This window comes from Somniosus microcephalus, chromosome 10 (genome assembly GCF_052327205.1).
Source record: "Somniosus microcephalus isolate GS21.2 chromosome 10, FLI_Smic_1.0, whole genome shotgun sequence".
Classification (NCBI taxonomy): Eukaryota; Metazoa; Chordata; class Chondrichthyes; order Squaliformes; family Somniosidae; genus Somniosus; species Somniosus microcephalus.
This window is the reverse complement of record NC_140996.1, coordinates 130,262,793-130,392,058: the sequence shown is the minus strand read 5'-3', so window position 1 is coordinate 130,392,058 and position 129,266 is coordinate 130,262,793. Positions and strand designations below refer to the sequence as shown.

General features: G+C 46.9%; 1 protein-coding gene across 1 annotated transcript; it reads right to left on the bottom strand.

Moving 5' to 3' along the window:
• Positions 1-7,904: 7,904 nt before the first annotated feature.
• On the bottom strand, positions 7,905-114,775 carry rab38a (RAB38a, member RAS oncogene family). Its single transcript, XM_085998805.1, has 3 exons — positions 114,346-114,775; positions 38,238-38,518; positions 7,905-10,104 (listed from the first exon to the last, which is right to left on the bottom strand). Exons 1-3 carry the CDS (start codon positions 114,545-114,547, stop codon positions 9,949-9,951), a joined length of 639 nt encoding a protein of 212 aa, XP_085854931.1. The 5' UTR covers positions 114,548-114,775; the 3' UTR covers positions 7,905-9,948.
• Between the last annotated feature and the right edge of the window lie 14,491 nt (positions 114,776-129,266).

Genomic DNA, 129,266 nt, shown 5'->3' with positions numbered 1-129,266 from the left:
AGCTTACGCTTCCAAGACGGTTTTTAAGCGTATTTACGTTTCGGCCGGGCTAAAATCGCGCCTGCGGTATCCCAAAAACCTTAACATTCCGCTCATTAGCATCTCATTATCCGCTCATTAGCATTGATATCCACTCATTAGCATTGATTGACTGACGTCAAGGTCCACTAATCCTGTGCCGTCATGATTGACCAATCCTACAGTTCAGTCACCTGATGGTTGACCAATCGGTGTGTGTGTGGGCGGGGACTAATCGTTTTCATCTCAGGGATCTGGCAGCCATTGCCTCAACTACTTCCAGCTCAAAATCTGCTATTCCAGCTTCGAAAAAGTTAGTATCTCTTTTAAAAATAACATAAGATTTACCAAAAAATGTTTTATAAGTACTTTCACTTTCATCTTTGAAGGTATTAAAAGGTAGAAATGCTGCCCGGCAGCAGATTCACAGAGGGACAGAGACAGGGCCGAAAGCCTGGACTCGATTTAAACCCGCCCGGCCCAAAACAGCCCTGGTAACGCCAGGCTCCCCAGCTAGTATATAATAAAAGGATCCGTCCATCTGTATGTCTGTCTGTATGTCTGTCTGTCCGCTATACACTCAAAAGTTATAGAGTGTACCTACAAATATGTTATATCAAAAGAAAGGTTATTGATTAGGGGAGTGTCATAGGCATATTTACTTTTTGGTCAGACATAAATTGTTCGGACAGTATACAAAAACATTCAACAATCCACTCATTAGCGGTTGACCAATCCTATCGCTCATTAGCGTTGAGTTACATGATGGTTGACCAATCCTACAGTTCAGTGACCTGATGGTTGACCAATCGGTGCATCACGGGCGGGACGTAATCCTGCAGCCTCCCGAAACGTTGCCGCCATTTTTCCCCCTGCTTTTACCAGCTGCGGCGGCCCGCCGGAGCGGGAGGTGAGTTGGGGTCACTCGGGCCCATGGGGTCACTCGGGCCGGGCCTGACAACCACTCGGCCCGAGACACAGAACGGGGGAGCGGCAGCAGCCGGCCGTCAACCGCGCGGTCCGAGACACAGAGCGGGGGAGCGGCAGCGGCTGGCCGTCAACCGTGTCGCCCTCTAAACTGCCCTGGCAACGCCGGGCCCCCCCAGCTAGTTATATATAAAAGTCTTGTGTCCAACATGCGCTCCAGATGTCATTGTTACAAAATGATCTTCAGGAAGAAAAGAGATTGACACGGAGTCTGAGATTTACATCGCCTGTGATTAACAGTTTACAAGCAGCTACAATTACTTAGATTCACCTGTTTAGATCACTTTTCCACAGAGAATACTTGACGAGTGACCTTAAAAGGACAGGCCAGGTTAGTTACTGAACATTACTGTGCTTCAGGCCCAGACTACTCATTTGTGTATTTAACTAACAGAATGGTTTCAACAATTCAGGATTGAAATAGTAGAAATAATTCCTGATCCAGATTCTGGGCGAAAGGGACACGCGAGCCTTGAATCAAATCCTAAACTCTTGAGGATTGAGACTCAATTTTCATGTGGAACTTTATCTCTCCATTGTAATCTCTGGTTAAAATAATGCAGGTTTTGAATTGTTCCAGTACAGGCATCCATTTTCATGCCATAACCTTTTCTCTCCTCCACCTCAGGGAAACAAAGCCAAAAGAAATTCATGTTCAAAGTGGGCATAGTTTCAGGATAAGGGGACGGCCATTTAAGACTGAGATGAAGAGGAATTTCTTCACTCAGAGGGTTGTGAATCTTTGGAATTCTCTGCCCCAAAGGGCTGTGGATGCTGAACCGTTGATTATATTTAAGGCTGAGATCGATAGGTTTTTGGACTCCAGGAGAATCAAGGGATATGGGGATCAGGTGTGAAAGTGGAGTTGAGGTCGAAGATCAGCCATGATCTTATTGAATTGTAGACCAAGCTCGAGAGGCCGTATGGCCTACTCCTGCTCCTAATTCTTATGTTCTTATGTTCTATAAGTATAAAAATGTAAGTAGTGCACTTTGGTAAGCAGTATTTCGGTGTCACAGTACAAACAGCACTGAGGTGGAACAGCACTTTTTAACCAAGACTCACATCTGAAGATGCTAAGTCTCTTTCCCTAATTTTAACTAACAGTTAAATTTTCAGGAAGGCTTTTGACAAAGTCCCACTGGTCAAGAAGGTAAGAGCCCATGGGACCCAGGGCAATTTAGCACATTGGATCCAAAATTGGCTTAGTGGCAGATGGTCGAAGGTTGTTTTTGTGACTGGAAGCCTGTGTCCAGTGGTGTACCACAGGGATCGGTGCTGGGTCCTTTGCTGTTTGTAGTGTACATTAATGATTTAGATATGAATGTTGGAGGTATGATCAGTAAGTTCGCAGATGACACGAAAATTGGTGGAGTGGTAAATAGTGAGGAGGGAAGCCTTAGGCTACAGGATGATATAGACGGGATGGTTAGATGGGCAGAACAGTGGCAAATGGAATTTAACCCTGAAACGTGTGAGGTGATGCATTTTGGGAGGACAAACAAGGCAAGTGAATACACAATGAATGGTAGGATCCTAGGAAGGACAGAGGATCAGAGGGACCTTGGTGTGCATGTACATAGACCCCTGAAGGCAGCAGGACAGGTAGATAAGGTGTTTAAAAAGGCATATGGGATACTTACCTTCATTAGCTGAGGCATAGAATATAAGAGCAGGGAGGTTATGATGGAGTTGTACAAAACATTAGTTAGGCCACAGCTGGAATACTGTGTGCAGTTCTGGTCACCACACTATAGGAGGGATGTGATTGCATTGGAGAGGGTGCAGAGGAGATTCACCAGGATGTTACCTGGGCTGCAGCGCTTCAGCTATGAAGAGAGACTGGACAGGCTGGGGTTGTTTTCCTTAGAGCAGAGAAGGCTGAGGGGGGACCTGACTGAGGTGTACAAAATTATGAGGGGCATAGATAGGGTAGATAGAAAGGAACTTTCCCCCCTAGTAGAGGGGTTAATAAACAGGGGGCATAGTTTCAAGGTAAGGGCCAGCAGGTTTAGAGGGGATTTGTGGAAAAACTTTTTCACCCAGAGGGTGGTTGGAATCTGGAACTCATGGCCTGAAAGGGTGGTAGAGGCCGGAACCCTCACAACATTCAAGAAGCATTTAGATGAGCACTTGAAATGCCATAGCATACAAGGCTATGGACCAAGTGCTGGAAAATGGGATTAGAATAGACTGGGCTTGATGGTTGGCGTGGACACGATGGGCCGAAGGGCCTCTTTCTGCACTGTATAACTCTATGGGGGAGGAATTCGGTTGATAGCGCCACCGATTAATGCCTAAAGAGGCTGAGAAGTGGGGCGCTAGCCAATCTCCGGGCGGGCGCAAGGCGCCTCGCCCCATATTGAGCATGCATTTAGCGCCAGCGCTAAACCTTAGCGCCCGCTCATGGGCGCAGGCTGATTATGACGTCATTTGAGTGTGCAACGCCTTTTGGGTGCCCCGGACCAGAAATTCAGTGGCGCCCCCCTCCGTAGCACCTGCCGCTAATAGTGACAGTTTACCTGGGCCTTACCAAGTCGCTCTCGGGCTGGATGAGCGTTATTTAAAGGGGACTGGTGTGGTTTAAAAGCGGCAGCCATTTTTGGATCACAACTTCCTCGAGAGCTACAAAGAGTTGCTGAGCTGCACACTGAGAGCCATTTGACCACTGAGCCAGCGCAGGCAAACGACCTTCAGCCTTCTGACCATCACCTTGCTGTTGGTGAGCCTTGACAACGGGGAACCTTCCTGTGGGCACTTATTATGGGGGCTGCATTGGAGGAGAACGTCCTGCTGCTGAATCATCTGGAAAGGGCACTGAGACGCAGGGAGAGGGGGGCGGGCATGGCCAGACGGAGGAGGGCCAACAGACGTCGCCACAGCAGACCTTACACTGGCAGGGTTATCCGACAGCAGTTTTCCTACATGAACATGCCGGAGGAGCAGTATGTCAGAAGGCTGCGATTTAGAAAGGAGGTGGTGACTGAGCTGTGCCAGCTGCTTCAGCCAGATCTGCAGCCTCAGATAAGGTGCAGGACATCTCTGTCGGCGGCTGAGAAGATAGCTGCTGGCCTGAACTTCTACGCGAGCGGCTCTTCTCAGGCTGCGTGTCAGAGGCTGATCAGAAGTAGCTTCTAGGCCCCTCTCATGGAATGCTTGCTGCCATTCCAAGAACAGGAATGGAACCGGTCTGATACCCCCAAGCCTGTGAAGGGCAAGATGCATGTAAATAGCAGGCATGGCCATTGTAAATGAAGAAAGTGTTTCATTACACAAAATGTGGTTCCTTCAAACATGAAAAAGCTATGGCAACAGAAAGCAAAACTAATACACTGACACATAACTGCCTCTCACACCTGGGAGACTGTCCAAAGCATAAATCACATTCTGACCATCTTCCTTGGCCTTGATTCCACTGCGCCAACCAAAGCATCCAATGCCCCATCAGTGAGGCGTTCCGCCCTCTGCCTCACCCTTTCCATGTCTTGCTAGGCTGGTGCGCCACAGGTAGGCTCCCACCGCTTTGAAGGCCTACAAGGCAGTGAGCGTGTCTGGTGATGCCAATTGACCTGCCCCTTTAAGAGCTGGCCGGCGCCACTGTGTCTCAGGGAAAGTGATTATTGACAGCACCCTCACTGTGCCCCGCTGCCGTGAAATTGGGTTGCGCCGCCGGGTTAGCGCCTTCAGAGTAGCGTGCAGCGCCTGATTTAGTGCTGCAATCACCTTTAGGGGTGCTGCAACCCAATATCGCGCTAGGTGGCGCTAAATTGCACCTGGCACTAAACTTTGCGCCTCGCCAGGACTAGCGCCCCAAACGCGGCTATACCGAATTTCTAGGCCTATGATTCTATGACTATGACTATTAACAAAAACGTTTATGTTTGCAATTTTTGCATTTTTCTGTAACAAAATTTCCTATTTCAAATTGCCATTCAAAAAAGCAGCAGGCTTTCCTCTATCTAAATCGTTATGTCACACTAGAGGGAGGATATGACTCAAATACTAGAGTCAGGCATTTCCACCTTCTTCTCAAAGAAATGAATCACACCAATCATTAGTATCACAAGGTAACATAGATACTAACACTTCTCTCTGCTAGCCATCCCCTCTGTTTCACAGGAACCCCAGTTCCCCAGGGTTAGAATGGAATCGGGCGAGAAAGTGGATTTGATGTCGAAGATCAGCCTTGATCTTATTGAATGGCGAAGCAGGCTCAAGGGGCCGTATGGCCTACTCCTGCTCCTAATTCTTATGTTCTTATTAGCCTCACTCGTATACTGATAACATTTCACACAAGACAGTGGGGGGTGAATCTCTTCGGAGCTTCTCTTACACTGCCTGTTATTTCATCGGGAGAGCAGCAGAAATGCCATTTGCGCTTGTAAACAGAGTTTCTGTCGCACATCCGCCGAAGTTACGGTGAAGAAGCTGCGAAGCTCCAAGGAAACTCACCCCCAATGAATAATAGTGATCTTTACACTGGTGTACACCATCGCTGAAAGATAACTAACATCAGTTTCTCCCATGTGTGTGTGTGTGTGTGTTTAGTCAAAATTCTCTGTTCATTATTTTGACAAATGGTTTAAAATTGATCATTGTGGTGCCCGAGAGGCTACAAACAGAAATACAGGCCTTGATCTACCGCTTGGCTGTAACATTAGTGGAAGTGTAGCAGGGTGGGACTTCTGCCCACCCCATGTGAGTGACCTTGATTGATTTTCCAGGTTCAAGATCATTTGATTCATTTTGGTGGGCTCTCTGGCTTTCTTTGGGGAGCCTAATTGGGGACGTGTGGAGACTGGCTATTGCAGGCCACAGAAACCTGCTTTAGTGTAATGGTGGCTTCTATGCTGCCTATAAAAGTTTTTTTTTAATACAATGATTAGCTGTTGATCAATTGCTTGGGACTTTTGGCCTTTTAAAATGTGAATACCACCTTCTGCTGCACATAGCAATGGTGGATGCCAGGGATGAACTGGTGTCCCTTACGCCCAGTATTACCTTCACACAAAAGACAGGAAATACGTTAGATGATGTATTTCCATTAGTTGCATACGATTACAATACATTTGTCCATATATGGGCAGATGTAGAGTCACCCATCACTGCTAATGGGAAATTAGAAAACCAAAAAAATGAGCAGAGACCAGGCGGAACAGATCCCCAAGTCATATCCTGCCCAGTTTCACTGGAAAAACAAACTGGCGGAGGAAGGACAGAAAATCCAGGGTAAAATGTTTTGTCACTTAGCATTAGCTGAGTCCACTTAAATAATGAGTAGTGTTGGGGGAAATGATGGGGGAGTTTCTGGGAGCCAAGGTTAAGCCATGAGACATAGCTCAGTGCTTGGCCTCAGATAAATACCTGAGATAGCAGCCCCAAGAGAGAAACTAATTGCCACACGGTGACCTGATTTTTTCCCTCCAATTTCCCATCTATTTTTCTCCCATTTCCGCCTCCTCTTTCGGAGATGGTGGCTCATGCCGGGGCAGGGCTGCAGACACTGTCAATTCTCTTACAGCTTGTCCAGGTGGCACTTCTTCATGTGTAATCCTGCACAAGAATATTAGCAGGTTATTTGACCATGGACAAGCATTACAGCCCAGCCCCATCTGTACTCAACTGAATTGCTCACTGTGTAGGAGTCAGTGAATAGTGATGAGGAGTGAGAACTATGGCTGATTTTTCTAGCCCAGGAGTGTGAGGGCTAATAATAGTGCCCATAATAGTGCCCACTGCTGCCTGGCCGCGATCAGCTAACTCAGCACAGGGGCTCAGGCTTTTCTGCTCAATATGATTCAATAACATACTGTGTAGTGCATTTACTACGTGGTGACCTTTCAAATATATTAATAAATCTAAGATTTTTTTTTAAGATTAGGTACCTAGGGGGAAAAATGTGGTTGCTTTGCGCCTCTCGTTAGAAGAGGGCACTAATGGGGCGCAAAGCAACTAGCGCCCGGACGCGGCAATGATTGCGCCGCTCGCGAAATTGACCAGACATTTTGCGGCGGCGCTAAACACTACCGCCACGATCTCCTGCGCCCGCAGATCGTGAAGCGTGCAACGCCCCAGTAGCACCCTGGACCGGATATTGAGTGGCGCCCCCTGCCTTACCTCCTGCCGCCAACAACGACAGGTTAAGGGGAACGTTTTGCAGTCGGGAAGGGATTGGGGGAGTGCTATTTAAAGGCAGCAGCTTCCTGACTTTTTTTGTTGGTGACATTTTTGCACCAAGCATTCTGAGAGAGAGAGCGAGAGATAGACTTCTGGAGAGATTCAATGCTGTGTGAAGGAGTTTTGGGTACAGAGCTGCACTTTGCAGGTTCATTTTGATTTGTCCTTCCTTGCATCGATTTAGAAGAGACTATGGGGGCTGCACTCTGAGCTTTTTCCCTGGGTCTCTCCATTGTCCTTTCCAGCAGAATTGATGTACAGGTCTCTCCAGGCCGAGATTCAAGGCTGCAATGATCAGGGTGTGGACGGAGAGCAAGATCGACCCTCCCCTTTAAGAACTGGCCGGCGCCAGTGTGTCTGTGTTCCATTGCTGACTGACATCACCTGCGCTGCGCCCGCGCTCTGAGGTAGCGCCTCGCTCCTCGGCATTAGCGCCTTAAGACAGGTGTGTAGCGCCTGGTTTAGCGCTCCAATCACCTCCAGGGGCGATAGAAGCCAAGTTTGCAGTCGGAGGCGATAATTAGTGCCAGGCACTAAACTTTGCGCCCAGCCGATAATTGTGCCCCAAACAGGGTGATACCAAATTTCTCCCCCCTAGGGTATTCTTTTTACAGATATTCCAGGGTAAAGGTCCAAGTACAGCATTATCCTGGTGCATTCCTATATTGGAGAAAGTAAAGTATATCTCTATAAATTTAACAATGAAGAGAGTCACGATCAGGTTTTCTTTTAGAGGCAAAGAAGTTTCCTGTTTATTTTTGAATGTATTTAACAACAACAATGTGCATTTACATTGGGCCTTTAATGTAGAAAAGCCGAGCCAAAGAAGGAGATATTTACGAAGGGTGATCAAAAACCTTGTTAAAGTGGTGGCTTTTAAGGAGGGTATTAAATGAGAGGGAGGTGGAGCGATGCAGGGGTTTAGGAAAGAAAGAGTGTGGGGCCTCGGCTGCCAATGATGGAATGAAAGGAGAGGAATGCACATAAGGCTGGAGTCAGAGGACTAGATGGTTTATGGAGGGTCGTAGCATTGGAGAAGGTTACAGAGATAGGGAGGGGTGAGGGCATGGAGAGATTAGAATTTTAAATTTGAGATGCTGGGGACTGACTGGGAGTCAATGTACGTCAGTGAGGGATGATGGGTGAATTAAGCAGAGTGCAACAGGCTTCCTCATTTGGCTCAGCAAGAAAGAAAGAAACAAAGAGTTTGCTCTTATGTATTGCCTTTCACATCTTCAGGAAGTCCCATAGTGCTTCACAGTCAATGGATTACTTTTGAAGTGTACTCATCTTATGTAGACAAATGTGGCAGCAAATGTAAATACAGCAAGGTCTCACAACAACAACAACGGGGAATGATCAGTTACCTTTTTATTGGTGGTGTTAGTTAAGGGATAAATGTTGGCCAGGATAGATCCTCTGCTCTGCTTCAAATAATGTCATGGGATCTTTTATATCCATCTCAAAAGGAAGGTGGGCTTCAGTTTAACATCTCATCCAAAAGATGGTACCTGTGACAATATAGTACCCCTTTGAACTGTCAGCTACATTAGATGCTCCGAGGTGAGAATATTACAACTGAGCCAAGCTGATACTAAGCAGCCATATAATGCAGGAAGTCCCAGGTTTGATCCCTGGTCTGTGCTGAATGAACTAATCTCAGTCAGGAAGGTGGTAAACGTGTGACAATTGACCTCAATGCTGCTGAGTTAAAGGCAAGGAAAAATCACTCAAGATTACGACTCCCAATTACAAATAATCCCCGTGATGGAAACTGACTTCTGGGAACATTGGCTGGAGACAGGATTGGGTTTATCTGATATCATGCCTCCACCCCCAACCTTGCCAAAGCTCACACATAGCTAATTGCCACTTAGGAGAGATATATTGAGGGTGATTGGGGCCTGTGGAGTTAACACTTTCAGGAGAGGAGAAAGGGGGGTGGGGTGGGGGTAAACAAACTGGCAATGATATCAGTAGTGGGAATCAGCTTGAATGAGTTAATGAATCAGAGAGCATGAAGGAGCTAAATTAGCATATAGTTATTAACCCAGAGAGTTTTAGCAACTATTTCAACCATGCACACAGTTCATTGCACCTCCCTCAAAGCATCATGCTCAATATCACCTTCCAGTCCTTCCCCCAGAGATGGCATCAGTGTTCATGGTTTAAATGAAAGTGTTTTTAAAAAACAGAATGACAAAAAGGGCAGAGTTATCAAAAATAGTTTGGCAAACACTGAAGAATCATGAAGTGCTGTCAGAACATATGACTGTATTGTGAAAAGGTGACTGCCTTACTACTGCTGACAGATGAAAATGACACCTGAAGGGTGAAATTCAGCTTTAGCGGGGGCACAAAATGGGCAGTGGCAGGTCGGCTGATGGTACACACCCTGCCTGATTTTCCTTTCCATTGAAACAGCCAATCTGCTAGCGTCCATTTTGCACCCCTGTCAGTTGAATTTTACTCCCTTGTTTTTTTTGTTTCCCAAACATAAAGACGGTGTCTTCATTAAAGTTAGTCGTTACTGTGACACTTGTCTTTTCATGTCAGAAACCTTCCTTTTGTTTCTTACTGCTGTGAAGCACCTTGGGATGTTTTTCTATGTTGAACACGCTACATAAATGCAAGTTGTTGTTATTGAAATGGAAATTTTATTCACATTTCTTCAGATTCCAGTTAACAACATTCCTGCTGTAAATGCCAATATTGCAACTTAGTATGGAAGTTGTAACAGGACTGTAGTTACAGCAAGATTCCGACCTAGGACTTAAAACAAGATGAGCAGCTGCCGTTGCTTCTGAAGGAATTGAGTGTAGGGGTGACAATATCAGACTCAACAGCCTGTGCAAGATCATTCTCACTAGCGATGATGTGTTTCACCAAACATCGAGCTGCTTCATCAATGTTGACATTTTCCTGCGGAAGAAAAAAAAAGTTAAACATCCATCTGTTCACATAAGAAAAATATATACAAGTACACGTGACTGGACTGTGAAATAAATGGCATCATTGCACTTGTGCAGTGGATCATATCCATGAAATAATTTTAAAAGTTTATAATATTACAGCTAGGATTAATTTCACCAACCCATCCCATAGGAATGTATCTGCCTTTTTAACCCCACCTGTAATGCTGAGTTATCTCAGCAGGCATCATCTTGTTGCTCAGGCTGCTGATAACAGGTCTCATTTTCCTTTGCTTAAATGCCCTGTATATGTTAGTTTGGCGGGTATTGGGAGAAGGAAAAGGGACAGAGGAACCAAGATGTGTGCAAAACTGGTGGTGGGATTTAACTAGTGAGAATGGCACAGAAGTGATGCCACAATACCCTCTGGGTCATTTTGCTCCATTTATGCTGAGCGCTGGAAAGCCCGTATAAACTGGCTGGTAGAAATTCCTCTTCGGTGGCAGCGCAAAACGGGTGATATTGCGTCGGCCGCATGTTATACGCACCGCCCAATATTCAATTCCACTGACTTCAAAGAGCAGCAGATGTAATATCATTCATTTAGCCTTTTGTGTTTAAAGGGGCAACCAGCAACTATCAGTTTTGCTGTACTTATCTCTGTATCTGTTAAATAGCTTGATACGCTTATCAATTATTCCATAAAAGGCGATGAATTAGGATAGTAATGAAAAGGTTTTTATTAACTAAAGAACAGAGCATGCCTCTCGTGGGCGACTGGTCCCAAGAAGGAAGTGGGCTGCCGAGCATCCACCTTTATACCAGGTCACGTAGGCGGAGCCAGCTGAGGCATGCATTGGTACACAGTGAGTAGCAAGAGGTAACAATGTGCCAATAACGATAACAGTAGTGAACCACAGTGAACAACAATGAAAACAATAACAGTGGTTTACCACATTCACCCCTTGTTTAAAATTGAGTGCAGCGGGGTGAAGTGTGCTAAAAGTTCGTGTAGGTAAGTCTATCAGGAGGCCTTGTATGCCGTCCTGATCGTCGTAGCAGCGGCAGCGGTGCTGCAGTATCCAACGTCGAATCTGGTGTCTGAGTGGTCAACGAAGTGTCCTGGGGCTCCGGCATGCCGTCTACAGGGGTTGGGTTGGGAGAAGTGGTGGGGAATAACGGTGGTGATTCAGGGGCGCCCGAGGGTGCGAGGTCTCGTATGGAGACCGTGTCCTCCCGCCCGTCTGGGTATGCCACATAGGCATACTGGGGGTTGGCGTGTAGGAGGTTCACCCTCTCGACCAGGGGGTCCATTTTATGGGTCCTCACATGCCTCCGCAGTAGGACGGGCCCAGGAGAAGTCAGCCATGTCGGTAGCGAGGTTCCCGATGTGGACTTCCTGGGGAAAACGAACATTTGCTCATGAGGGGTGGCATTAGTGGCAGTACAAAGCAGTGACCGGATGGAGTGGAGCGCCGCAGGGAGGACCTCCTGCCAGCGAGAGGTCGGAAGGCCCTTAGATTTTAAGGCTAAGAGGACGGCCTTCCAAACCGTCGCGTTCTCTCTTTCCACCTGGCCGTTCCCCTGGGGGTTGTAGCTGGTGGTCCTGCTCGTAGCAATACCTCTCGCGAGCAGGTACTGCCGAAGTTCGTCGCTCATGAAAGAGGAGCCCCGGTTGCTATGTATATAGCTAGGGAACCCGAACAAGGCGAAGAGGTCATTCAGGCATTTGATGACCGTGGTACTGGTCATGTCTGGGCAAGGGATGGCAAAGGGAAAACGGGAGTACTCATCAACTATGTTGAGGAAGTACACGTTGCAGTCAGAGGAAGGGAGAGGCCCCTTAAAGTCGATGCTCAAGCGCTCGAAGGGGCGGGTAGCCTTGATCAGGCGTGCTCTGTCTGGCCTATAAAAATGCGGTTTGCATTCGGCACAGGTTTGGCAGTTCCTGGTCATAATCCTGACCTCCTCGATGGAGTAGGGCAGGTTGCGGGCCTTAATGAAGTGGCAGAATCTGGTGACCCTGGGGTGGCAGAGGTCATTGTGGAGGGTCCGCAGTCTATCAACCTGCGCGTTGGCGCATGTACCTCGTGATAGAGCATCTGGGGGCTCATTGAGTTTCCCGGGCCGGTACAAGATATCGTAATTGTAGGTGGAGAGTTCAATTCTCCACCTCAAGATCTTGTCGTTCTTGATTTTGCCCCTCTGCTTATTATTGAACATAAAAGCAACAGAACGCTGGTCAGTGAGAAGGGTAAATCGTTTTCCGGCCAGGTAATGCCTCCAGTGCCGCACCGCTTCCACAATAGCCTGGGCCTCCTTTTCGACAGAGGAGTGTCGAATCTCGGGGCCCTGGAGGGTCCTTGAGAAAAAGGCCACGGGTCTCCCCGCCTGGTTAAGGGTTGCAGCTAGGGCGAAGTCGGATGCATCGCTCTCCACTTGGAAAGGGATGGACTCATCCACTGCATGCATTGTGGCCTTCGCAATATCACTCTTGATAAGAGTGAAGGCTGCACCCGCCTCTGATGTCAGGGGGAAGGAGATGGACTTGATGAGGGGTCTGGCTTTGTCTGCATAGTTGGGCACCCACTGAGCGTAGTAAGAGAAAAGCTCCAGGCATCTCTTCAGTGCTTTTTGGCAGTGGGGGAGGGGGAGCTCCATAAGGGGGCGCATTCTGTCGGGGTCGGGCCCAATGACTCCATTCTCCACTACGCAGCCGAGGATGGCAAGGCGCTTGGTGCGAAACATACATTTCTCCTTATTGTATGTTAGATTCAGCCGCTGGGCCGTACGGAGGAATTTCGCTAGATTAACGTCATGGTCCTGCTGGTCGTGGCCGCAGATGGTGACGTTATCCAGATAGGGAAAGGTGGCCTGCAGCGCGTTCTGGTCGACCATCCGGTCCATCTCCCTTTGGAAGACCGAAACCCCGTTGGTGACGCCGAAAGGAACCCTAAGGAAGTGGTAGAGGCGGCCGTTTGCCTCGAAGGCAGCATACTGGCAGTCCTCATGGCGGATAGGGAGTTGGTGGTATGCTGACTTAAGGTCAATGGTGGAGAATACCCTGTATTGCGCAATCTGATTGACCATATCAGATATGTGGGGAAGGGGGTATGCGTCCAGCTGGGTGTACCGGTTTATGGTTTGGCTGTAGTCAATGACCAGGCGGCGTTTATTGGCGGTTTTAACGACTACAACCTGGGCTCGCCAGGGGCTGGTGCTCCCTTCGATAATGCCCTCCTTCAGGAGCCGCTCCACCTCAGCGCTAATAAAAGCTCTGTCCCCGGCGCTGTACCGCCTGCCCTTGGTAGCGATGGGTTTACAGTCGCGGGTGAGGTTAGCGAACAGGGGAGGGGGGGGGACTTTGAGTGTGGAAAGACTGCAAGTGGTGCGCGGCGGGTGATTTAAAAACTGTTGGTTGCAGACTGTGAGTGGGGGGAGGGGTCCACCGTATGCCAATGTGACACTTTTGAGGTGGCACTGAAAATCCAACCCTAGCAGAACGGCAGCGCAAAGACGGGGCAGGACAAGAAGTTTAACATTTTTATATTCGGTGCCCCTAACCGAAAGGGTCACCACGCAGTAGCCGCCGACGTCCGTTGAATGGGACTTGGACGCCATAGAAATCCGATGGCGCGTTGGCAGGACCGTGAGGGAGTGGCTATGCACCGTGTCGGGGTGAATAAAACTCTCCGTGCTCCCGCTGTCAAACAGGCAAGTAGTGGCGCGGCCGTTTACCGTAATGTCCATCATGGACCTGGACAGATGATGAGGGAGAGCTTGATCAAGCGTAACGGAGGCCAGTGTATGGCTGAGTGAGCCGATATGGTTGTCAGACGAGATGGTGGTCGAGTCCGGAGACAAAATGGATCTTGAGTGCGGCGGGCAAAATGGCGGCGGCCATGATTCTGATCCCCACGCGGCCGGAGGTGCACAAAATGGCGGAGAAGATGGCTGCCCCCACGGTTCACACGCGGCGCTGCTGGCGTTCGCGGGTTTCCCTCTGCAGGCGTTGGCGTAATGGCCTTTCTTCCTGCAGCCAGAGCAGGTAGCGGTCTTCGCCGGGCAGCGCGCTCTAGGGTGTTTTAACTGGCCACAGAAGTAGCATTTTTGGGCCTGGTTACGGGACATCGTTGCAGTAGTTGGTACCGGGGGCGGCGGTCCCAGTTGATTTCGGGACATTGCTGCAGTAGTTGGTACCGGGGGCGGCGGTCCCATGTCCCAAGGTCGCGATGGCCATGGCGCGGCACCGTTACGTGAGTATGCTTCGAGGTTTCGGTGGGCCGCATCTAGTGAGAGCGCGAGGGCTACGGCCGTCTTCAGGTCGAGCTCCTTGCTTTCGAGCAGTCTCTGCCGGGAGTAGTCAGACTGGAGGCACTTAACGAAGGCATCACAGATAAGTCCCTCCGCGTGCGCCGCAGCCGTTACCGCCTTACAGTCGCAGTCCCTGCAGAGTGTCTGTAACGCCCGTAAAAATGTCTCTACCGATTCCCCCGGTTGCTGCCTGCGGGATCCCAGGAGGTGTCTGGCGTAAATCGTATTCACTGGGCGCTTGTATTGCCCTTTTAGCAGGTCGAGAGCCGCCGTGTACGTAGTAGCGTCCCGGATGAGTGTATATACTTGAGGGCTCACCTGGGCGGTCAGAACTTTTAATTTGTTCTCCTCCGATGTCACGGCGGAGGCTTCTAAGAAGGATTCAAAGCAGCTCAGCCAGTGTTCGAAATTGGTAGCTGAACCCGCCGCTTGAGGGTCGAGGTCCAGGCATGCTGGTCTGAGGGCTCGCAACAACGCCTGCTGTTGTTGCTGTTGTTGCTGCTCAGGTCCCGACATTTTAATTTTAGTTAATAAAATTGATACACTTATCAATTATTCCATAAAAGGCGATGAATTAGGATAGTAATGAAAAGGTTTTTATTAACTAAAGAACAGAGCATGCCTCTCGTGGGCGACTGGTCCCAAGAAGGAAGTGGGCTGCCGAGCAGCCACCTTTATACCAGGTCATGTAGGCGGAGCCAGCTGAGGCATGCGTTGGTACACAGTGAGTAGCAAGAGGTAACAATGTGCCAATAACGATAACAGTAGTGAACCACAGTGAACAACAGTGAAAACAATAACAGTGGTTTACCACATAGCTGAAAAAATGTCCTAGTGCAAGTTGGGCTGTACTATTTAGGACAAGAAGATTTTGAGGCCTGCTCTGGGAAGCCTCTGTCCAAGAAAACACCTTTCCCAAACTACAATTGGTGTCACCTTTCATACTCCCACTGTACTGTGGAGCTTGGGGGAAGAGGATGATAATGAAGAAGAACTGTTGGATTCCAGGGACATGAGGCAAAATCACAAGAGGGAAGCAGCTATCTGCTGTTACTGAATAGGCTTGCACCACAAATATCTGGATCTTACAGAGGCTTAGAAGGCTCCGATTCACCAGGGAGACAGTGACAGGGTTGTGTGATGCTGCAGGAGGTGGTCCAACTGTACTCCAGAGCACACACGGTGCTGTCAGTTACAGTGAAGATGACAACAACAACATGCATTTATATTGTGCTGTTACTGTAGAAAAACATCGCAAGGCGCTGCATGGAAGTTTAATCAAAGAATGATGGACACTGAGCCAAAGAAGGAGGGGTGACTAAAATCTTGGTCAAAGATTCTAAAGAGAGGAGAGAAGAGGGAGGCGGAGGGGGAGAGAGATAGAGAGGAAATTCCAGATTATAGGGTCTAGATGGCTGAAGGCATGGCTGGCGATGGTGGGGCGAGGGGAATGAGTCATGCACAAGAGGCCAGGGTCAGAGGAACGCAGAGTTCTTGAAGGGTTGTAGGTCTGGAGAAGGTTACAGAGTTAGGGAAGGTGGAGATTATAAAGGGATTTAAGTACGAGGATGAGAATTTAAAATTTGAGGCGTTCAGGGACCGGGAGCCTGTGTCGGTCAGTTCGCATAGCGGTGATGGACGAGTGGAACTTGGCGCAGCTTATGGAGACAGGAGCATGGGAGGTTGGCCAGGAGAGCATTGTAATACTCAAGCCTGGAGGTGAAAATGGCATGGAAATGGATTTTAGCAACAAGCAGGCTGAGGCAGGGACAAAGACGGACGATGTTATGGAGGTGGAATTATGTGGTCTTTGTGATGGGGAGGGTATGGGTTGTAAGCTCAGCTCAGAATCAAATAGGAAGCTGAGGTTGTGAACAGTCTCCTTCAGCTTGAGACAGTGACTGAGTTGGGGGATGGCAAGAGTGGCCAGGGTAGAGAGTTTGTGGTGGGGGCTGAAGACAATGGCTTCTGTCTTCCCAACCTTCAACTGTAGGAAACTCTGGCTCATCCAGGACTCAATGTCAGAAAAGCAGCTGACAACACAGAGGTGGCGTAGAAGTAGAGTTGGGTGCATGTGCATGTGAAACCTAACCCCATATCTTCAGATGTTGCCGCTAAAGGACAGCATGTAGATGTGGAACAAGACGGGGGGTGAGGATCGATCTTTAGGCTGTCTGTAACTTTTTTGCCTCCGGCTCTTTCCGAAGGGCCGGGGAACATCAGTAACATCAGTCAGTCTGCAGTTCATTGCTGCATAAACCAGTTGACTAATTCACTGTTTGACAGTGAAAGCAATTACACACTTTCCCCATGGTGGCAGGAAATCCAGGTGGCATTGATGGAGGAGTCTGGGACATTGGCTGAAAGGTATAATTCTGTGAGTATGACTATGTCCTGTCCCACCAACAAGACAGACCCACCGGGGTGGCGGCACGGGGTATACAGTCAGGAAGGAGTGGCCCTGGGAGTCCACAACATTGACTCAGGACCCCGTGAAGTTTCAAGGCGTCAGGTCAAAATTGGGCAAGGAAACCTCCTGCTCATTACCACTTACCACACTCCCTCAGCTGTACTCCATGTTGAACACCACTTGGAAGGTGCACTGAGTTTAGCAAGGGCACAGAATGTACTCTGGGTGGGGAACTTCAATGTCCATCACCAAGAGTGGCTCAGTAGCACCACTACTGACCGAGCTGGCTGAGTTCTGAAGGACGTAGCTGCCAGTCTGGGCCTGCGACAGGTGGTGAGAGAACCAACATGAGGGAAAAGCCCACTTGACCTCGTCCTCACCAATCTACCTGTCACAGATGCATCTGTGCATGACCATATTGGCAGCAGTGACCACTGCACAGTCATTGTGGAGCCGAAGTCCCCTCTTTACACTGAAGACACCTTCCACACCGTGCTAAATGGGATTGATTCAGAACAGATCCAGCAGCTCAAAACTGGGCATCCATGAGGTGCTGTGGGCCATCAGCAGCAGCAGAATTGTATTCCACCACAATCGGTAACCGCATGGCCCAGCATATCCCTCACTCTACCATTACCATCAAGCCAGGGGACCAAGACTGGTTCAATAAGGAGTGTAGAAGAGCATGCCAGGAGCAGCACCAGCTGTACCTAAAAATGAGGTGCCAACCTGGTGAAGCTGCAACACAGGCCTACATGCATGCTAAACAATGAAAGCAGCATACTATAAACATGGCTAAGTGATCCCACAACCAACGGATCAGATCAAAGCTCTGCAGTCCTGCAACATCCAGTCGTGAATGGTGGTGGACAATTAAACAACTAATGGAAGGAGGAGGCTCCGTGAACATCCCCATCCTCAATGATGGCAGAGCCCAGCACGTGAGTGCAAAAGACAAGGCTTTAGTGTTTGCAACCATTTTCAGCCAGAAGTACCGAGTGGATGATCCATCTCAGCCTCCTCCTGAGGCCTCCACCATTACAGAAGCCAGTCTTCAGCCAATTCGATTAATTCCACGTGATATCAAGAAAAGCTATGGTCCCTGACAACATCCCGGCTGTAGTGCTGATGACTTGTGCTCCAGAACAAGCTGCGCCTCTAGCCAAGCTGTTCCAGTACAGCTACAACACTGGCATCCACCCGACAAAGTGGAAAATTGCCCAGGTATGCCCTGTCCACAAAAGCAGGACAAATCCAATCCAGCCAATTACCGCCCCATAAGTCTACTCTTACTTAAAGTGATAGAAGGTGTCGTCGACAGTGCTATCAAGCGACACTCACTCACCAATAACCTGCACACCGATGCTCAATTTGGGTTCCGCCAAGACCACTCGGCTCCTGACCTCATTACAGCCTTGGTCCAAATATGGACAAAGGAGCTGAATTCCAGAGGTGAGGTGAGAGTGAGTGCCCTTGACATCAAGACAGCATTTGACCGAGTGTGGCATCAAGGAGCCCTAGTATGTGAATGAAAAGTGAATATTTTGCAGCATTAAACCCAGGTCCTCTGCATAGTACTGCTGCAATTCACAGAATCTGTCACCTCCTGCAAGCTCTCTGCCCCAGCATTTTGCTGGCCCAGAAATCATCTTGTGGGAATACCACATCCCTCCTGGAAAGTACTTGCTGCAGCAAAATTTCTATAGACTTGTCTTCAAATCAGGGTGCCCTGCTGCTAGCTGGCTTACTGCCTGCCACAGTCTTCAGCCGTTCTGCCTGTTTATACAGCCTCCATTAAAAAAATAACATTCTCATTTTAAGCTGCTGCAGGCAGTGAAGGGATCCCTGGCCCACACTGGGTGAGTGCCAAATCTAAAGTGATAATCCTGCACGACCCTTGCCCATGTCACTTAAATAAGATGGAATGGGAAATACAGTTGAGTTCAATGCTGCTGAAATTGTGTTCCTGTGAAAAGCAGACCGTCTGACTTACGCTAGAGCAAATGGGGGTGGGGGTGGGGGTTGGGGGGAGGGGCGGGGAAACTGGGGCCAACTTGTCAAGCAGTAGACCTTCTATATTTGATGATAAATAATGGACAATGGGACCCAGAGGAAAATAGTCAGTAAAATATTTAAAACTTACTTTTGAAATAAAAAGTGATGTAGAACAGAATAGGTTAAATTGGAAAGAAATTACTGTAAAAGGTAAATGCAAATGAAAGTAATAAAATCGGTGAGAAAGAGGGATGGGGGAATGTATGTCAAGAGAAGCAGGACTGCAATGTTTAAAATTATAAATTATATTTAAAATAATGTTTTAACTGATTATTTTTGTTGTATTTGGTTAATATTACAGTTATAATGTAACAGGCAAGTAGCTTGCCAATGTTCACACCTGATGAATGGCTGCAGGTGCCGTGGAATTGTACCCAGCAAGAGTCAACATCTTCAGGATAGGAGGGGGAGAAATGGAAGAAAAACTGGCAAAAAAACCCAAGTTGTTTATGTGGTTTAATAATACACAAGACCCCCCTGCACGATACAGTCTCTTTCAACCACACAGATGGAGCGGTATAAGGAGGGCATAGGCCTAATTTTTCTACTAATGACGATGATAAAGCTCTTCCAGCAGTAAATTAAACCAACATCAAAGTATACTTTTATATCACTGACCTGACATAAGGAATCACTGACACCAGCCACTAAATACTGTACAATCAGGACTAGATCAAAGTAACTGCCTCCCATCTGCTTATTTCCATTTTCAAGATATTTTAGCTACTGCTCCAAAAAGGAGAAAAGTATTTTAAAATAAAGTTTTAGCTTGTTTAAGGCTTGCTTGTCATACTGGGTGAAGTTCTCAAATGATCTGCATGGGAGATGGCATTGCTCCGTTGACGATTGAGGATGCCATCCTTGGATACAGAACATAGCCTTTATGTCATTTTCTTGTGTGTAATATTGTAGAATTGTAATATGTACTTTAAAAAAATTTGTTTATGGGATCTGGGCATCGCTGGCAAGGCCAGCATTTATTGCCCATCCCTAGTTGCCCTTGAGAAGGTGGTGGTGAGCCGCCTTCTTGAACCACTGCAGTCCGTGTGGTGAAGGTACTCCCACAGTGCTGTTAGGGAGGGAGTTCCAGGATTTTGAACCAGCAACGATGAAGATCGGCGATATACTTCTAAGTCAGGATGGTGTGTGACTTGGAGGGGAACTTGGAGGTGGTGGTGTTCCCATAGGCCTGCTGCCCTTGTCCTTCTAGGTGGAAGAGGTCACGGGTTTGGGAGGTGCTGCTGAAGAAGCATTGGCGAGTTGCTGCAGTGTATCTTGTAGATGTTACACACTGCAGCCACAGTACGCCGGTGGTGCAGGGAGTGAATGTTTAAGGTGGTGGATGGGGTGCCAATCAATTGGGCTGCTTTGTCCTGGATGGTGTTGAGCTTCTTGAGTGTTGTTACAGCTGCACTCATCCAGGCAAGTGGAGAGTATTCCATCACACTCCTTACTTGTGCCTTGTAGATGGTGGAAAGGCTTTGGGGAATCAGAAGGTGAGACACTCGCCACAGAATACCTAGCCTCTGACCTGCTCTTGCTGCCACAGTATTTATGTGGCTGGTCCAGTTAAGTTTCTGGCTAATGGTGAGGCCCAGGATGTTGATAGTGGGGCATTCGGCAATGGTAGTGCCATTGAATGTCAAGGGGAGCTGATTAGACTCTCGCTTGTTGGAGATAGTCATTGTCTGGCACTTCTGTGGCACGAATGTTACCTGCCACTTATCAGCCCAAGCCTGAACGTCGTCCAGGTCTTGTTGCATGAGGGCATGGACTGCTTCATTATCTGAGGAGTTGTGAATGGCGCTGAACACTGTGCAGTCATCAGCGAACATCCCCATTTCTGACCTTATGTTGGAGGGAAGGTCATTGATGAAGCAGCTGAAGATGTTTGGGCCTAAGTCACTCGCCTGAGGAACTCCTGCAGCGATGTCCTGGGGCTGTGATGATTGAACTTCAACCACCACAACCATCTTCCTTTGTGCTAGGTATGACACCAGCCAGTGGAGTGTTTTCCCCCTGATTCCCATTGACTTCAGTTTTACTAGGGCTCCTTGATGCTAGACTCGGTCAAATGCTGCCTTGATGTCAAGGGCAGTCACTCTCACCTCACCTCTGGAATTAAGCTCCTTTGTCCATGTTTGGACCAAGGCTGTAATGAGGTCGGGAGCTGAGTGGTCTTGGCGGAACCCAAATTGGGCATCAGTGAACAGGTTATTGGTGAATGCCGTTTGATAGCACTGTCGCTGACACCTTCCATCACTTTGTTCATGATTGAGAGTAGACTGATGGGGCGGTAATTGGCCGGGTTGGATTTGTCCTGCTTTTTGTGGACAGGACATACCTGGGCAGTTTTCCACATTGTCGGATAGATGCCAGTGTTGTAGTTGTACTGGAATAGCTTGGCTAGAGGCGCGGCTAGTTCTGGAGCACAAGTCTTCAGTACGACAGCTGGGATGTTGTCGGGGCCCATAGCCTTTGCTATATGCAGTGCGCTCAGCCGTTTCTTGATATCACGTGGAGTGAATTGAATTGGCTGAAGACTGGCTTCTGTGATGGTGGGGACCTCGGGAATAGGCCGATATGTATCATCCACTCGGCACTTCTGGCTGAAGTTGGTTGCAAACGCTACAGCCTTGTCTTTTGCACTCACATGCTGGGCTCCACCATCATTGAGGATGGGGATATTCATGGAGCCTCCTCCTCCCGTTAGTTGTTTAATGGTCTACCACCATTCACGGCTGGATGTGATTTCAGTCAATGTGTTTGAGCAAACTCCGCTCTGTTGCTCGAGATGGAGTAGAGTCACAGTATTGTGTCTGACCTTTTATTTTGCTTTCTAAACTCCTTTTCTCTCATAAAAAACTTGTATATTAGCATTGTGCCAAAATGCACCTTACATCTCCCCGATGTGTCTCCAAGTAACAGAAGCCATCACTGCAATGCCCAATTCAATCTGAGCCTATGGGATTAGACTTCAAACTGTCAAAAACCTGCTGCAATCTAAGTACAGCACATCGTCTCGCCGTCCGGCAGGAATCCTGTGGACTAAATGGCACTAGCATTCTTTGCTAAAGCTATAGGATAAATGATGTGCTATTGCTTCTGGTATACCTGAATCCACAGAGCAGCATTGTGGGTTTTGTATTGCTGGCCTCTGTGAGGCTTCTCGATATCGGGTAAAATTTGTGACCAGAAAATTACATTTTTAACAACTATGTTGTGCCTGTACTGTTGTTTCTCCCACTCCCACTAGTGCCCTGAAATCCACCAGTTCTCTACAATGTCCATCCCGCAATACAAATGGGATGGATGCCAAAGCAGTGGCAGCATCAGAATATTGTAGAACTGTCAGAGGTAGAAGAGGCTCTAATATAACCAGAGTATTAAAGCGGATATAGCAAAGATGACCATACATCCCTGAAATTGTGGAGTACATGAGATATGCAAGATGCACTGCCTCAACCTATTTACAAGAGATCAAAAGATCACTGCCATCTTAACGAAGACAGCATGGGCACCCAACAGCAAATACATACAGATTCACAGTGTGCATTTCCTAGACTGAAGAAAGCGAGCAGAGTAGAACCATTCATCAGTGTAAAGTTTCCATCTCACATGATAATTTTTTCACGTTACTGACAAATTCTGCATGCACTTGGGATGTCATTTTAAAGTAACTTTAAAATGTAATTAAAATAGCAGCAGAAGCAGGGAGGCATTGGAATGCTGCATTTACATTACAGCACCAGTACTGGCAGCAGCCCTGACTTTGGACACTTGTTAGTGCCCCTGCAGACGTGGGGTACAGTTTCTCCCTGTGCACCCAGAGGTACATCACTGCCAACAGCAACTGTAAACTGTATCATCGCTAATACTGGATATCAACAGGTTCGATCCATGGGCAGAAAATAAGGCACAGTTGTTCTTGTGTTGCTACTAGTGCTTGCAGTTAGCTCTACAATGGAAAAGTACAAGATCACTAGCAGCTAAGACAAACAGTACATCTTTTACAGTCTCAGTTAATAACACCTTGCCTCTGAGTCAGAAGCTTGTGGGTTCAAGTCCCACTTGAGCAGAAAAATCTAGGCGGATACTCCAGTGCAGCCCTGAAGGAGGGTTGCACTGTCAGAGGTACCGTCTTTTGGATGAGATGTTAAACCAAGACCCCGTCTGCTCTCTCAGATGGGCGTAAAAGATCCCATGGCACTAATTTGAAGAAGAGCAGGGGGAGTTATCCCTGGTGTTCTGGCCAATATTTATCTCTCAATCAGTATCACTAAAACAGATTATCTGGGCATTATCACATTGCTGTTTGTGGGATCTTGCTGTGTGCAAATTGGCTGCTGTGTTTCCTACATTACAACAGTGACTATACTTCAAAAAGTACTTCATTGCCTGTAAAGCATTTTGGGCTGTCCGGTGGTCGTGAAGGTGCTATATAAATGCAAGTTTTTCTTTCTTTGACTTGAACCAATGGTGTATGATCTAAATCGGCTAAAATAGCTCATCCTCAAGTTGTGTTAGATACCCTATTAAAAGATTACAAGACACTATAACAGTTTTACAGGTGTTTGAAATAAACCTACTGGGATCCACCAGGACAAACACTTGTCTGCTAGATCTCATAAGACCCTTTATACTGTAAATGACAGATGAAGAATAAAGGGCTAATTTAATTATATTTTGCATAATATTCATCTCTTCTGGAACTGATGACAGCACCTGTAATGAAATGTCGATACTCAATACTAATGATACCATCAGAATTCCACACACCTTCACTGCAGTGGCTCTGGAATCAAAGTCACCTTGAGAATTGTGCTGAAGCATTTGATTGCAAAATATGAATTATTATTTATAATTTACTGAAGAAAAAAGCTACTGATGAATTTGAAAGGCAAATGGCATCATTTAGTGCTACAATCATTTCCAAAGTTTTGCTCTTTTTATGAAAAAGTTAAAATAAATCAGTCACATCTGAAGAATGAAGGAATGCAAATTTGGATTTTTCGCATTATTTTCCTTATTCCCATTCACAAAATTCTACTGGTGTGACACCAGGGTAGTGGCAATACCAGCGCAATGTTACAAACGCAAACACCAACAAACTTTCAATCCCACTTTCCAATCACCTTCATAAACACATCAAACTTTGTCAAATGACAGTATTAAAGTATTCAAAAATTAATACAAGAATCTCATCTAATCCTCTATTAATTTTCCATTGTGAAACAGCTGCCCTGTGTATCCTGACTGTAGGGCTTACCCCATTTTCACACTCATTTTTTGAATGTAATATTTAGCACTTCTATCTATAGCACTGAAGATACAATAGAGAAAAAATTAGTTTCACACAAAATGGGCAGAGCGCTGGCTCCATGCGCCTGGTCGCGTGGGCGAGAGGCACAAGCCATATTGGTATTCATGCCTCATTTGATTAAAAATGGTGGCCAGCTCACCTAATGGGGTGGAGCAGGAAATTGGGCTTCCGTGAACCTGGAAATCTCCCTCTTCCCGTTGACTGCATGGTCTAGAATTTTCTCGAAATGAGTTACACCACTGTTTCCCCTTGCCTGGAAAGATAGTTACATGTAGATTTCCTGGGTCTGCTCATTTGCATTAACATTGATGCAGTCATTGGTGTAAAACCTGTGCAAAACAGAATTAACTACCTGGAAACGTCTGTGCAGCCTTTAAGAAGACAGTTGGTCGTGCACTCTTCACCAGCTGGCAGGTATGAGGAACAGTCCCTGGCTCTTTCACTTCACTCTCTAATAACTTCACTGCACGTCTTAGCAATACTTTTATTACACGTGTACAGAATTCTGACTACACAGACACCATCTGGACTCAGAGGGCATCAGGACATGGCACCAAGCCAAAGAAGAGCACAAAACTTTGTTGATTCAAATCTCCAAGGCCTTCTCGCGGAAACTGAAGGCAGGAGGCACAGACTCTTGGATGTGGGTATCACCAAGCCACCCAGAAATGAAGCTCATGCTGCCTGGAGGGTGGTGGTACTGGCACTGAGTGCCAACTGCTTCACCTCCAGGATGGCAGAAGAGTGCATCAGAAAGTTGAACAACCTCATTAGGGCTGCCAAGCTAACACACTGGACACTCTCTCCTATTCTTCCTTGACCACCCTGGGCACTCGCACAGTCTTCACCCTCTTAAAGCAACACTTTCACACCAACCCTTTACACTGCTCTCTGGTTAAAGGCGGCTCTAACTCAGCATCTTGCACTCTGGATATCCAGCTCCCCTCACAGCAATTACATACATGCACAACACTAAAAACCATTCTTCCACTTTAACAGCCTCCTTCCCAACATTTCTTACCTCACCTCTCCCATGCCACTTGGCAATCACTCACCAACTGGCAGCCCTACCTTCAGTCACTCTACCTTCTTTCAGGAAAACCTGGCACACAATGCTTTGCAAAGGCACCACCCGACCTTTAAAACACTCATCCCCTTCAGGGACGAGGTCATGCAGCTTGTAGGAACCCACTCGGCTCTTGCCACGAGAGCAGTGGCATCTTGCCAGCGCCAGGTTAGTAACTGAGCACCTACACTGTCGGCCAGTCATCCCTGTGGAGCATCACACAGACATGAGCTTCCGCCCCCTGCTCTGTCCCTTTAATCCCAAAGGGGTGATGCTCATCCATTCTATCCTCCTATCCTGCATATCAACCAAAGGAATATAGAAACATAGAAGATACGAGCAGGAGTAGGCCATTCGGCCCCTCGAGCCTGCTCTGCCATTCAATGAGATCATGGCTGATCATCCAAATTCAGTACCCTGTTCCTCCCTTCTCTCCATATCCCTTGATCCCTTTAGCCTTAAGAAATATATCCAACTCCTTCTTGAATATATTTAATGAATTGGCCTCTACTGCCTTCTCTGACAGAGAATTCCACAGGTTCACCACTCTCTGGGTGAAGAAATTCCTCCTCATCTCTGTCCTAAATGGCTTACCCCTTATCCTTAGACTGTGACCCCTGGTTCTGGACTCCCCGACCATCGGGAACATCCTTCCAGCATCTAGTCTGTCTAGTCCTGTTAGAATTTTATAAATTTCGAAGAGATCCCCTCTCATTCTTCTAAACTCCAGCGAGTACAAGCCCAAACGACCCAATCTCTCCTCATACGTCATTCCTGCCATCCCAGGTATCAGCCTGGTGAATCTTCGCTGCACTCCTTCCATGGCAAGAACATCCTTCCTCAGATAAGGGGACCAAAACTGCACACAATACTCAAGATGTGGCCTCACCAAGGCCCTGTACAACTGCAGCAAGACATCCTTGTTCTTGTACTCAAACCCTCTCGCTACGAAGGCCAACAAACCATTTGCCTTCTTAACCGCCTGCTGCACCAGCATGCTTACTTTCAGCGACTGCTGCACAAGGACACCCAGGTCTCGTTGCACTTCCCCTTCTCCCAATCTATTGCCATTTAGATAATAATCTGCCTTCCTGTTTTTGACACCAAAGTGGATAACCTCGCATTTATCCACGTTATATTGCATCTGCCATGCTTCTGCCCAATCACCCAACCTGTCCAAATCATACTGGAGTTTCTCGGCATCCTCCTCACAGCACACACGCCCACCCAGCTTTGTGTCGTCTGCAAACTTGGAGATATTACATTTAGTTCCCTCGTCCAGATCATTAATATATATTGTGAATAGCTGGGGTCCAAGGACCGATCCCTGCGGTACAACACTAGTCACTGCCTGCCACTCGGAAAAAGAGGCATTTATTCCAACTCTTTGCTTTCTGTCTGCCAACCAGTTCTCTATCCAAGTCAATAACTTGCCCCAATCCCATGTGCCTGAATTTTACACGCTAATTTCTTATGCGGGACCTTATCGAAAGCCTTTTGAAAATCCAAATACACCACATCCACTGGTTCTCCCTTATCTATTTTACCAGTTACATCCTCAAAAAATTCCAGTAGATTAGTCAAGCACGATTTACCTTTAGTAAAGCCATGTTGACTTTTTCCGATCCGGTCACTTTTTTCCAAGTGCTCTGCTATTACATCCTTTATAATGGACTCTAGCATTTTCCCCACTACCGATGTCAGGCTTACCGGTCTGTAATTCCCCGTTTTCTCTCTATCACCCTTTTTGAACAGTGGGGTAACATTAGCTACCCGCCAATCCATGAGTACTGTTCCAGAGTCTGTCGAATTTTGGAGGATGACCAGCAATGCATCTACTATTTCTAGGGCCACTTCCTTAAGTACCCTAGGATGTAGATTATCAGGCCCTGGGGATTTATCGGCCCTCAATCCCATCAATTTCCCTAACACCATTTCCCTACAAATACTGATTTCTATCAGTTCCTCCCTTTCATTAGACCCTATGTTCCCAGACATCTTTGGGAGGTTATTTGTGTCCTCCTTTGTGAAGACAGAACCAAAGTATGTATTTAATTGGTCTGCCATTTCTTTGTTCCCCATTATAAATTCCCCTGATTCTGACTGCAAGGGACCTACGCTTGACTTCACCAATCTTTTTCTTTTCACATATCTATAAAAGCTTTTACAGTCAGTTTTTATGTTCCCTGCAAGCTTACTCTCATACTCTATTTTCCCCCTCTTAATTAATCCCTTTATCCTCCTTTGTTGGATCCTAAACTGCTCCCAATCCTCAGGTTTGCTGCTTTTTCTGGCCAATTTATATGTCCTCTCCTTGGATCTTATGCTATCCCTAATTTCCCTTGTTAGCCATGGTTGAGTCACCTTTTTTGTTTTATTTTTATGCCAAACTGGGATGAACAAATTCTGTAGTTCATCCATGCGATCTTTGAATGTTTGCCATTGCCCATCCACTGTCAACCCTTTGAGTGACATTCCCCAATCAATCCTACCCAACTCGCACCTCATACCATCGTAGTCTCCTTTATTTAAATTCAGGGCCCTAGTCTCTGAGTCAACTATTTCACTCTCCATCTTAATGAAGAATTCTATCATATTATGATCGCTCGGACCCAAGGGGCCTCGCACAACAAGATTGGGGGTGGGGGGGGGAAGGGGTACAGGGGAAGGAAGATGGTTATGATGAGAAGCAGCAGTAGAAGTAAAAGCTGGGTACATTTATTTCTACCTCATCACATATAGCGATTATAATGAGGAAGAGGAGACGAGGTCCAGCCCACTCACCAATTGCAGCTGCTTCATCCTGCCCTCTCTTCGTCTGTGCATCTCCCTCTAACTTACCACCTGTGGCACTTCCTTCTTCTCTCTTCAACACCAGCTCAGAGACTTTCATCCGGGTGATCGGCTAATGTTAGTGATAATCTGGCACCAGATGATTCATGGAGCATGAGGGACACGGAGAAGTGGGGAGTCTGTGAGGAAGTGCCACCCTCCCAGTGGAGGGCGAGGAGAAGGCTGCCTTTGGAGTCAATAGCCAGAATGAGCGGGCACTCGCATTCGCCACTCTGGCTGACTTCCCACAGGTACAGGGTGCAATCAATTGCACACACGTGGCAATGTGAGCACCACCACAGCAACCAGGAGTTTTTAATCAACCGCAAGGGATTTTATTCCATCAATGCACATCTGGTGGGCAACCACAAGAAGGTGGTCATGCAGGTGTGCGCCAGATTCCCTGGGAGCCACTATGATGCTTTCATACTGTGGCAGTTCAACATTCCAGACCTTTACATTGCAGGAAGCAGATTAAGGGCTGGCTCGTAGGAGACAAGGGATACCCCTTTAAATTTGGCTTATGATACCTGTGAGGAACTCCAACAATGAGGAGCAGGAGCACTACAACAAGAGCTACATGATCACCAGGTGTGTCATAGTGCAAGCCATCAGAATGTTGAAAATGCACTTCAGGTGCCTGGATAGGTTTGGAAGCACGCTTCAGTACTCACCAGCCAGGATATCCAGAATGACAGTGATGTGCTGTGTCCTGCACAACATTGCACAGAAGAGAAGATTGCATGTGGAGGAGGATGAAGGCACTCATCAGGCATCTTCGGATGAGGAGAACATTGAGGAGGAGGATGACTATGAAGATGGGGCACCTATTGCCAGACCAGCCATGTACATTATTGCTCAGGTTGCCTGGGATGCCCTAATAGCTCAAATGTTCAGTTAGTGGTGACTCACAGGAAAACATCACAAATGAATTCCAGCCCGCTCCCACCACCAGCACCAACCCTCATGCCCCCTCCCTTTGCAATAAACTGTCTTTCAACCAGACATCCACCCAATGGGCCCCGTCAAAACATTTTGTCAAACACCCATGTGCATACCCTTGGTGAATTACAATAGCTTTCTCGTATGCTTCCTACCACTTCTACGTGGTGCATCCTGTGTAGCTTGATTGCTGAGATGCTTTTAGCCTATGCCCTCTGGGTTTCAGAGCCCCTGAGGGCCTCGCTAAAGACTGCTCCACTTGCACCTGTGCAGGTACAGACTCGGCCATTGGGAGACGAGGCAGCATGTCGGGTACTGGCTGGGGAGGGGGGCAATGGGTGAGAAGTGGAAGTGCTTTGAATGACGTTCCCACTTCCATGTCCCCTTTCGCCATCATCTCTCTTCTGTGACAGCGCCACATCACTCCTACCACTCTGCTGCAGACCAGCTTGGTGAAGATCAGTGACATGTTGTAAGGTCACGGTTAAAGTATCGGTCAACCTATTTAAGGTGGCAGGCATGTTGGCATCCAAAGTCTGCATGGCCGTGGTCATAGTCTGCATTGACTTCTTCAAGAGCCGTGCTTGAAGGTCCACGTAGGCGGCCACTCTCTCCAGGGCAGACATTCCCGCAATTACCTGGGCCACCAGTCCACTAGTGATCATGTTGGACTCCTCCATCCTTTCCGTTATTGTGGAGAGTGTGCATGGCACATCTGTCAGTACCTGGCTAAGTTGATGATGCATCTCTAGCATTCTCCTTCGCAATGATATCCCCCGGGATTCAGCATCTATGTCTAGCTAAGCATAGAGCTTGGAGAGGATTCCGTGCCACACAACCCACCCCGCCACCCCGCCGCCCCCCCCCCCCCCACCCCCGGCGTGGACTCTCCTCAGCTGTCCCTGCCACCAGTGTCTGCTCATATTCACTTGTGAATTGTGAATCACCAGGTGAAAACCCAACTAACTGTCTAACTAGTCCCACCGACGTGCGAGTATTTGCGCTGGTGCTTGGCTGTATGCCCTGTGACAGTGCAACCTCAGATGGAATTAGATCCTTTGAGGAATCGTCCTCCTGCATGTCAAGCAGCACTTGCTGTATGCGTGAAGGTCCTGGAAGACAAAAGAAAGGGATATGAATCAGTCGTGACAAAGTAACAATCTTGACATACTCAGTCTTCTCATAGTTCAATCATTGATGAAATAAAGTTAGCATGTGTGTCAGAGATATTTGTAATTCTGTCACCAGTCAGCTGCAAGTTCCCAGTCTCTCCATCTCTGATTGAGAGGGACGCAGATGTGCCACTTATCTCCAAGGGCATCCTTCTCTGCAACTGTGATCTGGACTATTTGTGGTGGGCCACCTCCAGTCCTCTCCCTCTCCCTTGCGTTCTGCGCTCTCTCCTCCTACAAGGGGTGAAAAAATAGACCTGTGAATGAACGAAGGTCACAAATTCACCCGATGGATGCAGTGTATTCGGTGAGGGTGACTATGAGACAGATGCATCACATTGCATGAGTGCAATGGTGGATGGATAAATGGGGAAATTAAGTGCATGGAAAGTAAGGCTGGGTGCTGCTGAAGGTTGAGTGGGTGTGAGGAGTGATGTGATGAAGTTGGCAAGACAGAGTGAAAGTGGGACGGCCTTAAACTACCGGTTGTTGGTGAATCAGCAAATGTATTCACTTTCCCTGACCTGGTTAGGTCATTAAATCATTTCCTGGACTACATCTAAGACCAGGGCACAATGCTCCTGCTGCTCAACTCCTCCGCCAGCACCAACCACGCCTTCTTGGTGAGAGCAGCAGGTTTCTACCTTCCATTGATAGAGAATATGTCCCTCCTGCTCCTGACTGCACCCAACAGGGATGCCCCATTAGGTCTGGGTTCTGCTCTTGCTTTCTGTGCATCCATCCTAAACACCTCCTGACTCCTCCAAGTTTCATTTCTACATTGTCTCTTTAAATAGAGTTTAGATCATGTCATGCAGGTGCGCATCATACCTGTTAAATCCGTGAATCTTGATGTATGCTGTCCTTCAAGAAATAGACAGAGACTGCAGAGGAACAATCAACAGGTGTTTACTGGATGAGGGTTACTCTAAAACTAACAGTACAGATCCCTACTCAGGATTTACATACAGGTGTGGTCACTGCCGGTACTACAGTATACAGGAACTGTAAAAAGTAGTTCTCCCCTTAAAGGTACATACACTACAATTCCTCCCCTTTTAGATTAACAGCACCATAACATTCATTTAACAATTAACACTTTTAACATGCAACATTAACTGAAAATAGTCCATTTATAAATTCAGTCTTTGGGGCGGCTTCCTGATCCTTTCTGGATAGCACCTTTCCTGAGTGTCTTGCTCTTGGTGCGGAGGCGATTCTGGCCCCCTGTCGTCGGTTGGTTCATCAGCTTCCGATGCTACTGTTTCTGGGGTAGATGCTACCTGTATATCGGGTTCATCACCGGGTACGCGAGACATGGGGTGGACTCGTTCCTGTGACTCTAGGATCTGGTCGACATGGCATCTCACAATGTTCTCCCCAACATCCACTGTATACATTAGTGGCCCCTGCCGTGTGCATATCGTTCCTGGTTGCCATTTCTCTGTTCGGTAGTCGCGGGCCAAGACTGGTTGCCCTACATTGAAGCTCCTTGTCGGCTTCTCATTGATGTGCTGGAATTGTTTATTCTCAACATCTCTTCGCACATTTGGTCTGAGCAAATCCAGACGAGATCTCAACCTTCGGTTAAAGAACATCATGGCCGGGGTCTGGTTGGTGACTGTATGTGTCGCATTTCTGTAGGCTAACAGGAAATTGTCCACCTTATGCTGCAGTGGAATGTCGTCATCGCACATGGCCCTTACGGCCTTTTTAAAGGTTTGTACGAACCTCTCAGCCAATCCATTTGTGGCTGGATGATACGGGGCAGATGTGTAATGCCTTACCCCATTCCTTTTCATAAATTTCCGAAACTCTTCAGACACAAACTGTGGTCTGTTATCAGAGCAAATCTGCTCTGGCAAGCCGTTCCTGGCAAATATGGTCCGTAGGACTGCAATCGTTTTCTCCGTGGTGGTGGAGGACATTTTGATCACCTCAGGCCATTTCGAGTGCGCATCCACGGCTATTAAAAACATTGAGTCCATAAATGGACCAGCAAAATCAATATGCACCCGTTGCCATGGAGAGGAGGGCCACTCCCGTGGGTGTAGAGGGGCATGTGGTGGTGCATTTTGGACCTTCTGGCATCCTGAGCAGCTCTTTGTCAGGCCCTCGATTTGTTGATCGATCCCCGGCCACCACACATAAGCCCTAGCAAGGCTTTTCATTTTCACCCCTCCCAGATGGCCTTCGTGAAGCTCATTTAACTTGGGTGGAATTACCACTCGGGATCCACACATCAAGGTCCCCTGGCATACTGACAGCTGTTCTCTTCTGGATGAGAATGCTGGCAACAGTGAGTCGCCATGTGTTGGCCATCCCTTCACCGTCAAGTCATATACCCGAGACAGTGTCGGGTCATTTCGGGTCTCCTCTATATCCGCGTTAGTTACTGGCAAGCGTTCAATTATAGTCGAATAAAATATTTCGACAGGGTCCACTGCTGGTGCTTCCTCCGCCGTAGGCAGTGGCAGGCGTGATAGCCCATCAGCGTTTCCATGCTGTTTCGTGCCCTTATACTTTATTTCATATTGGTTCGCCCCTAGAAAAAGGGACCATCTTTGTAGCCGTTGTGCAGTCATCACCGGAACGCCCTTCTTTGGATTAAAGATGGAGACAAGTGGTTGGTGCTCAGTCAGCAAGGTGAACTTCTGCCCGTGCAGATAGTGGTTGAACTTTTTCACTCCCCACACTAGGCTGAGGGCCTCCCTGTCAATCTGGGCGTAGTTACGCTCGGCTGAGGTTAGTGACCGAGACGCAAAGGCTACTGGCCTCTCCGAGCCGTCCGGGAATTTGTGCGACAGCACCGCTCCAATACCATAGGGTGATGCATCACACGCCAACCGAATTGGTAGTGCTGGGTTGAAATGAGCCAACACCTCTTTTGATGTGATCAATTCTTTGCACTTCTGGAAAGCTCGTTTACATTCGTCATTCCACTTCCATGGTACCCCCGTTTGCAGTAGGGTGTCCAGTGGGTGTAGTACTGTAGACAAATTCAGCAAGAACTTATGGTAGTAGTTCACTAGCCCGAGGAACGACCTCAGTAGTGAAACATTTTCCGGTGCTGGAGCCTTGACTACTGCCTCAATCTTTTCAGGGGACTTATGTAACCCCTCTTCATCAATAACGTGGCCACAATACGAGATCTGCTTCTGGAAAAACTCGCATTTGTGGCGATTAGCTCGGAGCCCATATTCCTTCAATCTAGTGAGCACCTGCTCCAGGTTGGCGAGGTGATCACTGTCATTTTCGCCCGTGACCAGGATGTCGTCCAAATAACACTGGGTCCCTGGAATCCCTTGCAGGACTTGATCCATTGCCCTTTGCCAAATAGCCGGAGCTGATGCTACCCCGAACACCAGCCGATTATATTGGTAGAGACCTTTATGAGTGTTGATCGTGAGGTACTGTTTTGAGGCTTCTTCTACCTCCATTTGCAGGTATGCCTGGGCCGGATCAATCTTAGTGAAGCGTTTTCCTCCAGATAGCGAGGCGAAAATATCTTCAATCCGCGGAAGCGGATATTGTACCGTGTGAAGGACTGGGTTCACTGTCACCTTAAAGGCCCCACAGATGCGAACCTTCTTTGGTTCCCCAGGCGTATTACTCAACGACCTCTTCATTACAGGAACGATGGGTGTAGCCCACTCGCTCCAGTCCACGTTGGACAGTACTCCAGAACGTTCCAAACCTTCCAGCTCTGCTTCGACAGCTGGGCGAATCGCATAAGGCACCGGTCTGGCCTTAAAAAACTTTGGGCTTGCATTTTCCTCTATTTTGATCGTCGCTGTTATGCCTTTTAGTGTTCCGAGTCCCTCCTGGAACACTTCTTGTGCGTCAGTTAGCATTTTTGACAGTCGTCCAGGTGTGACGTCGTCATCCTTTTTGGCATCTACAGTCAGTGCTTGTATGGAATGCCAATCTAGCTGTATCTTCCGGATCCATTCACGTCCTAGTAGTGGTGGTCCTCCATCTGGCAATGCATATAGGTCCATTTTTGGTGTTTCCTTGCCGTTATATATAACGTTCACCCTTATTTTTCCTTTGGGGTAGACTTTTTGCCCCATGTACGTCTTCAAGACAATCTCTGTATCTTTCAAGGGTATATGTGAGAATAGCCGCTTGTAGTCCATTCGGTTTATGACTGCTGGGCTGACCCTGTGTCCAATTCCATTTTCACTTGGACTCCGTCTATCTTGAGCGTGACCCAGATAGTTTGGTGATCCTCCATTTTGATTACATTATGTAGTTTCAGACAACCCAGCTCCTTGCTTCCAGAGTCTGTATCAATTTTCTGTTCGTTTGAACTACTCTCCGTCACCTTATGTACCTTTTTGTACTTCTCCTGTGGAGATTTCTTGCTGCTGGTTTCCTTTCCCGACCTGCAGACTCTTGCTATGTGTCCTACTTTTCCACACTGTCTGCACACTTGGTCCTTCAACCAACAATCCTTATGGTCGTGTGTTGTTCTGCCGCAGCGATAACACTTCACTGCTCCATATGACATTTCATTTGTGCCATATTCTTGCGGTCTCCGTTGTATTTCTGCAGTGCCCCGTGCGGCTGCTTCGTCTGATACTGCCATGCTGAAAGTCTTGTCCAGCGTAAGATCCTTTTCTGATAGAAGCCGTTTCTGTGTTCCTTCACTTTGAAGCCCACACACAAACTTGTCCCTTAAAGTATCTGCTAGTCCCGTTCCAAACTGGCAGTGTTTTGATAGCTTGCGCAGTTCCGTTAAATACTCAGCATTACTTTCGTCTTTATGCTGGTTCCTTTTGTGAAACTTAAATCTTTCTGCTATCAGCAGCGGTGTGGGGTTTAAGTGGTCCTGTAGGATTGCCACTATGCTTTCAAAATCCTTTTCCACTGGCTTCTCTGGGGTTACTAGGTTTCGCAGTAAGCCATACATTTTTGCACCCATGGAATTCAACAATACCAGTGCTTTCCTGGCATCTGGCACTTAATTCGCCTTGCAGTACACTTCTATGCATTCTACATATGTCGCCCAATCTTCAACTTCATTGTCGAACGCTGTGACACTGCCACTCTTCGGCATCCCTGGGTGTGGTTAGACTGGCTAAAAATGGCGTCTCCCGCGCTCTCCCTTCTTCTCCGCTGCGGCACAAAAATGGCGTCTCCCGCGCGCTCCCTTCTTCTCCGCTGCGGCTCAAATGGCATCTCCCGCGCTTTCCTTCTTCTCCGCTGCGGCACAAAAATGGCGTCTCCCACGCGCTCCCTTCTTCTCCGCTGCGGCTCAAATGGCATCTCCCGCGCTTTCCTTTCTTCCCCCATGGACGCTGCTCAACCCTTGAACACCGGCCACGCTCTGCGCGTTTTCCTGCGCGCCTCTCTCGTTGACGCCACTCGGTCCTGAACCACGGCTGCGCCCTATGTGCTTTACCCTCTCTCTCTGCTCCCGTCAACGCTGCTCGGCCTTTTCCTGTGCCGTCGGTCGGCTCTAGCCGCCGCTGTGCGGGAAGGTCTGCGCCGTACCTGTTGCCAGCCCGCCTCGCTGGAGTCTCCGCCGGATGGTCGACGCCCGTGCCTCTGGAATCGGCCTTCCTCTGCAGAGTTGCAGGTAGGTTCGAATCGCCTCGTCGCCAATGTTAAATTCGTGAATCTTGATGTATGGTGTCCTTCAAGAAATAGACAGAGACTGCAGAGGAACAATCAACAGGTGTTTACTGGATGAGGGTTACTCTAAAACTAACAGTACAGATCCCTACTCAGGGTTTATATACAGGTGTGGTCACTGCCGGTACTACAGTATACAGGAGCTGTAAAAAGTAGTTCTCCCCTTAAAGGTACATACACTACAATACCCGCTGCACAGCTGCAAAACCCGGAAGTCAAAATTTATTGCCTCAATCAAGCTGAATTCACCGCCACCCCCCACCAACCCCCCCGAGGACTAACGTTAAATTCTTCTGAACAGTTGCAACCCAGTTCCCAAAGGTGAAATATACACAAAACAAGAGTATTCACAACTTGGCTCAAATTGTATTCTTATTCTGAAAGTCTAGAAAGCTGGCTGGTGTTGGAAATGGAAGACTTCACACTGGTACAGCAGGGATATTCTTCTGATGTTAGTTATGGCATAAGCACATTTTTCATCCTTTCCTTTGTATCTGATCTGTGTTATACCTGACCAGAGTGTGCTTAATGGTGACGCTCGTATCTGAACCAAAAAGTATTCCGTTTCCCAAAAAACGGCTGAAAATAAGATGCATACATCAATTAATTCCACTGACCTATCATTGATTGTTCTATTCCATCCATTGAAATAATCATTACCCATTCTGCTGCCCAAAACCTTTCCTGCACCAAGTCCTGCTCACCCATCACCCCTGTGCTTGCTGACTGACATTGGCTCCAGGTCCCCTAACGCTTCCAATTAAAATTTCTCATCCTCGTGTTCAAGTCCCTCCATAGCTTTGCCTCTTCCTATCTCTGTAACTTCCTGCAGGTCTATAAACCTCTAAGAAATCTGCACTCCTCCAACTCTGACCTCTTGTGCATCTCTCCCTCCCTTTGCCCCACCGTTGGCAGCCGTGCCTTCAGCTGTCTAAGCCCCACGCTCTGGAATTCCCTTCCTATGCCTATCCACCTCTCTACCTATCCTCTCCTTTAAGACCCTCCTTAAAACTTATCTCTTTATCCAATCTTTTGGCCAGCCCTCCTAACATCTTCTTTGGCTCAATTTCTGTCTGATTGTGTTCCTGTGAAGTGTCTTGGGACATTTTCCTACATTAAAAGGAACTATATAAATACAAGTTGTTGCTGCCATTGTTGCTGCTGAATTATAAAAACAACCAACTAGTGTATTCCCATTATTTCCAGTTTTATTGGAGATTTCTAGCATTTGCAGTTTTTCCTTTTTGTTTTACAGGAATCGGACAACCTTGCAAGAAGCAACAGCTGAAATACAAATCCTGCACACATAATACCCATACCTATTGGTGAAATTCAACCCTCTAACTTTATGTTGGCATAAAAAGACGCTTAAAAATAATCCTATACATCAGGAAGTATGCAGGGATTCATCAGGCTCCATATCCATGATTGGGAATGAACTTTACACCACAGTGTGCGCACGCAAACCTGCGAATGTGACCTACAGCCTGATGCATCTGCTTACCAACCACTGTTGTTTGGTTTTGACCCTCTTTGCCATTATTAGTTCACCAAACAGTACAGTGGCATCATTACTGTGGAATCTCACACAATGGTTACAACCAGGATGCAGAGCTGCTATTAGTTTAAATATAGCATTTTACTTTCTTAAATATAAAAGTTGTCCTCAATTTTTAGCTCAACCATTTGTGACTCTGCCTTGCTCTTTCTTGCATTTTACAATTGTTTACTAATCATTTCTGGACTGCTAAATGTAGATTTAAATGGGAACCACTCGGCTGAATTGTCATATAATGTGACATGAATAGAACATTCTGCACATTTATCGGTACTTCTTGGTTGTCCCTTGTCACTGTGTTTATGCTTCCCACTATGGGTGAGAAACAACCTGGATCAGATATCTTGTAACATGATGAGGCTCTGCTCCAGTGGTATCATAAATGGAGAGTATTTACCAGAGCCCACCATTCCCATTGTTGTTATCACATCAGTCAATTCGTCTATGGTCTGTCAACAGAATCAGATTGGCTCTAGATGCTATCTTAATATTGTGCCCTCTTCTCTGCCATATCTGTCTCTCCATGGTTACTCCTTCAGTCTAGTCTTCGCCTATCCAGTCCCACCATTCAGCTCTGGTCTTCCATGAGGTCTCTTCCCAACATCATGGGGAGTCAATGTCTGTTTCCAGAGCCCTTCTTTCACCATTGATATCATTCAGAATTATGAAGTAATTTGGGTAAATACAATTCTCCTTTTAAGCACTGTTAATTTTAATGCATAATAAAGTTTCTGGGCTGATTGCTGCTTTGCATTTCTGTGTAATTTGTTATAATTACCATTTTCTTGATTTGTTGCAATTACCACCTGGCAAGCTAATAATTAATTTTACCTTTGCTGAAGTTTCAAAGCAGCTGACAAATCCGTGATCCTTGCAGAACTGTTCAATTTTTCCAGGATTGGCAGCTAAGGGCTCGCTCCCTTGGTCACATTTGTTTGCCAGTAGGACAACAGAGACCGGTTTGCCATTAGGGAGAGTCAATTTTGAGTCCAGATCATCCTTCCATTTGGACACTGCTTCAAATGTTGTGGTTCGTGTAACATCGAAGACAATAAATGCTCCAATAGCCTCTCTGTAATACACTCTGGTCATGTTCCCAAATCGTTCTTGACCTAGAGAAATAAGGGGCACAAGGTTTTTATCTGAAATGTTTTGCCACTCGACATTCTTACACAGTCCAGAACAGATTATAGGTGTCAGCCGTGACTCAATGGTAGCACTCTCGCCTCTGAGCCAGAAGGTGGTGGGTTCAAGTCCCACTTCAAACAACAACAACTTGCATTTACATATGCACCTTTAATGTAGTAAAATATCCCAAGGCTCCTCACAGGCACCTGAAGACACGGCCACCAATGGTGGAGCAATTAAAATCGGGGATGCACAAGAGACCAGAATTGGAAGAGCGCAGATATCTCGGAGGGTTGTAGGGCTGGAGGACGTTACAGAGATAGGGAGGGGTGAGGCCATGGAGGGATTTGAAAACAAGGATGAGAATTTTAAAATCGAGGTGTTGCTCAACCAGGAGCCAATGTAGGTCAGCGAGCACAGGGGTGATGGGTGAACGGGACCTAGTGTGAGCTAAGATATGGAAGCTCATCTCGGGGTCAAATACGACAGGGTTCAGCCTCAGACAGTTGCCAGAGAGGGATGGACTTGGTGGCTAGGGAACGAAGTTTGTGGCGGGGACCGAAGACAATGGGCAGGATTTTCAATGGGCCGTGGAGGTGGGATTGGAGGTGCGTGGGGGGTTAAAATCCCGAAATTGGGGGGCACGAACCCATCCCGCACCCAACCCGCCTCCATGCCAGTTTCAAAGGAGGCGGGTACCCGACCCGCACTGGGACCCGCCTCCCCGAGGTGGGAAGGGGATTAGTGCAAATTAACTGCCTGTTAACAGGTAGTTAACAGGCAGTTTTTAGCCTAATCGCTATTTTTAATGTTGAAGTGTGGTATTCCCGACAGCTTCAAACCATGCCAAGTTAGAGGAGGCAGACCGTCGGGATGAAGGGCTTAGAGGGGTCGAGATGTCCGGTGTTCAGGTGAGTGATGGGTGCATGAGTGCAAAGGTAAGTGTGTTTGGTGTGTGTAAAGTGTTTAAAGAAGTTTTACATACCTTTACTTACCTTTACAGCCTTCCTTCCTTCCTTCAGGTCTCGGGAGTCCCTCATCTCACCGGCACAGAAAGCAGAATGGCTGCGAGCTGTCAAAAATTGCAGCATTCAGCTTTCTGTTCTGGGGAGATCTCTAAATCATCCTGAGAGGAAGGAATTAACCTGATTGTCAGTGTTTGACAGCTTCAAACAGCTGTGAAACGCTGATATTTCATCTGTCAAAAGGTCTTGACAGATGAAATATAAATCTGTGATGTCACCTGTTGCCGGGTGGCCCTTAATTGGTCTGCTGAGCCTGCTGGGGGGGGCTCAACAAGGTCAATCAAGTCAAAATCGCGTGGATTGGCCACAACTCGATGGAGGCGGGACTACAACCCCGAAAGTTGTAGTCCCGCCTCCTACCCGACACCTCAATGAAAATCCAGCCCATGATCTTTGGTCTTCCCAATATTTAGTTGGAGGAAATTTCTGCTCATCCAGTACTGGATGTCGGACAAGCAGTCTGACATTTAGAGACAGTAGAGGGGTCGAGAGAGGTGGTGGTGAGGTACAGCTGGTTGTTTTCAGCATATATGTGGAACCTGATGTTGTGTTATAGGATAATGTCACCGAGGGGAAGTATGCAGATGAGAAATATAAGGGGGCCAAGGATAGATCCTTGGGGGACACCAGAGGTAATGATATGGGAGCAGGTAGAGTAGCCATTGCAGGTGATTGTCTGGCTATGACTGGATAGATAAGAATAGAATGAAACAAGTGCAGGCCAACCAAGTGGAAGCTGGGGAAAATCTAGGCTGACACTTCGAAGTGCCGTCTTTTGAATGAGACATTAAATTGCGTCTGCCCTCTGTGGATGTAAAAGATCCCATGGCACTCTTTTGAAGAAGAGTAGGGAAGTACTTCACGGTGTCCTGGCCAATATTTATCCTTCAACCAACATCAATAAAACAAATTATCTGGTAATTATCACATTGCTGTTTGTGGGACCTTGCTGTGCGAAAATTAGCTGCACCATTTCCTACAGTGACTACACTTCAAAAGTACCTCAGTGGCTGCAAAGCACTTTGGGACGTCCTGAGGTCATAAAAGGTGCTGTAAATGCAAGTTCTTTCTTTAGATTTATATGTCATATCATGAGTTTTATTACAAACTTCTTATATGTCCTTTTTTCACACCTTTTACAGGATGCTGCCTCACATGTGACAATTTTAAAGTGACAGTCTCAGACAAACTCAGACAAACCAGCGTCGGCGGGAAACTCGAGTGGCAGAGCGGGGCTATAAAAGTCCCCAGAGGCCAGGTAAGGCCTCACTGCGTCGGCGGGAATCTCGAGCGGCAGAGCGGGGCTAATAAAGTCCCCAGAGACCAGGTAAGGCCTCACAGCGTCGGCGGGAAACTCGAGCGGCAGAGCAGGGCTATAAAAGGCCCCAGAGACCAGGTAAGGCCTCACAGCGTCGGCGGGAAACTCGAGCGGCAGAGTGGGGCTATAAAAGGCCCCAGAGACCAGGTAAGGCCGACCAGTCTCCAATCTGGGAACTCGGAGGGAAGGAGAGAGGTAAAAATTAATCCAAGTGTGACGTCACCAGAAAGTGGGTAAGTGATTGGTTGGTGAGTATTTCTCCCTTTTGAAGCTTAAATCTCTTTGGTTTATAGTTTCTAAGGTGTGATATTCACCATCTAGAATCGGGGCAGAGGGTATTTAAGAATAATATTAATAAATTTAATTAATTACATAGAATGGGAGATCAGGTGATGTGTTGCTGCTGCAATATGTGGGAGCTGGTGGACACCATTGATGCTCACGGTGATCACATTTGCAGTAAGTGTTGGCTGCTCGAGGAATTCCGGCTCCGTGTTGAAGAGCTGGAGTCCGAGCTTCAAACACTGAGACACATCAGGGAGGGGGAGAGTTACCTGGACTCTGTGTATCACGAGGTATTCACACCAAATAGATTAATTAATTCAGATGTAGTCCGTGGCCAGGGTCAGGGTGGTGTGACTAGAAGTGAGGCAGGTACGGGGATCCAGGAGGTAGTGTTGGAGGAGCCGCAGCCCTTGCACTTGTCCAACAGGTTCGAGGCTCTTACTCCCTGTGGGGTTGGGAACAGGGACTGCGGGGAGGATGAGCAACCTGGCCACAGCACCGTGGAGCAGGGGGCCATTCAAGTGGGGGGAGTTAAAAGAAATGTTGTAGTGGTAGGGGATAGTATCGTTGTATGGTAGGGGATAGTATCGTTAGGGGGATAGATAGAGTTCTTTGCAGCCGAGAGCGAGAGTCCCGAAGGCTGTGTTGCCTGCCCGGTGCCAGGGTTAAGGACATCTTCTCTGGACTGGAGAGAAACTTGGAGTGGGAGGGGGAGGATCCAGTTGTCGTGGTCCATGTTGGTACCAACGACATAGATAGGACAAGGAAGGAGGTTCTGCTGAGGGAGTTTGAGCAGCTAGGGGCCAAATTAAAAAGCAGAACCACAAGGGTAATAATCTCTGGATTATTACCTGAGCCACGAGCGAATTTGGCGAGGACAAATAAAATTAGAGAGTTAAATGCGTGGCTCAAAGACTGGTGTGGGAGAAATGGGTTTTGCTTCCTGGGACACTGGCACCAGTACTGGGGCAGGAGGGAGCTGTCCCGTTGGGATGGGCTTCACTTGGCCAGTGCTGGGACTAGAGTCCTGGCGGATCATATAACTAGGGCTGTAGAGAGGGCTTTAAACTAACTAGTTGGGGGGAGGTTCCTAGAGAGCAAATAATAAAAATGACAACAGAGAAGGTCATAGACTTAGGTAGCAGTGAGGAAATTGAAAACCAGAGCGTGTCAGGAAGGGGCAGAAGGTATGGAGTAAAAGGTAAAGTAATAAAAAGGGCAAAAGCAGGAACTAAGTGTCACAAAACATCTTTGAAAGTTCTCTATCTGAATGCACGTAGCATTCGTAACAAAATAGATGAGTTAATGGCACAAATTATTACATATGGGTATGATCTTGTGGCCATTACAGAAACATGGCTGCAGGGTGACAATGCCTGGGAATTAAACATACCAGGTTGTTTAACGATCAGGAAGGACAGGCAGGAAGGAAGGGGAGGTGGGGTAGCTATGTTAATAAAGGAAGGAATCACTGTAATACAGAGAAATGATATTGGGTCAAAAGATCAGGATAATGAAACAGTTTGGGTGGAGGTAAGGAATAATAAGGGGAAAAAAACATTAGTGGGCGTAGTCTATAGGCCTCTGAACAGTGGCAACTCTGTTGGACGGAGCATCAATCAGGAAATAGTTGAGGCTTGTAATAAGGGAACATCTATAATTATGGGGGATTTTAACTATCATATTAATTGGACAAATCAAATTGGGCAGGGCTGCCTTGAGGATGAGTTCATTGAGTGTATTATCACAGGAATCACAGGAATCACAGGAACCCCACAGTGCAGATAGAGGCCATTTCGGCCCATCGAGCCTGCACCGACACATATCCCACCCTATCCCCGTAACCCCACGTATTTAATCCCCCTAACACTAAGGGTCAATTTATCATAGCCAATCAACCTAACCCGCACATCTTTGGACTGTGGGAGGAAACCGGAGCACCCGGAGGAAACCCACGCAAACACGGGGAGAATGTGCAAACTCCACACAGACAGTCACCCGAGGCCGGATTCGAACCCGGGTCCCTGGCGCTGTGAGGCAACAGTGCTAACCACTATGCCACCGTGCTTAGGGATGGGTTTCTTGAGCAGTATGTAACTGAACCGACCAGGGGGCAAGCAACCTTAGATCTGGTCCTGTGTAACGAGACAGGATTAATTAAAAATGTCCCAGTAAAGGATCCCCTTGGAATGAGTGACCATAACATGGTTGAATTCCATATTCAATTAGAGGGTGAGAAGGTTGGATCTGAAACAAGCGTGCTAAGCTTGAATAAAGGAGACTATGAAGGTATGAGAGCGGAATTGAGTCGAGTGGATTGGGAAAATAGATTAAAGGGTAAGACGATACATGATCAGTGGTGTACATTTAAGGAGTTATTTTACAACTTCCAAAAAAAATATATTCCACTGAGAAAAAAAGGGTGTAAAAGAAAAGACAGCCATCCGTGGCTAAGTAAAGAAATTAAGGATAGTATTCAACTAAAAACAAGGGCATATAAGGTAGCCAAATCTAGTGGGAGGATAGAGGATTGGGAAAACTTTAAAAGACAGCAAAAAATAACAAAAAGATTGATTAAGAAAGGGAAGATAGATTATGAAAGTAAATTAGCAAAAAATATAAAAACAGATAGTAAGAGTTTTTATCGTTATATAAAAAGAAAAAGGGTGGCTAAAGTAAATGTTGGTCCCTTAGAGGATAAGACTGGGAAATTAATGGTGGGAAATATGGAGATGGCAAAAACACTGAATGAATATTTTGTATCAGTCTTTACAGTAGAAGACACTAAGAATATCCCAACACTGGACAAACAGGGGGCTAAAGTGGGGGAGGAGCTAAACACGATTAAAATCACTAAGGAAGTGGTACTCGGTAAAATAATGGGACTCAAGGCAGATAAATCACCTGGACCTGATGGCTTACATCCTAGGGTCTTGAGGGAAGTGGCAGTAGGGATTGTGGATGCATTGGTAATAATTTTCCAAAACTCTCTGGACTCGGCAAAGGTCCCGGCAGACTGGAAAACTGCTAATGTAACACCCTTATTTAAAAAGGGCAGTAGACAGAAGGCTGGAAACTATAGACCGGTTAGCCTAACATCTGTGGTAGGTAAAATTTTGGAGTCCATTATTAAGGAGACAGTAACAGGACATTTGGATAATCATAATTTAATAGGACAAAGTCAGCATGGTTTTATGAAGGGGAAGTCATGTTTGACAAATTTGCTGGAGTTCTTTGAGGAAGTAACATATAGGGTGGATAAAGGGGAATCAGTGGACGTAGTGTATTTAGACTTCCAAAAGGCATTTGACAAGGTGCCACACAGAAGATTATTGCTTAAGATAAAAAAATCACGGGATTGGGGGTAATATTCTGGCATGGATAGAGGAGTGGCTATCCAACAGAAGGCAGAGAGTTGGGATAAATGGTTAATTCTCAGACTGGCAATCAGTAACTAGTGGTGTTCCACAGGGGTCAGTGCTGGGTCCCCAACTTTTTACAATCTATATTAACGATTTGGAGGAGGGGACCGAGTGTAACATATCAAAGTTTGCAGATGATACTAAGATGGGAGGGAAAGTAGTGAGTGAGGAGGACATAAAAAACCTGCAAGGGGACATAGACAGGCTAAGTAAGTGGGCAGAGATTTGGCAGATGGAATACAATACTGGAAAGTGTGAGGTTATGCACTTTGGCAGGAAAAATCGTAGAGCAAGTTATTATCTTAATGGCAAGAAACTGGAAAGTACTGAAGTACAAAGGGATCTGGGGGTCCTGGTGCACGAAACTCAAAAGGTTAGTATGCAGGTGCAGCAAGTGATTAAGAAGGCCAATGGAATGTTGGCTTTCATTGCTAGGGGGATAGAATATAAAAATAGGGAGGTATTGCTTCAGTTGTACAAGGTATTGGTGAGACCGCACCTGGAATACTGCATACAGTTTTGGTGTCCATACTTAAGAAAGGACATACTTGCTCTCGAGTCAGTACAAAGAAGGTTCACTCGGTTAATCCCGGGGATGAGGGGATGGACATATGAGGAGAGGTTGAGTAGATTGGGACTCTACTCATTGGAGTTCAGAAGAATGAGAGGCGATCTTATTGAAACATATAAGATTGTGAAGGGGTTGGATCGGGTGGATGCGGGGAGGATGTTCCCGATGATGGGTGAAACTAGAACTAGGGGGCATAGTCTTAGAATAAGGGGCTGCTCTTTCAAAACTGAGATGAGGAGGAACTACTTCACTCAGAGGGTGGTAGGTCCATGGAATATGCTGCCCCAAAAAGCTGTAGAAGCTACATCATTACATAAATTTAAAACAGAAATAGACAGTTTCCTAGAAGTAAAGGGAATTAAGGGTTATGGGGAGCGGGCAGGAATTTGGACATGAGTCTAGGTTCGGATCAGTCATGGCCCTGTGGGTAGTGGAGCGGGCCCAGGGGCCATGTAGCCTGATCCTGCTCCTATTTCGTGTGTCTAATTCTGTTAGATTCAGGAGATGGTTCTGTGATAGTGGATTGGTGGTTAGGATCAGATCAGCCATGATCTTATTGAATGGCGGAGCAGGCTCGAGGGGCCGATTGGCCTACTCCTGCTCCTATTTCTTATGTTCTTATGTTCTTATGAATTGTGGCATATCCCGCAGGTATACATCAATCTCTACTACTGCAGTATGCTGACCTAATTAAACAGGTCCCCTAATGTAATATGCAAATATCCACAAATTAATCAAATTAAAATCTGCATTAATATACTGCCTGTCTATACAGACTAGGTAAAGTCGGTCCCAAAAGTGCCTATTTAGTCAATTTAAATATTTTCACATGTTGCAAAATTATACAATATATAGCTGTCTTACAATAATCAGCAGTGGCATTTTGTTCTCTACTTGTTATTAACAGAGCCAACAGCTATTTGGTCTCAACTTTATTTTTGTAGCGGTGTTTCAGAGCAGAGTTCTTAGAGGGGAGGAGAACAGAAACCCATGAGGGGTCTGCACATGTGCTTCCTTTTCAAGATCATACTACATTCAGCGCCAACCCTGATTTACATGAAGAGTATTGTCTCTGCTCCTCTCTTGTACACTCTGATGAGCAACACAATAAAGATAGGACATCACTGAATATTAAACTGTATAGAAAATATCTACAGTTCATACAAAGCAAACCACATTTCTGCCAGTGGATTTTACACAAAATTCTGTCAGCTTTGCAGTGCATACTCTTCCTGACTTTTTTTGGTTGGAAGGGAAAGGGCATATGAGCAAAAATTATTTGACCAGCTGCAAAGATATTTAAAATCTATACGGCATACCCACTGAAATTTACTGAGCAATTTCTTTCAAATGATTACTGTCCATGATTACCAAACAATGTTGTGCTTCCGATATCCTCTACATCACTTATATTAACTTGCCACTGTACAAATTAAATATCTTTTACAATGTAAGTTTTCAAACTAAGGCCCCTGGACAATTGGGGTTCTGTGAGGGGCGTCTCAGGAGGTCTGCAAGATCATTAGATTTATGTCTGTCTGTCCTTAAATTTCTGTATCTTTTTTGCATTTATTGACTTACTAGCACATTATTTCTGCTGCTGTTTAGTAATAAAAATACATTTTATGCACTCATTCCTTTGGGTATTTTTCTTTCAGAAGTCAGAACAGGAGGTTCCCAGGAGTGTGTCAATGGTTGCAGGTAGGCCACCACAGGAAGGTTTGAAAACCACGATTATACAAGATCACCTTAACTCATCCACAGAGTCTAAAGGATAATCAAAGTATGTCCTAACATTGCTATGTTATTAAATGATTGTTCATCACAGTCTTTACATCAATTCTTATGGTTCATGAATATCCAGCTCTATAACCTCTTCATTTAATTAAATAATTGGAAATCATGTCCAATGCGTATCCAAATTTCTGTCATGTGACCCTGCTGGAAATACAGTCAGAAAATTTAGCTTACAAACTTTACAATATTTACTAATTAATAACTGCATGAAGCACTGTTAACAGTATACTTTATAAAAAATATCAACAAACCAAAGGTCAGTTCATAGTCTGAACACTAATTTACTGAATAAATGATGAATGGGTGCTGTATATGTATTTTATAAAATAAATCAACTACGTGAATAAAAAAAGGTCAGAAATCATTTATTACAAGGTTTTATCAAAGCAATGTCACTGTAAACAATAGCAAGCCCCAGGAATTGTAACACAGGACCCTTATTCTAGACACCAGCTACTGGAGCACCTCGTGTGCCACCATGATTCTCCTCTCTTTGAACATAGGAACAGGAGTAGGCATTCAGCCCCTCGTGCCTGTTCAGCCATTCAATGAGGTTGTGGCTGATTTACATCTTAACTCCATCCACCTGCCTTGGCACCATGTACTTTTATACCCTTGTCTAGCAAAGATCTATCGATCTCAGATTTAAAATTATTAACTGAGCTAGTATCTACTGCTTTTTGTGTGAGAGAGTACCACACTTCTACCACCCTTTACATCAAGAAGTGTTTCCTAACTTCTCTCCTGAATGGTCTGGCTCTGATTTTAAGGTTATGTCCCCTTGTCCTAGACTCTCCCCCACCAGTGGAAAAAGTTTCTCCCTATCTACCCTATCAATTCCTTTCAAAATCCTAAAAACCTCAAACAAATCACCCTTTAACCATCTATATTCCAGGGAATACAAGCCTAGTTTATGTAATCTCTCCTCATAATCTAACCCTTAGGGTCCTGGTAACATTCTGGTGAATCTGCACTACACTCCTTCCAAGGCCAATATATCCTTTTTAAGGTGAAGTGCCCAGAACTGTACACAGTACTCCAGGTGAATGTTCCCTTTTTTTGCGGGGGGGGGGGGGGTGGCGCTGCCCCTTTAAGGCCATTCAAATGTCTGTGCATGCATGGCTTTCCCATTGAGAAACCATCAAGTGGCCTGTGCGGGAGCTTCAGACAGCACCTGGCCACGCAGCTAAACGGGAACATTGCTCCAGATGTGGTCTAACCAAGACATTGTCTAGCTGTAGCAAAACTTCCTCCCCTTTATATTCCAGCCCTCTAGTTATAAAGACTAACATTCCATTAGCCTTTCTGATTTTTTTTGTACCTGACGACTACACTTTAGTGATCTGTGCACATGGACCCCTAAATCTCTTTGGACCACCACTGTTCCTAGCTTTTCACCATTTAAATAATACTTGGATCTATCTTTTTTTGGTCCAAAATGGATGACCTCATACTTGCCTGCGTTGAAATCCAGCTGCCACAGTTTCACTCACTTAATATATGAATGTCTCTTTGTAATTTAATACTCCCATCTACACTGCTTACTATGCCACCAATCTTTGTGTCATCGGCAAACTTGGATATATTGTGTTATCTAAGTCATTAATAAATATAGTGAATAGCTGAGGCTCCAGCACAAATCCTTGAAGGACACCACTAGTTACTTCCTTCCAATTTGATTACATACCCATTGACATAAATCGTGCCATTCATGTAGAAATGACTTATGAAATATACTGGGCGGCCTGCTGGTGGCGCTGTCCAGGGAGAGTATAAATACTCGGGCACGGACCCAGCTTGCTCAGGGACATTTTGTAAACAGGAACTAGTGAAGGATAACTAGACTTCCATGTTGTGAAACAGTCGATTAAAGCCTTGTTTAATGCTCTGACCAAGTGCCTAGTAGTTTTCTTACATCACCCATTATCCTTATTCTCTGTCTTCTACCGCCTAATCAATCTCCTATGTGGAAACTTATCGCATGCCTTCTGGAAGTCCACATAAATTACATCCATAGACATTCCCATCTAATACTTTAGTTACTTCCTCAAAAAATTCAGTTAGGTTCGTTAGACATGACCTACCCTTTACAAATCCATGTTGGCTCTCTCCATCAGCTCAAATTTCTCTAAGTGCTCAGTCACTCTTGTCCTTAATTATAGATTCCAATAACTCCCCACAGCAGATGCTAGACTAACACTTTTGAATTTTTATACACGCTTACCAGATCAAGACTCTGATTCTAAACTAACAAATGGTTTTATTTATATAGGAAAGCCAAATGAACAGTAAACTATAGTAAAACATTGGCTTGGAATTTCTGGTCAGTGGCGAAGCAAAGGCGTTCGCCACTGGTCCTGATGTAAACTTCGCACAAAGATCTTGTGATCTCTGTGTCGAGAAGTTTGGATTTTCCAATGCGTAATTCAAATCAATGTATTATAGTGGGAATTGCATACTGCGAGCTGCTGTGACGTCAACAAACTGTCTAAGTAGCCAATCAAAACGCAGGATTCTCAGACAGCAAACTAGGAAGTGTGTGAACTCTAAGGCCGCGATTTTCCGAGTGGAGGCGGGTTGGAGGCAGCTTTGATATTTGGCGGGTTCCGGACCCGCTGCCGGTTTAATCTGCCCTGAAATTATGATTTTTGCTTAAGTGGGCTGATTAAGCCCGTTATGCATGCTACCCGGCCCAATCAGTGGGTTCGAGTCTGCTGCACACCTCTCCTGCTCGCCTCTGCTGACGTCTTTCAGCCAGCTGCATTTAAGGGGCCCATGCAGCCTTGTTTTTGATCAATCCTATTCTGCTGCTTCTTGGTGTGGCACATCTGAAAATGACTGCTTCAAGACCAAAGGCATCTCCCAGATTTGATGATGACTCCCTCCATGCTCTTGTGGAGGGATTGAGAGGGCGCCAAGCGATACTGTTCCCCTCAAATGGGCGGACGAAGCCTCCTCAGCAAACCAAGGCAGCCTGGCTGCAAATTGCTGAGGAGGTGAGCGCCAGGTCTTTGTGTGCTCGCACCTGGGTTCAGCGCCGCAAAAGGTTCAATGACCTGCTACGCTCAGCAAAAGTGAATATAACATCACACTTACCTTCAATCTGCTACTCATCTTCTCTCATCACCAGCACTCTGCATTGTCAACCTACTCCTGCACATCCCACTTTACCCTTACATCCCTTGCACCCTTAACCATCCCTCTCCCTCTATGTACAGAATCACTTCGCTATTCTACTAGGGAGAGGGGCAGGACAGGAGGAGGGCCAACTTCGATTGCTCACTTGACCACCGCTGAGGAGATTGCTCTTGACATCGTCGGAGGTGCTGAGGATCTGGAAGTGGGGGACAGTCAGACGGACGCAGTAGAGCAAAGCTGGTGACAGAATAGATTTGTAGCCCTCTCAGATAGATTGCATGAGTGACTGATATGGCATCTGATGTTCATACAGATTGAGTTCTGATCATCTGCACAATTCGATGTGCCTGCTACGTTAATATCACATGTCTAACAAATGCCTTTACAGGACCATCAAGAACCCCCCTCCCCTCTGTCCAGGAGGAAGAGCCGGAAGACTCCTCAGAAGAAGCTGCAACCTTTGAGGACACAGTGTCAGCAGAATTGAGTGCACCCAGCACCAGCGCAGAGACGCATACCTCGGTGGGTCATTCGCGAGATAGATTAATGTTGTCACCTGGTGTATCACAGCTCACAAGTGAGCATCAGCAGATGGTGGAGGCAGGGACAGCAGTGGAGTGTCCTCGTCAGAGGCTGCAGGGTGCTCCTAGCTCTGCTTAGCTGCATGTGGACCCTGTGCCTCTGGGGCCATCCAGAAAGAGAGTGGTGCTGGAACTTTAGCGACAAGTACAGGAGTCTCTGACAGGTTTTGCATCCATGGTAACTGCGAGTGTGCAGAGAACGGAGGAGTCCATTTCAAACATAAGCAATGCCATGGTGAAGGCAATGGTGCATGAACTTGCCACCATGGAGAGGGTGGCAACCTCCTTGGAGGACATAAGTCGCCAGACTCAGCCGAGCATGGTGACTCTTCTAAATAGATGGTCTGCTATGGAGGATAGATGGGCAGCTATCGAGGAGAGACACCAGAGGTACATGGACATGCCTGTAATGAGGACTGTCAGTACAGAGACGGATCCTTATGGCCCCACTGATGTGCAGTAAGGTGCTCTCCAGCTACTTGCTAGCAGTGAAGTGCGGGAGATCCATGAGAGGAATGTTGGTGGTCGACAACAAGGAAGTGTGGGCTCCTCTCCAAGTGCACATACTCCCGTGCCACTGCGGAGCCCTCGGTCAGAACCCTAGATTCCTCACCCAACTGAGATGGCCATCTCAGCCACTGCACAGCTGCAGGAGGAGCAGACTTGCTGAGCCCTCCCAGGCACCCAAACCCAGAGGATGCCTGCCAAAGGTGTCGAAGCAGGAGCAGCATGAAAGTGAGCAAGGTGCCTCCACATCTGCTGAAGCTACAGGGGAAGCACCACGTAGAAGCACGCGCAAGAGAAAGTTAACACACAAATAGTCACAAGGGTAGTCACTTGGGTGTTTTGATGTAATACAAATTGAAGATTATCATTGTCATTTCAATTGTAATAAAGAAATGCAATGGCAAACATTCAAAGAGTTGGCCTATGTGTGCCCAGAAATGGAAGTGTCACAGTGAGGTGTCAGGGTGCCTTTCATTTGTAATGATGGTGTTGAGATAGGAACCCACAGTTTATTGTACAGATGGTGTATGGTGTGTTAAGAAGGTGGCAGCCACACGTGTTTGCTTCGTAAACCTAAGTGAATCTGGCATGGATTAGTGCATCCCTTGCCTCATGGCCAGCAATGTGCTCACATGCTGGTGGAACTGGCACATCCGCCTCCGCAAGGTCTTCCTCCTCCTCCTCTGAGGAGGAGGGTGTGCGCTGAGCCACTTGTTCCTCAGGCAGCAGTAAGCCACACTGCTGTGCGATGTTGTGCAGTGCACAGCAGACCACGATGATTCTGGAGACCCTGGTTGGTGAGTGCTGTAGGGCTCCATCTGATCTGTCGAGGCATCTGAATCGCATTTTGAGCAAGCCAATGGTTTGCTCGATGATGGCTCTGGTGGAAATGTGGCTGGCATTGTACCGCTCCTCAGCTTCGTTTGATGGCCTCCTCAATGGCGTCATTAGCCACGTCTTCAGGGGATAGCCCTTGTCTCCAAGTAGCCATCCGGAAAGTTGGGGTGGTGGATTGAGGAGCTGAGGCACAGTCGACTGCTGCAGGATGAATGAGTTATGGCAACTGCCAGGGAACTTGGCACAAACATGCATAATGTTCTTCCTGTGGTTACACACCAGCTGGACGTTAAGGGAGCGGAAGCCTGCGTGGTTGCCAAATAAAGCTGGGTTGTGATGGGATGCCCTAATGGCCACATGTGTGCAGTCTACGACGCCCTGCACCCTTGGCAAGCCTGCCATATTTGCAAAGGCAACCGCACGCGCGGTTACACTTGCTTCATCCGTGGAGAAGTGGATATAATTGTGCGCCTTTGCAAAGAGGGCATCGGTAACCTGTGTGATGCAAGTGTGTGCGGCTGACTGGGAGATGCCACTGATGGCTGCTGATGATCCCTGGAAGGACCCTGAAGCAAAAAAATTGAGTGCGGTGGTGACTTTGACAGCCACTGGTAAGGAGTGTCCACCCGCTCCTCTGGGCTCCAGGTGTTGGTGCAGCATTGCGCAGATGTCAGCGACTACCTCTCGTGAAAGTCTCAGCCTCCTTTGGCACTGCTGCTCTGTCATGTTGAGGAAGCTCATCCTCTGCCTGTAAACCCTGTGTTGGGGGTATCTCCTGCGGCGAGGTGCAGCCCTGCGCTGATGCCCTCTGCCCTGTGCAGCATCAGGTGGGTCAGGAGGAGGTTGGCGCTCCTGTTGTTGCTGCTGCTGTTGGTCCTGGTTCTGCTGCTGCCATGGCTGCTTATCCTCCGATTCTGAGGATCAAGATGAGAGAGTATAAATGGTTCCCATTCCGCTGGTATATATGTCAGTTGAAGAATATATGTTATAAGCGCTCAATCAATGTGGGGAGAGGGTTTTCCAAGGAGGTCACAGTGCATATGGATCTCAGCTTAACCACTTACAAGCTCAGTAGACATGCAAAAATGTTCCAACACCTCAAAACACAAAGTTCTGTCATCCGAAAGTCAGCCATGTTACAGGTCCACTTTTATGCTGCAGGTGCAGCTGTCAAGAATTCAGGTAGTTGCTGAACCCGACACAATCAGCTGCCGTGTTTTGCGCACGGCGTGGAACACGCTGAAAATGTCCTAAAATGGGAAGAGCCTGCTAAAATGGGATTACGTAGGCAGTGAACAAGCTGTTAAATGCCTTTAGTGCCTCTCCCGCCGCTTGGTGTCGGTTCTGATTGGGACTCCCAGACTCGACACTTGGCAAAGTTGCATGGAGGCGGGTTGACAGCGGGTTCGGAACCCGCTGTCAATCAAAACTAATTTAACCTCTGACCCGCCTCCAAACCCGCCCTCTGAGCACCGGCAAAATCGCGGCCTTTAAATTCTAACTTGTAAAAATGTTAGAGAGAGCAAAATAAAGATTGGGGCTTTCACGTGGGAAAAAGGCAAACCTGAAATAAAGATGAGAAAACTTTAAAAAAAAAAAATTTTTTTTTTAAATTTCTTAAAAATTTTAATTTTTATTAAAATGGATAAATTTGAGACTGCACAAAATTAAAATTAGTTTTTCAGGGCCATAACCTTTGTTTAGCAGTCAATAAATACACTGTTAAAACCCCAGTTACACCTAATCCCTTTGGGTCTAACTTTTAATGGGGTATTTAACAGCGTAATTACTGCGGAAGAGCCGAAGTTTTCGTCAGTTTCCAGGATTTGAGAGATTTCACTGATTGCCGGTTCTGTGGGGGCAGGTTCAGCACAGCCTTTGGGGCAGCAGTGAATGTCAGACCGCAACTTCAGGACATCTGCATCCGCTAAATCCTGGAGTTGCAGTCAGTTTCGAAGACGAAGTGATGGCGAACGCTGCCCTGTAAAGCAAGAGGTGTATGCTTACACCATGTGCAGCTTGTGCATCAGAAGATATTGGCCCAGATATTCCGATCCTTACGGGTGGGTACGCACTGTGTACCCACCCGTAGGGACTTTGGAAATGCCGGTTTCAGGCATGCAAAGCATATGTGCTGAAAACCGGCATTTCCGATCTGTCAAGAAAGCTCTTGACAGATCCTCCGGCTGCCCGGGAGAAGGGCCTCTGTGGGCGGATAGTTCCACTTTTTGGAGACACTCCGCCCGCAGAAAAGACTTACAATTTTTACACCTGGTAAAAGCAGGCGTAAGGCCTGCTTTTACCAGGATAAGAGTTGAAAAAAGTTTGTAAAAAATGTTTTCACTGATTTATCATTTAAAAATACTTTTTAAAAAGGTAAGTTTATTTTGAGCCCCATAAAAAACTTTAATTATTTTTTTCAAAAAATTAACTTTTTGTTTAAAATACTTAATTTATTGTAATTTCAAGTCATCTTAAAAATGTGATTTAAAAAAAAATGTATTTAAAGTTTTACTATGTTTTTGGGGTGATCTCCATTCAATATTTGACAGGTCTTCCTATCAAGTATATGAAGGGAGATTCCCTTCTTTGATTGGCTCCCCATGGCCCACGTGATCCCAGGGATGCTGCGAACTGCCTGCGAGTCTGGGATACGTAGGCCCAGCGCACTTGGAGTTTGGAGAGGCCCAGGAGCGGAAGCGTGTGCGTCCCGGGAGCCCTCAGGTAAGGGCTTAGATTTTTCCAGCTTGCAGGCCTCCGCCCGCAGGAGGCCTGCGATCGGAAAATACAGGCCATTGTGGGATGAGGGGGAAATGGGACGTGAGAAGGAGGATAACGTATGAGGATACCGGCATCTTATATTCTTTCAGCCGCTGTCCAAGGGCTCAGCCATGCCCCTGCCAAGAATGGCAAGTACATCTCCTCCAAGGGGGTGAGGTGAAGCTAGGAATGTGTTTGGCAGAGATTGTTGCAAGGTGAATGATGGGGTGGGTGGGGGGGAGGGCGGGGGGGGAGTCGTGCATTGAGCAGTGTGTGAGGCTAGTGGTGCAGTTGGTAGAAGACGACTTTTGAAATGCATTCACTGACCTTGACCACTCGTCTGAGGTCATTAAACTTCTTTGGGCACTGGAGCCAGGTCCTCGGGCCAACACTGTGGGCTATCACCCCCAGCACCCCTTCCCCTTCGCCCGGCACCTTCCCGTGCAAGCACAGGAGATGCAACACCTGCCCTTATACCTCCCCCCTTCCCACTGTCCAGGGCTCCAAACACCCCTTCCAGGTGAAACAGAGATTTACTTGTACTTCTTGCAATCTAGTATACTGTATTCGCTGCTCACGATGTGGTCTCCTCTACATTGGGGAGACTAAACGCAGATTGGGTGACCGCTTTGCGGAACACTTCCGTTCAGTCCGTAAGGATGATCCCGAGCTTCCGGTCGCCTGTCATTTTAATTCACTGCCCCATTCCCACTCAGACCTTACTGTGCTCAGGCTCTTGTATTGTTCCACGGAAGCTCAGCGTAAACTCGAGGAACAGCACCTCATCTTCCCATTAGGCACTTTACAGCCTTCCGGACTCAATATTGAGTTCAGCAATTTCAGATCATAACCTCGGCCCCCATTACATTTTTACTTATATTTTTTATCCACACCTTTGTTTTGGCCTCCCCTCCCCCCCACTTTCTTTCTCTCCCACATGGCAGCTGTCTCCCATTCTGCCAGCACATTTCACACCTAATCTAGAGCCGTCTTTTGTCTCCACTAGTCCTATCACCATCTCATCTCATTTTGAATACCTCTTAATGTCTCTTCACTTCACTTTTGTTCTCTCCCAGCCCCCAAACTGGCCTTTTAATCTGTTTTATTTACTGTGCTTTTTCAGTCTTGACAAAGGGTTTCGACCTGAAACGTTGACTCTATTTCTCTCTCCACGGATGTTGCCTGGCCTGCTGAGTTTTTCCAGCATTTTCTGTTGTTATTTCGGATTTCCAGCATCTGCAGTATTTTGCTATCACACTGTGGGCAGTGATGGCCTCGGTGATCTGGTTCCACATCCTTCTTTCTGGAGGGCCGCCTGGCCCCCTGTGGGTGGAGGATCTCTCTTCCATCGAATCATAGAAAGTTACAGCATGGAAGGAGGCCATTTCGGCCCATCATGTCTGTGCCAGCCAGCAAAGAGCTATCCAGCCTAATTCCACTTTCCAGCTCTTAGTCCGTAGCCCTGCAGGTTTGAGCATCTCAAGTGCACATCCAAGTACTTTTTAAATGTGTTTAGGGTTCCTGCTTCTACCACTCTTTCAGGCAGTGAGATCCAGACCCCCACAACCCTCTGGGTGAAGAAATTTCCCCTCAAATCCCCTCTAAACCTTCCACCAATTACTTTAATCTATGCCCCCTGGTGTTTGACCCCTCTGCTAAGGGAAATAGGTCCTCTGTATCCACTTTATCTATGCCCCTCATAATTTTATACACCTCAATAAGGTCTCCTCTCAGCCTCCTCTGTTCCAAGGAAAACAGACCCAGCCTATGCAGTCTTTTCTCATAGCCAAGATTCTCTACTCCCGGCAACATCCTTGTAAATCTCCTCTGTACCCTCTCTAGTGCAATCACATCTTTCCTGTAATGTGGTGACCAGAACTGCAAGCAGTATTCTAGCTGAGGCCTAACTAGTGTTTTATACAGTTGAAGCATAACCCCCCTGCTCTTGTATTTTATGCCACGGCTAATAAAGGCAAGCATTCCGTATGCCTTCTTAACCACCTTATCTACTTGGCCTGGGATCTGTGGACATGCACTCCAAGGTCCCTTTGTTCCTCTACACTATTCAGTGTCCTACCATTATCTGAGGAAGGATGTTCTTGCCATGGAGGGAGTGCAGCAAAGATTCACCAGACTGATACCTGGGATGGCAGGAATGATGTATGAGGAGAGATTGGGTCGATTGGGCTTATACTCACTGGAGTTTAGAAGAATGAGAAGGGATCTAATTGAAACTTATAAAATTCTAACAGGACTAGACAGACTAGATGCAGGAAGGATGTTCCTGATGGCGGGGGAGTCCAGAACCAGGGGTCACAGTCTAAAGATAAGGGGTAAGCCATTTAGGACAGAGATGAGGAGTAATTTCTTCACCCAGAGAGTGGTGAACCTGTGGAATTCTCTGCCACAAAAGGCGGTTGAGGCCAATTCATTAAATATATTCAAGAAGGAGTTAGGTATATTTCTTAAGGCTCAAGGGATCAAGGGATATTGGGAGAAAGCAGGGACAGGGTACTGAATTTGGATGATCAGCCATGATCTCATTAAATGCGGAGCAGGCTCGAAGGGCCGAATGGCCTACTCCTGCTCCGATCTTCTATGTTTCTATGTTTCTAAGTAAAGCCAGCCTTACTTCAGCAACGCGAACTTGGGCCGCCTGCTGAGCCTACAGCCTGTTATTCACTAGGCTGTGCGCTACATTTATGATAATTAGCAGGCAGCCCCAAAGTGACATGTTGCCTGCACTTTCTGAACGGGTGCGGGCATATCTTGCATCGCGGTGCCCCTGCCCGTTTTCGGCCCTTACCGAATTTCACCCCCAAAGAATCTTTGCTGTCACCTGGAAAGCTGAAACTGATTCCCTCTGGTAAAACAAAACTGAATTTATGCTAAAATAAAAGGTAATGGGCACGTGGATCTCTCACGATTACATTAAATCAACAGCCATTCACAAATGGTTGCATTTTTCTTATCAATATTAAATGAATCGGCAAAATCCACCCTATTTTCCTTCCGTTTCCACCAAGATACTGTCCGATTTTGGGTGGAAGCCGGTAAAAAATTCCCTCCCCTTCGAATAGAAGACTAATCCAAGACTTAATTAAGTGAATTGCTTTTTTTACGATTAATGAACTGTTAGTTGTTGTGGAAAATGAACACCAGCAATGAAAATCATGTTTCACTCATTAGGCTCTGCTTATCCTGGTCACCTCTGATGGAACATCATAAGCACGATTTTTGTTCTTTGAGGGGGATTCCCAAATATGCGTCTTTTATGAGCACCAGACGTCCCAAAGCTATTTACAGCCAATTAAGTACTTTTTGAAGTGTAGTCACTGTTGTAATGTAGGAAACGCAACAGCCAATTTGCACACAGCAAGCTCCCACAAACAGCAATGTGATAATGAGCAGATAATCTGTTTTAGTGACGTTGATTGAGGGATAAATATTGGCCAAGACACCGCGGATAACTCCCCTACTCTTCTTCAAAATAACACCATGAGATCTTATATGTCCACCTGAGAGGGCAGAAGGGGCCTTGGTTTAACATCTCATCAAGGAAGAAGATGCTGCCATAGACATAGTGAAGGAGGAGGTGGAGGAGATACTGGATGGGATAATTAATAAAGACGAGGTACTAGAAAGGCTTGCTGTACTTAAAATAGATAAGTCACCTAGGACGCTGAGGGAAGTGAAGGAAGAAATCGCGGAGGTACTGACCATAATCTTCCAATCCTCCTTAGAAATGGGGGTGGTGCCAGAGGACTGGAGAATTGCAAATGTTACACCCTTGTTCAAAAAAGGGTGTAAAGATAAACCCAGCAATTATAGGCCGGTCAGTTTAACCTCAGTAGCAGGGAAGCTTTTAGAAACAATAATCAAGGACAAAATTAACAATCACTTGGACAAATGTGGATTAATTAAGGAAGGCCAGCACGGATTTGTTAAAGGCAAATCATGTTTTAACCAACTTGATCGAGTTTTTTGATGAGGTAACAGAGAGGGTTGATGAGGGCAATGCGGTTGATGTGGTGTACATGGATTTCCAAAAGGCGTTCAACAATGTACCACATAATAGGCTTGCCAGCAAAGTTGAAGCCCATGGAATAAAAGGGACAGTGACAGCATGGATGCGAAATTAGCTAAGTGAAAAGAAACAGAGAGTAGTGGTGACCGGTTGTTTTTCGGACTGGAGGAAGGTATACAGTGGTGTTCCCCAGGGGTCGGTTCTAGGACCACTGCTTTTCTTGATATATATTAATGACTTGGATGTGGGCGTACAGGGCACAATTTTAAAATTGGCAGATGACACAAAACTTGGAAATATAGTGAACAGTGAGGAGGATAGTGATAGACTTCAAGCGGATATTGACAGGCTGGTGGAATAGGTAGATGAAATTTAACGCAGAAAAGTGTGAAGTGATACATTTTGGTAGAAAGAATGAGGAGAGGAAATATAAACTGAAGGGTACAATCCTAAAGGGAGTGCATGAACAGAGAGAAAAAAATTGCAGGGCTATGGGGAAAGGGCAGGGGAGTGGGACTAGCTGAGGTGCTCTTGCAGGGAGCCGCACAGGCTCGATGGGCCAAATGGCCTTATTCCGTGCTGTAACCATTCTATGATTCATCAGAAAACAGCACCTCCGACAGTGCAGTACTCCCTCAGCACTGCACTGGAGGTTCAGCCTAGATTTTTATGCTCAAGTTTCTGGAGTGGGACTTGAACCCACAACCTTCTGACCCAGAAGCGAGAGTTCTACCATGGCTGACACTAAGAAATTATATTATTAATAACAGGGTAGAAAAAAGATTGTATTGCTGGAATTAATTTCCATGGGTCAAATGTTTCAATTCCCACTGTGCTTACATTTAAACAAAACTTGTCCACAATTGAAGGGGGAAATGCTTTACAAAAAACTTTTTTAAAATCCTACCTGTTATCACCACGCTGCCATGCTTCTTAGTTTAAGGTTACAATGACTAATATAAATTAATTATACAATTAAGCATATATATTTATGGCTTGGGCCACCTGCCAGCAGGAAGAGGCGAGCATTCCACCCACTGCCCGCCTGTTTGACGGCTGATGTTAAAATCAAGCTTCAACTCTCCTGTGAACCAAAACCAAAACCTACGCTATTATACATGCTGTGTCTGACATAGTCATTTTATTGTTGTTTTTGGCCACCACCATAAACTCTGCTCCTTGTCACTGACTCCATCCTCCTCCCCAGCCATTCATTCAGGCTGAACCAGACAGTGGGAGACCTTGACCTCTGTTTGATCCAGAACTGAGCTCCAAACACCACATCCTACCCATCACCACAACTTCTTATTTCCGTCTCTGCAGCACTGCCTGTTTCTGCTCCTACCACAACTCCTGCACTGCTGAAACCCTTTATCCATGCTTTTGTCACCAACAGAATATTTTTCTCCAATGCCCTCTACTGGCTCTGACTCTCCAACTTTCACAATTTCTGAATTGTCCAAAACTGATCCAGTCTTACTCTTTTCTGCACTCAGTCCTGTTCATCCATTATCCCCATTTTCACAAACTAACTTTAACTGCGTGTCCCCCAACACTTTTTAAGTTTAGAATCTTTGTCGGTATCTTCAAATCCCTTCACGACCTCAACCCAACTTTTGCAACCTCCTCCAGTTTTATAACCCCTCCTGCATTCCTTAGCCTTTTGACTCTGGGCTTTTGTGCGTTCCCAGTCCCTTCGCCTCACTGTTGGTGGCAGAACCATTAGCTGCCTCGTCTTTTTCTCTGAAACTCCCTCTCTAAACACCTCCACCTCTCTCTTCTCTCACCACCTTGAGAAACCAGCTCAACACTGTGCAATTTTAGCCAAAATAAAGTGAAGACATTGTAGCATTTGCATATTGAATTATCATTGGCCCACAGGCATCTGTAAGGAATACCTATTATATTCACATGTGATCACATGCTGAGTTGTCATTGGCCTGCAGGCATCTGTAAGGACTGCTATTGTTTAGAAGACCCAGGGGTCCTGACTCCATCTTGTCCACATGGTGCTGTATTGATTGAGAAAGCTTACAGACCTGATGTTTCATTAAAAGAGCTTAAACTGTAATACTCCGTTGTCCTGCAATTTATTATTTTTGTACAAAGTGTGCAAAACAAGACATGGTGTCAGAACAGGGATTTGAAATGGACATGGTTGGAGCTCCCTTACCTCGAATGAATTGGGAATCTTTGAACTTACATAGAGAATGGTACAAGTTCAAGCAACACGTGGAGTTGATGTTTTCGGGTCCACTGAAAAGCAAAGGGGAGGAAGAAAGATGCAGCTACCTACTCCTGTGGATCGAAGAAAAAGGGAGAGACATTTTTAACACATGGTCTCTCACCGTGGATGAAGCAAAAGGTACTGAAAAGTTATTTTGACTGTTTTGAAGCATATGTGATGCCCAAGACAAATACGATATTCGCTAGGTACAAGTTTCAGGAGAAAGTACAAGGAGCTAGTGAGTCGTTTGAACAGTTCGTGACTGAGTTAAAACTGCTGGTAAAAGACTGTGAATATGCAAATAAAGATGAGATGGTCAGAGACCGCATCGTGTTTGGAATACATTCAGCTAAAGTAAGAGAGAAACTTTTGAATGTTGGGTCCGGGCTAACGCTGGACAAAGCTATGGACATAGCTAGATCACACGAGATAGCCCAAGCACAGTTGAAAACCATAATGGGCGCCACAAGCAGCTCGAGTGAACAGACAGTGCACGCAGTTAATAGACACACACCAAAGAACACCGCCCAGAGAGCGCGTTTCAGAGTTCTAAAAATGAGCGACACAGACATAAAATGCTTCAAAAACTGTGGATATTGTGGAAACAACTGGCATGGAGAAAAGGAATACTGCCCTGCCAAAGGAAGGCAATGTACTAAATGTGGTAAACGGAACCACTTTGCTAAAGTTTGCAAGACTGTTTTCGGAAAAGCAGTACACACAGTGAGTGACAGCCAAATGCCAGATAGAGAGCCAAATGCAGAGGAACTGTTTATTGATTCTGTGTCACAGAAAAAACAGATTTCAGAGACTGAGCAAGCTTTTGCCAATATTGAGATAGGAAAACAGGGCAAAGAGCTTAAGTTTAAACTAGACACTGGATCTCAGGTTAATGTAATTCCTCTGAGTGAGTATCACAGCTTGAAGGATGAGTGTGAGCTACAGCCCACCTCACGCAGACTGACCGGCTATGGGGGTGAGCAGCTCATTGTAAATGGCACATGCGTGATGATATGCAAGTACAAAGAAAGCGACATGATGTTGAACTTTTACATTATGACACTCGAGCACCTCCAGTGCTAGGTCTAAAGGCATGTTTAGACATGGACCTCGTCAAGCTAGTGCTGTCATTGCCAGCACCAGTTGAGAAGCAGACAGTTGTGGAGGAGTTTGCTGATGTTTTCAAAGGAATCGGACTATTCCCAGGTGAATGTACTATTCACCTTGACCTAGCAGCAACCCCTGTGGTTTGCCCACCGAGAAGGATACCCCTTGCTCTACGTAGTCACCTGAAGGAGGAGCTGCAGAGCATGGAGGATACAGAAATCATCATCTGGGAAACAGAACCGACAGAGTGGGTCAACGCGTTAGTAGTGGTTGAGAAACCACGTACAGGCAAGCTCAGAGTCTGTCTCGACCCCAGAGATTTGAACAAGGCTATCAAACGCCCTCACTACCCTCTACCAACGCTAGATGACATCACACCCAAGCTAGTGGGAGCACGTTACTTCAGTGTAATGGACGCACGATCAGGATACTGGAATATCAAGCTCACGGAAGAGTCATCTAAGCTAACAACGTTCAACACACCATTTGGACGCTACCAATTTCTGCGTTTACCATTTGGTCTTATCTCAGCTCAGGATGAATTCCAGTGGAAGATCGACGAAACGTATGAAGGCCATGACGGAGTAGTCGCAATCATAGACGACATCCTCATCTATGGCAGGAATAGAGAGGAACATGACAGGAACCTCCGTGCAATGCTACAAAGATCACAGGAGAAAGGTATCCGGCTCAACCCCGAGAAAAACATAATCGGATCCACCGAGATCAGTTATTTCGGGCATCGCCTCTCAACTGATGGCATTAAGCCAGATCCAGAGAAAATCTCCGCCATCAAGAAGATGGAGCCGCCGAAGAACTGCGCAGAGCTAGAGACAGTACTAGGCATGGTTAACTACTTAGCCAAGTTTGCCCCGAGCCTCTCCGAAATCAACGCACCCATGCGTCAGTTGCTCAAACAATCCAATGAGTTCCTGTGGGACAAACATGACACAGCATTTCAGAAAATGAAAGATCTAATCACCAGAGAACCAGGACCAGTTCTTGCCTACTTCGACCCCAACAAAGAGCTCAGACTATAAGTGGAAGCGTCAAAGTACGGACTAGGCGCAGTATTACTGCAAGAAGGAAAGCCCATCAGCTATGCTTCCAGATCTCTCACAGACAGTGAAATCAACTATGCTCAAATCGAGAAAGTTATACGCAATTCTGTTTGGATGTAAGCGTTTCCACCAGTACATCTATGGCCGACAAGTCATTGTGGAATCCGACCACAAGCCCCTCGAGTCAATCATGAGGAAACTACTAGCCGCAGCCCCACCAAGGCTACAGAGAATGATCTTTCAGCTACAGAAGTACGACTTCACAATCATTCACCGTCCAGGCAAAGACATTCCTGTCGCAGACACGCTCTCCAGAAAGTCTCTTAGCTACCAGGACAGCAGCCTCAGTGAAGGCATGGATGTGCAGGTGCACATGGTGTACAACAGCTTACCTGTGAGTGACTCAAAACTGAAGGAGATCCGAGCAGAAACAGAGAAAGATGCACAACTCACACTGTTGAGCAAAGTCATACATGAAGGATGGCCTGAGGAAAGGAGGAAATGCCCTCAGAGCATATCTGAATTCTGGAACCACAGAGACGAAATGTCACAAATCAACGGAATCATCTTCAAAGGGGAGAAAATCATCATTCCTACCAGTCTCAGAGAAGAGATGTTGACAAAATTTCATGCTGGACATATGGGCATTGAAAAATGCAAACAAAGAGCATGTGACATTATGTTTTGGCCCGGAATGTGCAAACACATTGAGGACATTGTCGGAAAATGTTCCATTTGTCTAGAACGCCGCCCATCAAATGTCAAAGAGCCCATGATACCTCACCGTATCCTAGACAGGCCCTGGCAGGTCGTCAGCTGCAAGCAAGTGCATGCAAAATGTGTACAGAGACAGCAACACCAAAAGAGATACTATGACAGGTCAACTAGACTACTGCCGCTGCTGCACAATGGAGAATCCATCAGAATCCAGGAGCATGACTACTGGAAGCCAGCAATCGTCATCCAGCCAGCTGACACTGAGCAATCATATCACGTCCACACCCCAGAAGGACAGGTGTACCACAGGTACCTCCTGAACACCAAGGAACAACACCGTCATTCCGACGAGAGGATCAGTTCAACAGAGTGTGATGAACAGAGCAATACGCAAAACACATCATACTTACCTGAATCTAAACCTGAACCGGAATTGTTGACCGATTGAGGAGCATGCTCAGTTCCATACCACACAAGGTCAGGAGGAGAGGTCAAGCCTAGAGTTATCCTTGACTTGTGAACTGTCAAAGGGTGTAGGCGGATCGCTGCCCTAAAAAAAACTGTACATCGTTATTGAAACGTTGAGGTGTTTTCAGTGCTAGTTAAATGCTGAGTTTACTTATATGTTTATGCTACCTAGAACATTATGTAGAAGAAAGGTTTAAAAGTAATGCATAACATTTTTCTTTTAAAAGGGGATGTAATATTTGCATATTGAATTATCATTGGCCCGCAGGCATCTGTAAGGAATACCTATTATATTCACATGTGATCACATGCTGAGTTGTCATTGGCCTGCAGGCATCTGTAAGGACTGCTATTGTTTAGAAGACCCAGGGGTCCTGACTCCATCTTGTCCACACGGTGCTGTATTGATTGAGAAAGCTTACAGACCTGATGCTTCATTAAAAGAGTTTAAACTGTAATACTCCGTTGTCCTGCAATTTATTATTTTTGTACAAAGTGTGCAAAACAAGACAGACATTTTAAGAAAGGTAATGTCTAATGCCTTTGAACTGAGAGATTCCACATTAGAATTTTTCAGTACAATATTTCTTATATACTGTGGCCTTTGTTTAGGATTTAGAGTTCATATTACCTACACCTACCTTCATAAACTGTTTCCCCTTTTTGCTACAACTCCCCTCACAGCTTAGTTTCTGGATTTCACATATGGATTAAAGGAAGCCTTTTGTTGCACACCTCGTAGTTTTGAACCATAAAGAACTGTTTTGACACCCATCTTATATGCCACATATATAACCCGCATTGAAAATTTGCTTTCATATAAGAAAGATCAGAACTCCTCTTGGCCCCTTTTCAGTGCAGTCCCGAATATCTCTATCTAAGCTACAATTGGTATCCATCAGGTCCCATAAGTGATGACTTTAATAAACAACTTGTAGAGATGTTCCTTCTAACTTTCGTTCCAAACTTTCAGATCCCCTGTTGAACCATGAAAAGCCATAAAAGTGCATTTGGGATTATTCATCATCATATCCCATTGGTTTGCCCATTGTTCAAGTTGAGCGTTTGGAATTTAAAGAAAATCGGCAGTAAACAGTGGAATGTAGTCGATCTCACTGGTGAGAGATAATCTTGATAACTTGCAGGTGATGTTATTATTCTCACTCATGAGATAAATATAGCTCCCCGTTGTGTGTTCCGTGCATCTCTCCAGAGATACGCATGTGTAAACTTTGTTTTGTTGTTGGCTCCTGCAGGCAACAGCACGCCGGTGACGGACAACATAGGTAAGTATCAGTCTGTCAGCGAAACCCAGCCTCCTGAGGCAGGGCAGGTACAGTCCTGTAAATCAACAGGTACAGTCCTGTCAATCAATCAGTGAACAAACAGTTAGCCCCACCCCTTCCCCCTGGATCCTCATGCAGGGTCAATCAGTCAGTGTCTTACTGGCACCTCCTTTATGCTTTGCAAAAATTCCATCGAATTGTACCTGTCAATCAATCAGTGACCAGGTAACGGGAGCCCTTCCCCTTTTGGAATGGGAACATTATATATAGAGGCGCGAGGGACATGCTGTAATGTATTATCACATGCTTAGTTCGCTCTGGCCTAGTAAAGCAAGCACATGGATTAGCAACTGGTGTCTCTGTCCTTTATTTGTTCTACCCACATATATTACACATGCAGGCAGAGATCGCTTTTTTTTCTGTACAGAAGATCTTGTTTGGAATTAATCCATCGAGCAAATCGCGCATTTTCTGAGGTGAATCGTGAGTTCGCGAGTTGAGGGGATTGTCATTAAAAATCGCGAGAGTTGGTATTACTGGGAACTGATAGTGGGCCACCAAACCATAATTAACTAACGGCTTATGAGCAAGCTGCCATAGCTCTGAAGGACACCTCAGAAGGAGTGGAGACTGGAGGAGAACACAGAACTTGAGGATTTCTCAGACTTTCTATGAGTTGTACAATGAGTTAGATGAACAAATCCACACACAATGACTGTGGTCACGTGCCAATTGGAACATATAGTGAAAATCAATACCAATGGATCACTACTCACACTTAAAACAGAAGTAATGGAGATACGCATACTCCAGGCACAGGTGTACACCAGGTAGCAGTGCGAATGGAAATGAAGGGCTGCCGGGTACAGGCCTGAGTACTCAAGCCCCTCCTGAGTTGGATTCAGAACTTGGTGGATCTGCTTTCACATGGAAGCTGGTAATGCACCAGGCCTGTATTAAGGAGTCACTTGCTTATTTGCATGTGGCAGTGGAAGTAAGTCTCTATTATGCAGATAAATCCAGCATTCAGATATGCTCTGTTACAGAACAGTGGTTGTCTGCAGTATTATAGCATTGCATAGTTCAAAACACAAATTCACACTTCATATACCTTACTGTCACTTAAGAGCATCACACACCCAAGCACCAACCATCACCATCCATACTTGAAGCACACACCAGCACAGATGCACACAGTTCAGAAGAAGCAGATAGTGATGGTTAGGCGGAATTACAGCTCGAGGTACCAAGAACTGATGAGGAAGTAGCAGCAGTAGCGGTATTTAATAAGAGTCAGAAAGTGGAGGTCCAGTTTAGCGAGTGCCCCTCCTGAGTTGTACAAGGTCATAGAGTCATAGAGTCATAATAGCACAGAAGGAGGCCAATCAGCCCATCGAGTCCGTGCCGGCTCTCTGTAGAGCAATCCAGTCAGTACCATTCCCCCAGTTACAGACCTTAGTGGGCTTGCTTTCAAATGGAGGCTGATGCACATTGTGGAGTCACTTACATACAACAGTAGAAGATGGTCTTAAAAAGTCAAACCTCAACTATGCACTTTGCATTGTCTTCTCCCATGAGTGAAGTTAGGGAGCAAAGACTGTCTGCCATTACATACATTCCAACAGCTTTAACAGTGGAGACCTTGCCTACGCAGGGCATACACACAGTATGAATGCTCCCGCTACTACTCTAGCGGCTTTGAATGTTAACTCTAAATGTGCTTATGATCAACTTCAATTCACTTTGAGAATGGCCTCAGGCAACCATGATGAAGGGATTTTGAAATCATAAATGTTCACAGCACTGTGCTCTTACAAATCAGGGGACACCATGAGGATATACCCTGAGTGTTGGATCTGTGATTCTGAGAGTATGATGTTTTTCAATAACCACACGGATGCTGTAACTTAACAATAAACAGGTCTTTGCTGGAGGAGGGTAGTCTCAAGACTGGGGGTACAGAGGCATGCGCAAGGCTTATATACAGGTGTGGTCACTGCCGGTACTACAGTATACAGCAGCTGTAAAAGGAGTTCTGTCTTAAAGGTACATACACTACAATTCCTCCCCTTTTAGATTAGTAGTACCCCTAATATTCAAATAACAATTAACACTTTAACATGTACATTAAACAACAATAGTCCATTTATAGATTCCGTCTTTGGGGCAGCTTCCTGACCCTTTCGGGAAAGCGCCTTTCCTAAGGTTCTTGTTCTTGGTGCAGAGGCGATTCTGGCCCCTTTTCATCGGGTAGTTCATCGGGTTCCACTGCTACTGGTTCTGAGGTAGATGCTACCGGCATGTCGGGTTCATCCCCAGGTACTCGAGACATGGGGTTGACTCGTTCTTGTGACGCTAAGATCTGATCGACGTGGCGTCTCACAATGTTCTCCCCGACATCCACTGTGTACATTAATGGCCCTTGCCTTGTGCATATTATTCCGGGTTGCCATTTCTCTGTTCGGTAGTCATGGGCCAAGACTGGTTGTCCTACATTGAAGCTCCTTGTCGGCTTCTCATTGATGTGCTGGAATTGTTTGTCCTCAACATTTCATCGCACATTTGGTCTGAGCAAGTCCAGACGAGATCTCAACCTTCGGTTAAAGAACATCATGTCCGGGGTCTGGTTGGTAACTGCATGTGTCGCGTTTCAGTAGGCTAATAAGAAATTGTCCACCTTATGCTGTAGTGGAATTTCATCATCGCACATGGCCTTTATCGCCTTCTTAAAGGTTTGTACGAACCTCTCAGCCAATCCATTTGTGGCTGGATGATACGGGGCGGATGTGTAATGCCTTACCCCACTCCTTCTCATAAATTTTCGAAACTCTTCGGACAGAAACTGTGGTCCACTATCAGAGCAAATCTGCTCTGGCAAACCGTTTCTGGCAAATATGGTCCGTAGGACTGCAATCGTTTTCTCTGTAGTGGTTGAGGACATCTTTATCACCTCAGGCCACTTCGAATGAGCATCCACTGCTATTAAGAACATTGAGTCCATGAATGGGCCAGCAAAATCAATATGCACCCATTGCCATGGAGAGGAGGGCCACTCCCATGGGTGTAGAGGGGCATGTGGTGGTGCATTTTGGACCATCTGGCATCCTGAGCAGCTCTTAGTTAGGTCTTCGATTTGTTGATCGATTCCCGGTCACCACACATAAGCCCTAGCAAGGCTTATCATTTTCACTCCCCCCAGATGACCTTCATGTAGCTCATTTAGCACTCTCTCCCTTAACTTGGGTGGAATCACCACTCTGGATCCACACATCACTGTCCCCTGGCATACTGACAGCTGTTCTCTTCTGGATGAGAATGCTGGAAACAGTGAGTCGCCATGTGTTGGCCATCCCCTCACCATCAAATCATATACCCGAGACAGCGTCGGATCATTGCGGGTCTCCTTCTCTATATCCGCGTTCGTTACTGGCAATCGTTCAATTATTGACGAATAAAATATCTCGATAGGGTCCACTGCTGGTGCTTCCTCCACAGTAGGCAGTGGCAGGCGCAATAGCCCATCAGCATTCCCATGCTGTTTCGTGCCTTTATATTCTATTTCATATTGATTCGCCCCTAGAAACAGGGACCATCTTTGTAACCGTTGTGCAGTCATCACTGGAACGCCCTTCTTAGGATTAAAGATGGAGACAAGTGGTTGGTGGTCAGTCAGCAAGGTGAACTTCTGCCCATGCAGATAGTGGTTGAATTTTTTTACTCCCCATACTAGGCTGAGGGCCTCCCTGTCAATCTGGGCGTAGTTGCGCTCGGCTGAGGTTAGTGACCGAGACACAAAGGCTACTGGCCTCTCCAACCCGTCTGGGAATTTGTGCGACAGCACTGCTCCAATACCATAGGGTGATGCATCACATGCCAAACGAATTGGTAGTGCTGGGTTGAAATGGGCCAACACCTCTTTTTATGTGATCAATTCTTTACACTTCTGGAAAGCTCGTCTACGTTCGTCATTCCACTTCCATGGTACCCCTGTTTGCAGTAGGGTGTTCAGTGGGTGTAATACCGTGGACAAATTTGGTAAGAACTTGTGGTAGTAGTTTACCAGCCCGAGGAATGACCTCAGTTGTGACACATTTTCCGGTGCTGGAGCCTTGACTACTGCCTCAATCTTTTCAGGGGACTTATGTAACCCCTCTTCATCGATGACGTGGCCACAATACGAGATCTGTTTCTGGAAAAACTCGCATTTGTGGCGATTAGCTCATAGCCCATACTCCTTTAATCTGGTGAGCACCTTCTCCAAGTTGGCGAGGTGATCACTGTCATTTTCGCCCGTGACCATGTTGTCATCCAAATAACACTGGGTCCCTGGGATCCCTTGCAGGACTTGATCCATTGCCCTCTGCCAGATAGCCGGAGCCGACGCTACCCCGAACACTAGCCGGTTGTATTCATAGAGACCTTTATGAGTGTTTATCGTAAGGTATTGTTTTGAAGCTTCTTCTACCTCCATTTGCAAGTACGCCTGGGCTAGATCAATTTTGGTGAAGCATTTACCTCCAGATAGCGAGGCGAAAATATCCTCAATTCGTGGAAGCGGATATTGTACCGTGTGGAGGACTGAGTTCACTGTCACCTTAAAATCCCCACAGATGCGGACCTTCTTTGGTTCCCCAGGTGTATTACTCAACGACCTCTTCATTACAGGAACGATGGGTGTAGCCCACTTGCTCCAGTCCACTTTGGACAGTACTCCTGAACGTTCCAACCCTTCCAGCTCTGCTTCTACAGCTGGTCTGATCGCATAAGGCACTGGTCTGGCCTTAAGAAACTTTGGGCTTGCATTTTCCTCTATTTTAATTGTTGCTGTTATGCCTTTTAGTGTTCTGAGTCCCTCCTGGAACACTTCTTTTGCGTCAGTTAGCATTTTTGACAGTCGTCCAGGTGTGACGTCATCATCCTTCCTGGCCTCAACCTTCAGTGCCTGTATGGAATGCCAATCTAATTGTATCTTCCGGATCCATTCACGTCCTAGCAGTGGTGGTCCTCCATCTGGCAATACATACGTATCCATTTTAGGTATTTCCTGGCCTTTATATATCACTTTCACCCTTATTTTTCCTTTGGGGTAGACTTTTTGCCCCGTGTACGTCTTCAAGACAATCTCTGTAGCTTTCAAGGGTATATGTGAAAATAGCCGCTTGTAGTCCCTTTGGTTTATGACTGTTAGGGCTGATCCTGTGTCCAATTCCATTTTCACTTGGACTCCGTCTATCTTGAGTGTAACCCAAATAGTCTGGTGATCCTCCATTTTGGTTACCTTATGTAGTTTCAGACAACCCAGCTCCTTGCTTCCGGAGTCTGTGTCACTTTTCTGTTCGTCTGAACCACTGTCCATCATCTGGTGTACCTTTTTGTACTTTTCCTGTGGAGATTTCTTACTGTTGGTTTTCTTCCCAGACCTGCAGACTCTTGCTATGTGTCCTGCTTTTCCACACTGTCTGCACACTTGGTCCTTGAACCAACAATCCTTCTGGTCATGTGTTGTTCTGCCGCAGCGATAGCACTTCCCTGTTCCATAGGACATTTCATTGGTGCCATATTCTTGCGGTCTCCATTGTATCTCTGCAGCTCCCCTTGCGGCTGCTTCGTGTGATACTGCCATACTGAAAGCCTTGTCCAGCGTAAGATCCTTTTCTGATAGAAGCCGTTTCTGGGTTCCTTCACTTTGTAGCCCACACACAAACTTGTCCCTTAACGTATCTGCTAGTCCCGCTCCAAACTGGCAGTGTTTTGATAGCTTGCGCAGTTCCGTTAGGTACTCAGCATTGCTTTCGTCTTTGTGTTGGTTCCTTTTATGGATCTTAAATCGTTCTGCTATCAGCAGCGGTGTGGGGTTTAGGTGGTCCTGTAGGATTTCTACTATGCTTTCGAAATTCTTGTTCACCGGCTTCTCTGGGGTTATTAGATTTTGCAGTAACCCATAAGTTTTTGCACCCATGGAATTTAACAAAACCAGTGCTTTCCTAGCATCTGGCACTTCATTCGCCCTGCAGTACACCTCAATACGTTCCACATATGTCACCCAATCTTCGACTTCATTGTCGAACGTAGAGATACTGCCACTCTTCGGCATCCCTGGGTGTGATTTAACTGTCAAAAATGGCGTCTCCCGCGCTTCCCCTTCTTCTCTGCTGGCACAAAATGGCGTCTCCCGCGCTTTCCTTCCTTCCCGCGCTCGCCCTCCTTCTCTGCTGCGGCTTCCAAAAATGGCATCTCCCGCGCTCTTCCTTCTTCTCCCTGCGGACACTGTTCAGCCCTTGAGCCCTGGCTGTACTCTGCGCGTTCTTTTTTTTTTTTGACGCCGCTCGGTCCTGAACCCGGCTGTTGCTTTACCCTCTCTCTCTCTCCATTTTGTTTCTTTTTTTTTTCTCGACGCTGCTCGGTTTTCAACCCCCGGCTGCGCCCTGTGCGCTTCACCCTCTGTCTTACCCCATCGACACTGCTCGGCTTTCTCTCCGCCGTCGGTCGGCTCCAGCCTCCACTGTCCAGGAAGGGTCTGCGCTGGACCTGTCGTCAGTCTCTTGCTGATCGTCGTGGCTGGGGAACCAAGCCCGGCTTCCCACAGCCTCCTCTGCGATGTTCACTCTCTGCCGGACGACTGGGCGGTTGCTCGTGCTCGACGCCCGTGTTCCTGGCCTCGACTTTCTTACACCGCCCTCCCGGAGCGAATCCTCGAAAGGAAATGCAGAGTTGCAGGTAGATTCGAATCGACACTCGTCGCCACTGTTGGATCCGTGATTCTGAGAGTATGATGTTTTTCAATAACCACATGGATGCTGTAACTTAACAGTAAACAGGTCTTTACTGGAGGAGGGTAGTCTCAAGACTGGGGGTACAGAGGCATGCACAAGGCTTATATACAGGTGTGGTCACTGCCGGTACTACAGTTTACAGGAGCTGTAAAAGTAGTTCTGTCTTAAAGGTACATACACTACACTGAGCAGTTGCATTTGTGGAATAGTACAACAGCAGCCAATTAACACTCATGCCAGAGGCAGGTCTGTGCAATTAAATAGCCTTAGGCAAGTGTCAGTAAGTGCCAACTCTGAAAGCAATGATCCCACAGCAACTTCAGCGATGGAAACCATTGACATTGATGCAAATCTCCACCTAACACTATCGTGGGGATACCATCACCACAAGGAAGTCCACCATCACCTTCTCAAGGCAACTAGGGGTGGGTAGCATCACCCATATCCTGGAAGCAAAATAAAAAAGGTCACAGTTATAGCTAGAAAGCTTTCTGTGTCCCATACTACTAACAATTGGCTATGCAGCTATTCCTAATGTTACCCTTTCAACAAGGGGTGCACCTAATAGTGGGCACCTACACAATCAGTATAGAAAAGTTCATGACACAAAAAAGGCAAAAGACATTAGAAAACACATTAAAGATGTCAAACTACTGCGCAGTTCACTTACGTTATATATATTTTGCAGTCTGATTCTTTTTTTGTGCAGGAAAGAAAGCATCAGGTGTATAAAAAAAGCAAACAAAGAGGTTTATTCCTGTAAAGCCCTTTTAGATGCCAGGAAGGTCCCAGTAGCTTTAACGCTAAGTGCAGTGATGATGTTCTGCTGCATTGGTGGTGCGTGGTAGATGATTGACTGGTCCTGCACATCGTTGCAGGTGAGGCACCCCAGCCACAGCTTGCCTGATGATCCTTACCCTCTTCATGCACCGCTGCTCTACTGTGGCCAAGGTAACCAACTCTACAATGGTACACCCACTGCCAAGGACCTCTCCACTGCAAGACCTTTGCCTTCTGCACTCCTGAGTTGTCCTCTCTCCTCCTGCTCCAGCTATATACCTACCAACGACCCCTATTCCAATGCTCTCTGACAAAAAAAATCTATTGTGTATCATTCATTCTGTTATTGATGTGATGATACTTCAACACCTTTCCTTTTGTTAAGCTCACTAACTCTGGTCTGACCTTACAACAATGCCTACACTCCAAAAGTACTTCATTGGCTGTAAAGCACTTTGAAAAGTCCGGTGGTCATGAAAGGTGCTATATAAATGCAAGTCTTTCTTCTTTCTTTGACCGGGAGTAAAATACTCACTTTTCACTTTAGAAAGAATGTCAAGGCCTTGGAGAGGGTGCAGAGGAGATTTACTGGAATAGTGCCAGGGTTGAGGGACTTCAGTTATGTGGAAAGACTAGAGAAGCTCAGATTATTCTCCTTGGAGCAAAGAAGTTTAAGGGGAGATTTAATAGAGATTTTCAAAATTATGAGATGTTTTGACAGGAGTAAATAGGAAGAAACTGTTTCCACTAGCAGGAGGGTTGGTAAGCAAAAAGATAATTTGGCAAAAAAGCCAGTTGGGAGATGAGAATTTTTTACTCAGCGAATTGTTGTGATCTAGAATGCATTGCCTGAAAAGGGTGGTGGAAGCAGATTCAATAGTAACATTCAAAAAGAAAGCAGATATATACTTGAAAAGGAAAAATTTGCAGTGCTATGAAGAGCAGGCAAGTGGGACTAATTGGAGAGTTCTTTCAAAGAGTTGGCACAGGCGCAATGGGCTAAATGGCCTCCTCCTGTGCTGTTTGATTCTATTATTCAATTTTACTGCACAGCTAAAAAATGCTACATGAATTCATTAATAAAGGCCACAATGAGCAAAAATCATAAATTGGCTCTCACTTTCTGGTAATGTTAATTTATCTATTTTTGAGCAGTAGTAATTTTTAAAGCAGCACCAAACAGGAATGAATAATGCTTTCACTGACAAGACATCACTTTTTTTTTTACTAATGACTTTTTTTGCAAAGAATCGTGGTCAGGAATTTCAGCCTCCAAATCATCAAATTCAAAGTTCACAATTTAATTATCTTTGACAAAAAATAAAATAAACAGCTACATTTCTGAATTAATGCACTTTTATGAATGTACATAACAGCAATATAACCCTGAAGTACCCTTAAATATTTGATCTTTCTGACTGATAAATGTAAGAAAAACTAACATCCCTAACCTTTTGGTTGTTCTTTGCAATCTCTTCGGGCCCCATGATTTGATAGTGGGGTTTATCAGCTGAGCAGCTGGATCACATGTTCATCAATAATCCCTTTGTTTCCAGCCTAAAATTCAAATCTTATTTGATGTCAGGCAACTATTAAAAACGTAGTTATAGTTCAACAAGAATGTAACTTTTAAAATCATTACATCACAAGGACAGATAATTAGACAACAACGTTATCACTGTTAGAAATTCTAAACTCATGGTTATACCAGCTGACCGTAATTAAGAGGAGAAACAATCAATTCTTTGCATACTCAGTATAGTTGAACATAGAGCATACCACGTACTTTGGAAGGCTGTGCACACAACACCCCACATATCCTCAAGGCAGTGCACACAGAGCTCCATGAGCTTCGTAAGCAGGGGTGCCGTTACGACCAGGCAAATGCACAGGACCCCCGAGTGAATCTAATGAAAGGACAACGCAATGGTATTAACTGATCGCTGATCATTTTGTCAACTATTTTTATATTACCTATGGCAAACATGCCTTTTCACAATCGCACGTGTGTGGATTTAACACCAGATAGGTAGGTAGCATTCAGCATCATTGTCCAGTAAAATGTAGAGACCTCCGCAAGACAAGCACTGCGCCTGTCTGTACGGTTGCACACACAGTGCTCCAAGTTTGCTGATGACACAAAGATAGGCAGCATTGTAAGCAGTGTAGATGGAAGCATAAAATTACAGAGATATTAATAGATTAAGTGAATGAGCAAAACTGTGGCAAATGGATTTCAATATCGGCAAGTTTGAGGTCATCCACTTTGGACCTAAAAAGGATAGAACAAGATACCATCTAAATGGTGAAAAGCTAGAAGCGGTGGAGGTCCAAAGAGATTTAGGGGTCCAGGTACATAGATCAGTAAAATGTCAATGTAAAATAATCAAAAAGGCTAATGGAATGCTGGCCTTTATATCTAGCGGACTAGAGTACAAGGGGGTAGAAGTTATGCTGCAGCTATACAAAACCCTGGTTAGACCACACCTGGAGTACTGTGAGCAATTCTGGGCACCACACCTTAGGAAGGATATATTGGCCTTGGAGAGAGTGCAGTGTAGGTTTACCAGAATGATACCTGGACTCCAAGGATTAAATTACGAGGAGAAATTACACAAACTAGGGTTGTATTCCCTGGAATTTAGAAATTTAAGGGGTGATTTGATCAAAGTTTTCAAGATATTAAGGGGAACAGATAGGGTAGATAGAGAGGAACTACTTCCACTGGTTGGGGAGTCTAGGACTAGGGACATAGCCTAAAAGTTAGAACCAAACCTTTCAGGAGTGAAATTAGGAAACACTTCTACACACAATGGGTGGTAGAAGTTTGGAACTCTCTTCCGCAAATGGCAATTGATGCTAGATCAAATGTTAATTTTAAATCGGAGATTGATAGATTTTTGTTAACCAAAGGTTTTGAGGGATATGGGGCAAAGTCAAATATATTGAGTTAGGTCACAGATCAGGCATGATCTCATTGAATGGCGGAACAGGTTCGAGGGGTTAAATGGCCTACTCCTGTTCATATGTTCCTCCATGTGCTCCGTAAGGCTAAACACAGAGTGCCCCATTTACTCTGTAAGACTACACACACAGTGCCCCATGCGCTCTGTAAGACTACACACACAGTGCCCCATGTGCTTTGTAAAACTACACACACAGTGCCCCATGTGCTCCGTAAGGCTAAACACACAGTGCCCCATTTACTCTGTAAGACTACACACACAGTGCCCCATGTGCTCTGTAAAACTACACACACAGTGCCCCATGTGCTTTGTAAAACTACACACACAGTGCCCCATGTGCTCTGTAAAACTACACACAGTGCCCCATGTGCTCTGTAAGACTACACACAGTGCCCCATGTGCTTTGTAAAACTACACACACAGTGCCCCATGTGCTCTGTAAAACTACACACAGTGTCCCATGTGCTTTGTAAAACTACACACAGTGCCCCATTTGCTTTGTAAAACTACACACACAGTGCCCCATGTGCTCTGTAAAACTACACACACAGTGCCCCATGTGCTCTGATATGTTGCGCTGACAGCATTCTACGCACTCTGCAAGACTGCACATATAAAGCTCCAATCATGTCCCACACAGGATCAGAGATTATGGGCTGGATTTTCATTGAGGAGTTGGGTAGGAGGCGGGACTACAACTTTCGGGGTTGTAGTCTCACTCCATCGAGTTCTAGCCAACCCACGCGGTTTTGACTTGATTGACCTTGTTAAGCCCGCCCAGCGAGCTCAGCAGGCCAATTAAGGGCCACCCGGCAACAGGTGACATCACAGATTGATATTTCATCTGTCAAGACCTTTTGACAGATGAAATATCAGTGTTCGACAGCTGTTTGAAGCTGTCAAACACTGACAATCTGTACTGCAAGTTAATTCCTTCCTGTCAGGATGATTTACAGATCTCCCCGGAACAGAAAGCTGAATGCTGCAATTTTTGACAGCTCGCAGCCATTCTGCTTTCTGTGCCGGTGAGATGAGGGACTCCCGAGACCTGAAGGAAGAAAGGCTGTAAAGGTAAGTAAAGGTATGTAAAACTTCTTTAAACACTTTACACACACCAAACACACTTACCTTTGCGCTCATGCACCCATCACTCACCTGAACACCTGTCATCTCGACCCCTCCAAGCCCTTCATCCCGATGGTCCACCTCCTCTAACTTGGCGTGGTTTGGAGCCATTGAGAATCCCACACTTCAACATTAAAAATAGGGATTAGGCTAAAAACTGCCTGTTAACTACCTGTTAACAGGCAGTTAATTGGCACTAATCCCCTTCCCGCCTCGGGGAGGCGGGTCCCAGTGCGGGTTGGGTACCTGCCTCCTTTGAAACTGGCATGGAGGTGGGTTGGGTGCGGGATGGGTTCGCGCCCCCCGATTTTGGGATTTTAAACCCCCACATGCCTCCAATCCCGCCTCCATGGCCCAATGAAAATCGTGCCGCTAGACTGAAATCCTGGGGCTGAATTTTGCCGGCGCTCAGAGAGCGGGTTCGGAGGTGGGTCAGCTGTCAGAATAGCAAAGATTGACAATGGGTAGGGAACCTACTGTCAACCCGCCTCCACGCGAGTCTCCCAGGTGTCGGGTCTGTCGGCGCTGAACAGACCCGACACCAAGCAGCGGGGGGAGCAATTCACATCATTAAATGTGTTGTTGTCAGGAATGACCCAGATTCTGCCTCGCCTCGCCACCAGAGGGCACCATGAACTCTTAATTGTGTCCTTCTTTATTCCTAATTGTACTCACCTGTGCATTGTTATATGCCTACTATTTAAGTGGTGCTCAGTTTATGTTCATTGCTCAGTCTTGAGTTTCATTGCCTTGTGATACATCTTGCCAGCCTGTATCTGCGCTGTTGTTATTTTGTTTATTTCAAGTAAAGTCTATCTTTGTTTTTGCAACCTAACCTCTGCCTCTGTTTGCCTTACTGCAGTTGGGTTCACCAAGTTCCAGTCCTCACAGCAAGACTGAGCCAAAACATGGACCCAGCAGAGAAGGACCAATGGCTACGACAAGTCTTTGAACAGCTACAACTGATCTTGGACGAACTGCGGTGCCTCGCCACGTCATTCTCCCAAAGCCAGAGACAACTGGAGGCCCTCGTCATTGCTTTCCATCAGAGCCAGAGCCAGAGTCAGGTGATCCAAGCTGCTCCAGCACCGTTACCCACTCCTCCGGTTTCGCCTCCCCCTCTGAAAGAACCCCGATTACCTGCACCTGAGCACTACGACGGTAACCCAGGAGGATGTCGAGGTTTTCTAACCCAGTGTTCCCTGGCTTTCCAACTGCAAGGTTCATTATTTCCCAGTGACTGTTCCCGAGTGGCCTACATCATTTCGCTACTCACCGGCAAAGCACTTACCTGGGCTACGGCCATCTGGGAACAGCAAACTCCGGCATGTTCAAACTACCAACTTTTCTCTGAGGAAATGAGAAGGGTCTTTGATCATCCTGTCAGTGGGAGAGAGGCATCTAACAAACTGCTTCAGCTTCGCCAGGGGGCTCGTAGCATTGCGGACTACGCTATTGAGTTTCGCACTCTCGCTGCAGAGAGCCAATGGAATTCGGAGGCGCTCATCGCCACTTTTCGCCACGGTCTCACGGATGAAATCAAGGACGAACTGGCTTCCAGAGATCCGGTGAGTGATTTGGAGTCTCTTTTTGATATCTCCATTCGAGTGGATAATCATCTCCGTGAGAGGCGAAGAGAACGCCACTCCTTTTTCACCCCGCTTCCGGAGACCAGAGCCTTCCCTGCTTCGAAGCCATCCGAGAACCTCCGAGCCATCCTGAGTCCATCTTTGACTGATCCAGAGGAGCCCATGCAGTTGGGAGTAACTCATCTCTCGCAGCCTGAACGTGATCGCCGAATCTTGCCTCTATTGTGGGGAACCGGGCCACTTTCGCTCTTCTTGCCCAAAGTTGGCGGGAAAAGCCAGGGCTTGTCCAGGACGGAGGGACCTGAGATGAGCGTAGCCATCCCTCCCGGCCCCACTGTTTCTAGGGTCCTGCTGGCATCCTCCCTTTTCTGGGGCAATCAACAACATGATCTTAAGGCCCTGGTGGATTCTGGGTCTGATGGTAACTTCATGGATCTAGGTTTAACCAAACAGCTCAAGATTCCCCTGACCCATCCTGATCACCCCCTCACTGTTGTCGCCCTGGATGGAAGACCCCTGGGCTCTGGAACTATTCACCATCTTACTGCCCCCCTGTGTTTGGGCGTGGAAGGACAACATTTCGAGACCATCCAATTCTCCCTTATCCACTCTCCCGTGTTTCCATTAGTTCTGGGTTACCCTTGGTTGGCCTGCCATAATCCTCACATGGATTGGGCCGCCGGCCGGCTTACGGAATGGGGCTCCGCCTGCCATACCACCTGTCTTCGCTCCAAGTCTCCTTCCCAGCCCCAGGAGTCCCCATCGCACTCTGAATTGTCCCGAGTGCCTCCCGAGTATGAGGATTTAAAGGAGGTCTTCAGTAAGGTTCGAGCCACATCACTTCCCCTTCATAGGCCACATGACTGTGCCATTGACTTCCTGCCTGGGACATGCCCACCTAGGGGTAGGATCTTCTCCCTTTCTGCTCCAGAGACCGCCGCCATGGAGGATTATGTCTGTGATGCCCTCGCCGCTGGCTTCATCCGTCCGTCCACCTCTCCTGCTGGTGCCGGTTTTTTCTTCGTAAGAAAGATGGAGGTCTCCGCCCCTGCATCGACTACCGTGGCCTTAACAGGATTACTATAAAAAACCGTTATCCTCTTCCGCTCATGTCGACTGCCTTCGAGCTACTACAGGGAGCCACAGTCTTCACAAAATTGGATCTCCGCAACGCCTACAACCTCATCCGCGTCCGCGAAGGGGACAAGTGGAAGACGGCATTCAACACACCTACTGGGCACTATGAGAACCTGGTCATGCCCTTTGGATTGACCAACGCCCCTGCTGTGTTCCAGGCGTTCATCAACGACGTCCTCCGAGACATGCTGAATCGCTTTGTCTTTGTCTACCTGGATGACATTCTCATTTTCTCCAAAACTCTTCACGATCATGTCCAGCATGTAAGGCAAGTCCTGCAACGTCTGCTTAACAACCTTTTGTTTGTCAAGGCTGAGAAGTGTGAGTTTCACGTTTCCACGGTTTCATTTCTGGGCTTCATCATCTCCAGCGGTAACATCCAAATGGACCCTGGCAAGACCCAAGCTGTCCGAGATTGGCCACCACCCACCTCTCTCAAACAGGTGCAACGTTTCTTGGGGTTTGCTAATTTCTATCGGAGATTCATCAGGAACTTCGGCACCATTGCTGCCCCTCTCAACGCCCTCACCAAAACCGCTTCCACCCAGTTCAGTTGGTCCGCTGAGGCTGCGCAGGCTTTCGAGGATCTCAAGCAGCGCTTCACGTCTGCTCCTGTCCTCGTGATTCCGGATCCCTCATTCCCCTTCATTGTCGAGGTGGATGCCTCGGATATTGGAGTGGGTGCCGTTTTGTCCCAGCGGTCTAACGACAACAAACTGCACCCTTGCGCCTTCTTTTCTCGCCGACTCACTCCTGCAGAGCGAAACTATGATATTGGAAACAGGGAACTACTAGCAGTTAAGTTGGCATTGGAGGAGTGGAGATATTGGTTGGAGGGGTCGAAACACCTGTTCATTGTCTGGACAGACCATAAGAATCTGGCCTATATCCAGGGGGCCAAACGGCTTAACTCTCGTCAAGCTCGCTGGGCACTGTTTTTCAATCATTTTGACTTTGTCCTGTCATATCGTCCAGGATCCAAGAATCTCAAGCCTGATGCTCTCTCCAGGCAATTTGATCCACCCGAGCGGGAGAGACAACCAGAACCTATTCTTCCTACTTCTCGAATTGTAGCACCGGTTCGCTGGGGGATCGAGACGCTGGTCAGAAAGGCGCAACAGAGGGAGGCAGACCCTGGCAACGGCCCACCCGGTCGCCTTTTTGTTCCCAACATGGCACGCTCACAAGTCCTGCAGTGGGGGCATTTGTCGCGACTCACCGGTCATCCAGGATGCTGGAGTTCCTTCGCAGAAGGTTCTGGTGGCCCACCATGGAGAAGGACGTAAAGGCGTTCGTGGCAGCTTGTGCCATTTGTGCACGAAACAAGAACCCTTGATCTCGCCCCCAGGGTTTGCTGCATCCTCTCCCCATTCCCACCCGCCCCTGGTCACACCTCTCTGTGGATTTCATCACAGGCCTTCCACCATCTCAAGGCAACACTGTCATTCTGGTCATCGTAGATCGCTTCTCCAAAGCCTGTCGCTTTCTGCCCTTGCCCAAGCTTCCCTCAGCCCAAGAGACAGCCGAGCTCATGGTCCAGCATGTTTTCAGGTTGTTCGGTTTGCCTCTTGACATCGTCTCTGACCGTGGTCCACAATTCGCCTCCCGGTTTTGGAGAGCTTTCTACAAGCTCATTGGAGCTACTGTCAGCCTTTCCTCAGGTTTCCACCCTCAGTCTAACGGTCAAACAGAACGGATCAACCAAGACCTGGAGACGACCCTGAGGTGTCTCGTGTCCGCTAACCCTGCGACCTGGAGACGTCACATCATCTGGGCTGAGTACGCGCACAACACCTTGCGCTGCTCCCCCATAGGAATGTCGCCGTTCAAGTGCCAGTTCGGTTTTCAGCCTCCACTGTTCCAGGAGCAGGAGCTCGAGGTGGGGGTTCCCTTCACGGAGAAGTTTGTCCAGCGCTGTCGACGGACCTGGAGGAGAGCGTGGCTGGCCTTACAATGAGCTTCTTGGCAACGACAGATCCAGAAGCGGCGCAGACCGGCTCCTTCATTCCGTCCTGGTCAGAGGGTCTGGCTTTCTACACAGGATCTCCCGCTGTGAGTGGAGTCCCGCAAGCTGGCGCCCCATTTCATCGGTCCCTTCACGGTGTTGAGGAAGGTCAACCCGGTGTCCTACCGTCTCCAGCTGCCCTGCTCAATACGGATTCATCCTACCTTCCATGTCTCCCGGCTCCGGCCAGTGGCCATCAGTTCCCTGGCACCCGCCACGAGGCCTCCTCCTGCTCCCCGCATCATCGAAGGCCAGCCTGCCTACACGGTCCGTCGCCTGATGGACTCTCGCCGGGTTCGCGGGGGCCTCCAGTTCCTGGTGGACTGGGGGGGGTATGGTCCGGAGGAACGCTCCTGGGTCCCGGACCGGAACATCCTGGATCGCAATTTAGTGCAGAACTTTCTTCGTCGTCGCCATGGACCTTCTGGGGGAACGTCCGGGGCCGTTCCTAGCGGGGGGGGGGGTCCTGTCAGGAATGACCCAGACTCAAGGCGGATAAATCACCTGGACCTGATGGCTTACATCCTAGGGTCTTGAGGGAAGTGGCGGTAGGGATTGTGGATGCATTGGTAATAATTTTCCAAAACTCCCTGGACTCGGCAATGCTCCCGGCAGACTAGAAAACTGCTAATGTAACACCCTTATTTAAAAAGGGCAGTAGACAGAAGGCTGGAAACTATAGACCGGTTAGCCTAACATCTGTGGTAGGTAAAATTTTGGAGTCCATTATTAAGGAGACAGTAACAGGACATTTGGATAATCATAATTTAATAGGACAAAGTCAGCATGGTTTTATGAAGGGGAAGTCATGTTTGACAAATTTGCTGGAGTTCTTTGAGGAAGTAACATATAGGGTGGATAAAGGGGAACCAGTGGACGTAGTGTATTTAGACTTCCAAAAGGCATTTGACAAGGTGTCACACAGAAGATTATTGCTTAAGATAAAAAATCACGGGATTGGGGGTAATATTCTGGCATGGATAGAGGATTGGCTATCTAACAGAAGGCAGAGAGTTGGGATAAATGGTTCATTCTCAGACTGGCAATCAGTAACTAGTGGTGTTCCGCAGGGGTCAGTGCTGGGTCCCCAACTCTTTACAATCTATATTAACAATTTGGAGGAGGGGACCGAGTGTAACATATCAAAGTTTGCAGATGATACTGCGGTGATTATTCCTTGATTAGTGAAAGTATTGTGATTCGTTGTTTGTTAACTGCCTTGGGATATGTGTTGTAATCTCATTGGTAGTTGATGATCACATGATGTGTTGTGGCTACCTTAAATTCAGTCCTTTTCTAGCTTTAGTTGGGACTGGATGTGGAAAGATATGCTGCTGATTTTAAAGTTAATAAAGCCTAGCATTGCAAGGCCAATCTATTCTTTATTTCAATTTATTAACTTTATGTTAGAATGGAGTGATATCTTCAACCAGAACGATTCAAGGCTGACCCCAATTCTGCTGGAGTGGATGATAAATGGAAACATTGGTATTGTACATTTAAAAACTTTTTGGGCGTGTTGGATCAAGAGGCTCTAAATAAGCTGAATATGCTGATCAACTACATTGACCCGGATGTATATAAATATATTTTGCACTGTAAAACTTATGAAGAGGCTATTTCTACATTGGAAAAGATTTTTGTTAAACCAAAGAATGAGGTATTTGCACGTCATCTTCTATCTGCCCATAGGCAGCAGGTGGGAGAATCTTTGGATGCTTATTTACAAGCACTTCGGTGCTTTAGTGTTGACTGTAATTATAAGGCTGTGACGGCTGAAGAATATAAGGACGAATCGGTACGGGATGCTTTTATTAATGGATTACTGTCTAGATCAATTCGTCAGCGGTTGTTAGAAAATAAGACTCTGGATCTTAAAAGTGCTTTTGAGCAAGCTTCTACATTGGATGTGGCTCAGAGAAGTTCGGATTCTTATGCTCTTTTTAATCGGCCTGCAACTATGGTTTTGGCAGTTTCGGATGAAAAGGAATTATGTGGACTTAATGGGAGTGGTTTACTAGATTTTGAAACAGTTTCTACTTCGGCGGCCGTTGCCTCTAGGATTCAGAAGTGTTATTTTTGTGGGAATATCCGGCACCCTCGTCTGAAGTGTCCTGCTCGGGAGGCTGTGTGTAGTAAATGCGGCAAGAGAGGTCATTATGCACGTGTGTGCAAATCATCAGGTTCAATTACCTTCCCTTCTCCTGGTGTGGGAGGGTCTTCCTCCACTACCTCTTCTGTGACTATTCAGCCTTTAGATAGGGCGTTTATTGCATCAATTTCTGCTGCATTTGCTCATGGCCTAAACAAAGCTATAGTTATGGCTCAAGTTAATGGGTTGGAAGTGAAGGCCCTTATAGATACGGGCAATACTGAGAGTTTTATAAGTCTTCAGTTTGCGAAGGAGAAGCATTTGAAAATTTCGCCTGTTACGTATCAGGTGTGTATGGCTCAGACGACCCTTACTTCACAAATAGCTGGTTGTTGCTTTGTGAAAATGGTTCTTCTAGGTAATACGTATACTGATATACGCCTATCTGTTTTGCCTAATCTCTGTGCGGATATTTTGATTGCACATGATGTGCTTCAGTTACACGAGTCTCTTAGTCTTTCATTTGGAGGGACTAAGCCACCTTTATCTATTTGTGGATTAACCTCTTTATCTATTCCTCCATTATCACTTTTTTCCAATTTGATGTCGGATTGTAAGCCAATTGCTACCAAGTCAAGAAGATATAGTAGTCAGGATAGAGAATTTATTAATTCTGAAGTTCAACGTCTCTTCTTGGAATGAATCATTGAACCTAGTTGTTCGCCTTGGCGAGCACAGGTAGTTGTCACGACTAATGAGAGACACAAGAAACGAATGGTGATAGACTATTCCCAAACTATTAATAGGTATACTCAATTAGACGCGTACCCTTTGCCTAAGATTGATGAGCTTATCAATAAAGTATCTCAGTATAAAGTTTTTAGCACTATTGATTTAAAGAGTGTTTATCATCAGATTCCTATTGTTAAGAAGGATCAACCATATACGGCCTTTGTGGCTGGTGGAAAGCTGTATCAGTTTTGCCGAATACCATTTGGTGTTGCTAATGGTGTTGCTTGTTTTCAACGGGCAATGGATGCTTTTATAAGTGATAACTCCCTCTCTGACACCTTTTCATACTTAGATGACATCACAGTGTGTGGCAAATCAAGGGTGGAGCATGATTCTAATTTAAAAAGATTCCTTCAAGCTGCGGAAAAAGTTGGTTTAACTTTTAACAAAGAGAAATGTATCTTTTCGACTACTGAGGTAAATCTATTGGGGTATATTATTTCGGGAAATAAGATTAAACCAGATCCAGAACGTCTGCGACCATTGATCGATTTACTTTGTCCTACTAATTCTAAGGCTTTGCAACGAGTTGTTGGACTGTTTTCTTATTATTCTAATTGGATTGCAAATTTTTCACGGAAGATCCGGCCTCTTATTCGGGTTACGACATATCCTCTATCATGGGAGGCCAGGACATGTTTTGAGAATTTTAAAAAGGATATTTTAGGAGCAGTTGTGCATTCCATTGATGAGCAGGTTCCCTTTGTGATTGAGACGGATGCTTCGGATTTTGCAATTGGGGCTACTTTGAACCAAAATGGAAGACCTGTGGCCTTTTTCTCACGTACTTTGAATAATAGTGAAAAAGGACATTCCTCAATAGAAAAAGAGGTATACGCAATAGTAGAAGCATTGCGTAAATGGAGACATTATTTATCGGGGCGACATTTCACGTTGGTAACTGATCAAAAATCTGTGTCCTTTATGTTTGATGTTAAACATTTTGGAAAGATTAAAAATGATAAAATAATGAGATGGAGGATTGAGTTGGCATGTTACCATTTTGACATAGTTTATCGTCCGGGGAAGGATAATGTTGCTGCTGATGCACTGTCGAGGGCTTATTGTTCTGTGATTCACGGAGATACGCTTATTAATCTTCACAATGCCTTATGTCATCCTGGGGTTACGAGGATGATACACTTTGTACGCAGTAAGAACTTGCCTTTTTCAGTTGAAGACGTCAAGCGGATGACTTCATCATGTTCTATCTGTGCTCGGTGTAAACCGAATTTCTTTAAGCCTCAACGAGCTCATCTTATAAAGGCTACTTCTCCTTTTGAACGCTTGAGTGTCGATTTTAAGGGACCTCTTCCTTCAACTACTCAAAACCGATATATATTTACTGTTGTGGACGAGTTTTCAAGGTTCCCTTTTGCTTTTCCTTGTGCAGATGTATCAGCTGCTACAGTTATTAAATGTTTGACTCAACTTTTTGTCATCTTTGGGATGCCTGCGTATATCCATTCGGATCAGGGAAGTTCTTTTATGTCTTCCCAGTTGAAGGAATACCTTCAGAGTCGGGGAATTTCTACTAGTAGAACTACCCCGTATAATCCCCAGGGTAATGGACAGTGTGAATGATACAATGGGGTGATCTGGAAGGCAGTTATGTTGGCGTTGACATCCCGGAACCTTAAGAATACACAGTGGGAAATGGTGCTGCCTGATGCCCTGCATTCCATTAGATCATTGCTTTCAACGGCTACTAATGTGACCCCCCATGAAAGGCTCTTTAACTATCCGCGGAGATCTGCTATGGGATATTCGGTACCTTCATGGCTTACTATGCAGGGACCTGTGTTGCTTCGACGCCATGTTAGATTGTCAAAATATGACCCCTTGGTGGAGGAGGTGGAGCTGTTGGAGGCAAATTCCCAATATGCTCATATTCGATTCCAAGATGGGAAAGAAAGTACTGTTTCAATTAAAGACTTGTCTCCTTGTGGGGGCCAGCCCTCTTCTGAGGATATTAATAATGGTCATGATTCGGATAATGTGGATGCTGTTACAGATACTACGAATATTTCCAATCCGATTGCAGGTAATCATACTTCTATTAGTCAGCCTTTGATAGATGTTTATGACTGTCCCAGTTCATCTTCTGATGGGATTTCTAATCCGGAAACCGTTGAGAATCGGGATATGGATAGCCTTCCTGTTGAAGATACTTCTGTGCCTTCTGGCGTGGGAGGGCAAGGAATTTCACCAAGGTTAAGAAGGTCGACACGAACAAGATATCCGGTCGACCGATTGAAAATGGACTTTTAAATTGATAGTAATGTTTTAAAAATTGTTGAAATATTATAGTATATTGTTTTAGTTGAGAGATACTTAATACTTATGCGTAATGTTATTATTTGTTGTTGTTCATTTAGTATTGTGTTATGTAAATAGTTTTATTCTCGTGCATAGTTTAGTTGTAAATAATTAATTGTAAATTGTAAAAGTTATTAGGTTGGAGTATATTTTAAAAGGAGGGGTGAATGTGGTGATTATTCCTTGATTAGTAAAAGTATTGTGAGTCGTTGTTTGTTAACTGCCTTGGGATATGTGTTGTAATCTGATTGGTGGTTGATGATCACATGATGTGTTGTGGCTACCTTAAATTCAGTCCTTTTCTAGCTTTAGTTGGGACTGGATGTGGAAAGATATGCTGCTGATTTTAAAGTTAATAAAGCCTAGCTTTGGAAGGCCAATCTATTCTTTATTTCAGATACTAAGATGGGAGGGAAAGTAGTGAGTGAGGAGGACATAAAAAGCCTGCAAGGGGACATAGACAGGCTAATTAAGTGGGCAGAGATTTGGCAGATGGAATACAATACTGGAAAGTGTGAGGTTATGCACTTTGGCAGGAAAAATCATAGAGCAAGTTATTATCTTAATGGCAAGAAACTGGAAAGTACTGAAGTACAAAGGGATCTGGGGGTCCTGGTGCACGAAACTCAAAAGGTTAGTATGCAGGTGCAGCATGTGATTAAGAAGGCCAATGGAATATTGGCTTTCATTGCTAGGGGGATAGAATATAAAAATAGGGAGGTATTGCTTCAGTTGTACAAGGTATTGGTGAGACCGCACCTGGAATACTGCGTACAGTTTTGGTGTCCATACTTAAGAAAGGACATACTTGCTCTCGAGTCAGTACAAAGAAGGTTCACTCGGTTAATCCCGGGGATGAGGGGATGGACATATGAGGAGAGGTTGAGTAGATTGGGACTCTACTCATTGGAGTTCAGAAGAATGAGAGGCGATCTTATTGAAACATAAAAGATTGTGAAGGGGTTGGATCGGGTGGATGTTCCCGATGATGGGTGAAACTAGAACTAGGGGGTATAGTCTTAGAATAAGGGGCTGCTCTTTCAAAACTGAGATGAGGAGGAACTACTTCACTCAGAGGGTGGTAGGTCCATGGAATATGCTGCCCCAAAAAGCTGTAGAAGCTACATCATTACATAAATTTAAAACAGAAATAGACAGTTTCCTAGAAGTAAAGGGAATTAAGGGTTACGGGGAGCGGGCAGGAATTTGGACATGAGTCTAGGTTCGGATCAGTCATGGCCCTTTGGGTAGCAGAGTGGGCCCAGGGGCCGTGTAGCCTGATCCTGTTCCTATTTTGTGTGTCTAATTCTGTTAGATTCAGGAGATGGTTCTGTGATAGTGGATTGGCGGTTAGGATCAGATCAGCCATGATCTTATTGAATGGCGGAGCAGGCTCGAGGGGCCGATTGGCCTACTCCTGCTCCTATTTCTTATGTTCTAACGGCTGCAGCTCCACCATTAAAAAAAGGAGTTTTCACCAATCATCATTTGCAGGTGGCAGAACTTTGTTGTCTCAGGTCTGGGGGAACTTTAAACAGGCCTACTCATTGTTGTGGAAGTTTGAAGCCTGACACATGTCTCCAGTGTGACCTCCTGGGAAACCCCTCTCCCCACCTTGAATGAGCACTTCCTCAACTGAGGTATATACCAGAAGCATGGGAACCATTTATTTCCTTTCCTCCTGGACATCAGATTCAGACGAAGACCAGCCATGGCAGCAGCAGAACCCTGAACAACAGCAGCACCAACAGCAGGAGCAACAACAGGAACGCCAAGCTGCTGCTCACCCATCTAAAGATGCACAGGCCAGAAGGCACCAGGGCACGACCACATTGCTGCCCGGGATGCAAGGGACGCACTCATCTTGGCCAGATTTGCTTAGACTGCACAATCAAACACTTTGGCCTTGCACCTTCTTATCAGATCATCGACAATGGCCAAGAACCTGCAGATTCCTATCACTCTGACCATCATACTGACAATTGCAAGTCGCCCTAAGCCCTCAATGTGGAAGTCCTATTTGCGAAATGACACACGATACAACTGCAACAGTTTGCCATCAGAATTTTTTATGACAATAAGCAACTCATGGCAATTTAAAAATAAACACATAACATCCAAGTGACTACCCTTGTGACTACTTGTGGATTCTCTTCCTCTTACGCGTGCTCCTATGTGGTGCTTCCCCTGTGGCTTCAGCAGATGTGGAGGCCCCCTGCTCACTTCCTTGCTGCTCTTGTCTCGACACCTTTGGCGGGCATCCTCTGGGGTTGCGAGCCTGTGAGGGCTCGGCAACAGTCTGCTGCTCCCGCAGCTGTGCAGGGGTTGAGACGCCGATCTCAGTTGGGTGGGGACTCTGACCGAGGGCTCTGCAGTGGCACGGTGGTGTGAGCGCTTGGAGAGGAGCCCCCACTTCCTTGTTGTATGCCACCTCTCATGGGTTAGCCCCATTTCAGAGCTAGCAAGTGGCTTGACAGCACCTTGCTGCACCGCAGGGGGGCCATGAGGACCTGTTTCTGCACTGGAAGTCCTACTCCAGAGGACTTTCATGAAGGTCTGGTTTGTTTGCTCAAGAGATGTCAGTCTATTCTAAACAATTACCATGTTTTCAATACTCTGGCGACTAAGCTCCTCCATGGACATAGCCATCCTCTCCTCTACCGTAGCCATCCTCTCCTCTACAGTAGCCAGCCTTACCATGGAGGTAGCCATCCTTTCCACGGAGGTTGCCATCCTTTCCGTGGTGATGCGTTCATGTGCCAATGCCTCCACAAAGGCTCTGCTCATGTTACTGATGGACTCCTCCATTCGCTCCACACTCGCAGCGACCCTGGAGACAAAACCTGCCAGAGACTCCTGCACCTGTTCCTGGAGTTCCAGCACCGCTCTCCTTCTGGATGGACCCGGAGACACAGGGTCGACATGCAGCGGAGCCGAGCTGGCAGTGTCCTGCGCCCTCCGACGAGGACTCTCCACTGCTGTCCCTGTCTCCACCATCTGCTGATGCTCACTTGTGAGCTGTGATACACCAGGTGACAACTCTACTCTATGTCCTGAAGGTCCCACCGAGGTGTGAGTGTCTGCGCTGGTGATGTGTGCGCTTAATTCTGCTGATGGAACGCCCTCAGAGGTTGCAGTTTTCTCTGAGAAGTCCGGAAGCTCAGGCTCTTCCTCCTGGACAGTGGGGACGGGGGCTGTCGATGGCCCTGTGGAGGAGTAAAGGAAAGAGTTAGAGATGTGAGGTCAAGGTTACATGCACATTGAATAGTGCAGATGATCATAAGTCAATCTGTTAGAGCATCAGATTCATTCTCATTGACATTGCATGAGTCACTGATAGAGATGCCAAACTATTCTGTCACCAGCTTGCTGTGATGCGCCCGTCTGTCCGTCCCCCACTTGGGAATCCTCCTCGATCCTGACAATTTCCAGGGCCGCCTCCTCCAAGGTGGTGAGCTGGGCTTCTGAGGGTGGCCCTCCTCCTGTCCTCACTCTTTCCCTCTTATTGTGGGCTCTCTTTTCCTGCAATGAGGGACACAAGTGGAGTTTGAGTGAGAATGAAGGAGTAAGTGTAGAGATTCCATAGCATAGATGCTTAGAAGGAGACAAAGGGCCCTCCCTGTGTGTTGTAAGTTGTTGTTGTTGTTGCATCACAGTGATAGTGTGAGGGCTGCATAGTCGAATAGTTAAGTGAATATAACCATAGAGAGAGAGGGAATGGGTAAGGGTGCAGGGATGTAAGTGTCAAGTGGGATGTGGAGGAAGGGGTTGGCAGGGTGCTGGTGAGGAGAGGCGATGGGGTTGAGATTGGGGGTGATGAGAAAGTCATGCTCACTTTTCCTGTGCGCAGAAGGTCATGAAACCTCTTCCTGCATTACAGCCAGATTCTGCGGCACACAGAGATGGAGTTGGCCTCCTGGGCCACTTGCAGCCACACAGCTTTAGTCTGCTGGGGTGGCTTTTTTCTCCTTGAGGAACGGAAGAGCACCTCCTTATTAGATCTTGCTCCCTGCACCAGAGCTTGGAGGGAGGGCTCATCAAAGCGAGGTGCACACTTTTGCTTGCTGGTGGAAATGGTCGGTAAATGAAGTCTTTCATATAATGTCCAAAGCGTTTCCTTTGGATGTGCACAAGGGTGATTCTTAAATACATTTTTTGTTTATTATACAATCAAACGTTAAAACATAAATTTAAATTGGAAAGCTAAATGTTTACTGTTGTGTTTCATGTAACTTATGGGGCTTGGTTATGGAAGGCCATACTGATGTGGTCTTGGGGAAGTCCAGAGGAACATAGTAGTGGCATGGCATTCAGTTGAACCTGTAGTGTATGTACCTTTAAGAGAGAACTACTTTTACAGCTCCTGTATACTGTAGTACCGGCAGTGACCACACCTGTATATAAGCCTTGAGCATGCCTCTGTACTGTTAGTCTTTAGGCTACCCTCCTCCAGTAAACACCTGTTGATTGTTAAGTTACAGCCTCCGTTTAGTTATTGGAAAACATCATACTTAAAGAATCACGGATTCAACAGTGGCGACGAGGTCGATTCGAATCTACCTGCAACTCTGCATTTCCTTTCAAGGATTCACTCCGGGAGGGCGGTTGAAGAAAGTCGAGGCCAGAAGCACGGGCGTCGCCCACGAGCAACCACCCAGTCATCCGGCAGAGAGTGAACATCGCAGGGGAGGCTGTTGAGAGCCGGGCTTGGTTCCCCAGCCACAGACTGGCAACAGGTACAGCGCAGACCCTTCCCGGACAGCGGCGGCTGGAGCCGACCGACGGCACAGAAAAGGCCGAGCAGCGTCGATGGGGTAAGAGAGAGGGTGAAGCACACAGGGCGCAGCCGGGGGTTGAAAACCGAGCGGCGTCGAGGAAAAACAAAAAGAGAGAGGGTAAAGCAGCAGCCGGGTTCAGGACCGAGCAGCGGCAACGGGAGAGGCGCACAGGAGAACGCGCAGAGCACAGCCAGGGCTCAAGGGCTGAACAGCGTCCGCGGGGGAAAGAAAGGAAGCACGGGAGACGCCGTTGAGCCGCGGAGAAGAAGGGAGAGTGCGGGAGACGCCATTTTAGAAGCCGCAGCGGAGAAGAAGGGCGAGCGCGGGAAGAAAGGAAAGTGCAGGAGACACCATTTTGTGCCAGCGGAGAAGAAGGGAGAGCGAAGGAGACGCCATTTTAGACAGTTTAATCACACCCAGGGATGCCGAAGAGTAGCAGTATCACTGCGTTCGACAATGAAGTCGAAGATTGGGCGACATATATGGCATTGAGGTGTACTGCAGGGCGAATGAAGTGCCAGATGCTAGGAAAGCACTGGTTTTGTGAAATTCCATGGGTGCAAAAACTTATGGCTTACTGCGAAACCTAATAACCCCAGAGAAGCCACTGGATAAGAATTTCGAAAGCATAGTGGAAATCCTACAGGACCACTTAAACCCCACACCGCTGCTGATAGCAGAAAGATTTAAGTTCCACAAAAGGAACCAGCATAAAGACGAAAGTAATGCTGAGTATTTAACGGAACTGCGCAAGCTATCGAAACACTGCCAGTTTGGATTGGGACTAGCAGATACGTTAAGGGACAAGTTTGTGTATGGGCTTCAAAGTGAAGGAACCCAGAAACGGCTTCTATTAGAAAAGGATCTTACGCTGGACAAGGCTTTCAGCATGGCAGTATCACACGAAGCAGCTGCACGGGGCGCTGCAGAGATACAACGGAGACCACAAGAATATGGCACCAATGAAATGTCATATGGAGCAGGGAAGTGTTATCGCTGCGGCAGAACAACACATGACCATAAGGATTGTTGGTTCAAGGACCAAGTGTGCAGACAGTGTGGAAAAGCAGGACACATAGCAAGAGTCTGCAGGTCAGGGAAGAAAACCAGCAGCAAGAAATCTCCACAGGAGAAGTACAAAAAGGTACACAAGGTGATGGGCAGTAGTTCAGACGAACAGAAAAGTGATACAGACTCCGGAAGCAAGCTGGGTTGTCTGAAACTACATAAGGTAATCAAAATGGAGGATCACCAGACAATCTGGGTCACGCTCAAGATAGACGGAGTCCAAGTGAAAATGGAATTGGACACAGAATCAGCCCTAACAGTCATAAACCAAAGGGACTACAAGCGGCTATTTTCACATATACACTTGAAAGCTGCGGAGATTGTCTTGAAGACGTACACGGGGCAAAAAGTCTACCCTAAAGGAAAATTAAGGGTGAACATGATATACAAAGGCCAGGAAATACCTAAAATGGACCTATATGTATTGCCAGATGGAGGACCACCACTACTAGGACGTGAATGGATCCGGAAGATACAATTAGATTGGCATTCCATACAGGCACTGAAGGTTGAGGCCAAAAAGAATGACGACGTCACACCTGGACGACTGTCAAAAATGCTAACTGATGCACAAGAAGTGTTCCAGGAGGGACTAGGAACACTAAAAGGCATAACAGCGACGATTAAAATAGAGGAAAATGCAAGCGCAAAGTTTTTTAAGGCCAGACCGGTGCCTTATGCGATCTGACCAACAGTCGAAGCAGAGCTGGAAGGGTTGCAACGTTCAGGAGTACTGTCCAAAGTAGACTGGAGGGAGTGGGCTACACCCATCGTTTCTGTAATGAAGAGGTCGTTGAGTAATACGCCTGGGGAACGAAAGAAGGTCCGCATTTGTGGGGATTTTAAGGTGACAGTGAACCCAGTCCTTCACACGGTACAATATCCGCTTCCACGGATTGAGGATATTTTCGCCTCGCTATCTGGAGGTAAACGCTTCACCAAAATTGATCTGGCCCAGGCGTACTTGCAAATGGAGGTAGAAGAAGCCTCGAAACAATACCTCATGATCAACACTCACAAAGGTCTCTACCAATACAACCGGCTGGTGTTCGGGGTAGCATCGGCTCCGGCTATTTGGCAAAGGGCAATGGATCAAGTCCTGCAAGGGATTCCAGGGACCCAGTGATATTTAGACGACAACCTGGTCATGGGCGAAAATGACAGTGATCACCTCACCAACCTGGAGAAGGTGCTCACTAGATTAAAGGAATATGGGCTACGAGCTAATTGCCACAAGTGTGAGTTTTTCCAGAAGCAGATCTCGTATTGTGGCCACGTTATTGATGAAGAGGGGTTACATAAGTCCACTGAAAAGATTGAGGCAGTAGTCAAGGCTCCAGCACCGGAAAATGTCACAACTGAGGTCGTTCCTCGGGCTGGTGAACTACTACCATAAGTTCTTACCAAATTTGTCTACAGTATTACACCAACTGAACACCCTACTGCAAACGGGGGTACCATGGAAGTGGAATGACGAATGTAAACGAGCTTTCCAGAAGTGCAAAGAATTGATCACATCAAAAGAGGTGTTGGCCCATTTCAACCCAGCACTACCAATTCGGTTGGCATGTGATGCATCACCCTATGGTATTGGAGCGGTGCTGTCGCACAAATTCCCAGATGAGTTGGAGAGGCCAGTAGCCTTTGCGTCTCGGTCACTAACCTCAGCCGAGCGCAACTATGCCCAGATCGACAGGGAGGCCCTCAGCATAGTATGAGGAGTAAAAAAATTCAACCACTATCTGCATGGGCAGAAGTTCACCTTGCTGACTGACCACCAACCACTTGTCTCCATCTTTAGTCCAAAGAAGGGTGTTCCGGTGATGACTGCACAATGGCTACAAAGATGGTCACTTTTTCTAGGGGCGAACCAATATGAAATAGAGTATAAGGGCACGAAACAGCATGGAATCGCTGATGGGCTATCACGCCTGCCACTGCCTACGGTGGAGGAAGCACCAGCAGTGGACCCTATCGAAATATTTTATTCATCGATAATTGAACGATTGCCAGTAACTAACGTGGATATAGAGAAGGAGACCCGCAATGATCCGACACTGTCTCGGGTATATGATTTGACGGTAAAGAGATGGCCAACACATGGCAACTCACTGTTGCCAGCATTCTCATCCAGAAGAGAACAGCTGTCAGTATGCCAGGGGACAGTGATGTGTGGATCCCGAGTGGTAATTCCACCCAAGTTAAGGGAGAGAGTGCTCAATGAGCTTCACGAAGGTCATCTGGGAGGGGTGAAAATGAAAAGCCTTGCTCGGGCTTATGTGTGGTGGCCGGGGATCGATCAACAAATCGAGGACCTAACAAAGAGCTGCTCAGGATGCCAGAAGGTCCAAAATGCACCACCACATGCCCCTCTACACCCATGGGAGTGGCCCTCCTCTCCATGGCAACGGGTGCATATTGATTTTGCTGGTCCATTCATGGACTCAATGTTCTTAATAGCAGTGGATGCGCACTCGAAATGGCCTGAGGTGATCAAAATGTCCTCAACCACTACAGAGAAAACGATTGCAGTCCTACGGACCATATTTGCCAGGAACGGCTTGCCAGAGCAGATTTGCTCTGATAACGGACCACAGTTTGTGTCCGAAGATTTTCGGAAATTTATGAGAAGGAATGGGGTAAGGCATTACACATCCGCCCCGTATCATCCAGCCACAAATGGATTGGCTGAGAGGTTCGTACAAACCTTTAAAAAGGCGATAAGGGCCATGTGCGATGATGACATTCCACTACAGCATAAGGTGGACAATTTCCTGTTAGCCTACAGAAATGCGACACTTGCAGTTACCAACCAGACCCCGGCCATGATGTTCTTTAACCGAAGGTTGAGATCTCGCCTGGATTTGCTCAGACCAAATGTGCGAAGAAATGTTGAGGATAAGCAATTCCAGCACATCAATGAGAAGCCGACAAGGAAGTTGAGTCTGGCTTTGTAATCACCTTTCCTGATCTAATGATATAATTGAAACATTTGCAGCACTGAACTCAGGTCCTCCTCACAACATCCCTGCTGTTGACCTCTGCTATTTGGACCCAAGCTCCTTTGGTCTGCTGGGGAGGTCTCTTCCACCCATCGGAAGGGAAGAGGACCTCCGTGTGCTCTCACTCCCTCCACAAGCATATGGAGGCAGTCATCTGAGAACTGGGTGCAGCCCTCAGTCTCAGTGCAGTCATCTCTTGCACTGTTTGGAACACTCCAATGGTGCAGTGCAGTGCCTGCACTATCCTAGATGAACCTTCAATTGCAATGTGGCCATGGCTCGTTTAAATATCCTGGCTGAAGACAGGTCATTGATGATGTCATTAGACCTGCATCATTTAATAGAGCCGGGAAATGCGCAGGGCGGCCTTAATAGGTGCTATTAAGGGAAAGTCAATCTCAGGAGTGGGTTGGAATGAAGAACGGGGTCGGGACCCACCACGGCGACCACCCGCACCCGACCAGGTACTGAAAATTCCGGCCCTTGTATTTCTCACTTAGTGTCCAACGTCACTTAATTGCTGGTACTCTCCTGGTAGTAGCAGTAACACTGGATGAAGATGCTTCGGGCTGGATTTTCTCTGTGGTGGCAGGATGGTGGCAGGATAGCTGTTTGGCGGGTTGCGGTCCCGCTCCCAGCTGCAGCCGCTCTGTCAAAGGGATTTTCCCTTGATTGGCCTTGTTAAGCTCGCCCTGCAGTCTTCCCGGCCAATTAACAGGAAGCGGGTCTAATGACATCATTTGATGGTGCGTCATCAGCCGGTTTCCTTAAAGGGACCACGGCCACATTGAGTTTGACAGTTGTTCTGTCAGTGTTTTACAGCATTGAAGTGCTGCAAACACTGACAAGCACTGCACAAACGTGGATGGATGCACCCAGGCTCTCCAATGACTCCCTCCATATGCTTATGGTGGGAGTCACAGCACGCAGGGGGGTTCTCCTCCCTTCCTTAGGCAGAAGCGACCTCCCCAGGACACCAACGCAGCCTGGTTGCACAGGAGGGCACAAACAGGGATGTTGTCAGGGGTCCCTGGCTGCAGTGGCACCAACTTTTCAACCAGTGGATCACGAAACGTTACTGCAAAGCCACACTTAAACTCACCCTGCCGTGCCACTTAAAACATCCCCATCACTCTGCCTTCCATACCCTTCTCCTGCACATCCTTACTCACACCAACTTACCTTGCACCTCCACCCATCCCTCTCTATCTACATTATCCCTTCCCCATCTCACTAGCCACCCCTCACACGCACCCTCGTCCTACTGCAAGCATAGCAGCCAACAACACACAAGGGTAGGCACTTGAGAGGTTTAGCCAATGTCCATGTGAAGTTTCTGGTAATGTGTTGTCATACAGTGAAATCTATATTTTCAACACTGCCCCTTCTTGGACAGATCTGTGCGAACCCTGAGAAATGTCTTACTGAGTTCCAGTGAATGTTGAGACATAACTTCCCACGCCCCCCGCCCCATTCCACCCAGCTACAGTGATGAGTGTGAATGGAATGGCTTGGACACTAAAGAGATGCTTTATGGTGCTGGTGTGGGATGGTGTCTACCTGGCACATCATGTGGCAGCCAGGGTTTACAGCATCAAGTGAAGTAAATCTGGCCATGGTGATACCATCGCTGGCCTCCCGGGCAGCAATGTTGTCAGGGGCTGATGCCCTGTGTCCTGTGCAGCATCAGGTGATGGCAGAGAAGGTTGGTGTTGTTGTTGGTGCTGCTGGTGTTGGGGCTGAGTGTGGAAGGAATCAGAGGAGCAAGGTGAAATAGTTTCAAGGGCACCGATGTTGCTACAATAGATGGCAGCTGCAGGTAAGATGACAGAAGCGATCTGTCAATGGTGAGAGGTTGTTCCAATGAGGTGGCACTGAACATACAGTTGGCTCAAAACACTTGCAAGCTAAAGAAATCTCTATATGTCTCACAAATGCAGTAACCAACAGTTTCTGCACTCTAAAACTGAACAACTGCAACATGGGGCTGGATTTTTATTCAGGAGTCGGGTAGGAGGTGGGGCTACAACTTTCGGGGTTGTAGTCCCGCCTCCATCGAGATGTGGCCAATCCACGCGATTTTAACTTGATTGACCTTGTTGAGCCCGTCCAGCGGGCTCAGCAGGCCAATTAAGGGCCACCCGGCAACAGTTGACGTCACAGACTGAAATTTCATCTGTCAAGAGGTTTTGACAGATGAAATATCAGTGTTTCACAGCTGTTTGAAGCTGTCAAACACTGAGGGGGAGAAATTGGGTGAGTAGCGCCACCTGTTAGCGCCTAAAGAGGCAGTCAGTGGCGATATTCAGTAGGGGCGCTAATGGTGGCGTTAGGCTTTTGCGCTGCACCGCAACCGATGACATAATCGGTGTGCGCAGCGCCCCATTCGTGCCCCGTTCACGATATTTGGTAGCGAACGCCGCAGTTGCGCTGCTCGCTACCCGTGCCCGGTTCACGGGGCCTTACTGTGCCGGCAGCGGTGCAAGTTAAGGTGGAGGTGCGGGGCGGCCGCTTTTTCGGCGGCCGCCTGCCAGCACCTCCGTCCCCGGCCTCCTAACCGCCCCCCCCCGCAGCGGCATTGCCGGCTGTTTCCCGAGAGCCCGGCACTTCTCCTTGGTGCCGGGCTCATTTGCCGGCACTCGCGAGCAGGGATTGCGCTGTTGCAGGCACCTCCCCCTTAACAGTGGGAGGAAGGCCTGCAGTACCGCAGCGTGCCGTGCCACAGCGTGTGGCGCTGCGGCACGTTGCGATAATCAGTTTCAGCGCCCTAAGAGGGACGCGGAGCGCCTCGAGCCTCGCCCTGTGTCCCTCGAGCGGCACTGAAACTGAATTTCTGGCGATCGGTATTACTCCGATCGCTGCGCTAAATCCTGCGCTCAGGCGACTTTTGCGCCACTTTGGCGCCCCAACCCAATTTCTAGGCCTGACAGTCTTACTTCTAACCTGAGTCCTTCTCCACCGACTCAGTTAGAAATCTCTCCTGCACAGAAAGCTGAAGGCTGTCACTTTTGACAGTTCGCAGCCATTCTGCTTTCTGTGCCGGTGAGATGAGGGACTCCCGAGACCTAAAGGAAGGAAGGCTGAAAGGTAAGAAAAGGTAATTTAAACTTCTTTAAACACTTTAGACACACCAAACACACTTACCTTTGCACTCATGCACACATTACTCACCTGAACACCGACATCTCGACCCCACCAAGCCCTTCAACCCGACGGCCCACCTTGCAAACTTGGTGTGGTTTGGAGTCATCGGGAATCCCACACTTCAGCATTAAAAATAGGGATTAGGCTAAAAACTGCCTGTTAACTACCTGTTAACAGGCAGTTAATTGGCACTAATCCCTTCCCGCCTTGGGTAGGCGGGTCCCAGTGCGGGGTGGGTACCCGGCTCCTTTGAAACTGGCATGGAGGCGGGTTGGGTGCGGGATGGGGTCGGGACCCCTGATTTCGGGATTTTAACCCCCCACACGCCTCCAATCCCGACTCCACAGCACAATGAAAATCCTGCCCATGGTGTCCTTTACACCACTTCTGCAGCTGTCAGCTTCTCAGATATATCAGAGCAGACTCAACTCACATCAGGGTGAGTTGGCGTGTTCCCCGAGCAGTGGGTAACCCATGGGTGAGCACGTAAAATTGGAAGGAAGCCGTAAAATAGCATTAAATTGGCTCTTAACAAGCCATTTAATGAGCTCAATTGTCTCCCCCGCCGCTTGGTGTCGGGTCAGTTCTGAGCAGACAGACCCGACACCTGGGAGACTCACGTGGAGGCGGGTTGACAGTAGGTTGACCCGCCTCCATATCCGCCCTCTGAGCGCTGGCAAAATCCATCCCTTCATCTAAATGAGGAATTACATTTTGGGGTTGAAGATTAGTGGAAGGTTCAGCATCACTCTTTGACATTGATGAATCATGGCATTAAATGCTTTGCATATGCACTAAGAAAGATTACATTTTCTGTTCTGATGGAAGGTCACTGACCTGAAACGTTAACTCTGTTTCTCTTTCCACAGATGCTGTCTGACCTGCTAAGTATTTCCAGCATTTTCTGTTTTTATTTTACTTTTTTTGTTTATTCTTAGGATGTGGACAATGTTGCTATGGTTACATTTATTGCCCATCCCATGTTACCTTGAGGTGGTGATACTAGGCCTTCTCCTTGAACTGCAGCAGTCCTTGTGCTGGTGATGTTCCCAAAATGGTATTAGGCAGGGAATTTCAGGATACTGACCCAGCAATGAAGAGGAAATGACAGAGTGGCCAGAATCTTTACCTTGGAGTCGGGTTGGCTGCGTGTGGGCCGCGTAGTGGGTCGCCATCCCAAAGATATCAACAGCGCGTTCTGCACTGCACAGTTAACTCAATGGCACCAATTGAAACAGTCATGTGGGTTTCCCAGCCCAAGTAAATGGAGTGGGTCTGATGATGTCACTGATGACTCGTTTTCAGTGCGGATATTTAAAGTAGCCTTGCACAAATCTCATTTGAAGGTTGCTGTAGGAGTGTTCAGGGTGCTCTCAAGAGCTCAAAATTGCTGAATAACATTGGCAATTCTGTGGGTCATGGAGGCACAAAGACAGAGGGCAGCGCCAAGATTCCCAGATGCCTCCCTGGAAGTGCTGGTCCAGGGAGTAACAGCACACTGGGAGGTCCTCTTCCCTGCGGATGGCTGAAAAAGACCAGCAAAAGACACTAACAGGGCAGGGCTAGTGATTGCAAAGGAGGTCAGAAGCAGGGATGTGGTGAGGAGGATGTGGATCCAGTGCTGCAAAAGATTCAATGAACTCATGAGGTCAGAAAAGGTGAGTGTAATACCACATTCATATACATCCTGATGTGCGTGTCACCCCAACCCCATCACTCTGCCTTCCCAAGCCTACTCCTGCACATCACTCCTCACACCAGCCTACCTTGTAGGTGCACCCATCCCTCTCTGTCTATGTACCTGCTCACATCCCCATCTGACTAACCACCACTGACACTCACCCTCATCCTAATGTAATCATAGCAAGTAACACCACAGAAGGAAGCCATTTGGCAATGTCACGCCACTCCCTCATAGTCACCCTCTGCAGATGTAGCCCATCCACTCCTTACACTCATTCCATCACTCTCACTCAAAGTTCTTTCCTTTCCCTCCTTGCAGGAGAAGAGAGCCCAGAACAATAGGGAGAGGCAGAGAACTGAAGGTGGTCCTCTAGTCTTCAGTAATTTGACTCCAGCAGAGGAGGTGGTCCTGGGAATCTCTGGATTTGCAGAGCTGCTGGCGGTGGGAGATGGGGAGAGGGGAACCTCCCAGCAACCTGCTGACAGAATTACATCTCATACAGCCACATGGCATACAGCAGTCACTCATATGGTGCAGCCAGTGAAATGTCATCATGTGCATAATGACAACTTTACCCATTCTTATAACACTTCTAATTCATCTCTTTAGTCTCCCACAGGTCCATCAAGTTCCCCCTCACTGTCCAGCCGGAGGAGGAAGACAACTCCTCAGAGGATGCTCCAGTCTCTGAGTGTGCAGCGTCAACAGACCAATACACACCCAGCACCAGCACAGATACACACACCTCGGTGGGTCCTGTGAGAGATAGAGTAGTGTTCTCAGCTGGTGTCACACACATCGCAAGTGAGCGAGAGCAGATGGTGGAGACAGGGACAGCAGGGGAGAGACTCGATGGGGGGCGCAGGACACTCCTAGCTCCACTGAGCTGCAGGCAGATACTGAATCTCGGGGGCCATCGAGAAAGAGTGTGATCTTGGAGGGGCAGCAATAATGAGGCACTGGCAGCTTTTGAAGCCATGATGTGTGCAACTGTACAGAGAATGGAGGAGTCCATCTCCAACATGAGCACCACCACGTCGCAGGCGATGGCAACGATGTGCTGTTCTATGGAAAGGATGGCCACCTGCATGGAGCAGTAAATGCGCCAGTCACATGAGAACATGCTAGCTATGGACAACAGATTGCAGACTCTCATTGACCTCATCTCGAGGAGGGATAGCAACGTAGACTTGGGCTTTCATCACCCCACTGCTGTGCAGCAAGGTTCTCTCCAGCTGCTTGCTAGCAGGGAAGTGCGGGTGGCCCATGAGAAGGATGATGGTGAGAGGGGACATGGAAGTGGGGGCTCTTCTTAAAGTGATCCCACTTCTCCCCTATTGCATCTCCCTCAGTCAGAGCCCCACATGCTGCCTCAGATCCCGATGGCCGAGTCTGCCCCTGCACAGTTGCAGGCGGAGCAGCCTTTGGTGGGGCCCTCACCCAGAGGACGTCTGCCAAAAGTGTCTAAGCAGTGGCAGCAGGGAAGTGAGCAGCCCGCCTCTACCTCTGCTGAAGCCACAGAGGTTGCACCTCGTAGAAACATGCATAAACGAAGAAAGACAGAATCTTACTATTTACTAATACTAAACTGTCATTATATTCCAAGATCTAGAAATCTCTGACCACAAAGCTGTATGCCTGAGTCTTTGTAGGATCCAGAAGCAGACAACCTGAAAAATGTCCTGTTAAAAGGTAGATATAATTTTGTTTTGGGAGACAAATAGGCCAAAAGAAAGACATGTAATTTCACATCACAGTGCCATCTTCAGCAAGACGCACAATCATGATGTTGCAATGCAATATTATGGCCTGAATTTGCAGAAAACCTGTGCCATAGTATTGACACATCTATAGTGTACGCCATTATTATGGTGGACATTCCAAGCAATTCTGGTGTGAGTGACTTACACCATTACATACAACCACGCCGTCATTTGCTGGGAATTTTGTGCTGCTCCAGTTGAAGAACTAATCATCGCCCCTCGAGTTTGCTGAATTCACGCCACTGTGATCCCCACAGCTTCTCAGACCATTACAGAATGGTGATGGAGGGCTCAGTATGCATGGTATAATCACAGGGAGCGGAAAAATCATGAATATTTTGGTTTTGAAATGCAGAGTATTGATGATGTAAATAAACCTATATTTGAATTAACTGGCTCAAAGCCCATACTTGGGATCCATTGAATTGTATTAAAGAAACTTCTCATGTTGAAACAGGCCATTCAGGTTTTCTGTTTGTATAAGCTATCACGAGTAGGAGCAACATCACCTTTAAACCTCCAATTACTATCAGTAGCCCAGTGAAATGCTCAATGCCTTCTATTTAAATTCATAACCATTTCATTGTGCTGCATTTTATTTACACCTTTCCCTCACAATTTTACAAATATATTGGCTTTAACAGCACATTCCACTTCAGAAACCTGTCCATAGATGTACGGAAGAGACTGATTGGGTGAATCTGATTTAAAACGATGGCAAAGAACAGCAAGACTGTGCTTGTCCGTGTGTGACAGCAGCAGCTCAGCTCCATTAAGTTTCTGCCATTGTGAAACACAGTGCACATCCCAGGCCAATTTCAAGCAGAGGTCCCAACCACACAGCACACTGAATGGTCAAAACATTTAATAAACTTTCCCATTTGAACATTGCAGAGACTAACCGCAAATTTTCATCAGCTAGTTTGCTCGTCAATTGTGTGCACAATCATATGTCCTGCCCCCCCACCCCAGGGATATTTGTTATTATTATCACACTGGCCTGGATTTTGTGGTGGGTATGATGGCGTACTCTCAGAGTATGGCGTCATATCGCCTTTGAAATCCACCGGAAGTCCGGGATTTCCGTATGCGTTTGCGCTAAATCCCGAACTTGCGGTCTGTCCATGTATGCGTTAACAGGCCATCCGCTCCGCCACTGAAAACCTAATTGCTGGTGCAGTGTTGGGTTATTTGCTCACCAACTGCCCAGAAATTACATACGGAAATTTTACGGCTGGTGAAAACAGGCGCAGGGCCTGTTTCCACAGCGTATGGGACACCGGAAATGAAAAAAAAAAGAAAGAAATAATTAAATGACATCCAAGAACATTAAAAGCTTTAATGAGAATCAATCCTAGTGTATGTTAAAGCTGCAGGTTTTAAAAAAATAATGTTTACATTTCATAACTTTTTGCACAGTTCACAGTATTTGTTTAGAAGTGGGAATTAGGAGTAATGAATTGGATTCCCATGATAAAAGCTGACTCTGTAATGTATTTTAAAGGCTGTAGTAATGAAGTAATGTAGTAATTTAAATGAATGAAAGACAATCTGTTTTCTAATTGGAGGACCAGACCCACATGATCCCAGATACGCTTCCGCACAGGCTGCATCCCTGGGATCCGTGGGCCATTACGCTGCCCTCCTACTCGCAGCGTCAGAGTGCAAGTTTACACAGGAGGGCCGCCATCAGGTAGGTGCGTATTCATTCGCAGGACGGCGGCGTGCTCTAGAGGTATGTCGCCGACCGCAATTTTTGGCCTATATTTACTCTTTATACATTATTCAGTGACTTGTCAGTTCCATTGACTTATATTGCTACATTTCACTTGTTTTAAATTAATCAACAGACACCTGTCTATATCGATGAAACGTCTAAACAATACAACTTTGTAGCGAATTCCGGGCCATTGAATTTAAATAGAAATCCAATCCATGTTTTAATCAGGCAATTTGTTATTTTATTAAATCCAAAGTAGAATAGTTGATATGTGTTAGTTAAACTGTTACACAAAACATTTCCTTTTACTACAGAACTTTTCGAAGTGAGCTGTTTCGTGAGAGAATACTTATTGAGGCAGAATTTGCTGCCAAAATAATGGCGAGTTTAATGCACACGCCGCTATCAATGTATAAATGTCCAGTAACTTGTGGCGGTGCAGAATTGTGAATTGCGAATCGCCACAAGTTGCTCAACTATATGCACGGCTCCACCATTAGCCTCACATAAATGGCAGCTCGCCATCCACCTACCCGTGAGTTTCAAGAAATTGCTGCATTTGCATAGTAATTGCCAATTAAACTCACCACAGAATGTTAGGGCTGGTACTTAACAGAGCAAGTACCTTTTTAATGATGGTGATTATGCTTCTGCAATGCCACTCAACTTCTCCAGCCCAGAAAGGGTATAGTTGAAACTGTGGAGTCTCATTCCTACAGGTAGTAAATTGTTCCTAGAGGTTTTTAAAATTTAAAATTTTAATGTTTTTTATTTCTTTTTCTTTCTGTCATTTTTTTCTCTCTTAATTCAATCTTTCCTTCCCTCTCTTTATACCACTTTCTGTACACGATTTGACTTTAATTCACCCTATTTCCTTCTCCAAACTTCTTCTCAATCCTTAAATCTCAGTGGTTAAGGAGATACACTCATGGTCCTATTATTCACCAAGGCCCTCACCGCGCTGTTATCAGCTTGCACTTCCAGCAACTTACAAGGCAAACTATTTTTGAGCAGAAGGGTTTTGTTTTTATTCATTCACTGGACGTGGGCGTCGCTGGCAAAGCCAGCATTTATTGCCCATCCCTAGTTGCCCTAGAGAAGGTGGTGGTGAGCCACTTTCTTGAACCGCTGCAGTCTGTGTGGTGAAGGTACTCCCATAGTGCTGTTAGGTAGGGAGTTCCAGGATTTTGACTCAGCGATGATGAAGGATCGGCGATATACTTCTAAGTCAGGATGATGTCTGATTTGGAGTGGAACTTGGAGGTGGTGGTGTTCCCATGTGCCTGCTGCCCTTGTCCTTCTAGGTGGTAGAGGTCACGGGTTTGGGAGGTGCTGTCGAAGAAGCCTTGGCGAGTTGCTGCAGTGCATCTTGTAGATAGAACACACTGCAGCCACGGTGCGCCAGCAGTGGAGGGAGTGAATGTTTAAGTAGTAGACGTGTTGCCAATCAAGTGGACTGCTTTGTCTTGGATGGTGTCGAGCTTCTTGAGTGTTTGTTGGATGCTTGTTGGAGCTGCACTCATCCAGGCAAGTGGAGAGTATTCCATCACACTCCTGACTTGTGCCTTGTAGATGGTAGAAAGGCTTTGGGGAGTCAGGAGGTGAGTCACTCGCCGCAGAATACCCAGCTTCTGACCTGCTCTTGTAGCCACAGTGTTCATCAGGAAGGAAGGTGACAAATGATTATGGGAAAATCCAACCTTAAAACTGGCTGTTAGATGAAGCAGATCATCTATGATTAATAACAATATTCATTATGTAATCATAATGTTGGCTGTCTTCAAAGAACTAGAGGAACCCAGTGATCTAAACGGCACTGACAAATCACACCACATCACCAACTGTCACAACCCAAGTTTGAACCAAATACTAGCACAGCTGCACACATGTGGGTAACAAAATCATAATGGTGTTGAGGAGGAAGGAAATGGACTGAACACATGTAACACTGGCATGGAAGCAACAAAATAACATTTTAAGTCTTGTGGTCTGTGAGCCTTTCATTTTGCCAAAAAAAAGTGTCAGTTGTACAAAATAAAAATAAAAGTCTGACTCCTTGATGTCTCCTGTGGTTACGCAGTAGGTTCATGTGGCATTAAAGCTTAAGGCAATGGAATAATGCATGGTAGTTGGCTGGCTGTCTTTACAAGCCTTTGTAGATCAAGTGCCACACCAGAGTCACAGCCTTCACTGAAGAGCTTCAGTATCTTTGTCCACTTTCATTCAACTATACAGTGAATTAATCTCAAGGGAATAGCTGAGTGGAGATTTCACAAATTAAATTTAGTGATTGGAACCTGGATGTCCTCATTGATAATGTAATTCAGATCTGTGATGCACTTTTTGGATCATCCAATGAATATCTTGAGGATCTACAAAAGCAAAATACTGCAGATGCTGGAAATCTGATCTAAAAACAGAAAGTGTTGGAAACACTCAGCAGGTCAGGCAGCATCTGGAGAGAGAGAAACAGAGTTAACATTTCAGGTCAATGACCCTTCGTCAGAACTGGAAAAAGTTGGAGATGGAACAGGATTTTAAGCAAGTGTGGGGCAGGGAGAGGGGGGAAGGGGAGGAAAGAACAAAAGGGAAGGTCTTGGAAGGCAGGAGAGATTAAGAGACAAAAGGGGTGATGGTACAAGGCAAAAGGAGATGGTAATGGGACAAGTTAAGAAACACAAGATGACTCTAGATGAAGTGTAAATGGCAATGGCAGGATGATCAACAGCTGCCATGTGAGAGAGTGGAAAAAATGATGGGGCAAAGGTTATGATCTGAAATTGTTGAACTCAACATTGAGTCCAGAAGGCTGTAAAGTGCCTAACTGAAAGATGAGGTGCTGTTCCTCAAGCTTACATTGAGCTTCATTGGAACAGTGTAAGAGGCCGAGGACAGGGAGGTCAGAGTGGGAGTGGAGCGGAGAATTAAAGTTGAGTATCTAGTTGCCTGGCAGGAAACTTCTGACATGGCAAACTCAGGGTGTACGACCATGGAAACTTAGGAGGAAGTCTGCAAAATGTTCCATATGGTGGAATCAGCCTGTCTTATTAATTCACACTGCCCTTTTGTTTTAGGGACAAACTTGTGTGGAAGAACATAGAAAGGAGGAACAAATGGCTTACAATACCATGAAAAACCTTGACAATGCACATGAATTTAGAATTGTGGCGCTCATAGGCATAGAACTACTGGAAGATGACCATCAGGGGGTTGGGATGCTAAAGGCCACTTGCTACGTGTCACATTACAGATATATTCTACACCATCTTATATGAACAACTCCATACACTTTGATTGTGTGCGAGTGTTTCACAGATTGTGTACAAAAAACACCAATAGGCAAAAAGATAAATGTGCTTCTGCACTGATAATGCCCCATGTACTCTTTTCACAGAGTGTGGACAACTAAGTAATCTACAGTGATCCTTGGAACAATACCATTTAACCGAGTGACATCTCCTACACTGGTACCAAGCAGCAGCTCACATACAGGCACCTCACATCCATGATTTACTAATGTGGAAGACGGACCAGAGGGTGAATCACAAATGACAGTACCAGAAGAGGTGGATATGGAGGGCAAAGCAATCCTGGGGAGAGATCCAGTGTGCTGAATGCCTTTCGTGAATGGGGTACTCATCTTGGCGTGTCTGCTTTCCAACAGATGAAGTTACATGGAATGTGCTGAGATGGCATTTAACTCCATGCTCACAGCAGTACAAGAGATGGAAGAATGGTTGTCTGCTATTGACCAAGGAGCAATGGCAGTTGCAATTGCAATTTCCACCTCAATAATGCAGCCCATAGATTCAGTTAGAATATACTCCAAGTATATATGGATTTATATATTGACCTCTTTCTGTGCTCTAAGATTCTATGGGGTGAAATCCGGTTACGCCCCATTTGGGCGCGGTAACTGAATTATTGCTGGAGATTTAGCACCCAGCGTGGAAGTACCACCCCAGCCGCTAAATTTGGCTTACCGCCCCGGCAAGGAAGAGGAATGCTATCTCGGGTACTCCACTTCCTCTCAGGATAGTGTCGGGGGCACAAAGCGCAGTAGCACCGGAGCTCTATGCAGCCGCTCTGCATAGCACTGATGTGTTTCAGTGCCCCATCCCTTCCATTAAAGGGGAGGGATGCTGTGAGCTCTGCAGGGCCGCCAATGGCCCACACTAGCCCACCAGGGCGGCATGGTGCTGTGGCTGCAGCCCAGCACCGAGACACGGCGCCGGGCTGCGCGATGGTGGCCATGGACCACGTCAAGGGCTACCACAGAGGGCCAACTTGCAGATTGGCCAAAAAAAATAAAACTGTGGCGTGGGTGGCAGCTGAATCTCCCTTTAATTAGCGCCCTGCCCATGTGATAAGCCCTTTGCGCCCCTTTAGCACCCCCAAGTGGCACAAACGACAGGCGCAAAGGAGCCAAATTTCATAGCCAGAGAGTTAGTATGCAGGTACAGCAAGCAATAAGGAAGGCAAATGGCATGTTGGCTTTTATTGCAAGGAGGTTGGAGTACAAGAGTAAGGAAGTCTTACTACAATTGTACAGGGCGTAGGTGAGACCACACCTGGAGCACTGTGCACAGTTTTGGTCTCCTTATCTGAGGAAGGATATACTTGACTTAGAGACGGTGCAATGAAGGTTCACCAGATTGATTCCTGGGATGAGGTCCTATAAGAGATTGAGTAGATTGGGCCTATACTCTCTGGAGTTTAGAAGAATGAGAGGTGATCTGATTGAAACATATAAGATTCCGAGGGGGATTGACAGGGTAGATGCTGAGGTTGTTTCCCCTGGCTAGTGAGTCTAGAACTAGGGGGCATAGTCTCAAGATAAGGGGTCAGCCATATCCCTTGATTCCCCTAGAGTCCAAAAATCTATCTCAACTTTGAATATACTCAATGACTCAGCATTCACAGCCCTCTGGGGGCAGAGAATTCCAAAGATTCACAACCCTCTGAGTGAAGAAATTCCTCCTCATCTCAGTCGTAAATGGCCTACCCCTTATCCTGAGACAGGTGCAAGAAGTGCTATTATATTTTTAGTCCATCCATTCATTGTGTTCTGACCTAGGGCAGGTCCTAACTCAAGTCTCACACATAAGATTCTTGAGCCACTTATTAGGGAAGAGTAACTGAGGTGGTTTCCCGTTGCCTTCCTTATGGTTTTTATCTTCGGAGTATCTTCTCCTAAGTGGGCTACAATCAAGGTTAAAGAGCCCCATCTATCTTTTATGATAGGGTGGGATAGACTCACACCCACAGGATGCGAGTACCCCTGCTTGTTGCCAATCCAGTCATCTAGTGCCAGCGCTCCAGTCTCTGCTCACTGGGGCTTTTTGGAGTGGGGCTTAAAACCCGACCTGCTGACTCAGAAGTGGGACACAGCACCACTGAGCCAGTAGTCACTCCGTCCAGACATGGGTACCCCGCTGGATGTCAACCTAGTATTTAGAGACCATATTCTAGTCTCCACTTGCTGGGGCTGTCTGGAGTGGGGCTCGAAACCTTCTCACTCAGAGGTGCGATTAGTTAAAGGCTAACTCCATATTTCTAGTACAAGAAAGTAATAATGGGGTAGATTTTCATGTGTCCACTTCCATCAGACAGGAGGTGGATCTTTGAGCCCAATTGCTGCAGTAAAAGGACTGACCAATTTTCATGGTCAAGCCTTATTCCCATACTGTTGTTGAGTTGCTTGTGTTTTTCAAGCCACTCACCGATCAGAGAGAGCCAAAAGTCCAGTGGTGCCCAGCAAGTGCGGAGCCCAGCCAGCGCGGAGCCCAGCCAGCGCGGGGCCCAGCCAGCGCGGAGCCCAGCCAGTGCGGAGCCCAGCCAGCGCGGAGCCCAGCCAGTGCAAGAGGGTTGGAGATCCGGGGGAAAGGCTGAGGAGTATTGGGCATCGCATGGGTCGATTTTTGTGAGGTCAGGAGAAATTGCTTTAAAAGTTTAAACTTATTTGTTTCTGAGCGGCCTGCAAAGGTCCCTTTAAGGACTGCTGGTTAAGCTGCTCAATGCCAAGTACAAATAGGCAGTCTGTCATCTCCGCAAAGCAATCAATAAATGTATCAGGTATGACACCTCACTCCTAAAACCATGACGACACTCTCGGATTAGCTCATGCCCCTCATGGTGAGTTCTGTGCTCTAATTTACCTTGCTCTACCACTCAGTTCACGCCCAAAAAACAGGAATGAAAAACAACCCCTATTGTGTTTTGCAGTGAAATAACAGGCACTGGCGTAGAATGGAATATTTTGTCACTTTTAGAGCATTTTCTATCAACATTTAAAATGGAACAAAATATAAAAGTTTTCTAAAATACTCCAAGTATGGATCTTTATTTTTCATTACATCAGTTTCACAACATCCAGCATAAAAGATATCCACAGATAAAAAGAATGCTGTAAATCTAAGAACAGAAAATACTAGAAATAGTACATAGCACATCAAACAACAACTGAAAGACAAAAGTAGGCTAGAGTTTTGGGTGGACCATTTATGAGAACCAAAAAATTTGCATTCATTCAATGGATGTTGTATGAATCAAGGTGCTTCAGAAACTATGAAAGACTTTTTGGGGGAAGAAATTTGTTAATGCCCGCTTTTGGGCCAAAAATGATTGTCACGTTCGCAGTGCACACCTGAGGCTGAAGGCCTGAGGCTCGTCTGAAACTGGACCTGGGACTTCATCTGAATTCCAGAGAGCTGCAGGCGCCTGTTGCGCTTCCTGAGGCAGCTCGCTGGTTTCCACTGGACCAATTTGGGTCAGCTGCAACACTGGCAGCGGCCCTCAGTAGGTCTTGGGGAAGAGGGAGGTGAATAGGAGGAGGGAGGTGAGGGGCGGGGGGGGAAGCGAGCATAGGCCAGTGGCAACAGCAGTAGTGCAGTTGATGGGAGGAGCTCTCCTGCTCCTACTGGGTCCACATTAAGGCAAGTTAAAAAAAAACAATTTACCTTTATGTTTGTGGCCTCCAGCAGTACCTTTAAGGACCATTGGTTAGGCTGCAAAAGGCACTGAAAATACTGAACAGAGCATGCCCGGTGCCTGCTCCACTTAATTAAATAAGAACATAAGAAATAGGAGCAGGAGTAGGCCATTTGGCCCCTCGAGCCTGCTCCGCCATTCAATAAGATCGTGGCTGATCTGATCTTGTCCTCAACTCCACTTTCCCACCCGCTCCCCATAACCCTTGACTCCCCTGTAGCTCAAATACCTGTCTATCTCCGCCATGAATATATTCAATGACTCTGCCTCCACAGCTCTCTGGGGTAGAGAATTCCAAAGATTCACGACCCTCTGAGAGAAGAAATTCCTCCTCATCTCCGTTTTAAATGGGTGATCCTTTATTCTGAAACTATGCCCCCTAGTTCAAGATTCCCCCATGAGGGGAAACATCCTCCCTGCATCTACCCTGTCAAGCCCCCTCAGAATCTTATATGTTTCAATAAGATCCCCTCTCATTCTTCTAAACTGCAATGAGTATAGGCCCAACCTCATAAGAAAACCCCTTCAACTCAGGAATCAACCTAGTGAACATTCTCCGAACTGCCTCCAAAGCAAGAATATCCCTCCTTAAATAAGGAGACCAAAACTGTATGCAGTACTCCAGATGTGGACTCACCAGCGCCCTGTACAGTTGTAGCAGGACTTCCCTACTTTTATACTCCATCCCCCTTGCAATAAGGGCCAACATTCCATTTGCCTTCCTAATTACTTGCTGGACCTGCATGCTAACTTTTTGTGTTTCATGTGCAAGGACCCCCAGATCCCTCCTGTACCACAGTTTCTGACAAATTTCGGAGAGGGGTCCTTAATTAGGTCTTAGGCCCCTCATTAACCTTTTCCAGGTGGCCTAATCCCTGCTTACGGCAGCGGCTGAAATACTTGAATATCACATGAGCCAATATGGTGTTGGACGTATCTCGGGCGTACTTGGTGCGTGGGACATAGCCACCGAAATTGTATCTTTTTCCCTATGCATCGCGCCAGAGAAGCAAGAAAAACTAGGTCCGCATTTACCCCCATTGTGCTCAAATGGTTAAAGCTCTCCTGCTCATCAGGAAAACATTCAAGCTTAGCACATTTCAGCAACTTTAAAAAGTCGTGTGTTACCCAAATATTTTAAGCATTTCCTCAAATTCTGGAAATGTAGAAAGAATTACATTTTCCTGAATGTTTACAGCAAAAAAATCACATTTCTTCAAATTAGTCTTTTTGTAATTCTGTACATAATTCAGCCAAAGTGACTTTGAAAGACAGACTCCAGATCTGGATCATATGATGCAGCAACACATGACTTGTACATATCAGTCCTAGCCGGCAGGGTAACTGCAACCTCCTGCAGTATTATACAACCAACAGAGATAATAAAACTATTAACATGATAGTAACTATTGCGTCTGCTTTACATAATAGAACATGTAACCAAAAAGGCCTCGAAAACATAATTTCACAATGTTGGTGGAACTCAAGTATCCTTCGTACACTAGACCAAAATATGAATCTAAATGATCACTTTACATGCGCCTCCTCTAAGTTCAGATCAGCAGAATGATTACCTGTCAATAATTTCAGTGAGGTGTTCACAGTTCAGATGATCTCACAATGGTTTATTATCCTAATCTTAAATCCACAGTAAGATTATTGTTCCTGTGCATTCATTATTATCTACAATATTACCTGCAGAGTTGGTGGGGCAGGTTTATTTAATTTATTATGTTCTCCCCCAGAAGGATGAATGTCACTACGGATATGTCTCCAAACACTTGAGACATAGGGGGGAAAATTGGCTCTGAAAAAGTTAGCGCACCCACGCCCAAAATGGAATGGTAGCACCCCAAGCAGGAGGTGGGGCGCTACTGGAAGCGCCCCCCCTCCCTCTTGGGGCGCTCCCATTGAATATCACGACGCTACGTGCAGCAGCGCCACGTACATCAGCACATAGCGCCTCGGTATTACAGGCCTCCCTCCCCTGATTAAAGGGGAGGGGCCTAGCGCAGTGGCACCGGGACCCGGCTGGAACACCGGGGAGCTGGGTGCCAACAAAAGAGCCCAGCACTTAAGAGGAGTGCCAGGGTGATGGATCGCAGCTGGCACCCCGCAGCAGGAGGCCAGAGGGGGCAGGTGCTGGCAGGCGCTGGCAGGTGCTGGCAGGTGGCCCCCAAAAAAAGGGCCACCCAGCACCTGCCCTTTAATTATCACTGCCCCGGCCGCAAGCACGGTCCCCTGACCCTGTCCGACATAGCGTCCAGAGGTAGTTCAGGGGGCGCGAGCAAAGTTTGCGGCTGGGGCGCGAGCGGGGTGCTGCGCACGGCAATGACATTACCGCCAGAGGCGCAGCACTGCGAGATGCTACCGGCTTCGCTGCTGCTAACCTCCCGCTGAATTTCACGGGAGGCCTTAGCAGCGCCAGGCGCGAGGTGCTTTGCTAACGGGAGGTGTAAGCACCAAACTTTTCCCCCATAAAGGCCTAGAAATTCGTCTTGTGCAGTGGCACAAAACGGCCGGTATCGGATCAGCCGCAGTGCCTGATATTCCAGTCCATTGACTTCAATGTGTATAACGGGTGGCCGATCCAATACCGCCTGATTTGCGCCACCGCTCAAGACGAATTTCATGGCCATTGGCCGAGACTTTTAACTAAACGTTGAATGACTGCGATGTAATTACTGTTAGTTTATAAAGCAACAATATACAAGTGATTTACCAGAAATGAATGTTTCTGTATAAATGGAGGTAAAGTAATAATACTAGAGATAGAATTGCCGGATACTACTTTATCTGCACATATTAAAATTCATAACAGATGCTTGTCCAACTGCAAAATCATTGTGCTGGCTGACAGAGCAATATATTGCTTCTTAGCAAACTGTTACTCTCTCTAGTTTCTTTACTAGAACATGCAGTGAGTTGGGAAAGACTGACAAAATCTTACCCGCTATATCCCATAACTGCAGTCGAACCACAGTATCCGAGTCCCAATTGAGAACTTTGAGAGCGAAATCCACGCCTATCGTAGCTCGGTAATGTTGGGAAAAGTTCTGATGCACGTAACGTTTGATAATACTGGTCTTTCCTACCCCCAGGTCGCCGATGACTAAGATTTTATACAGATGCTCGGTCTGGCTTTTCTGCATTTTCGAAGTTGCAGGCTCATAACCCGTCCTGCACTGTCCTTTAAGCGAGACTCAGCCGCGTCTGGAAGCAGCAACGCCCCTCGCCCCGACTGACAGCGGGCTGGGGGCTGCTGTGCCAATGTGTGAATGCACGGCACATTCCCACTGCCGCCTCTCGCACCATGGGCAGCCCCGGCCGCAGCACTCCCCACTCAGCTCTGTAACTCTGCTGAGAATGTGATAAAAGCGCAGCTCTCTGGTGTTTAGAGCTGATTTTATTGCAGTTGGGTACTTCCCGCTTACATTTCGGACCTTCAAGTTTGAATTTCTTCCAGCAGCCAGAAAATCTAATGGTTGCGGCCCAAAGCATGTGACTTATTAAATCTGGCTTTAAATTGGCACATCAAACAGCAGAATCGATGCTAGAAATTGGGTAGGATGATCATGAGCTTAAGATGTAACGGTATAGGAACATAAGAAAGTATGAGGCCGGGAAAGACTACAGTCCATCTGGCAGCTCTCAAGAATCGTTACGCTTCTACTGCCCACTCCTTCAAACATCTGTCCAAATCCCCTTAAATATTTCCACAATTTCTGCCTTCACAGCCCCTCTAGCCAGTCTGTTCTACAACAGCAAGAACCCTCTGCATGAGGTAGAAACACAGAAACAAGCCATTCGACCCAACAGGTCTATGCTGGTTTTTATGCTCCACGAGCCTCCTTCCACCCTACTTCATCTAACCCTATTAGCATATCCTTCTATTCCTTACTCCCTCATGTTCTTACCTGGCTTCCCCTTAAATGCAATAATGCTATTCCTTCAACTACTCCTTGTGGCAGCAAGTTTTGCATTCTAACCACTCTATGGGTAAAGACGTTTCTCCTGAATTCCTTATTGGATTTATTAGTGACTATCTTATATTTATGACCCCATTTTTTGATTCCCCCACAAGTTGAAAGCTTATATTTTAACTGTCTGCATGGCTTCCCTCTTTCAAGTTTCAGGCCTTGTCTCCTGGTTCTAGAGTGTGTGGCAATCTTCAAAATATTGGTCTTGAATTTCCTCAAGGAATGGGACAGACTGTTAGGACAATCAAGGTGGGCAGGAATTAATGGAAACAGAAAATGCAGCAGGACCTGGTAACACTGGGTCTCTGTGCTGATGAGATTGGCACCAGGATGCCCTGTGGGGGTGGGTGGTGATTGCGCACACACAGGGCATCCTGGTGTAAATTTTTTCAGTGCAGAGACAAGCATTCAGTACCTGCCCCAGTCAGAAGTGGAACTCACAAGACTGTTCCAGTCTGGGTTCATGGCCTACAACACTGACAAAGAGGTTTTCTGGCCCCAGAGAAATTGGCCTTCCTATGTGAGGGTGCCGGTTAGTTCCCTCAGTAACCCCTAGATGGCACCTTCACTTGTTTTTTTCCCTTTGCTAATTGTTACTAGTTTCTCCTGTGTTTATTACTTAACTGCCTTTTATCAGGTTTATTGGTTTCACCTGTTTTTGCTTGTATTTAAGTTCTGTGGTTTCTTCCCTCTGTGATCAGTCTTGACAAGCCGTTTGCCTAGTGGTAGCTTGTCTTGAGCTACTATGTTTGTAACTGTTTACCTGTGTGATTCTAGTAAAGTACTTTTATTTAAGACTGCATACCTGCTTCTCGCCTCGTCTGCCTGCACTTGGGTCCAGAACCAGCCTCGCCCTGACAGCAAGACTGAGCCAGTGTGGACCCAGCAGTGATGGAGGAATTTCATTCTATTCTCTCCCATCAAGGTGCTTTCCTCGGCCGCCTTGAGCAACTTCTCCAAAGCATTTCAGACAAGGTAAATGCGTGGACTCAGACCATTCAACACCCAGCCGCTGTGGCTTCTGCTCGGGATGTTCCTCCTCAGTCAGTCCCTTTGGGTACTACCCCACTGGTCGCCGATGTCCAGACTCACCGAGAGCCTCGCCTTACTGTGCCAGAGCGCTATGACGGCCATCCGGGCAAGTGTCGCGGCTTCTTGACCCAGTGCTTCCTAGTTTTTGAACTCCAACCCTCCATGTTCCTATCACCCGACTCTAAGGTAGCGTTCATCATATCACTACTCTCGGGAAAAGCTCTCGCCTGGGCTACCGCTATCTGGGAGCAGCAAACTTTCGTCTGCTCGGACATTCTCCTTTTCGCCGAAGAGATGAGCAAAGTCTTTGACCATCCTGTGAGTGGACGGGAGGCAGCTAAGAGACTTTTGAATCTCCGCCAGGGCAACTGCAGCGTAGCCGACATCGCCATTGAGTTCCGCACACTCGCTGCGGAAAGCCGCTGGAACACCGAGGCCCTTCTCTCCACATTTCTTCATGGCGTTTCCGAATCTATCAAAGATGAACTGGCGTCCAGAGAGGTTCCGGAGGACCTTGACACGCTCATCTCCCTTGCCATCAGAGTGGATAACCGCCTCCGGGAGCATGGTAGAGAGAGGAGATTCACTACTTCCACAGAGGTGAGATCTTCCGGTATTTCGAATCTGACCAAGAGTTTCCAAGTACCCCCGAGTCCACCTGTTAGCACCGAAGAGGAACCTATGCAACTCGGCAGAACTCGGCTCTCCCAGTTTGAGAGACAGAGGAGATTGAGAGAGGGGCATTGTCTTTACTGTGGCCTGTCTGGCCATCTCAGAGCCACATGCCCTGAGCTTCAGGAAAAAGCCAGGAGGATTGGGAAAATACTGACAGATCAAATCCCTTCTCCTACCCCTTCTGTCTTTCAAACCCTGCTTCCCGCTTGTCTCTCTTCAGAGGGACAACAGTACAACCTCCAGGCGTTTGTTGACTCTGGGGCCGCTGGCTGTTTTATCGATGCCACCCTTGTGTGCAGCCTGAAAATTCCTTTCTCCCGCCTTGACAAGCCTTTACAAGTCACCGCCCTCGATGGCAGGCCCCTTGGTTCTAGGCGCATTCATCCTATCACCGGAGTATTACATGTCCAATTAGGGGAGAGACATCAAGAGTTGCTGCAGTTTCACCTTATCGATTCACCTGAGCTCCCTCTCGTTCTTGGACATCCGTGGCTCTCTCTTCACAACCCTCACATTGACTGGACTACCGGGACTGTGCTGGAGTGGGGTCTTTCATGTCTAGCCAACTGTCTTAAGGTCTTCCCTAGTCTGCCCCATCCTTCCTCTCCCGAGCCAGCTGATCAGCTGGACCTTGCTCATGTGCCCCCTGAATATTCGGACCTCCATGCTGTGTTTAGTAAGAGGCGGTCCACTACACTCCCCCCACACCGGTCCTACGACAGTGTCATTGATCTCCTGCCTGGCACTAGCCCCCCTCGGGGTCGGCTCTACTCTCTCTGGCCCTGAGAATGATTCCATGGAAGAATACATCAAGGAAGCCCTCGCTACAGGTTTCATTCACCCTTCCACCTCCCCAACGGGTGCTGGCTTCTTTTTTGTAAAGAAGAAGGATGCTGGTCTCAGGCCTTGCATAGACTATTGGGGGCTGAACAAAATTACCATTAAGAGCTGCTATCCTCTCCCTTTGATGTCTTCAGCATTTGAGCAGCTGCAGGGAGCTACCATCTTCTCCAAACTTGACCTCCGCAACGCGTACAACCTGGTCCGCATTAGGGAGGGGGATGAATGGAAGACTGCCTTTATCACCCCTAGCGGTCACTGGGAATACCTCGTCATGCCCTTTGGTCTCACTAACGCTCCTGCTGTCTTCCAAGCTCTGGTCAATGACGTGCTCCGAGACATGCTGAACCAGTTCGTGTTTGTTTATTTGGATGACATTCTCATCTTCTCAAAGTCCCCCCAGCAGCATGTCCAACACGTCAGACGGGTGCTGCAGAGGCTCTTGGAGAACCGTCTCTTTGTCAAATCTGAGAAATGTGAATTCCACGTCTCTAAGGTCACCTTCCTGGGCTACGTCACCTCCTGTGGAAGCATCCAGATGGATCCTAGCAAGGTTCAAGCCGTCTTGAACTGGCCGCATCCCACATCGGTTAAGCAGGTTCAGCGGTTCCTGGGATTCGCCAACTTTTACAGACGCTTCATCCGCAATTTCAGCTCCCTTGCCGCCTCCCTCTCCGCATTGACCAAGGGCTCGTCTTTACGGTTCAGTTGGTCTTCTGAAGCGGAATGGGCCTTCCAGGAGCTGAAACAACGCTTCACCTCTGCTCCCATTCTGGTACACCCTGACCCCACCCTGCCCTTTATCGTAGAGGTGGATGCCTCGGATATTAGAGTCGGGGGTGTCCTGTCCCAGCGCTCCCCTAAGGACCAAAAGCTACATCCCTGTGCCTTCTTTTCCCGTCGCCTGAAGCCAGCAGAGAGTAACTACGATGTCGGCAACAGGGAGCTCTTGGCAGTTAAGTTGGCCTTGGAGGAGTGGAGACACTGGTTGGAGGGAACAGAGCATCCTTTTGTTGTCTGGACTGACCATAAAAATCTGACATATATCCAGGACGCCAAGCGCCTCAACCCTCGGCAGGCCCGGTGGGCTCTCTTCTTTAACCGGTTCAACTTTCTCCTGTCTTACCGTCCAGGGTCTAAGAACCTCAAACCGGATGCCCTTTCTCGCCAGTTTGACCCCTCGGAAAAGGACCGGACCCCGGAACCTATCATCCCCAGTTCCTGCATAGTTGCTCCCGTCGCATGGGAGATTGAGACTGTGGTGCGAGGGGCCCAACGTCAGGAGGCTGACCCTGGAGGAGGCCCTCCTCATAGCCTTTATGTTCCCAGTCAGGTGCATGCCCAGGTCCTTCAATGGGGGCACTCTTCTCGATTGACTGGTCATCCTGGGATCCGTCGGACTCTCGAGTTCCTTAAGAGGAGGTTCTGGTGGCCCTCTATTGAAGCCGACACCCGGGCCTTTGTCTCCGCTTGTCCCGTCTGTGCCCAGAACAACACATCTCAACAACCTCCGCTTGGTTTCCTGCATCCCTTGCCCATCCCCAGCCATCCCTGGTCTCATATCGCCCTGGATTTCATCACCGGGCTACCTCCATCTGAGGGATTCACTGCCATCCTAGTTGTGGTCGATCGCTTTTCCAAGGCTGCTCACTTCGTCCCTCTTGTCAAGCTTCCCTCTGCCAGAGAGACTGCCCAGCTGGTTGTCCAGCATGCCTTCCACCTCCATGGCTTGCCCCTGGATGTCGTCTCTGACCATGGTCCCCAGTTCTCATCCAGGTTCTGGAAGGCTTTTTGTTCCCTCCTGGGCGCTTCCGTCAGTCTCTCATCCGGGTTCCACCCACAGTCTAACGGCCAGACTGAGAGAACCAACCAAGATCTGGAGAGGGCGCTAAGAAGCTTTGTGTCCTCCAATCCTTCCACCTGGAGCAAGTATCTGGTCTGGGCAGAGTACGCGCACAATACCCTTCAGAGCTCCTCCACTGGCCTCTCACCTTTCGAATGTCAATATGGCTTCCAACCGCCACTCTTCCCTGAACAGGAGAGGGAGGTAGGAGTCCCGGCTGCCCAGGGGTTCGTCCAACGCTGCCGCCGTACCTGGAGGAGGGTCCGATCCGCCTTGCAGCTTGCTTCTCCTCGGCAGAAAGTGCAGACTGACCGACACCGCCGCCCAGCTCCTCGGTTCCGGACCGGACAGAAGGTCTGGCTGTCTACCCGGAATCTTCCGCTCCATGTGGAGTCCCGCAAGTTGGCGCCCCGATTCATCGGACCTTTTAGGATTTTGGAAAAAGTAAACCCTGTGGCCTACCCGCTCCTCCTTCCTCGGTCGATGAAGATACATCCCACGTTCCACGTCTCTCACCTCAAGCCAGTACTTACCAGTCCCTTAGTTCCTGCTTCCAGACCTCCCCCCTCGCCCCGCATGATTGACGGTCAGCAAGCCTACACTGTCCGTTGCCTCCTTGATAGTCGTCGGGTTAGGAGGAGCATTCAATACCTGGTCGACTGGGAGGGTTATGGTCCTAAAGAGCGTTCCTGGGTTCCGGCCCGGGACATTTTGGATCCTGAACTCATCAGGGATTTTTGCCATCGCCACCCTGATCATCCAGGAGGAATGTCAGGAGCCTTTCCTAGGGGAGGGGGTCCTGTGAGGGTGCCGGTTAGTTCCCTCAGTAACCCCCTAGATGGCACCTTCACTTGTTTTTTTCCCTTTGCTAATTGTTACTAGTTTCTCCTGTGTTTATTACTTAACTGCCTTTTATCAGGTTTATTGGTTTCACCTGTTTTTGCTTGTATTTAAGTTCTGTGGTTTCTTTCCTCTGTGCTCAGTCTTGACAAGCCGTTTGCCTAGTGGTAGCTTGTCTTGAGCTCCTATGTTTGTAACTGTTTACCTGTGTGATTCTAGTAAAGTACTTTTATTTAAGACTGCATACCTGCTTCTCGTCTCATCTGTCTGCACTTGGGTCCAGAACCAGCCTCGCCCTGACATCCTATAAAGGGAAGGATATAAACATTTTCCAAATTGTCCAGCCAGACCAGTGGCTAGCCGTTCCCTTAACCCCTTACTAATGGACATCCAAGATGCACTGTTACAGGTGTGGGTGTCTGCTGGCGTTACGCAACAAGCCCACCCCCAGGAACTCAATGTTCAGGCACCTGGGTCACTAGTAAGGCACCATAGTTATGGTAGCAGAGTGGGATATTAGTTTTTGAGCCCATAATTGGGGCTTAGTTCATCTATCCTTTTAAGGATCTTGAACAGCAGAATAGTATCTCCATTGAACTTTCTCTTCTCAAGAGTAAACAACCCCAGGCTTTTCAACCTGTCCTCATAGCTTCGGTACCTTAAGATTGGGATCAGTTTGCTCACCTTTTGTCTGCAATGCCTCCAATGCTTGCATATTCTTATTGTAGAACGTCGATCCGAATTATACACAGCTCGCTAGAAGTGACTATTTTAGTGCCTTGAACAGAGTATTATCACATCCTGGGATTTGTGTTTTCTCCCTCTAGCTGTACATCCCAAGATATGCTTTCCTGGGCAGCATTTATTTGCAACACCAGTGGGTTAGACCAGATTTCTGATTGGTCCCCTTGGAGGACAAGACTCACCGAACAGTTTGTCTGGAATGTGTAATTTGATCCTGCCTGCTGTCGAGTACCTGTAATGTGTAATTTAATCCAGTTTTGTCAGGCAGCCTACAGAAAGTGGAAGTGTAGATAGCTTTGTGAAGATCCTCTGTTATCTAGTGTCCTTCAATTGTAATTATAGTTGTCCTTGACTGGTAAAATAACAGACTTTGGCCTAGAAATTCGAGGTTCAGCATCAGCCGTTCAGGCCTGTATTGAAGAAAAAATGGTAAAATGGTGGCAGCCTTGCTTCTGCCCGCTTCTGGTGGGTCCCATGGCAGCTGCAATTTTGAGCAGGTTGGTAGCCCTGTCGGTGCCTGCGCTCACTGCAGAAATGGAAATGAGGCAGATCGTGATGTCAATGAGTGTGCAACACTGATTTGATGCGCAATCTGCCATTTTGGACAATGCCGCTCCAGTTACCGTCCTCTCTTAATCATGACCAGCTGACCAAGCGTTCAGCAGCAGGAAGGAGCACCCAGCAGTGCTATTTAAAGAGATCATCATCAACAACTTGCAGCTGACATACTTTTTCGATTCTATTGGCTCTGTCTAAGTTTCTGCAACTCTTCAAACTTTCTAAATTTGCTTCACATTGCTGAGGTCACAGGGAGTGTTGCTGCAAGTGGAGAAAGCCTTGCTTCTCATTTAAAGGCTTCTGCTCACACCACTTGCTCACATTATTTGGAGCTCTACTTGCAGGTCCCCTCGCGCTCGAGTATCTTTGGGAGATGGAGCGGAGGCAGCGAAGAAGAGAAGATGCTCACAGAGGGAGGAGGAGGGCCAGGAGGGCTCTCAGCAGGAAGCCTTACCCACCTAGGATCTTCCAAGAGCATTTCTCTTACCTGCATTTATGCCAGGAGCCGTGTATTAGGAGGCACCGCTTCACCACCTCCTGCATCCAGACCTGCTGCCTCAGAGTAGGGTGATGATGGTGAAGTGGAATATTTGAAATAAACACTCGACACCAGGTCTGCGTTCGAAGATTCAAGCAGTCTTTATTCACACCGGTGGGGAGACAACCTGCTATCTGTCTAGTCAGGCTCCTCTCCGATGATACAAAGTTTTAAGCAGTCTTTTATACAAAATATAGGTACATGATTAGCCTCATGCACGATCCATCTTGGCAATTTGATTGGGTTTTGCCCCAGTGCACATTTACTGATTGGTTATATAAAATAAAGCAAAGCTTACATTAACGCCACCTACCAATGCCTGACATCAAGATACCACCTTCATTACCAGAAAAGCATATGACCGTTATCACCACAAGCAGTTGCTGCAACTATGACACTGTGCTTATGCCAGGTGGGGCTTCACCAACACTGTACATTCTTCTAAGAAGAAGACTCCTGACTCATTCAAAAAGAAAATACTGCAGATGCTGGAAATCTGAAATAAAAACTGAAAATGCTGGAAATACTCAGCAGATCAGGCAGCATCTGTGAAGAGAGAAACAGAGTTAACGTTTCAGGTCAATGACCTTTCATCAGAACTGGAAAAAAGCCCCTGACTCGTGACTCATTGTTCTGCTTATCTGCCCCTCTCGGCCTCTTGTGGCTCAATGGTGACTAGTTGCAATTATCTCCAAGTTACACAGCTTGCCACAGATAATCATTCTAACACTACTGCGAAATCAACATGTCATTCTTAGCATTATCTCAACTATCAGTTCAGCAACTTAAGACGCTTACTTCTGCAAACATAATTAATAGCTCATTTAGTTCCTAACTCATTCTTAATCCTTTAATCATAGTAGAGCTCTAACTCCCCACTTCAATGGCTCTCCCAATGGCCCTCAAGGTCAACATGGCCCTCACTTTCTTCACCAGCGGATCCTTCCAGTCTGCAGTAGGAGGCATAGCTAACATTTCCCTGTTTGCCATCCATATCTTCATCCGGGAGGTCACAGAGACTCTCTACTCCAGGGGAAGTACCTTCATTTTCTTCTCTCTGAACAGAGAGAAGCAAGATGAGCACATGTGTGGCTTTGCCAGGATATTGGGCTTCCCCATGGTGCAAGGCGCCATCGACTGCACACACATGGCTTTGCGGACACCGTGTAAAAATGTTGAGATGTTCCGTAACCGCAAAGGCTACCAGTCACCTAATGCACAGTTGTTGTGCAACCATGCCCAGTGCATCATGATGTGGAATGCCCACTAACCTGGCAGCAGTCATGATGCCTTCATCCTGCACCACTCCAGTGTGCCAGCAATCTTCCAGCCACCACATCAAACCCGATGGTGGCTGCTCGGAGACAAGGGATATCCGCTCTGCACCTGGCTGATGACTCCCCTCCACAACCCCATCACTCGTGGCCAGCACTCATATAATGACAGCTATGCTGCCAACAGGAACGTCATCGAGCATACCATCGGGGTGCTGAATCAACGGTTCCGCTGCCTTGACCGCTCGGCTTCAAAGATGACCACAAGAAGGATCTGGGAGGAGATGGCTCAATCCATCACTGCGACGAGATTTGTCCCCAGGACCTGGAACCAGTGCCGCAAAAAGTTTAATGACCTCACACGAGTGGTCAAGATGAGTGAAGACATAAGCAAATGCTATATTCCACCAACTGCACCACAAGCCTTACACACTGCTCAATGCACCACACCCCCATCACTCACCTACCAACAATCTCTAGCTATCTGTTTAGAGAGAAGACAATGAAGTCCCTGCTCCTGAAGTACAGAGCCTTTTTTGACTTCCCAGATGCAGCGATGGATGGTGAACTGGGAGATGTTAACTATGTCACCTGCTCCATACAGGAAGGATCCAGCAGCAAAAGGTTGAGGGCCGCTGGGAGAGCCATCGTTACTCTGATCTGAGGCTGCAGGTCTGGTTGCAGGAGGTGACAGGATTTTGTGACCACATCCTTGGTGAAGCTGAGGGTTACTGCAAGTAGAGCCCCCATAACTGAGAGCAAGTGGTGTGAACAAAACCCTTTAAATAAGAATCAAGGCGTTCTCCACTTACAGCAACACTCCCTGTCACTTCAGCAACTTTAACCATTCGAGACTCGTCAGATACTGACGCAGTCCGTGTCCATATGCAGCAAGACCTGGACAACATTCAGACTTGGGCTGACAAGTGGCAAGTAACATTCGCACCACACAAGTGCCAGGCAATGACCATCGCCAACAAGCGAGACTCTAACCATCTCCCCTTGACATTCAATGGCATTACCATCGCTGAATCCCCCACTATCAACATCCTGGGGGTTACCATTGATCAGATACTGAACTGAACCAGCCATATAAATACTGTGGCTACAAGAGCAGGCCAGAGGCTGGGAATTCTGCGGCTAGTGTCTCACCTCCTGACTCCCCAAAGCCTTTCCACCATCTACAAGGCACAAGTCAGGAGTGTGATGGAATACTCTCCACTTGCCTGGATGAGTGCAGCTCCAACAACACTCAAGAAGCTCGACACCATTCAGGATAAAGCAGCCCGCTTGATTGGCACTCCATTCACCACCTTCAACATTCACTCCCTCCACCACCGGCGCACTGTGGCTGCAGTGTGTACCATCTACAAGATGCACTGCAGCAACTCGCCAAAGCTCCTTCAACAACACCTTCCAAACCCGCGACCTCTACCACTTAGAAGGACAAGGGCAGCAGACGTATGGGAACATCACCACCTACAAGTTCCCCTCCAAGCCACACACCATCCTGACTTGGACCTGTAGCGCCGTTCCTTCACTGTTGCTGGGCCAAAATCCTGGAACTCCCTTCCTAACAGCATTGTGGGTGTACCTACACCATATGGACTGCAGCGGTTCAAGAAGACGGCTCACCACCATCTTCTCAAGGGCAATTAGGGATGGGCACTAAATGCAGGCCTAGCCAGCGATGCCCACATCCCATCAATGAATAAAAAAAAGCTCTAAACAGTTGCACAAAACTAGACAGAGCCAATAGAACTGAAAAAGCATGTCAGCTGCAAGTTGTTGATGATCCCTTTAAGTAGTGCTGCTGGGGTGTCCGTCCAGTAGCTGAATGCTTGGTCAGGTGGTCATGATTAGGAGAGGGAGTTAAATGGAGTGGCGACATCCAAAATGGCAAATCGTGCATTACATCAGCATCATCTAAATATGCGAACGGCAGGGCTACCAACCTCGCCAAAATGGCGGCTGCCGTCGGATCCATTGGAAGCGGGCGGAAGTGAGGTGGCTGCCATTTTTTCAGCAAAACCAGTCTTAACGGCCGGCACTAAACCCTCCAATTTTGCGGCCAATTTTTTTTTATGCCCCCTATGATTTTTCTCCTAGGTTGCTGATAGCAGTGTCCTGGAGATTAATCTTTAATTCCTGGAGATTAATCTTTAATTCCTGGAGATTAATCTTTAATTCCTGGAGACTCCAGGACATTCCTGGAGGGTTGGCAACCATATTCAGAACCCACTGGCTATGGCCTCCTGCGATCAGCTGACAGGAGGTGTACTTACAGCAGAGTGAGCCACCAAATTCTTATGCTGAAATCTTACCCCACAAGTCTGTGAAGTTGGCTCAGCGAGGGTTGTATCTGTTACTAGGGTTCCTTTTTGATGTTGGATGGAGCAGTGCCTGATGCTTGTATAATTAGAGAGCTTTGTAGCCAAGAATCTCTAATGGTTCAGTGATAAAAAATCATGAATACATTTATGTAGAAAATATGAGGCCAGGCAAAATTAATCAGAGTTTAATCTTTCATATTTTTTAAACTGTAATAAGATGCAACAGAAATGTTTCTGAATAAGCTATCACAAACAATTATACTTTTTTCAAAGGTGTTTTAATTCTTTTGGAAAATAAAGATTTAAAATAAAGATCTGGATTACTGCTTCAACTTTATGTCGATCATAAAATGCATACCTCAGTGAGCTGGCATTCCACACATTACACAAAAGTGGTGGTGCATGAAGATGGTCATGCAACAGCTACTTTGTCTAACATAATTATAGTAAGACTGTCAGATGAGTGACTGCATCACATAATTTGATATTCAATGCTTGGAGAAAAAAGAAACTGCAGAGATTGTTTCCGTCTCAGTGAAACTCTACGGTGACAGTTCTTTTTCATACTCTTTATCAGTTTTTCCAAGCGACAATACATTTATTCAACTGTTGCAGCAGAGCATGCTGATCTGATGCCTCTCACAAGCTGTTTCCACCAAGGGATTATTACTGAGAATTTTACAAATCATTACTGTGACTGACAGCTTGAGTTTATTTCAAGTGCCTAACAAACATCATGGTCCTTTTATTCCAATACAATTAAAAGAGCAACACCAATACTTTGAAGTTGGGAGCTTTCAAGCAGGCTGAGCTCCTGCAATTAGCCAACTCAAGCACCGATGCAAGGTCACACAACAGCTTTGCGTTATAGTATTTGGGATCTGATGTACTGCAAACTTTTACAATGTGGTCAATTTTAACTCTAGCTGCTTGATGGATCTCGGTGCAGTATTGAGAGGGAAGAGAAACAAAGTTGCAGCCCCGTGCGATATTTCAGTCAGGCCCAAAGCAGGCGAGAGATTCATTAAAGTATTAAAAAGGGGGTGTCGATGGGCTCCATACAATTTTTGGTTCTAGAGGTATGCTGGGTGCTGAGTCTCCATTACACCAGCAAAACTTAGCAGAGGACAAAGTCTCAGGCAGACCTGAAGGCCAGGTGGGGGGATCTAAAAGGCCCACCCACTTTCAAGGCAACTGCATTACACCTTTTAAATACCTTGCTTGCATTTTTTTTGTTTCCAGACATCACTTAGGCTTCCATGATCCTTAGTGGCAGTTATTTATTTTGCCCTAATCTTGTTTAATTTGCACCAGAAGGTTTGTCAACAGGAATCCTTTGAGGTGACATGAGGAAAAAGGGACCAGCAAAAGGATGCCAGGTGTACTCTGGGCTTTCCTGCCTGTACCCGTACCCGTACTTCAACAGCTGAAGGAGACAACAGCCCTCAATTTGGCAGATGTTGTTGGCAGAGGCCAATGACGGCTGCACCAGCAGATCTCCCGGTGGCATCACAGTGTGAATATGAAAGGCTGTCTAATTCTTATGCTGGAAGGTCCTTCAGACACATCCCAATCACAGCTTGTCATGGTTTATATGGTATTGCATGAAAGGAAGCATGACGGGGCAATCAAGAGCCACTGGTGTCTGCTTGGCCACACCTACAAAGATGCCACTAACCATTTGTGGGCCCCGACAAAGCCTCCTGGGAATGACTATGGTAAACTGCTTTCTCAGAATCTGGATCAGCAGAGGGGAGGATGCAAAGATCTGCCATCTGTTGTATGGACACCAGAGGCTACCATTCAGCATAGTGTCAGGCTTGGCTTTTGAGTCAGAAGGTTGTGGGTCCAAACCCCATTCCAGTGACATGAGCACATAACCTAAGCTGACATTTCATTGTAGTGCTGAGGGAGTGCTACACTGTGAGAGGCATCATCTTTTGGCTGTGACATTAAACCAAGTTCCTGTCTGCACTCAGGTGCATTTAAAAGATTCCATGACATTATTTGAAGAGAGGGGTTCTCCTGGTGTCCAAGCCACTGTTTATCCCTCCACCAAAATCAGATTGTCTAGTCATTATCTCATTGCTGTTCATGGGACCTCGCTGTATGCAAATTGGCTGCTGTGTTTTCCTACATTACAGCAGTGACAAGATTTCAAAACACTTCATTAGCTGTAAAGCACTTTGCGACATCCTGAGGTTGTGAAAGGCACTATATAAATACAAACCTTTTTTTTCTTTAGAGCTTCCACATGTACAGGGACAGTAATGGGCAGCTTTGGCCTGAAACTTGGCTGCACCTTCTTACTGGCATGCTGCAGGTCTGACCTATGGAATGGTGCTCAACTTCAGCAGCCAAAGAGAAGGCCAATTGCTGGGCTGCACCATCACTTCTTTGCAGACTCATGCTTGCACCTATGAGCCCCTTTCCCTTCATCCAACCTGCCACTGATTAATTCTTTGCCCTTTCAGCCATGGTGAAGGTTGCCGTTGGCTTGAGATGCATTTTAATGCTCTCTGGAAGCTGTCTAAATTTTTGTTCCACCCCTCCTTGTGACATTCCCCTTTAATTGTCTCCATTCTTTTAAATTTGACTTGCATGCAATTTTTGTCTCCTACCAGTGTAGAATCAGTGCAGCTTGCAGCTGAAATTATGATTTGTTCTGTAAAAAGGTTAAACATGAAAATTACAAGCTATTAGCACTTGGGAGTCTGGCAGGTCTTAAAGTAGTGCAACAGAACTGTTTTACACCTCAAGATGAAAATCACCCGTACAGTGACAAGCCGTTGGAATTGCATACTTTAGCAGACACAGGTTCTGCAGCAAAGAATGCCACAACAATGACCTCTGAAAAAGAAACACACGCACAAATGTCAGTAAGAAATGCAAACAGTTTTCCCTTCAATGTGAAGCTTTAGCACAAGAGTGACAGTATTTGTTTTTGAGTATGCTTAGAATAAAAATCACACTGAAACTCTTATTGTGGGCCATCTAAACAGCTCCAGTAGCAAAGCATCAGATATTTAAATCTGAAAGCTTTACACCTAGCTGCTAAACTCTTAGGGGGCAAAATTCAGTTATGCCCCGTTTGGGGGCAGTGACCAAATTAGCGCCAGACATTTAGCGCCCGGCGTGTGTTACCGCCCTGGCCGCTAAATTAAGCTTACCGCCCTGCCGAGGAAGCGGAGTGCTATCTCGGATGCTCCATTTC

Excerpts from the sequence above, each read along its gene's own strand:
- rab38a (XM_085998805.1), bottom strand. The coding sequence starts at position 114,547 with ATGCAGAAAAGCCAGACCGAGCATCTGTATAAAATCTTAGTCATCGGC. Across the intron at positions 38,519-114,345 it reads GCAGTTATGGGATATAGCGG|GTCAAGAACGATTTGGGAAC; the intron begins GTAAGATTTTGT and ends TTATTTCTCTAG. Across the intron at positions 10,105-38,237 it reads GCTTTGAAACTTCAGCAAAG|GAAAATGTCAACATTGATGA; the intron begins GTAAAATTAATT and ends TTTCTTCCGCAG.